General features: G+C 41.2%; 4 protein-coding genes across 7 annotated transcripts in view; 2 read left to right on the top strand and 2 right to left on the bottom strand.

Annotated features, from left to right (window-relative positions):
• The window catches only part of panx3 (pannexin 3), a 6004-nt gene extending 2225 nt beyond the window's left edge, over window positions 1–3779 (bottom strand). The window contains exons 1-3 of one of the 2 annotated variants that reach the window (XM_041051813.1): window positions 3660–3754; window positions 3165–3357; window positions 1–105 (exon numbers count right to left, since the gene is read on the bottom strand). The exon at window positions 1–105 is cut by the window's left edge and continues 38 nt beyond it. In XM_041051813.1, the coding sequence (XP_040907747.1) occupies window positions 1–105; window positions 3165–3348 (289 nt within the window). In that variant the 5' untranslated portion in view covers window positions 3349–3357; window positions 3660–3754. Of the gene's footprint in view, window positions 106–3164; window positions 3358–3659 lie in introns of both variants that reach the window. The other variant, XM_041051812.1, reaches the window with a different exon arrangement.
• A 3399-nt stretch (window positions 3780–7178) lies between these two features.
• pknox2 (pbx/knotted 1 homeobox 2) lies at window positions 7179–85910 on the bottom strand. Its single transcript, XM_041051504.1, has 12 exons — window positions 85827–85910; window positions 65912–65993; window positions 35657–35763; window positions 33434–33570; window positions 21683–21854; window positions 19196–19381; window positions 18872–19007; window positions 16665–16762; window positions 12008–12127; window positions 11607–11683; window positions 10879–11057; window positions 7179–10093 (listed from the first exon to the last, which is right to left on the bottom strand). Exons 3-12 carry the CDS (start codon window positions 35741–35743, stop codon window positions 9825–9827), a joined length of 1461 nt encoding a protein of 486 aa, XP_040907438.1. The 5' UTR covers window positions 35744–35763; window positions 65912–65993; window positions 85827–85910; the 3' UTR covers window positions 7179–9824.
• Window positions 85911–89563: 3653 nt separating this feature from the next.
• Window positions 89564–95846, top strand: tmem218 (transmembrane protein 218). Its single transcript, XM_041051854.1, has 3 exons — window positions 89564–90000; window positions 90772–90874; window positions 95047–95846. Exons 1-3 carry the CDS (start codon window positions 89891–89893, stop codon window positions 95179–95181), a joined length of 348 nt encoding a protein of 115 aa, XP_040907788.1. The 5' UTR covers window positions 89564–89890; the 3' UTR covers window positions 95182–95846.
• An 8907-nt stretch (window positions 95847–104753) lies between these two features.
• On the top strand, window positions 104754–119272 carry robo4 (roundabout, axon guidance receptor, homolog 4 (Drosophila)). 3 transcript variants are annotated; one of them, XM_041051651.1, is made up of 18 exons: window positions 104754–105004; window positions 106972–107298; window positions 108318–108475; window positions 109439–109559; window positions 109746–109884; window positions 109996–110123; window positions 110883–110998; window positions 111100–111331; window positions 111473–111594; window positions 111844–112207; window positions 112360–112402; window positions 112639–112751; window positions 113267–113593; window positions 113800–113904; window positions 114077–114218; window positions 115195–115455; window positions 115628–115980; window positions 117847–119272. In XM_041051651.1, exons 1-18 carry the CDS (start codon window positions 104956–104958, stop codon window positions 118026–118028), a joined length of 3282 nt encoding a protein of 1093 aa, XP_040907585.1. In that variant the 5' UTR covers window positions 104754–104955; the 3' UTR covers window positions 118029–119272. The 3 variants fall into 3 exon arrangements, with proteins under 3 accessions (XP_040907585.1, XP_040907587.1, XP_040907586.1); XM_041051653.1 differs by having other exon boundaries at window positions 117901–119272; XM_041051652.1 differs by having other exon boundaries at window positions 115631–115980.
• Window positions 119273–123878: the final 4606 nt, after the last annotated feature.

Genomic DNA, 123878 nt, shown 5'->3' on the forward strand with positions numbered 1-123878 from the left:
CGCTGTCAAACTCATGATGCATGAGAGAGTCCCAGCAGTATGTGTCCACATAGCTGGCCTGCTTGATGGTGAAATTGCTGGGAGGGAAACAGCTGATCTGAGGCCCTGCAGAATAAACAAATGTTGATCAGTAACATTATCTGCTCATATAGTGAATTGGTTTCCACTGCTTCCTTTGATCCTGCTTTATCAATTTGCCTGTAAGCAATCTCTAAGCTTTTGATATCTCACACACACACACACACACCTACTCTTACATACACACACACAGTGCTCAGTACTGGAGGTCCACAACCAGACACGTACATGTGAGCTTCTGCATGCCCTTTTCCTTTCAGTGCTACAGATTTTCACTGGAGAAATCATATGTTTCCAAATGGCAGCCTGGCATTTAAAAACCCTGGGTGACTCCATCCCAAAACTGCTCTCCTCCACCTTATATTTAGTTCACCTTGATATTACCACATATAGTCTGACCGCTTGAATCTGTGCTCCGCACCCATCTGTCATTTCCCAAGGGTTCTCCACCCTTAAACACAGAGCTTGGGAGGGAACGCACCAAGGGTGTGCCCCACCTACTGCACAGCCTTACAAGAGGAACATGGAGCTTCTATTTTTTACAAGCACCCTCCACATCTGCCCAGCTCTCTGTAAGTAGAAACATACTGCCACTAATTTACTGTCAGGACACAATTTCTTGTGCCAGTTATTATAGGCAACCATTACATGGTCCAATTATCCTAAATGTATGTACGTGTGTGTAATTAATGAGCCACATTGTAACATATTAATAGTAACACCTAAAACATAATTATGAGATGGAGCAGAGGTTACAGTTGAGTAACTAACAACTCTTTGAATTTCATCATCTCAAACATTATGAAAAAGAGCTATATGAAAAAATATATGAAAATTGGCCAAAATGCATGTGATGCATTTGATTTGATACTAAAAACTATTCTGTGTTCTAAATTGGACATTCAAAGTGCACTCTACACATATAATACATGTAGGGCCAATTCGTAATCCAATAAATTGAAATCCTGTTCCGTAATACAAGTAGATTTTATTAGAGGCCGACATGGTGAGGCTAATGGTGAGGACAGATGGTTCACAAATAGACAAAACAGTGCTGGTTCATCATCCTCCATTCTTGGCAGCCACATAATGAAACAGTGAGACAGTGTAGCTTTTCTGAAATGTCGTGCAAAGCTGTGTATCATGTTCTCAAAGCTGTCACTTCACAAACCCCTAAAGGCATCATTGTGGAGCAATTCACATAATTTGCTTTCAATTGTGAAAACGTGTTAATATTAAACAGAACACTGAGAACATAATACCTGCATGTGGGTTATCGAATGAGCCAAGAGAATGTAATGTTTCTAATGGTCTTAGGCTTTAATGGCTTCCCAAGAGTTTAATCTTACATGTTGCTGTACACTGTGATAACAGGAGCTACACTGGGACTTAGTGAGGTTTGAGTTCTGGTGAGCGCTGTAGTTCTAATATTAACTGACACCACTGTATGTTCTCATGCATCTTACTATGGAAATCTATTTTTTCCAGTTTGCTTGGGAGAGGATGTGTGGGCGCACGTGTTAACAAGTCATCCTAAATAAAAAACGACAGCACATGCCTTCTCATGACATCTTGTAAAATATTCTCCTCAGCTCCCAACCCCTGTGAGCCATTTGGCAACGCGAAGGGCCCTAAATTTCTACCACTGCTCCTATCTCCTACTCCCACTCCCCAATTAACATTGGCAGATCATTCCCACATTTGTGCTTTGTACAAGAATTCTTGGCTGAAAGTCCAGGTGCAAGTAAACCAGACTCCAGACAGCAGCGCAATCAAGCACTGTTGTGAAACTGACAACCCAGCAGATAGGCAGCCAAGATCCATCAGTTGAGCCGTGTACCTCAGCACCATGTCATGTTCTACGCCCCCCCTCTGGTTAATCAACATATCCTCTCGTTTGACTGAAATAGAGGGGAGCTGCCACAGAAGAACTTCGCCTTGTAATTACAGCGTGCCAGCGTTAGTGAACGCCGCTCTCAATCATCCCCCATGGCAATTAGCATCAGGAGCATCAGGCTGATTGCAGACCAGCTCTGGGGAGATGACGTTCAGTTTAAAGTCAAGGGAGTCAGTCTCCTCAGCAATAGACTGGTGCCGTGGACGTGCCACGTATCCTCTGGTTGTCAAGTTGTGCTTTTTGTGTTATTTAAACGACTGTGAACAGATTTGGCTGAAACACCAAATCATATTCACATGTTTTTTTCTTTCTTTTTTTTTCCACTGTGGTCTAAATCAGCTCAGGCAGTCAAATAAACAGCAAAACAGTCTACAAACTGCTGAATAGAGTTTCAAGTCCATTATGATTTTGTGTTTTCAGTAATTTCGTGTTGTCATATCATTGTTGCTTCACTGGTATCTGTTGTGGTGAGGAGGTCTTAATGGAGTCAGTGCCTTCCTTTTATGATAGGTGTTGTTTACCTCCTCTTGCTTCACAGCACCCTCATTTTGTTAAGGAAAGCGCCATGTAATTATGGCTCTCATTGTTATTGCTCTTAATATTTAGTTTCCTCAAGTAGGGAGTGTAAGGGATGAGATGTATCTGAGTGCAAAGATAAAAACCTGCTTTGAAAGAGCAGAGATCTGCATACTTGTGAGGACGTTTTACTGAGCTCTATAATAAAACACATTAGGGTCAAGAACTGAGCTTCCAGTTTTTCCTCCAATAGCTCTGCAGCAGAGTTTTCTTTCTTTGGTACATGAAAACTTTGATTTTTGTCTAGAGCTTTTAGGTAAATCTGATTTAGTTACCATGGACCACAGGAAGGGTAAGTGCGTTTATATCAGTATGTATGATATTCCTTCTCATCACAGGTTGAACTAAAGGCAGTTTAGCAAGTAAATAGCAAGCAATTCAAGGACAAACAGTACATGATTGCAATACAGAAGACACTGAATCACAGTGTCGCTGAAATGCAGAACGACCACAAGGCCAAAATGCAAGCACGGAATGAAAAACAAGCACTTGTGAATAAAAGGTATAATTTTGGGGAAAAAGCAAGTGGGAAACAAAACAAGAAAAAAAGGTTCTCACACAGTTTTTCCAAAAAAAAAAAAAAAAAAAAGAATAGAGACAGCGAGTTGCTCACCCAGGGAGATCTCACGGGCGAACGCCATGCACACCAGCATCAGTGGAAGGCCAACAGACACAAATTTGATGACCTTGTCCAGAGGAAGCTCCAGCTCCAAGTGGTTGATCCGGTTTATCCCGGGGCCGCCCTGCAGCAGGGCATCAGATAGCATGGCCTTGGCCGCCGCCTGGGCGATGGACATTTTGAACACCTACCCAGTGATAAGAAAAAGGTTTATTTCTTGACACAGTCAAGTAGAACTAGAAGATACCGTGTGCTCTCAGCGCTGTAAGGACAAATCAGACTCATGACCTTTGTCACATGTCACAGCTTGTCTTTATCTTATCTTCCCTTTCGGTCTTCACTGTATGTGATATAATAAACTAGAAATACCTGTAAACCTATAGAAAAATTAGCAGTAGTAGTGACTTGGTGTTCCAATTAAGAGGAAAAGCAATTAACGTTATTCCAAATAAATATCTTAAACACATAAAGAAAGCCACAACACCTTACCTTAAGTCTTCCAGCTTTTTCTGGTGATACTATTAGAAAATATGTTCCAGATCCAAAGAGTCCCTGTAAAGGCCTGCACAGTGCTGGAAAGCTCCTTAAGTATTCAGGGAGGACTTCGGTAAATGAGAGGTTGGATCTGGGCTGGACCAGGCCGAGCCAGGTCTGGCTCTAATTACAGAGGAGACATCTGGGATCATGTAGGCGCCCAGATGGCACTGACTGCAGCAGACCTCCAGTACTCAACACCAGGCCATGCAGTGGTGGGTGTGTGTATACATATGTGTGCTTCTCTGGTGTGCCCATGCTGTGAAGCACGGTGGCTGTGGCCCACTTCAAACAAGTGAACCATTGCCAGTGGCTTTTTCAGCCTCTGTCATTCTGAAACTATTTTTACTTCCCTTCAGCCCCAGAGCTACAGCTAAACACTGTACTGTACAACATCTCTCTGACCCTTGCAGTAAATGTGTTTGAGAGAAAAACTGATCTGACACACAGGACTGAACAGGAAGAATTGTGTTATGGTGTCTCAGAATCTGAAAACATTAAGTTTAGCATTGTTTAGCATTTGGAAAGTACATGGATTTTAATTTTAATTTAATGCTATATATAAAGGCAACCTAAAGCATTTCATCAGGTTTATCAGTGTTGTCCATGGTTTGTTGAATTGGGTCTTTGCACTGATCACACAAATCTGTTTTATCGGGAAAATGACACTTGTTTGTTCCAAAGCTTTAAAAAAAATCTTCATTTTACATTTTCACGACAAGGCAGAAGAAGTGTGTTGTTGTCATAACCCTGCAAAACCTCTGTGAGAGGAGATGCTGGAGGCTGATTGGCCAGAGAGCACAATCAGCTCCTATTAGCTGTCACTTTCAACCATGACTGCAGTTGATACCAACCATAACCACATGGTCTGACTTATCTGAAACTGACCAAACCTGTTTTCATGTAGGGCCCTTTTTACCCCACACACAGAGCTGTGTGTTCATCCTGAACAATTCAACTTTAGTTTCATCAGTCCACAAAACATTTTCTCTGTAGAGTTGTGGAATATGAAGATGCTTTTTGGCAAACTGCAGTGCTGTTTTTGTTGGAGAGCAGCAGCTTCCTCCGTGGTGTCCTGCTATGGGCGCCATGCTCCATGATTTTCAGGTGGTAGACTCATGAACAGCGACGTTGTGTGTTCGGAGTCATCTTAACTGGCCCCCCACTTCTAGTAGCCACAGAACTAAACTGTCTCCATTTATAGACACTTTGTCTGACTGTGTGTTGCTGTATTTTAAAACTCTTTTCACCTTTCCCAGCTTTATGCAACAGTTCAGGATCCTCAGTCCCCTGAGATCTTTATTGTGAGTCATGGTTCACATCAGCAGACACTTCTCGTGAATAACAAACTCGAAATGTCTGACTGTTTTTTATAAGTCAGAGTGTTTCTAACCCACACATCCAACCTGGTTTCATTGAGTGGACTCCAGGTTTGCTAACTCCTGACTGCAGTTACTTTTTGCTGATGTCAGTAGCCGAGGGGTCCACAAAATTTTTCCAACCTACACTGTGAAATTTTGGATGATTCAGTATGAGGAAGAATATTAGTTATTAGGTAAAATTAGGTACAGCAGGTAAAATAAGCAATGAACATGTCACCATTTTCCTCAGTAAATATATTTCTAAAGGTGCTATTGACATTAATTTTTCACCAGGTTTCAGTAACAACCTAAGTAATCCATACATACAAAGAAAAGGGAGGTGCATGGAAAACCAAGACACCAGCTGACAGCAATCCTGCTCCCTTGTCAGTGCAACTTGTATTATCAGCTGGTTCAGTCCCAACTGATGGCCTATAAAAAGGTGCCTCATTACCAAGGTGTCACACAAGAAACATCTCATGAAGGGCAAAAGCAAAGAGCTCTCTCAAGACCTTTACAACCTTATTGTTGCAAAATATAGTGATAGCATTAGTTATAGAGGGATTTCTGAACTTCTTCAGTGAGCAACAGTTGGGGCCATAATCTGGAAGTGGAAACATCTTTTCACCATAAACTGGCCATGACCAGGTGCTCCTGGCAAGATTTCTGACAGAGGAGAAAAAAGAATTATCAGAAGAGTTAGAGTCCAAGAGCCAAGGACCACTTGTAGAGAGTTTTAGAAAGACCCCATTGCTGAAGAAAAAGCATGTTGAGGCTCATTTAAAGTTTGCTGCACAACATTTAGACAAGCCTGTGAAATACTGGGAGAATATAGTCTGGTCAGATGAGACAACAATTGATGAAACCAAATCTTTGAATGTCATAATACACACCATGTTTGGAGGTCAAATGGCACTGCACATCACCCCAAAAACACCATGTCAGCAGTGAAGCTTGGAGATGGCATGGGCCTCTTTTTCAACATACAGCACTTGCAAACGTCATATAACTGAAGGAAGGATGAATGAAAAAAAAATCAACTGAGACATTCTTGATAAAAATCTGCTGCCATCTGCCAGGATGATGAAGAAACAGACAGCCTCAGTTGGTTTTAGAGGAAGAAAACAAAGCCGCTAGAATGGCCCAGCCCATCACCTGACTTGAATCCAACAGAAAATCGATGGAAAGAACTAAAGATCAGAGTTCATAGAAGAGGCCCACAGAACATTCAAGATTTGAAGACTCTGTGAAAGAATGGGCCAAAATAAAGTCATGTTTGAACAATTCAATTCAATTCAATTCCATTCAATTCCATTTTATTTATATGGCACCTCCCACAGTCCTGTGACTGACTGGTGACCTTTGCAGGGTCTGTAACCAATAAAAAAGGCTCACCATCATTTTCTATATATCATATTTCCACATATTGATATGAAAAGAATTACTGTGGCTGATTATCTTTGAAATCAAACACAGTAATTCTAATTATTCTTTGAAAATATTGCATTAATTGAACCTTGGATCCTCCTGGACTGAAGCAAACCACACTTTACAGCAAACAACCTGACTCAATATTAAAAAAAAAAAAAAAAAAAAAAAAAACACTGGTAAATGATTTATGACCAGTCCTGCTGTTGTGGCTAATGCCATCCCATGATAAATTAAAACGCCTACCTTAGCTACTGTATGGGATAGATTATTAGATTTTTAGATTTACACTTTATCCCACTGGCTCTCTAACTGGTGCTCTAACTGTTCAGATGAGGCCTCTGGCTTCTCTGCCCATCTGACCTGTTGTACAGAAAGTCCTGTGTGGAAAAATTATAGAAGATGTGATGTTGTGATGCCAATGGTCTCAAACAAGTTTTTTTTTTTTTTTTTTTTATAAGAACTTTTGAGCAGTGCTTCCTCATGGTAATGTCAAGCACCTCATCACATGTTGCCTACTCCTAATATATTAATATATTATTTAAAGCCCTGCTTGGCCACTGCAATCAAATTCCTCCTACCAGAAAGTGTGGCTGAACGAGGAGAAAAGTAGCAGAGGTACACAACAACAGATATTTAATAAGTGCTGTTGCAATTAAAGTTTGACCTTTTTAAGGTTGGGGGCAGAAAACAATGCAAGGATGCAATTATACACAAGCGTACAAGCCAAGTAAAAAAAACAAAAGAACAAAAAAAAAAAAACAATACAATGTGGCTTGCGCAGCAAACACCCACAGCAGTGATTAACATTTATTCTGAGGAAGCAGAATCCACATCTCAAAAGCTGAAACCCTGTGGTCAAAAGCTCTGCTGGGTTCTATTGTGGTAGTCGGCTGAAAAGGTGGGAGAGCGTTTGGGTGGGCATCTTCTGACGAGTTTAAATCACAGGACGGAGAGATAACCAGTGGGTGGGAGTCTGCCCATGTGACAGGAACATGTGGGATGTTAAACCAATATTTAGACTCCTTACTCTGTAATCTGGAAACATGTTACAATAAAGCAGGGCCTGAGAGGGTTCACAAGTGTCTCTCTCTCTCACACACACACACACACACACACACACACACACACACACACACACACACACACACACACACACACACACACACACACACAGTCACACATACACACACATAAGTGTTGCTCTTTTGAGACACTGGCTCAGATACATGTAGCAGACAAAGATGCTCATGTTAACTGTCTTGCGTTCTGTTCTGCTTAGTGCTTTCTTCTCTAAATACTCTCAGGACTCAAACTGCCTCCTCTCTCTTTGTGAATTTATGGCCCTGGTTGTTTGCTCAGCCTGAACGTGTGCAGAACTTTCAGATCACCAAGTCAAAATCAGTACCTTTACATGTTTAATTATTAAAATTGGTCTATTGAAACACAATAGATTATGACAACAAAGTGTACAAATGAAATAGAAATATTTCCTATTGTCTGTCACTTGCTCTGGAAGATCCATTTAAAAAAGCAATCATGAAAAAAGAACATTAATGAGCAACATACTTCACAATGAACAATCAGAACATTCAATATAACATGTTTTTTTTTCTTTTCCTAGACATCGTCACATTAGAAACAAGTGACTCCAAGTTTTTAGTACAAAACAGAGAGCTGAAATTGTTTCACAGTTTTTTCAAAATCCTTCACATAAAATTGAAAGAGTTACTGCTGAGTTTTTTTGTTTCTCTTTCTCGTTTACCTCAAAATCGTCTCCTTCCTTGAAAAAGTTCGTCAGTGAGCGACACCAGCTCTGTTCGGTCAGGGATTCCAAAGTCATCTGCCATCTCTGCGTGATTTCTCTAGATGCTGAGACACGGGTGAGACGGTATGTGGTGACCGGCGGGGCTTGTCATGCTCTTATTTTGTGACAGAATCACCCCAGGTCACAGAAATACACAAGCAATTCTAAGAGTTGATGGTTGAAGTCAAGTATGTGTATGGCCACAGCTCTTTCAACAGCCTTATTCAGGAAGTTTGCAGTGTACGCAGAAGCAACTGTCATTGTCGTGTTGTTCCTTTAGTTACCCTCTGAGGCCACGCGAAAACAACAAAAAAAACCAAAACAAAAAAAAACAGAAAAAGAAAAAAAACAGAATAAATATGCAAACCTTCAACACCAGAATGCAAACATATGGAAAATCCAATATACATACTATATGTGCAGTCAGTATACACTGGTTTACTACAGGTTCATTTTTTTCATGTTTTTCTTTTTTTCTTTTTCTTTCTTTTTTTTTTTTTTTTTGCTCATGGTAGAAGAAAAAATAAAGATTGTTTCAAAAGTCATGCTCCAAAGGATTCGCTGCAGCAATGAGTCGAGTGTTACCCTCGTGAGGAAGAAACACATCGAATGAAAGTGTTGTTCGACCTGAGAACCTATGAGTCTGTTAAAAGGCGTGAATGATGTCCCAGTGATGGAAACAAACATATACAGTCACTTCTGCAGATATTTGCACAGCACTACACTTTTTTAAATTTCTTTTTGCGCCTCACTTTTATTTTAGGAAGTGAAATGACACATTAACTGCAAAGTTGAACTGATGACTGTTGAAAAGTTAGTACTTTCAGTTTTGTGAAATGAAAAGTTTAAAAACAAAACAAAACAAAAAAATCCTGCAGCCCTTTTTGTCACTAATTTCACGGTGCCGAAACATTTTGCAGAGATTACATTCAAATAAGTAGTTGTTTACGTATAAAGTCAACAATTCTCACTGTGCAGTTTTTTTTTTGTTGTTGTTTTTTTGTTTTTGATGCACGTGCAGCTGCTCCAGACTCTTCATTCTCTTCAGTTCACTCTATCCTGAATGTCATGGCTCTCTGAAAGCATCAAACCTTTTAACTGTGACAGTAAAAATGGGTAAAAAAAATGTCTTCAGTTTAAAACTAACAGTGATCTTTCCAACCTTTTAGTTTCTGTGCCATTTCTCTCCATAAATAACTGGAGCCATAGAGTAAAAAAAAAAAGTGCTACCATCCAAATATTTCTGGAGCTCACTGAATGAGAACATACTGTCGTAGATTGAAACAACACATATTCAGCATTAAACTAATATTCATTCTCTATAATCATGATCATGATGGTCATTGCGTCTGATTAGGCTCTGCAGAAGAGTCTCTGATGAATGTGGAGAAAACCTAATACGTCCTTAAATGCTCTCAAGAGTCACTTAGCATTAGAGCTGTCCTAGTTTGAGTTTGAATGAGGCTGCATTAAGTGGACAACTGTGGTCAAAGTTCATATAATATAGTCTTTTCCCTTATTTGACTACTCTAGTTCCTCTCTGTGCTCCATGCTCAGATCTCTCCTTCCTCCTCCTCCTCCGCTGGACATTTGCCTCCCTCGGTCGCCTTCCTCCTCCCCGTCCTCCTCCTCTTCTTCCTCCTCCATGCCCTCCTCCTCTTCCTCCTCCTCCTCCTCTTCGTCATCCTCCTCGGTGCCGTCCATGGAGTCGTCGGCTCCCAGCATGGCTTGCTGCATGGCCAGGGTGGCTGAGTCTGAGGACAGCGACTGGAGGCTGTCCATACTCAGCGGGTCTGGGGGGGGGGTACAGAGGAGGGATCAGGATATAATAAATGCTCATGATAGTACAAATGAAGGTGTGTGTAATTGTACTATAAGTTTCACTGGAGGTAGTTATTTATTATTATTTCATTACAGGATACGTGAAGTTGTGTATTTTGCATTTCTTACACTGAATAAAAAACTGTAAATCATGTGCAGTATATTATCACCTAAAGGCAGAGCTTTAATTTAGAGTTTAACACACATACACTCAGAAATAGGTTCAGTTAAATTTATGACAGTGAAGCCATTTGGTTCAGAGAAAGCTTTGCCTACTTTTGTTCTGTCTTTACCTGCAACAGCTGCAGTACACAGATAGCAGATAATACATTACACCCAGCAACTAAAATCTATAATCTTCTCTGGGACTTGACATGAAAACCTAGATGGTTGCCATGGGTGACGGTAGTTAGCACTATAACTTTTCCTGACTCAAGACTCAAGAATCCATAGTTTTAAAAACACAGGCTCAGGTCCAGATCATGATTCCCGTAGGTCAAATGCTATTATTTTTAAATAATTTGAAGTTCTTTGTCCTTGACTTCTGCCTTCTCATCTTCTCACAGTACATTACATACAGTAAATAACAAGGAAGTGTCAACAGTGGCACCTAGTGGTTAAGCTTTAAACATACACAGTTAAATTCTTCATCTTTCATGTATGTGTTCAAATGCCAACTACAATTTAGAGACTAAGGAAAAAAAAACATATGGGCATGTTTGTGTTTGTTTCTCAGAAAAGTTTAGTGTTGGCATACTGTCTGAGTTGTTTCCTGTTTGAGATCTGTGCGTCTGCAGAACTCCAGCCACGATGGAGTCAGGCCAGAAGCGCTGTGTGGGACGGTGCTGGGACTTCATCTTCTTCGCTTTGGGAGCTGGGTCTGGGTTACTGGCATCAAGCATAGGCTGGAGGATACGCCGACGAGCGTTGATGAACCTAGACCATAGATTATTACATATTTTCATTGTTGAAAGGTTTTGTGGAGAAAATATATTCGAATAGGACAGAACCCCAGAGACAAAATTTTAGTGAATGCAAAACAAATTCTAAAAATGCACACGCAGCACTGTTCAGACCAGAGTGAACTTCAGTGCAAATCCATCCAAAATTATTCACCAAATCACTTTTTTCTTTTTTAACAAAACAAAAAAAACTATATTTCCTCCCAGTAGCAAATTCTGCTCTTTGAACCTATATCAAAAAGTATACCATTTTAAAGCAATCCTGTTCCTTAAAACAAATATAAAAGAAGAGCAAAGGCATGACAATACTGGAGGCACAATTTGGTCTCTGGTGTACCACAGATATGTGACCAGGAGGTGGCGCCACAGTTCCAGCAATATGCTGAGGAGCTCCAGTATGTTCAAGTTCAATTAAAATCAAGTCCCCATTCATCTTTCACAGTCATATAAAGTGGTGTCTTTCTTTCTACATGTGCATACAAAGATTTAATGGCTATGGTGAGACTGCCATTCAACGTCTTACCAGTTGTTCACTTGCAAAAGGGTTAGACTCGTTTGTGCAGCGATCTGCCTTTTCTCATCTTCTGTTGGGTACGGGTGCTGAAAGAAAGGGGAGATAACATCTCAGCTTTCGTGAGCCACACCCTTAATGTTTTGAACTTCTCACGCTAAATGCTGAAATTTACTACTTTCTCAACAGTCAGTAAACCTCCCTGTTCAGTTAGTTAACTCTCCTTATACAGTGGGCTCTAAATGTGACTGTTGGCTTCCTCTGTACGACTCATCCATTATCCTTTCATTCTCTGCTTCCATAGCTACCACTTTATAATACACACACACACACACACACACACGCGCAGACGCACACGCACACACGCACACACGCGCACACACACACACACACGCAGACGCACAGCGCCTCACCATGAGATGCTGGAAGAGCCAGGACCGCATGATGTTGGTGGCGTGTTTGGGCAGGACCCCCCTCTTATTCTTGGACTTTTTGTCTTCGCTGTCCAACAGGGACGACAGGTCCACGTTTACCTTTAAAGCAGACACCAGGGAGGGAAGAGAAAAGGAAGAAAAGAAAAGCAAAAAGGAGCGGATGGTCGGGCTTAGTTATTGTTGCCACGGAAACAAAGGGAGACTACCAATTACCTATCTTTTTTTCAGTGGCAAGGGCAGAAACACCTCCTCAAGTGTCACCATGGTAACTGAGTTTGAGTAATGATACTTAAAATATAAAAAAGCAGCACCCTTGACTATGTGGAAACACAAGAGGGTCAGTAGTCTGCTCGGTGCTTCAGCGAGTTTAAAGACTGGAGGGCCGGGTGAGCCTTTGGTCAAAAGTTTGGATTTCACAGTTTGGTGCTGTATTAGTGAGGAGCTGGTACGTGTGACCGTGTTCGGCTTAGTTTTTCATTTGTATTGACCTACGCCTGTCTTTGTGCTCAGTGAGAAATCATTATTCAGATGTTATTGTTTGGAGTGTGAGTGCTGAAGGACAAGATGATCTCAGGGTATTGACTGTCTTTGACAGCCTGCAGTGTACATATGGATGTGTGTGCGTATGTGTGTGTGAGTGCATGTGCTTGGTCTGGCTGAGCCCTACTTGTCAGGACGGACTTGTTCGTCCACTATTCTTATGAAGACACTTAGGGTCGTGATGGGATATTTCTGTGGCTACAGTCGAGGTTAAGTTAGGGTTAGATGTTCTAGGATACACATGAACTAAAGGAAAGGCAAGCCTGCAAAGAATTAGTAAAGAATAAGTCTGGTCATGTTCTAGATTTTGTTAATTATCAACAAATCCCATAAAAAGACCCAAACCAACTTTAAACTGATCCCAATAACAGGTAATGAATATGTACCCAAGATCTGTGCCACAGAGATCCACTGTCCAAAAACTATTAGAAACACATCAGTGAGCTACTCTGTTGCACTGCGTGACGTGTTCCTTCATTACATGAACACACACACTGTTTTGACTCAGTCCCACATACACCGTCCTGATGCCAGATATACTCACCAGGGCATCAAATGTGGCTTAGTCCAACACTGAAAATAGTCTCGAGCACATTAACTATTTCCTCCTGTTGAGGAACGTTTGTGGAAAAACCACAGTGGCCTCCTGTTTTAGGAAATTATTTAGCTTTAGCTAGGTTTTTTTTTTGTTTAGTGACAGACATGTAAGGGAACTCAGAAAATATTGAATGTTGGACTAACACATTGTTGGTTTGGGTCGTTTTCTTTAATAGGATTTGTTTAAAAATGGTAAAATAAGGAAAGTACTGATAGAATTTCACCAGCCTCATGCCAGTTTATGTGATCTTCTTAAAGATCCCCTCCAGAGATGTTTTAGACATAAAAACACTCTGTTATGAATGACACTGTGTCTGGTATGTGAATGTGAAAACAGCCTTCTAGTGTCAAGCTCTGCACATACATCATTCTGCACAGTGAAGCTCAAACATCCAAACAACAAGAAGCAAAACACACGTTTGAACAGTGAGTGTTTTTAACTTTAGCATTACAGCCCATGTTTGTTGTGCGTACAGTAAAATATTTTGAAACAGCAGGTTTAACACTTGATTTTTGGTTAATTTTCGGGTAAATGTTAAGTCAGGGTTAGGATACGTTTAGGGCAAGGGTTTGGGTTAAGCATGTATTAGGGTAGTTAAGAGAATGAATGTAAGCCAATGTAATGTCCTCCTGAGTGATAAAAAAGGTGCATCTGTGTGTGTACACCATGATACAATATGTGTGTATTCATTTCATTGTAGAGATAAAAGTGTATGTGGGCTCTGAGGCAGATAACATGAAACACTTGGGGCCTTCAACAGCAACCATTAGCAAACCCTGTTCAACACTATCTGTCAAGAACTACACTACATACATACATACATACATACATACATACATACATACACATGCTATATACAGATGTCTTTTCATGCCTGCATATTCATAAATATGTAATATATGATATAAATGCGTAACATGAACCAATCATTTTAATCTGTCATTGTCACTGTAGCAGTGGTTTTGAGTTTTTTCTGATTTTTTTGAACAAGCTTCCATGTTTGTGAGGCTAAAACACATATGAGCGTTTCATATGCATAATCATGCAGATCAAATTGCATGAATGAATAAAAAAATGCAATAAATAACAGACAAACCTATATGCGCTCACACACACGAACCCCCCCCACAACTCACACAATGCCCATAAATACACATTCAAACCCATTCAGACCCCCCACCCAACCACCCCCCTACTATACTCCCCACACAAAACAAGGCTCATTACAGTTGCAGCTGGGAGTCACGTGGGCAGCCCTCCTCTTATCCCCCCTCAGCCCTGGGAGTATGTGTGTTCCGGGGGAAAGCAAGGTTGAATTAATTGGCGGCACCAAGCTCGAGAGTGTGATTACTCTGGGCTTGTCGGCAAAAGCAGTGACGGGGCTGTGTTCAATTCCCAGCCCACGTGTAACACTCTGCCTCGCCTGGGTCACAGCTATTCACGCAGGCCCCCTCTAACTGTCAAGCACAGAATTACCTGCCTGAAACTGAGCGGCTCTCCAGGCCAGGGCTGCTGCACATGGAGCACTGCTCCCACTTTTTATTCATATCTATAGGCAAGAACCAAGGCCAGACAAATACTTCGATTATCAGTGATATGTTGAATCTACCTAGAGTGAGAGATTCATGGATACACTGAGTTTGAAATGTTTCATAAAAAAGAAAAAAAAAGGCAGTGATTGTAAAATTGAATCCTAAAAATGAGCTAAATTGAATCTGTAATTCTGAATTCAAATTTTGTTGTTTCTTTTGTGATTCAAAAACTTGTTACCAGTTAATTTTCTGCATAGTATCACACAGACTCCCTCTCTGAAGAGCAGAATTAAATTTAAAATGAAAATTGGCTTCAACTAATTCATTATCTTCAGCTGCATATTTTAATAGTGCATTGTCAATCTAACTTGTGGCTCAGTGAAAACCTGGTCTCATATTCAAAAACCGTGCTCTTAACTTTACACCACAGGCACCACTAAAGAGTATGCAGACACTGAAGGGCCATCTTATATTATACACACTTCCTATAACTTAGTGGTCCTTAATGTTTGCAGTAAACAAAATAAAAATAGCTGTTCCTGTTTATGTCTGAACTATTTCATCAATGATACTTCTAACAACCGTAGATTTAAGACGTTGCCAGGACTACTGCAAATGCCAGACATTTGACTTGTGAACAGATTTTTTATTTTGTCTTGTCCACATTTGTTGCTCTATAGTTTTTGCCTTCAGTGGTGGGTCCCAGTCCTTTGTTGTGACTGTCTTTTAATGAGTCAGCACCAATTATCCAGGTCAGATTCTTTGTGCTTCCGTTGCACACAGGAAAACAAAGACACTGGGACCCTGAAAAGATCCTGCCTGACCAAACAAGGACTCAAGTGCCTGATGGTCTGTACCTTCAGAGGAGAGCTTATACTCTTGATACTTTCTTTCCTAACAGGGGAGACGGACGGACGGATGGACGGACGGACAGAGACAGACAGATGAACAGACGGATAGATGGATAGATGCATGCTCTGCACAGGACACAGAGTGGTTAGGACTGTGCGTCACCCACAAGAGTGTGTGCGTTAAGAACACAACCTGGCTGGTTCAGAGTTTAAGTTTTCAAAGCACAAATAACTGAGCATTCAAATATCTGAGGGTGGGGCAAATTTACATTTTTCCTATACTGGGGGGAACATGACCCCTGTCCCCCCCAGTGATTACACGCCTGCTACAGACACTCTGTCATTTTTAGAGTTGACTAACACTGTTACAGTCTCTTTATTTGAAAGATGTGGCACTAAGCTAAATGTTTAATTGATCAGTGGGAATAGGTATGAGGGTCATTCATCTCCACAACAACCTAACACTGGAAGAGAAAAGATACATCGAGAATGAAAATCAAACTAGAATGAAAAGAAATATTAAAAGCACAGATGTGTCCTTGTGTCATAAAAAATCCAATTCCAGCCATTCATGTGGGGTTGACTGTTCTCCACGCTTTCATGGAAAGCAGATAAAACTTTTGTGGTCATAATATTTCCTGTCCATAATAATTCCACAATACTTTATTTTTATTTTTTTAAAGTTTTTTGCACGTCTTAAAGTGTGTGGCTCTTTACAAAGACCAAATTTGTCAAAGTAGGCTTCAAATTGTTGGATTGCGAATGTTGTGCAGCAACTTTTATTTCTCGCATCTGTGGAAATCACTTCATCAAAACATATTTTGATCCATAAACGAAGTTAGCGTGGAGCGGCTAAGTAAATGACTGTCATCTGCCGTGGTACCTGACAGGATCATGTAAGCGCCGTAAACATCATGGGAATAAACAATTTCCATTTTGTGTCTCAGCGGGGTGGGGGGGTTGTGTTCAGACAGAGACAATGAACAGGCGCCCAGGGGGATTCTGTGAGATGTAAAGAGGCCCGTTTAATAACAACAAATTGAGACAGTGGGTGGTGAGGGCACAGGGAGGGAGGGAACGTGTCGGCCAAAGCATCACCAGCCCAGCGGCTTTACCTGTGAGTTCTGGATCTGGATGGTTCCCGGCGGCAGCGCCTGCGTTAACACTTGCCCTTGTGATGTCACCATGGCAACCGGCTGGTACAGGGTCCCACCTGAGGGGATAATTCGCCGTCATGAGTATCAAGTGGCTTCAGCAGCTACCAGCAGCCACCTCCCGCTCTACCACCGGAGCCTTATTAACTTCTTGTCAAGCCCGGCAAACAAAAACAAGGCAAACAAGAGACGAAATGATTAAATTCAAGGTGCATTAGTCTCCTTTAACCCAGCGAAAGAAAGAAGGAGCGAGAGTGTTTTTGCTGCTGGCTTAATTAGCCTTGATCAAGACACTCTTATCACAGTCTGTTTGAGCTCTTCAATGTGTAGTGATCAAAGGCAGAGACATTGATTTATTTTGGGTTAAAAGGGATTTCCAGAGGGCAGGATTAACATTTCACTGTAGAGGCTTGACATTATAAGAACCTATCAGCCAAGCTCCCTGTGAAGGATACATACCACGGCTCTCTGATGCACATTTACACAAAAATCAGTCACTATAGCTGTAACAAAGATTAAAATGCAGTATAATAGCAACATTAAATGTTACGGTTCAGTTCAGAATGCTGTGCATTGTCTGTGCTTGGGCTGAGTGATTTGGTTGTAATCAACAATAACAATACTGTTATTGATCATCATATGCTTTATTTCACAATATGGATTATTAATAAGAAATGATGATAAATACTAACTGGTGTCACATTAAACATTTCTTCTGTGTAGAGCTTCTGTGTCAAAACTCATTTAATTGTCACACAGCAGCAAAAATAGTTTTTAAAAAAATGAGAAATGGAGGAAGAATATTAATAAATCAAAATTATTTTTAAAAATGGAATGATTATTATAAAAGAATAAAGTATTTGGTAAGAGATGAGCATCAGCATTTTGAAATAGCTGGAGATGAACAACTAATTTCTGTCCAGAGCTGCAGCAGTCTGAGAAGAAGATGAAAGAATGGACTACTTTCTCAAGATCTGAGAGAGTTGAAAATTATTTCATTTCGACCAAGGTTCTCAGCTGGAGAAACCATGATTGATTCACCATGGTCTGAAGACAAGAGTCAACTGTAACTGTCCGTAATTTTGAACGATAGATGATGTAGCTGTGACTGGACGAGAAGAGAGACAGAAGGTCGGCCAAACAGAATGATCTCTAACACAGATGAGTTAGCTTGTAAAACGTTTTGTGACATCCAGCTATTAATTTCTGTTAGAAGTGACAAGATCTGAGTTACATTAGTATCGGCAGGTCTAACAGGGACATACAGCTGTTTGCCACAGCTGTAGAGGTGGAATTTAATGTTAGTTCTCTGTAAAACGTGATTCACTGGCAGCATTTACTGTATGTAGGACACCACGTGCCGGGGGGGCAGGCGTAGAAGATACCTCTATATTGATGAAATAAAAACATCTACTAGTAAGAAACAAAACCAGTTTAGAGCCAGAAGAAGAACATCAAGTTGAACTGTATATCAGTGAATGGAAACTTTAGCAGGATAAACTGTCTACACATTACTAACTGGTAGTTACTACGTGTCCTCTAGTGACAAAAATAACTGTATAATGTCTGTGTACGTTCACTCTCCAACTTGTTTCAAATGTCATTTCTCTGTATTCTGACTCTGTGTTTTTCCCCCTGACAGAGACGCAGGAATCTCTGCTATTCCCCATAGTGTTTGAATATCAGAATGTCATAATATTTCTACCATGCATTCAGATAAGCAAAATTCTGTTTACAACGAAATGTGGGTTTTTGAAGTACCACAGCTCAGTGCTGGAAATGTGATTATTAAATGCTGTCCACTGGAAAAACGAAGAGGGCTCGGAGATTTTAGACATAATAGATAACACATACTGATAACACTGGAGGAGGTGCTCTGTGAAAGCAAGAGCGACCATGAAAAACCTGAAAAATCCTAATATGCCTTTTCACGTGGAAGCTCCTCAGCCTGTGTGAGATGAAACTGATTGTCAGGCCTGAACTGATCCACGTTTCATGGATGTCAGAGTTATTAGCAGAGTTTACTATGAAGAGTCAGTCAGAGTTTAAACAATCACTATGCCAACTTTTAAATGTGACGTTGCACCAGAAAACTAACACAAGACAATTTGAATCTTGTATGAGTATCTGTCAGCGTCACAGTGTTTTTTATGTCTGTGCGTTCTTACCCGAAACCACTTGAGAGTTGATGGTAGTCATGGCGACATTGCCCTGTTGCAGACCCCCTGCGGGCACCACAATCCCTGAAGGGTTAACGGAGCTGGAGACAGAGGTCATGGATGGAGAGGAGGTCTGAATTAGTTCCTGGGGGATCACAGAGAGACACTGGTGAGCAAATGTGGGAAGGTGGTGTTCTTGTTCGTGACTGAAACACTCAAAAAACAAGCAAAATCTACAATAAGTGATGAAGGAAAAGACTGGGATCTTAGGAAGTGCTGCTCAGGGAGGGATACCATCAAGGAACAGTAAAATCCACACAGTCCCTGACTGACCTGCTGCATGCTGAGACTGGTGTGTGTTGGAGAATAGGGTCCTCCCAGGTCATTACGGAGGAGGTTGTCGCTGTGCATCTTGGTCTTCAGGCAGGTGATGTAACGGTTGCAGAAATCCTTACAGAGCTCATTGACCTTCTCTAATTCCAATAGGTGGATTCTCAGCACCTGAATGGCCTTTACCATCTGTAGGAAACAGACACAAAGTGATTGATCACATTCACAACTCAATCCCTTTATCCATTTTTTTTTTAATTTTAGAATAAAGTTAATTTACACATTAATTATGACGTTATTAACATGTGTTTAATGGGATTCTAATGGTATTGGATGGATTTTCTGCACAGTCTAAGGGGTTTTTAGGAGACAAACCCCTCTTAAAAAAACATGCAGAAAACCCATTAAACACGTTACTATTGTATATGTTTATACATTTTTTAATCTATTAACAGTGATGTTCTTGAGGCACTTTCAAAAACAGGACAGTTTGTTTAAACAGTCAGATGGATAGGTGATCACCCACATTAGATCTGGACATACTCCAACACACCAAGCCACTGACATGCAATGCTGAGAGGTCAGACTGGAATCTTCTCCACTGTCTGTAGGACAGGCACTGGCATCTCCAGTGCTTAAACAAATAAAATATCTCATTTTCATCAAACTTGATAATGAGACTGATAAGATGTTCTGTCTAATGTAAGCTTTTGTCTTCTTGGTGCATTGCTTTTAATTAGCTTCACCAGAAAAACTCACTTTAAATGGACTTCAGAAAGGATCTAAGGAAGGACTTCAATCTTAAAACTATCTATCTATCTATCTTTTTCTTCTGTTGCAGACCCACACTATTGCTATTTTTTAAGCCACGTCACTGCCACTGTATTGATGTAGGGTTATATATTAGGCATTACTCGCACAGCAGGAAACTAGACTTTCCATTTTGAATTCAGCACGAGACAGCAAAACAATTTCTTTAATAGTAAGTCACTTATTTCAATCAACCTGCTAAGTAAAGTGAAAGAGGAACACATGATTACCAATAAGTAAAGTACATTAATCATGGTACACCTCCGGCTTTAAGGTTATTGTCAAAGAGCTTTCGGTACCAAAACATGTTCAAGACTTCAAGACAGGAGAACAAAAATAACAAAAAACATTCTGTGATCATCATTAGTTTTGACTGCTCTCATGCCAAATAATTCCCCCTAATTTCAGGGATTCAGTACTTTACTCAAAACGATGTTCCTGGCATGCAAGCAAAGACTTCCAGACAGCATTCAGACCACGATGAGGCATTCAGAGTCTCCAGTGAAACATGAGCAAAAGGAATTGTTGTAGAAGCTTCTTGTGGGAGGTTTCAGGGCAAGTTTTACAGACGGACACCCTCGAAGCTGTTGAGGAAAATCCTCCCCTGCCGTACTGGAATTATTGGTCTGCTCAGACATTTTCAAATAATCTGAACGAATGAGCTAGCAGGGGTCAGAGAGGAACTTCCATAATATTGGAGATAGATGACACTGATGGACAGATGTCTGATATTTAACAAATCATTTCACTGGAGTTGTGTTGCTAGGAAACAGCTCGGGACCAGGATTATTTTCTGACACCTGTTAATAATATTAATAATAATAGCAAACATAATAACATATTCTGAATATTGTTCAAAACTGACATGATTACAGTTCCTGTATCGAGTCAAACCTTTGGCGAAACAAGCAAACAGCCTCACCCAGTTCATGAGGTTTGTTTGTAAGTGATACGCTGTAATAACAGGAATCATTCAGTTAATGCAAAGTTTCCATATAATTCTCTTCTCTTCAGCAGTTATCGGGCCATCAATAGCCTGGCTCTTCCCCCCTCTCTGTTAGGCACGCTGTGGTGCACTCCCTCAAAGTCACCAGTCAAGGTCAACAGAATGGACAGGAAAGTGCTTGGCAAAGGAGGAGATAAATCAGCTAATTAAACTGCGCTCGCTTAATCAAGGGACCAGTAACTCTTGCACCCATCGCAGCCAGTCAAGCCCAGAGTAACATTACTGCCCTGTGGAAGAGTTAGTGCCCTCTGGGAGGGATGCCCACACCCAGCGCCTCATAAAACACACAGATGCAGGGTTAATTGACTGTTCAGCACTTGTCGGCCTGCCATCCCAAGTACTGTAACAGCAAAAGTGCACTTTTTTTTTTCTTGTCTCTGTCTCCGTCTGGCTTCAGCTCCTCCCCCTCTTTTCTCAGTGAACATGATCAGCATCCTCCTTCTCTTAATTTGTAATTACCGCTAGGTGTTGTACAAGGGGAAGTGTAGGGGTAGGATGGGGAAGATTACATGAAAAAGGAGGGAATGATCAGGAGTAGTAATGATGGGATTCACTGCAAACAAACAAGCAGGTATTTCTACAGCTTTATCATTTTCTTCAGTTATTTGACAGTTAATAGGTTCCCTAAAGTGTTAATGATTTCCACGTGTTCTTTGTCACAGAAGTTGGCTCACCAAGTTGTCCAGCTCCGGATCTTCACTGAAGAAGGGCTTGTGTTCTCGCTCCTGCTGGTGCACAAAGTTTTCTATGTCCACATCAAAGCTGGCTGACGTGATGCATTCAGATCCCTGTGTGGCCTGCTCACATTTCTCAAATAACAACGCCAGCAGGGGGAACAGCGGATGTCTGAGGAGAAAGAGAGAGAGAAACAGACAGCAAGAGAGAGAGAGAGAGAGCAGCGGTTTGTATTGTTGCTGACCTTAATTATTATATTATTGATTGTGTATTTGTAGTAAATGTTGTTGTGCATCAAGCCAGAACATGAGCATCTAATAAACATTCTACTGCACTTCTAACGTCTCATCATTCTTTTGGTGCAGCCACTAACTTGCCTCCTCTATGTTTACCTCAGCTGGTGAGTTGCTACATTTCCCAGAATTCCTTTCCACAACCTTAAAGAAGAGTGGCATGGAAAATACAATTTCTCATCTACAAATAAGCACTTGCTCCTTGATTTTAAAGGGCTGACACCAAAAATCTGCTGCTAATATTTAATAGAAAGCTTAAATTGTGTCTGTGATGAATTATCGTGACTTGATGTGGCTTTGTTTTTGTTTGGTCAGTTACCTCTGATAACACGACAAATAGGCCCAGGAATGTGGGATATTAAAGTTTTATGATGGACTTGTCCTTGAAAGCAGCAGAATACATATACAAGCCTATTTACATGATCCTGTTTCCATTGGTAGATATTACCATGTTCAACACATTAAAATCTTAAAATCACTCGAGTGCTTTTCATGGACAGATTATCATGGCCATGGGCACAAGTTTGCAGAGGGTCCTTACCTACACACACACATACACAAACACACACACACTCCACTTCTGCTCACCAAGCGCTTTCTGTATATAATTGTACAGTTGTATTTCAGTTTTAGCAGTGTGGCTGTGGGGATGGGAATGTTGGTCTGCTGTATACATTATACCTGCCAGACATTAGCATGTCAGCACTGTAACTGTATGTTAGAATAAGCTCTACAGAATGAGCTCTACATTAGAAAATTCAAGGATGCACTTTCCAGACTGGACTTAAAATACAAGAAGATCAATAAACTCTAATCACAGACACATGAGCTCAGACACTTAGCCTCATTATTTACATGTGAGCCTCTCATGTGCTCTCATATTTAGTCTTTAACTGCCCAAAAAAATAAAGTAGTAATCTGTCCATGGTTCTCCTACCATACGTCTGCAAAGACATTAATGGACTACCAACAGAGAGAGGAATTCAAGATATAATATAAGCTCCACTCCGAAGCACTTCTCCCTCCCTCCCCCTGTACTTTTAATAGTGTGGCAGCTCCATGACATTCCCTAAAGGACATGCTGAACATACGCACAAGGTTCAGCAAGAGATCAAAAAAAGATCTTTAAGTGGATAGGATATGGTCCAGTGGCAGCGCTGGGCTTCACAGTGTCACCTACATTGTTAACATCTGCCTTTTTATAGGGAATGTCACTCACATAAGATCCCCCAGATACACTGTGCAATGGTCCATACTGCACTGCTGTGTGTGGTACATGCCAGAAGTACTGAGCATTTCCTGTTGGAGGAAAGTCACTGCCCTAATGGCCAGAGTGACAGAGTACTACAAGGCAATGAGGTCGCAGAAGAAGTTGGACAGAAGAATAAAAGGTTTTGGTGGATATGAATATTTGTGCCCCAAAGTGCTGCATTTCACAGTGGTGATTTCTCTTCTCCTCACTCCCTGTTCCATCGAGACTATTTCTCTACACTCTGCCCCTTTCATCCTCTCACACACTATCCTTTGTGTTACAGTACCTTTGACGAAGAGGAAACCCAGGAGACCGTCTCAAAATATGTCCCAGTCAAATGAATTATGATAGGGACTCTTGGCAGTAAGTTATATAAACCCTGTAAGCTGGTTACCGGTGGCATATTTCATTATTTTCAGATCCGGTGGTTTTAACTGTACAGCGTATACAGGAAGGGAATGATCCTGGGTTACGTTAAAGCCCCTGCACGTGGAATCTTAATGTCAGTGAGACATCTTTCAGCTTACTCTGACTGCAGGTTTTGGTTCCTTGAAAAATGGCACAATCACGATGACAACTGGTGTCATTTATGTTGTTTCTTTGAGCCCATTTATGTCAAGCTGGATCAGCGGAGGAGGGAGGTGTGTTCTGCTGTCTGACTCCTGGAGGTGCCAAGAGTCAAGACTCCTTAGTCTACATCCTTAAAAGTCAAGGTTTTAAGGATGTAGACTGAACTTCACATACCAGAGGTTGCAATAATAACTGTATGTCTCATACACCATATAGAGGAAGGCATAGGTCACTTCCTAGGTCCCATTCTTGGTCACTTCCTAGGTCCCATTCTTGGTCACTTCCTAGGTCATTTCCTAGGTCCCTTCCCGGCCTATCTGGTGTACTGTACTGCTTCCTTGGCAGGTGCTGATCAGCAGATAGATTAAATAGTAGTTTAGCTTTTGAATTCATGTTAAAAACCTCATGTCATCATAAAATCCTGTGGTTGACCTGTTTTGCTTTCACACCACAATCAGTCCACACCAAAGTTTGCTTGGAAACCCATATTTTTAGATGCTGTTGAGCAAGGCAGTTAACGCCTCAGCTGTTCCAGTGGAGCTGCTTGATGACCCACAGATACAGCAAATCTGGTTGTATGTTCACTCTCAGCCAACCAGCACTGGATAAATTAAGGCTGAATAATTCATATAGAATATATGTTGCTAAGCCAAGTTACATGAGTGTAGTGTTTTTTCTGAAAGTCTAATTGATTTTTGTGCTTAGCAGTAGTTGTTTGGTTAATGACAATCATCAACTGGAGGTCGTATTTTTTTCTTACATTGTCATTTCACACAGTGTCACTGTTGTGGACATGTAATTGTGTGTATGTGTGATGTGTGTATATTGCTCTGGCATGGAGGCAGACTGGGCCTCTGCTCAGGCTCTAACCCATGGCTCTCATTTGCAGCCTTTAATAGTCGTCTATATTATACTCTAATCTGCCTGATCCCAATTTAATGCCGCTCCCTCAGCCAGACGTGGCAGGAATACTAAATGGTGGGGGGTGTCACGTGCAGAGTGGAGAGCTTCTGTCTGTTTAATGTCTGCTTGTGATGGCGTGGAGGAGAATCTGGGTGGGGGTGAAGAAAAAGGGGGGGACTATAACAGAGAGCAAACAGGGTCACTCTCAGCACTGCAGATGGTGTCTTAACAAGTTATCTATTTTCACATTCAATTCTCTGGATTATTTTTATTACAGAGTGATTAATTCCACCAGTGAGGTGAGATCATCTCACTGTCTATTTTCCTCTATGAGTGTTAACATCTATAAACAAGGAAGGATAGAACATGTCGGCCAACAGGAGTCAGCAAAGTGACACTCTGAGTCATCAGACAAGTTGATTTGCTTCATAAACATCACACAGACACACAGACACAGACACAGAGAAATGCATCCGCTAACTAACCCATCTATTCACAGACATCTGCTGTCATGAAGATGTGGCCTGAGGACACAAGGGCATTGTGGGTAGAGCTAAAGACTGCACAAACACCTTTATGGCTGGTAACTATGCAGTGTTCATGTGTGCATCAGAAAACAAACACCAATAGCCAAGCTATAAACAAAACAAATATAGCAATTAAATGTGGCAAACCAGACGATGGCACAATGTCTCATGTGTCAAAGAAAAACAAAGGTTTGGTTCAGAAAAAGAAACTGTCATGAGGATGTTGATTCAGTGTGTATCAAACTGTTGCTTCACAAAACCCTGAAAAGATGATCAGACTTTGATCAGACGCAGATTTGCTCTACACATCAGTCATGTCTCTATCATTCCACGGCAGATTTCAAAATAAAACCTTACCAGCTTATATCCTAATGTGTCTTTGTTTTAATGAGATCTTTGTCATGTTATCAAAAGATGTTTTTGATGCTATTATGACACATTTTTTTCACTATTATTATTATTTTTATCATTATTTTACATCATCTCCACTGGATCCAGACTTATAAACCTGTAGCTACTGTAGTTACCTTTCACATTACGTGTCTTTAATTCTGGTCTTTGAGCCAAATTCTTCCTTTTTACAGCTTTTATGTTGAACAATCCAGCCACCAAATGAGACTTCTTATTTATCAGCTATGTTCTTTCTGTTGTTCCTTTTTTTTTTAAAACTGAAACAATAAAGCACGTCTTGTTTAACTATGCTGACTCAAATTAACATTCAGAAACAGTTTCATTAAACTGAAACTGCATTTGTTCAACAGACCTCGCTGAGCGTGACACAAAGCTCTTGTCGTGTTCGCTACTTTCTGCTGAGAAAAGTCGACAGTATGCGCTCAGAGGACACGTGTGAGATCATTGTGGGTTTTTTGAGATCAGCTTTACTGTTGGTGCTCTATGGGAATTGCGAGCTCTGCCTTGTTGCTGGTGCTCTGTGGCCAGAAGCCAGATTTGGAATAAATGATGGAAAAGGATAATGTTATCAAGGCAGTCAGGGTTTGCATGAGGAAATGTCTATCCTTGACGACATACCATGGCGCACAGTTGGACCTCGCCAACTTGGAGCGAGGTAAAAACACTAGCCTTCGGCGCTTTCTATGACCTTTACACAGGAAGTTGGGATTAAGGTAGATGGGGTGTGAAAAGGCATGCATTTTTATGAACGAGAACATAGCCGGATGTGTCTGCCTGTGAGTGTGTGTGTGTGAGTTCATGGTCATGCGATGTGTGTTTTCCAGTCTCCCACTACCTCCTCCAACCATCCTCAGCCCCCCCGCGTGGGCTGCCAGAAACGGCGGGTTCTATCTGCAGTGCGACGGAGTGGAGATTGCTGGCTGGGGGATCATTACAAGGGCCATAAAAGAGCGATTTACAGGACGGCCAGTGAGTGGAGTCAGCACGGTCCCCCACCCTCCAGCATGCACCGTGCTGGGTCACCAACGAAAAGCCCAAAACGGAGAATCAGAGGCCAGCAGGGAACGTGATGACTTAAACATGAAGGTGAGGGACATGGCAGCTCTAGTGACATCTGCTTTGTGGTCAGAAGCTGAGGGGGAAATAAGGTGCTACTTGATTTTTGATGTTTGATTCGAGGGCAATATATTTAAAAAAGGTAAAACAGGACGTGCCTAGATGAAAACTACTGTAACACCTAAAACCACACTGTTGTCAAGTCATGGTTATTAAAATTCAATAGCTGTTCTGGAGCTGAAATGAGCTCGTGGTGAGATTTATTTATGTATGTATGTGTGTATGCATGTGTGTGTGTATGTATGTGTGTGTATGTATCTGAAATACTGTTTCCAAGGTCAAAGGTGAAGTTTTAGTCTCAACACACATGCCAACATGGCAAGAAGCCCTCTGTCAGTCAGTGTTTAAGTGATGTGCCTGGTCAGTCTCACTGTCAATCAGCATATCAACAGCAAAATGAACTATCACACTTGGTTGTATCCTTGTCATGTAGGCTGTTACTAAGCAAAATGTGCTGAGGCTGCAAAGAATTCACCAAATAACTGCTTGTGTTATTTATAGCTTATGGTATGAACACAGAACTATCACAGAACACAGTCAGGGTTTTGACTCTTGAACCCCTTTAAGTAACCTGGTCCGACTTGAGTGAGGCCTGATCAGAACTCCTATTAAACCTATACTCTCTTGTGTATTAACATTATTATTATTATTATCAAAATATGAATTATATTCACTTTAAGTAAATGTTTATTGTGTTATTTATTGGTTATGAGGCTTTTTTCTAGATTTTTTTTCTCTTTTGTGATCTATTGTTTCCAAGATCAAGAATGAGCGTTCAGTCCCAGCTGGAATTATCTTTTAAATTTGGGTTTTATCACTAAAACTGGAGTTATCAGGTTTTCTCGCAACGAAAAATGTTAAACCTGCAGATGCAGAGCTGTGCATGAAAACAAGCTCAAATCAAAGCAGCGCAGTCATCAGAGGAACAAGTCGTGTTTGCCTGTTTTCGCAATAATCTGGCAGGCCACCAAGGGGGTACAGAAAGAGGTGGGGGTGGGGTTTGAAGGTATGTGTTTATGTGAATGTGTGTGTGAGTTGGAGGAAGAGGGAGAGAGAGTTGGCGTTCCCTCCCTCGCTCTCTCTGCTCCCCACTGTTTGCCAGCTAATCAGGCCTGCTGTACCCGCGTATATTAGAAGCCAGTTTGTGGTGGAGTCCTACTGCGTTTGCTCCCAACAAGGCCCCCGTTTCCTCGGGCTACATGTCTGAAGCACACCCTGTGTGCAGAGTTGGGTACGCACACAAATGTACTGTACACATGCGCGCACACTCAAAGATCCCCCCCGGCACAGTCTGAATACACCCTGTCTCCCTTTCTCTACTTTGCAAATTCCCCTTTTCATTCTCACGTACGGTCCTGATCTTCTGTTGGGGTTTTGTTTCTCTGAGGCCTCCTGAACCAGGAGGCTCCATCCAGCCTTTGGGTCGGATTGGCTTGTACAACATCTCTCACTGCAGAGTCTGCGCTGAGAGAGATGTTGTACAAGCCAATCAGACCCAAAGGGATTCTGGCTGAAGTCCACTGCAGGTGTATACAGATGAGACACAGGTGCCTCCAATTTCTCTTTATCATATTTGAGATGTTTCCACACCATGATTGGAGTCTAGCTATCTATCAATCTATATACACACAGAGACACACACACACACTTCATGTATTCATTTATAGCATCTTTAACAGAGAATATTATTAAGGGTAAATATTATCAATAAAGTTAATATTAAATAAATAAAGTTGACTATTGTCAGGTCTGAAAAATTCAGGTATGCCTTTAAGGCTGTATACAGCCTTGACAGCCTTCACCAATAAGATAAGGCAGTGTTTATGTAACCTGAGCAGCACAACCCGTGACAAGTCCCCACCACTCACTGCAAAATGAATGAGTGTATCAGCATTTTCATCAACTCAGAGCTTCTCTCATCTGGATGATGGTGACGGAGCAGTAAGACAACAACGTTCAGAGAGGCTATAGTAACAGGATTTTGAAAAGTGTGTGGGCGGGGGATAACACGGATTATTAAGTTGCTTAAATAAAAAAAAAAAGAAAAATAACAAAATAAAAAAAAAACAGAACATTGTGCACTTCCTTTCTCCAAAGTCAAGCGGCGAGGAAACTCATAAAAATGTGTATCTGAGAGAAACAGCCAATAAAAACCACTTGAGCTTTGACACAGTTTCCTGCATTCAGCAGCGACTGCGCACCAACACACGCTGACCTGCTAAATGGCGGAGGCACGGCCCCGTCAGACAGCGAGAGTCTTTGCGCCGCCGGAAGAGCAGCACAGTGGTCGGGGATGCATTGATGCATTGTGGCAGTGAGGATAAACAGACTTTATGGTGCATTTGAGAGGCAGACAAACACAGAGGCGAGCTCAAATGTGGCCAATGCTGTCCTTGGATGTGTCAAATTAAAAGCCCTCTCTCCCATTGCGTCCGACACCAGAGGTCCTCAAATTTTCACTTCTTTTATTCCATTAACAACAAGTGCACATGCGAGCATAAACAGACCCGAGGCTGAATAAATTCATGTATCTTTTGTAGTTTGGTGACTGTTAGCATGACAGCATGTTAACCTCCCTACAAATACACACAAACCCTTAAATCCAGTCTCAATGCAAAATACCCAGGCTGACCAGCATGAGAGAGGCTTTCAGCGAAGACCCACTATGGAGAGGAGTGAATGATAATATGCACCACACAGGGCTCTGCACTGCAACACTGGCATCTTTGTAAAGAGATCCCACCACTGTCAAAACACAGAATAAATCCAATTTTATTCCTGTTTCCTCTCACTTTCTGATGCAAATAAAATGTGTTGCATATCATGAACAACTCTCTCTTAAGCCAAGTGGAGTTTAATATGTTGGATGAGGAGGTTCTTGTAAGAAATAAATCCAAAGAACAGCTTTTATCAGTCTTTTATTCTAGACTATGTACATAATAGCTCTCTTTCTGAAATGGTGGATAGATTCATGGAAATGTGAAGTGAATATGGCTCTTACAGTTTACAGCAGACATGCAGCACTGCCTGTGAGGACTTCACTACTGTTTATATCTGATTCCTTAAATTCTTTGCATGTAAAGCAAGTGAGAAGTTAACTCCAGCAAACTCATAAAAATGTGACCTTAAAACAGCTTGTCCTGGTAAACACAGATCTTCTACCTGAGTTGTTTCTAAGCATCACAAGGACATTTCTGTAAAAAAAAAAAAAAAAAAAGACTATTATGTCTCTTTCAATTAAGTGTGTGTTTCCATCTCTGAGCCGAATCAGCCACCATCAGCTGTGAGCACTACATCCGCAACCTGAAAAACAAAACCCTTACCGGCTTTTTAATAAGATGCAGAGAATCCAGAAGGATCTTTATAGTAAATGCCACAACTCATTAGGCTAATTACCCTATCACACATTTACTCCGCTGCTAATAACAAAGTAGGCAGAGAGACAGAGAGGGAGAGAGGAAACCACACATCTCCTCATGAAGTTGGCATTCTAGCAATTAGTGAAAAGAAACATTAAAGCCCACACACACTTCCTGAGCAAAATAATTAAAGAAAAATGGCAGAGATACTGATTCTCTGTGCTTTTCCTCTTTTCAAAGTCTACAGCCCCCATATGAGCACCATGTAGAGGCAGGAACACTAGCAGATCAGACTTCTATTAAAATAAGAGTGCTATTTGTGTCTTTTTTTTTTGCATAATTTGACTCACTGTGGGAGACAGTGACTTGTGAAGTCAAATTTAATTGCGTTTATAACAAGGTAACAAGGTGTGTTTAGTCATTTGCTTCTTGCACGGACAAAAATAATTCCAAAATTCTAATCTGTTCTGCCTCCTCTGAATACCGAACAGCAAGGATTTCACTTAAGAGCTACAAATAATCATATTTAACAGCACATGCTGCTGAACCCTCGGCTCCTCCCGCTCCCTGAGCTCAGTGCTGCCTCTGACACTGTTGATCACAACATTTTAATTGGCCATCACACACATTTACAGACTCAGCTGGCTCTATATTCTCCATAGCACCATTAAAGTGGGAAGTAACTCAACTTCCCATCTCATTACTTTACCCTTGTGCCCCTGTTGTGTCACATAAAGACACTGATAATATACAGCTGTATTTGCCTGTAAAACTCAATGATAAAGACCTTTATACTCTTTAAAGGGTTGCTTAGCAGACAGATATAACTTTGCTATCGACTTAATGATAGCAAATCTGTAGTTAAAGGGGCATTCCACCAATTTTACATATGAAATTAAGTTTACTTGTCATGGTTAGTATGACTCAGCATGTGAAAACAGCAGCGTAATATCTTCTGTGGGACAACAATGCATGCGTGTTCTTGCATAATTCTCCTGTCATGGGTCCAAAGACATGCAGGTCAGGCTAAAGGACCAGTGTGCAGGATTTAGTATTATATAATGTTTGTCTACAGGTTACACAAATGAGATCCATGTTAATTAGTCAGCTTGCTGTTGAGGTGTGAGGTGTTGGGTGGTATTTTCTTTCCCACTTTGGACAGAGCTGTTTTCCTCTCTTCTTCTGTTCATGTTAAAAACTGTTTTACATTAATTAACACACAGGAGAGTAGAAAGACAGATCTCAGTTCTTATTGAAGCACTTAAACTAAGCAACAAATGAAGCAGCATTATTAGCATTAATGTATTCTCTATAGAAGACAACAAGAGAGCTGGATGTGATGCACTTCTAAATAATATAATAATACAGTCTTTGCTACACTGTTTTGTTGCTGCTGTGTGCTGCTTCTTTACTCTTCTATGTAGTTTAGAGAGGGAAGAGGAGAAAAGTGGAGGTTAAAAAAAAAAAAAAAACCCATGTGGAAGTGGAAAAGGGGCTGATTTACTGATTTGGACCGCTCCTCCACCCCACCCCCAACCACCAAACCAAGCTGCTTCAAACATGGCTGCTCACATCAAAGGCAGCCTTGTATCTCAGAGGAGCTGCTAAGGACTTTACAGAAGCTCGCCTCAGGCCTGAGCGCGGGGGCTCGCACCTCCTTAGACAGCAGTGGCGGATACCCGCGAGTGGGACCCGAGGAGCCGGGACAGGCGGCCCAACACAGTCTGCAGTGTCATCGTTACTTTACCAGACAGTGCAGGGCAGCTTGTGCCTCATTTGGCTCAACAAATGTAGTTAGTTGTTGGTGTGCTGCCTACACCAGGAGATCACCCAGCGAGATTAAAAATGCCTGTATTTTGAATAATTTACTTCATAAATAGATAATACAAGCTCATTATAAGGGTGCATCAATATTCTAGTGATAAGCTGAGAGAGGAGTGAGGTGTTTTTTTTTTTTTTTTACTGGTGTTTTGGGTTTCACCCAGCAGTGATTTTTTTTCTTCTCTTATTTTTCTACACCTAACAAGGTGGTGCCTTCGAGGGGCTTCTACATGGCAAATAAAAGCATAGAATTTGGAAAATATGTCAGTAGGGTGATGTGTAAACATCCTTAAATAAAGGAAACAAAAAAAGAAAAAAAAAGGAAAAAAAAGGAGGAAAAGCTTCTCTATAGTTCAGTGTGGAAATCGTCAGACATTTCACAGTGCTTTTACTCAGAGCTTAGTGCAAATTGATTTTAAATTTACACATCGCCTTTAACAAATGGTGATGTTCAGATGTATCCATTCTGACACATGATGAAGTCTCTTTTCACAAACTGTGTTGTCTACCTAAGTCTGGTTCTTTTCTATGTTGAGTGGCTTCACCTAAACTAGTAGTCCGATTCTAAAGTGAGGTCTCTAGGACTTGAAGAGTGATGCTTACCTTTGAAAATTGCTGTTGGCGTGAAAGAGAAATAAATTACGTTTTACAATTAAAGTCTGGAGTCATGCTAAAACCTTACACAAAACAACTCTGCTTTCCCAGTGAAATTTCAGACATCATTTTGGTCATTTATTTGAAACTGTAACTGTGTTTTCTGGGTGTTTATAATCCAATACAATACTGGAAAGCAGTGGAAAGTTTTTCCACTCATTCATTTGCTCATTGTCTCAGCCTCATAATGAGAGACATTACAGCATTATACACAGTATACACTGTGCAGAAGTCAGAGAAACAGCCAAACTATTGCTGCTATATCAAACGCTTATATTCAAGTCAATTTATCAAATTCAAAGAGGAAATCGAGGGTGCTTCTGCTCGCCTCTGATGAGCGAAAGCATTCAATGAAGGTGCTCTTTGGCTTAAGAACGATGCTAAATGAAAATTGAAGGATGTACCCTTCAAGTACAATTTTCAAAAGCTTTTATGTCATGGCTAGTTTCAGAGAACACATTAAAAACAGCACTACCGCTTGTGGCCTTCACAGGCGCGTAGCACGTCAAGTCAATTTAATACAATTTCTTAAAGCCAGCGTGAGGCTAGAGAGAAAATGCAATAATTATTTCAAAGAAGGAACAACTGAAGGGAAACTCAAGGGCAGAATAGGCCTAGTGTATATTGCTCTAGCTAGCTTGACAAATTTCCAGCCTCATAGTAACATTTAGTGTTCAAAAAATGGTGTTTCACTGCTGGTTGACCATGGTAAGGGCTCTTTGTTGACTGGGAGGATCTGGCAACTGTTTTGGTTGCTGTTCATTCAGATTTTGCATCGTTCACTAAAGACAGACACATAGACCCTATAATAACATATAAATGTCTCATGGGAGATTGAACCAACCTGTAAACAGCCCTCTTGTCAGACTCAAGCTGGGCCTGAGGGTCAAGGGTCACACTGACAGAGGTATTTCCTGCTGCAGTGGCTGCTGGGATATGGACCTGTGGGGTCTTGGTGTTCTGCTGAGTGGTGCCCGTCATCTGTGGACACAAAAAAATGTATCACAAAATTACTTTTAGCGTGTTTGCATGCTAACATTTGCTACCTAACACGAAACACAGTCCATCTGAAGTTGCAAATTTCATTAGTTTTGTGAATGTGGGCACCATGAGTATCTGCACCAAGTTTCATAACAATCCATCTCAGTAGACGACCGACCGACATTGTTATCCCTAAGTCCCTAAACCGCAAACAAACCATGATTTGCTTATAATTAGCTTTAGCATGAGCTTCACGTGCTCACATGATCACAGGGTTGTCTCGTGTGCATGAGTATGCAGCTGCTTGTAAGGTCTAAGTCGTTTTTAAATCACTTTTCAGGAGGAGTAAGGTGCAACCTGCACTGACAGACTACAAATGAGGATGAAGCTGGAATGAGTAATTGTTGCTTGACAGGTCAGTAGCCTTCTAATGAAGCTGTTAAACAAAATGAATGAGACAGGATAGATTCAGTAATTGAACAAGGCATGTTCGGCTCACATATAGATTCCTGTTAAAAGATAAATATTCAATTTGTGTTTAGCAACAGAACAGTGACACTTCAGTCACTGTGTTCACAGCTGGTCAGATTAAATGTAGATTACTGCTGTACCATACAGCCTGTATTCTATTGCTCTGAACCACAAGAACACTGGTGGTTCAACTTGGAACCATTAGAGAATCTGTTAAGTTCTCCTGGTGTTATTTGTGCTGTGGGGCAGGCAGAAGAGTAGCATGCTTTACAAACATGATCCATTGTCTTCCTTATACTTTACCCCACTTTCCTCTCCCTCATTCATTCTCTCTGAGGAAATGAGTCTAACAACCCCCATTCCCCCTGCCTTTTTTTTTTCCAGTAAGGGTGGGGTAGGAGGAAGCTTCAAGTCTTAATCCCAGCACCAAATGGAAAATAAATTAGCTTCTTCACACTTAACTAGCTCTCATTTGCATTTGCCGAGCGCATAGACTGCAGCTCGGGAGCTCTCCCCTGGCACTAATCCTCTGGGCGAAAGCAGACAGAGGTGGTGTGGACGTGGAGGAGGGTTCGGCGGTCAGATGAACCTGCTCTGCTTCACCTCCATGGGACGGTAAGCAGTGTTAGACAGAGCTTGTGTCCAGCCACAGTCAGGCTACAGTAATTACGCTGACCTGTTGGTGGCATCACGTGCTGTGTTGAACCCTGCAGCCTGAGGCTTGACCTTTCATTCTTATACTTTGACATACACTGTACAACCCTACACACGTCTTAATTATAAAATGCAATTCAACCACATGAAAAATCATTTTAATATTCCTATAGACACTAACATTATGTTTGTGGTGCTCAATAGTTAAATTACTCATCATTTTTGTCGCTTTTAATGTATCACTATAATATTCTTGTAATACTGCTATGTGTGTCCTCACTATAATGTCCTATTACAATAAAAAATCCTATAATATTCCTGATATTAAATTTTACTTTGATGGTCTCCATAGCGACATCACAGCACTGCCCCTCCCATATCCCAAGGGTTTGTTAATAAGAGGTCAAACAGGGGAGTGTGGTCTAGTTGACCCAAAACATTAATAGCATGACATGACATATTTTATAATATATATTTATATAATTTTATCAGCGATTGACTTTTTTACAAAGAAAATATAGTTGTCCATGCATTGGCCACATAACATATAAAACATGAAATATTTCCTAATTTAATGTCATAACAATGCATCATGATCATTTCTGTACTTTGTCACATTAAAGAGTTACTTCAATATTTTTCTACACACTGAGCGTAAAGGACAAAATTATTATTACTATAATTTTTTATTAGTCATTATTATTACACTGAAGAATCGATGTCTGTGAGGAGGTAAAACCACACTCCACAAAATGTAAGGGTCCATTCTAACTTTTATCAGTTTTAGTGACAATATTTGATGCTTTCATACAACCATGAGGTCTAACTGCATCAAAGAAAAAGTAAATAATAATAAATTCCTAGGCTTTACAATAATATATGAATATAATATAACATAACATTTATTACACTATGAGTTGGTACATCAAGCACTGAGGTAAACTGCACTGAAACCTCTGACCTGTTGGCTCTCCTGGTACGATGGTGGAGGAACACTCTGGGTGGCCATCATTGTCACTGCAGGTGCTGGGGACACATGTTGCATCATGGGATAGCTTCACATTGAGACTGTGAAAGAACACAAGGGGGGGAAAAAGAGAGAAAACATGAATCCAGTGCAAGTAGTGATTGTAAATTCTATTATAGCAGCAGCCACCAGGTGCTGCTATGATTAAATAATAGGAGATGGGTTTCTCACACAGCATCTCGCTCCCTTCCCTCTCCCACTTCTTCTCCCCCTCTCCGTTTACTAATTCATTTCTTTATTTTGCTCTGTCTCTCCTCAGACTCCCTCTGCAGAGCTGACAGAGAAGCCGGGATGATGTATTAATACTCAGTGATCTAAAACGCTACCAAGCAGAAAGAAGCAAAGCAACACAAACTCAACCATAGAGCCCTTTACAGAAATACTTTACATACCAGCAGGTTCATAATGACATCGCAAACAAACCCGACTACTTGTTTACAAATTACAGACAGCTATGCTTATTTACTAATTACAGCTGGATTTAAAGCAACGCATTGTGGTGGAGTCACCTTGGTCGTCTCTATGTGTTGGCTGCTGGTGTTGTTGTTGCGCTGTTACCAAGCCAATCAAGAGGGCTAATTAGGGCTCTTGTTGGTGGGCTAATTGCTATTGGCCAGAACCCCACAGGGCTGAGGGCTGTACCCTGTGGAATGCCGCTGTAACCATCACCCCCACCCCCACTGAAGGAGCTAATTGTGTTACACACAAACACACATAGACCCCTACCATTGCCCCAACTTACTATAGGCAAGCACAGCAGGTGCTCTATCCTGAAGCTACATATAACCTATGTGTATACACTGCATGAAAATGTCTCGTAAATTACCTTTTTGACCCGAGGGAGGGGAAAGGGATGTTCTGATAAATGTGATGATGAACTTTATTAAACCTTTTTATTTATCAGATTTTACCATTTTTAACCAACGTTGAAAATGAAAGTGAGGCCTGATCTCGCAAACTGATTGATACAGACACTACAAAGTTCAGTTTAAACACTGTGCATCATCAAAAGAATATTTCCTCAAAGTTCAAATGTTCAATGGACAGCCTGAGCTACTGGACTTATTGGAAAAATGGCTCATAATGTCACACAAAGCCTTGTGTGGTCATGAAAAGCAGTCAGCAATTACAATGGGCTGGTGCACTTGGACTGAATGGTATTGACCTAGAGGAAAAGGCTTGATTATAAGCTAGTGAAATGGAACTGGAACATCAGAGCAAAATCTCTGCACCGGTTGCAACTTCCCTTCAGAGCTACCGCCTCAGGAAATAAAAATTTGCTGTAAATTCACCTGACCACTAAAGCTGAGGATTTGTAGTATGTGACTCTGAGTTGTGAGATTATGGCCTGATGAAAAGAAAGTATAACAGTCATATAATATGTTTTACAAGAATGTCATGCAAGGATTTTAGAAAAACTATTACCTGAACATCACAGGAAAAAAAAGGAACATATACCAAAACATACAAGGATCTTGCTAGAAATTTGTAATAAACATTACAGGAGTATTAATCGTATATATCCTCTATTCCATGCTTTATACTCCTCCTATAGTCTCACACATCTGTGTGTTGAGCCCCATGCTCCCAGAATAAAAGGACTCTCTTTGGGTAGTTTTCATCTGCCAAACAGGAAGTGATGCAAACATTTCATCCCTTTCTTCAGAATTAGGACAGTGCGTGACAGACGTTCCCAGACAGTGAGATCATCCCCCACTGAGACCCAGACCCTGGCAATGTCTCTGCATGGAAAAGTCAGAGACAAGACAACCGGCTGAGACCCAACTCAGAGTGAGTGGCATCTGAACCAGCCACTGCTGCCAACATCCTGATGTTAAATGCTGGTTTAGTTTCATTGATGAGCTTTAATTTGGGGTTTTAGCTGCAAATCTGCATGTTTTATCATGTCATACTGTGTCTGTGTGTGCTGTGTATGCGTGTGTGTGTTCAGTGCAGTACAATATGAGCATGACTGTTTGCACTGTGTGCGTTCACATTTGTTTGTGTGCCATGTGCATGTCTCTGCGAGTCATTTTGTGTACTGATTGCGTCTTCTGGTTTCTGTTCTCATTCCAACTGGTATCAGCTGAAAGGCATCTTCTCTGTTATCAGTCCTCATTTTAATTGCAAATGCAGCGAGCGTGTTAGTGATTAAATGGAAAATTGCACATTAATTGATGAGACTGAAGATAAAGCAATTCCAATTACTGCACAGTATTTTAGGCGGCTTCTCAAGTTTCGCCATCCCTCGAAGGAATGAGCCACCGAACGCCAAATTTGAGCAGGCAATCGTGCATCCATAAATAAACACACACAAACTGCATAACATGCTCAAACGCACGCCATACCACGGCCGCTGAAGCGTGAATGTACATGCGAGAACAGACGAGATCGTTGCAAAAACACCAACAAACAAGATATTTAATTTCAACAGTGAAATTAAATGTGAAAAAAAAAAACTTGCTTCATGAAACTATAAGTAGAAATCTTGAAAAAGGACACAGTAACCATCGCACAACCGCTCTTTCTCTGAACTCACCAAAGGTGTACGGTTACACAATAAGTCGTAAAATTCATTTTGAGGACAAATGACATGTTTGTTCCTCAACAAAGGCCTTTGAATTATCACAGTGTTCATAATTCATATCAATTGAAAAGTGCCTGTAGTCGCAATCAAAATTCAAAAGCAAGCATAAAATGGAAAATGAGAAGTAGGCATAAAATTATTCCAACAAACATCAAAGGCTTTTATGAATTTGGATTGGAGGCACTCGTACTCTTTCATCGGATTCTGTGCAGTTCGAAACGCTTCTATTCAGCATTCAATTTTCCAGCAATTCTCAGGCATAGAACGGGGCCTGTGCTGCATTGATGTAAGGTTAGTCAGTGGCATAGCTGCAGTTTCACTCCGTTTACCACTAACATTGAAATGAAAATCCATATCTGGTTACATATGATGTGATCACTGCCTCTGGCCTCCACACTTCAACTCTGTCTGCGTTGGTTTGAAGGTGAATTCATTGCACAGTGTCGAACTTCTATTAAATGTGAAATGGGAACGCTTCCCGCTGCAAGCCAAGGACGATAAAAAGAAAACGAATCCTCCTTGTGATTTAAACACAGAAAGCTGCCTCGTGGAGCACATGTCTTGCAATCCAGATCGTGACCTGGCAGGGGTTTGGCACCAGATCATTAAAAACAAGACTTGTGGCAGATAGAGATGTGATCCTCTCTCATGTGGAATTATCAACACTTCACTGACTGCAAAATCAGGGTAACGAAGGAGTGAATAGAGGTGCCAGGGTTGACACAGTCACACGGGTTTCTGAGAACAGGTAATGGATTCATTCCTCACACGTAAAAACTGAAAATAACCATGTTGTTGAGTTGGCTGTTTGATACCACCGGGACTGTGATATTCTGATTTTTATAGCTCTGTCAAACACCATTCCACTCACTCTGCTACCAAACCAAAGACAGGCGATGATTCGAGTGGAGGGAATGTAGTATGATGAGCGTTTACAACCTATTAGCCGCTTTTAGCATTACACACCCGAATCTCCAACTGTCGGTGGTCGAGTTGCATTGTGGGTAGTGTAGGGCATTAAGTTTTGGCAAGGAAGAAGAACTCTCTGCTGCATCGATTTTGACCCTTTTAGTTTAAACTGTCCATTGCCAGTCCGATAATGTTACAGCAGTGTGGAGTTGCTTTTATGGGATCAAAAAAGTGATTACAGTTCATCCTGGGGGGAACCTGAATGTCTGAACCAACTTTCATGTGAATCCATTCAGTAGTTATTGAGAGATTTTAACTCAAAACCACAAATGTCAACCTGACGGTGGAGTTAGAGATAAAGTCAGGGGATCACCAGACTCATTAGGATTCATCCCCTGGGCATCACTGATATCTGTACATTTCACGGCCATCCATCCAACAGTCGCTGAGATTTTTAATTCTCGACAAAAACACCGGCTGAGCCAGGCTGCTAGCTAACACACACTCATAAACAAGTGAATGACTTGTGTTTTACATAGGTAGTTTTGTTTCTTTTCATTGTTTAACTTTTTTGATGGGATCTAGTTGTGATTTCATTGATATCCCTGACGTTACAGTATATAAGTATCTGTGTGTATGTGTGGTGTGTATGTTTTTATACATGGCTGCAGGACAGAGAACCGAAAGCTCATCTGAACACTGTGGATTCTCATTTCCACTTGACTCTCACTGAAGAACTGATCCAACAACTAGACCTTAAAATAAGTCATGTTGATATTTACGCATGTGGTTATTTATTTCACTTAGTATTGATTGATTACCAACCAAGCTCTTCTTAGCGCATTCAAAATTTTCTCCATGCTTTTTTCTCAACAAACCAGTAAAAGCCTCTCAAAATCACATGTGAAACAGTCCATTTGCTTCTATTACCCACAGAATTGCTTGGGAAAAAAAAAAAGAAATAATTTTACAAGGGCAGCCTGCAATTCTGAGACAAATTAGCCCAATTCCCATGATGCCAATTTCTTAAAAAAAAAAAAAAAAAAAAAAAAAAAAAACAACAGTGCAAAGGCTTGTCTGGCTTAACTCGTGATCGATTAGATCTGCTTCTCGGAAACCTGAAGTGTTCCATAAATAATACTGTATCATGAGCACACTCATGAAATAGAGACAAAGATAGATTCAAATCCACCTTCTAAACGTTGACGCCATGACAGATTGCAGCACTTTAACCCGTTTTGATATCACATCACGCGCTACATGCATAAAGCAGAAGCCCAGTTTTCTGTGGATGTGCCTTCATTTGGACATTCTCCCATCAAAATCTCATTTAATCTGCTCTGTTTGAGTTTGCTGGTTAAGAGGTTGACCTGGAGATGCAATGAATAACATTTGGAAGTGGGTATGTCACCTTGGTCAGATATTATGCATCTTGATGCCCTGCAAGAGAGAAAGATGAATAAATAAATCAGGTGTTTTTGAATATGAGTAGGATCTAATCATCACCTTATTGTCAGGCCTGATTTACAATGCAAACACCAGGAGGCGAGGCCTTGATGGCGTTGAGTAAACTGGTGGAGGGAAGGGCGGAATGGTAATGAGATTGGGGTAGGGGGGAGGGGGAGCCCTGTTTACACATTTGCGGTCGGACTCAACACAGAAATCGGAAAACACACAGATCAGAGCGCAAACACCCCACACACACACTCGGGAATGGGCATGCATGCAAACACAGGCATGTACTGTATATTAATGCACAAATGCCAACACTAAACACAGAGATAGCAAAGCTTCAACCAGTGTCATCCTGAGGGCAATATCACACACACACACTCTCGCACGCTGTGTCTCGCCTTACACACATACATCCGCACACACGCACACACTCAAAGGAGTGAGTGCATTCACAGCCAGAGGCAAAGATAGTCTCACCACTGGTCTTAGGGCTACAAATAACCCCCAGGCTAAAGAGAGCTCAACACATACTGCAGTCAGGACCCAGTCCACACTCCCAGACCACCTCATTAACCTGAGCCAGCAGCCCTCCCTCCCTCCCAGCCTCGCAAGACCCTTCTCCTCACCACCCCGCACTTACAATTCATACCAGTATCATTTATTCATCTGCTCTTGTTGATTGGACTCATCCTCACCCACAAGATAGATAAGGCGTGGATCTGAAGCCTGGTGAAGGACGTTCCAACATTGTTGGGAAAATTGTTAACTCCGGGTTCAGCGAGATCACAGCGAAAGTGGCGAGGCACGGTGGATTAATGCAGGCCGCTGTTTGAAAGATTTGATCTCAAGGGTTGAAGGGGAGAAGTTTGTGCGTGATTTCATATCCCTGCTGTGTTCTGGAAGTGGCTCGGTGATGCCTTATTGCAAATATTGCAGCTGGGTATACAGAGCAAGATGTTCTGTTGTTGAAATAAGATTCACAAAGAAGAAGCGAGCGCTTCTGTGGTCGCCGCTTGGCTGAGCGTGTTCAGTCACAGGAAGCAGAAAGCAACTCACCCACATGCAATTTGCACAAAATCAGCCCAGTGTTGTGTTAACCTACTGTGTATGAATCTGGACTACTGAGTTAGCTACTGAACAAGGACCGGTTAATTAAATGATCACAAGCCAGAGTCAGCTATCAACAAACTGCAAGGCTCAGAATTCGTTACAGTCGTACAAGGTTAAATCTTCACAAGACAACTTCTCCGTCTGTTCAGCAGCTCAGCAGGAGGAAAAAAAAATGTCAATTAATTTTACTTTTTTCTTTTTTTTTCTTTAGTAACTTGTATTTTTTTTTAATTAAAAGCAATAAGCTGCACCGTCACTGCCGACATGATGAAGAACACTGAGTCCTTTGGTGTTTTCCTCTTCTCACTCATGGGCACTCCAAAGCTTCCACTGACTCGTCCTTATCAATTTTCCAATGACATTTTATGCCTGAATTTCAATTTATAACCTTTCCAGTTTATTCTTTCATTCTGAACTTCTTAATGAACGTCCTCCACATATTCAAATATGCCCCACAGCCATAATGAAGACACAAGGATTTCCCTGGGGTATACGAGTTTGCAAGATTCATCTCTTTCTTTCTAACTGCTGACAATGGCGGCAGTGCACCAGTCTGACTGCAATTCTTGTTTTCTTTGTATTTATGCAAATGTTTGTTTGGATATTACAGATTCTGGTTTGATTGTCTTCCTTCCTGCTTTTAAAAATTAGATTAAAGTCTCCAGTAGAATGGATAGTGGTAAAATTACAGTACAGTGGAAATTTTTGGTAATTCCCAGAGGACTGGAGCAAATAACCTTATTAGCATAGCTAAAAGCTCTTATTATAATGAGGTGATTTTTATTTTATTTTTTTTTCTGAAGAGGCTAAACATATAAGACCAAGATGAAAAGAATATTCAGGCAGCAGGTAAATGAGTCTAGCATCTTTAATCATCTGTATTAAGAGGCACCTGATTTTAAAATTTTACCTTTTACGTCAAGAGTTTATATTCATGTCTCTATTCTACTGATGCTTTTTCAATTAAAAGGCAAAGCATGTGTCAAAACTATCAACTCTCCTAAAAGTGGAACGAAGAATTTGTTTTTATATTAACAGGGTTTTGTTTACTTTAATTTTCTCTTGTATTAACCTAATATTAATATTAATAATGTCACTGGCATGTCTTTATTGTGCCGGAATCAAGAATTTTGAACAAAAATGTTTAACAGTGCATGAAACTATATATATATATATATATATATATATATATATATATATATATATATATATATATATATATATATATATATATATATATATATATATATATATCTCAACATAGATACAGGTAGATAGATATGATAGATTGATAGATAGATATACTTTAAAGTAAAATGCCAAAACATCATAGTGAGCACTTATTAATGTGAAACCAGCTTCCCATTGGCTACAGCTCAAATATGCCAGCACAGAGGTTTGTTTGCTCCCAGTAGGCTGCAGCACGCTCCTCAATCCTCCCACATAAAAAATAAGAAGAAGAACATGGACATGCTCCGCTACATATACGGCGCACACATGGCAAACATGGCGCGCAGCGACCAAATGGTTGTCGGACCTGCTTCAGTGAACTTATTTTTGTTTCAGCTCTGTCGTGGATAAATTTACACAAACTGGTGCAGCATCATTTCCTAAAACAAACACGCACACACACACACTCTCATACAGGCACATGCACACACACTCCTGGGGAGAGGGTGGGTGGGGTGGGTGGAGAGTGCCAACAGTGCACTCCCCTTCACCAGCAAAAATAGCACTGCTACAGCGTCTGAGCAAAAGCGCTCAGAAAACCATGAGATGAGATGATGTTCAGTAGATTTCAAGCCACATTCATTTAATGATAGGTGTGGAGATTCTCTCTCTGTCTTCACAATAAATCCAATGAAAAGACCAAAGACAACAGTGAACTGATCCCACTAAGTACTGTTGTACTGAATATCCACTCTTCCTCTGTTCCATTGAGATCCATTGTTGTCCAAAAACTATTAAAAACATATCAATGAGCTGCACTGTTGTGCACTGGGTGACAAGCTCAGTTATTACAATGAACTGTTTATTTGGAGTCAGTCCCACACACACCTTCCTGCTGCCCTGATTACTCAGTAGAGCACCAAATCTGCAGCTAAAAATGTTCTATTTACTCCTGTTCAAGTAACATTTGCTAAAACTACAGTGCCCAGCGGTTTTGGAAAATGACTGAGTCTTTTTTTTACCAATACTCTAAGTCTACAGTCCTGGTATCTGCTCACTGAGGCTGTACGTATGCAGTGCTTTGAGTTAAATGCAAACATCAGCATGCTTACGTTCCCAATCGCAAAGTCCTCCAACCTAAACGAACATATATGTCATTTGTTCTGCTACCCTTAGATATGATGCATTCAAAGCTTGCCAGCAGCAGGCGTCCCCGACCTTTGTTGTCATGGTAACAACAATATGACTTATAGGAGAATACCAGTGGCAGATGTACTGGATCTTTGTTGTCACTGTAACAACGATAAACATGTGTTTAAGGTGGTGGAACAGTCGCAGTTTGGGCAGATTTAGGCAAAAAACAAACAAACAAACAAAAAAAACTACTTGGTTAGGTTTAGTAAATGATCGTGGTTTGGGTTAAAATAAGTGCTTCCATAAGCTTGGAGGACTTTTGGCATAAAGTTAAGGTTGTGTTTAAAAGAAAGAACACTGACTGACACACAGGAATACGGACAGTCTACAGTGTGAAAGTCCTGTGCTTTGTTGACCCATCCATCCACCTTACACGGACTCTCTATAAACTACGTCACCTGTCATGACTGCAGCCACTAGAGGTCACCTAACAATAAAACCCAACTATGGGTCGTAATAATCTGCCGGACAAAAGACCTGTGGGCTTGTTTTTAAGGGAGGACAGTCTCTATTTAAGTTTAATGTTTACCATGTTCATCATCTTAGTTTAGCATTTGTTAGAGCTAATCGGTCTGTGGTAGGTGCAGTGATCATATCACATGCCCTGGCAGGTCTCCTTCACATTCTCATCATCTAGATGATGTACAGCTTCATTAATTATGTCTTGATTAACAGTGTTACCAGTCTCAAGAGGTTTAGTGTGAAATACGTACGTATACACACGTTCTTTCATGTACCCTGTGATCCATTCAGCTGTGTTCAGCCATCTCTAAGAATAGCAGCTAGGACATTTTAATGCTGAAAGGTGGTGCAGGGCCGGGTGTCTGCGTCTTGCGGTCAGCACACAAACACAGACACACAGACACACACACACGCACTCACAGGAGGAGCATTTCCTCTGCTAAGCTGATAACCATCAGAACACCGAAGGTAGAAAAATTCAGGCAAAATTGGAACGGCCAAGCTCATGGAGAGGAAACGTAATCTACAAGAGCTTCCACGCTGAATCCTTTCTAGACACTTTGCTCTTTGATCCCCCCTCGCTTCCCCCCACCCCAGCCCACTTCAGTCCTCTTCTTCCTCCTCGGCTGTCATGTTTGCCGGCACATACATTGTGCGGCTTATCTGCCGTTGCATCTGCAAGGTTTCTTTTTTTTTTTTTAAATGGATACCTTATCGCTGTGAGAGAGTGCCATCCGTGTCACTCCGGAACAACTTTAGCTACTGGTTAGGACGACGTGACTGACAAGTGAATGACACAGGATGCAGGGTGGCTTGTTCACTTTAAACTGATTACAGAAACAACTCCAACTCAGAGCCATGTGACTTGTCTAAGTGATGCAGGTAACAGTGATTCACTTTCTTCCTTGCATTAATTTCAATGAAACTAGCTGAAGTGAGCTGATAAAGTGAAGCAGCGTACTTGGTCATGTGGTGGGGGCAGGTATTAAAACCTTTGTGTAAGAATGTGTTACTGTTTTTATCTGAATTCTGCAGCATGCTGACAATGGCCAGAAGGTTCAAAACAAGCAGAGAGCAGTACGCAAACAGAGCACAATCGAAGCACATCATCAGCTTCTGGTGCTTCTCAGGTTAGTTGGCATAGTCTTGGTATATTTCCTTAAAGAGCCAGGCTTGACAGTAGTGTGGTTTCTAATCACTGCAAAGCAAATACAGTTCACTCCTACGTAAAGTTTAATGTTATCCGACGGAATCAGCAGAGTTTGGAAGCTAAAACATGAAGACCAATCCAACACAATACTCCTGCAATAAATAAACCTGAACGATACACTTTTCTGGCACCGTGTCGGTGTGTGTTTGGTCATCTGAGGCTGTGGTTTGTCATCATGTTGTATCAGATTGCAGTGCATGCACACTGAACAGTGTTTAGCTCCCTTAGACACGTTTAGGCACTTTCCTGTTATCCATGCTACAGCCAATCCTTAAAGAATAACACCAGTGTATAATTTTCCGTATCAGCAGGAAAACCACAAATGTGTTCACCAGTCAGTACATACCTCCTCTTCCACCCTCACTAGTATGTGTGTAAAGATTGGAAAGTTTGTCCTGAGGGTGGCGACACAGGGTTTATTCTCTGACATCTCAGACTCAGCTCATCAGGCTCAGTTGTTTATAGGATACTCATTTATTTGCCTAACACATTTTACAGGGAAATGTAATTCAGTGTCCATGTTTGTTTTTTGAGTACATTTAGGGACCTTGACTAAGATTAGGGAAGGACTGCGGTTCCCAGCGTTTACAAGTAGTGGGAGTGCCTAAAGATAACCATAACATGAATCATATTTTAGTTATCCTGTGGGTTCACTGGAAGGCAACTGGACTTCTTGTTTGAAGCTTGAAGACCTTTCACTTCTCATCCGAGAGGCTTCTTCAGCTCTCATATTTTAGTTGCCACACAGGAGCTACATAAATGAATTTGTGGTTGCAAATGAGGATTAAAAGTAATTTCTAAGTGGCAGGGTTGCTATGTCTGTTTGTTCAGCCTCAGCTCATTTGTACTAACTTGGTTCAGCTAAATAAGGTTTATATGTCCACCATAACCTCGTGAAGATGCATGGCATTAAGTTTAGGATGTTTTCTTATAAGCATGCTCACAACAGTACGTAAGTAATCGAATACAATATCGCAGAAAATCACCCTTAACTTGTTGATATGGTCTTTATATCCAAACCATTAATAGGCCTGCATTTAGTGTATAACAGGATGTTACCATGGAAACGTAACTAATGCACACCATGAAAAACAGTAAGTGGATTCAGGTGTACACATGTCTCAGGGAAAGACTCTCCAGATAATATTCAGAGATGCCACTTTCAGCTTTTGATTGGGTTGAAATTAATATGAAATGAACACATTACTCAAGATGAAGTGGTTATTTACCTTCCGTCTCCGGAGATGCTGCAACATGCTAAACCTAGAAGTCAGGGTCTCAGCTGAAATGAACATACTTCTGTGGGACTTCACTGATTTTCATCCTCAGTCTGCAGTCTGAATTTTGGAAATCTGAGTCTCCAACACAGTTACAAACAACAGAAAATGATCCCCTAGGTCAAGTTTGTCTTGGATCTGCCGTTTAAACAGATAGTTGAACATGTTTGTAATTATCTATAGTCCAGTAAATGTAGGGGAGAAAACACGGAGCAGTGTCAGAGCACACACATCCCTGAGCTGCTGGACTGATGTTTGCAGCTGTATTCACCTGAACTCCTGTCGTGTGTTCAAAATCAGAAATGTTCTACCAAACTGAAAGTGACCCACTATCACCACAACCACTAACACACACACACACGCACACACACAAACACACACGGACACTCACAATGAGATCAGCAGAAGGGAATATTTGAGGAGAGTGGTGAGGGATTAATGAGAAGGGGATTAGCAGGTGGGTGGCTCTGTGTGTGTGTGTGTGTGTGTTTTGTGCATGTCTGTGTATGTGTGTATGTCTGTGTGTGTCTGTAGTGTTAGCCACTTGAGTGTTAGCAGAGCTTTGACTGGGGAGGGGGTTTTGGTGAGTTTGTCTTGGCGGGACAAGGCAGACAGGCAGGCAGGAGTCTGTTTAAAAAGAGCTGCTGCAGGCCAGACAGAGCCACTGGATGATTGAGCAGACTGGCATGTACGGCAAGTGTGCAGTGAGGAGCCCAGCCAGGGTAATGACAGGTCAGACTCTTTGAGCATGCAAAGCAGGGAGTTCGGTTGCGTTACTTGCAGCAAAGCTGCTGTCCAATCATTTGCTATATCTATTTTCATAAAAACTAAGATCCTGCTGTTTACTTACACCTAGAGTTTGTCTCATGTTGTTTAATATGTCACAAAAGAATCAAGTTTAACTGAGATATACTGTGATAAAAAGCTGTCTCTATCTCTATGTGCTTATGTCACAGTAATTTCTTTATTTGGACTTCTACTTGACAGGGAGAACGCCTACACTCTCACTTTTCAGAAATCATCTGGACTGCTTCAAACCATTTTTCATTTAAATGATTTCCTACTGTCATTTATCCTCCTCGTCTATATGCATAAGTTATACAGCCAACAAAACAGAATAATGCAACATAATGAACTAGGTATGTAAATATTGCTAATATCAAATATTAAATGATTTATATTTGAACCATACATTCAGAAGGGAAATAAAGCAGATGAGAAAAACAATACAATACAGCTCACTGGGCCACACTGCATGATTTCTCTTTAAAAGCTAGAGCTTGAGTACATAATGAGAAGAGACTCAGATGAATGTTGTCATTGTAAAACATGAGAGAGCTATTGATAATATGTGGGCAATAACAGTTCATTTGTGTACGCAATGGGAGGAGGTGAAAATGAAAATAAAGCTGCTTTGAAAAATCTGATGAACATCAGATCATGAACTAAAAACAGCAGCTATGCAACATCAGACAAGTTTTATTTGTGCACTGCACAAAAACTCTGATGTAAACTAATAAAAAGTCGAGGATGAACTTCAAATGATCTACACCTCCATGTTTTAAGACAACAGACTATTTAAAATCTGTCAAATCTGCGTCTCGGAAAGTCCTGCTGCTTTGGCTGCCAGCAGTTTCTGTTCACGCCGTGCAGACAACAATCAGCTGGATTACTCTGGTACTGAAGGAAAAATCTGAATTTGATGATTGTGAGACAAGATCTTAAGTTATGAGGAAAATCTCTCTGTTATCTAGGGTATGCTTCCACCTGTATAAAGAGGGGTTTCCACTGATTGAAGCAGTATGTGGTGTCTATATTTCAGTTTGACAGTGGGGGAACAACATATAGTGAACAGGACTGTGCAAAACTCTTTGGCACTTAAAGTAAAGTGAGGATGTTTTCAAATTTAAAGCTATGAATAGTTTTTGTTCATCAGTGAACTTCATACAAAGTGCAGTCAACAGAAATAACTAAACCAGGCCAGTGTTTGCTGTGACCCCCCCTTTAAAACAGCAGCAGTCCACCTCTAATGATTTAGTCTGTCTCAGTGTCTCTGTCTCTTCATGTGATCCCAGACTGACTCCATGATGTTGAGATCAGGACTCTGTGGGGGCCAGACCACCTGGTGCAGGACTCCTCGTTCCTCTTGTCCTCTTGTCTCTGAGGACAGTTCTTTATTTTTGGGCTCGTTCTCATGCTGCAGAATGAAAGTGAGGCTGATCAGACGTCTTCCTGATGGGACTGTGTGATGGATCCCTCCCAGTGTTCAGGAGACCACTAATTGTGACCAAATCCCCAACTTCATATGTAATAATGTAGCTCCAAACCAGCAAAGAGCCTCCACCATGCTTCGGTGTTGCCTGCAGGCGCTCAGCGAACTCCAGCTCCTCTGAGAACGAACTGATTTCTGTTGGAGTCAAATATTTCATACTTTAACTCATCAGTACAGAACACCTGCTGCCATTTCTCTGCCCCCCAGCTCTCGTGTTTCCGTGTATAAGTGAGTCACTTCTGACCAGACTTCTCCAGACTGTTAGGGTGCACCAGGGTCCCGCTGGTTTCTGCCGGTTCTGAGCTGATGCCGTTGCTGGATATTTCAAAGGGAAGTCAGCTTCATGTGTCTTTCATCTGCTGCACTGTTTCCCTGACCGGCCACCATGTTTCCTGTCCTCAGCCTTGGCCATTTCTTTGTGTTTCTGCAGAAGAGCTTGGACAGTGGGTCTGGAAATACCTGCCTGCTGTGAAATTTCTGTGTGTGTGTGTGTGTTGCTGCTATGCTCACTCTTCAGCATCCTAACCCAACTATTCTTTCCCCCACACAGCTGTTTCTGATTCAGTTAATGATTTTAGTGTAGCCTATATATTATGTTGTTGTTCATTAGCACCTGTTTGCTATAACTGTTTAATCAATTCATTGAGCAATGCGCCCAAAAATCTCCTTTTTATCGACTTTCTCTAACATGATACAAATACCTCACTGAAATATGTCACTGTTTGCTAAAGAAATGTTTAGAAATATGAAATTCATGCAGAATTTTGAACAAATATTTTTGTGAAACACCCAAAGTCTTTTGCACAGTTCTGTAAACTACTGCAAAACTTTGCATCCTGTTTGTACCTGTTCCTGTTCTGTCTCATTTACAAATTTACAAAGGCCTTGCAGGTGACATAAGAAGCTGTAACATGCTTCTTAAAGTGCAAGTGCAAGTGAATGCTCTTTACTGTAGCTGTACTGTAACTGTTTGATACGGTCATCAGACATACAGGTGCAGTAGATCCAAAACTGAAGCTGTCTAGAAAGGAACTCAGGCAGAAGGGAACAAACAAAAGAAAAAAAAGGATTAAGTGGAGCTGGAGTCGTCTGAAATGTGAAGACCAAATAGTGAGGCCAACATCAGTGGTGTTTGCTGCTCTTGGCTGGACGGTCTCTGTTTGTCTTAATGTCGGGGGGCAACGACAGCCAGCAGCTGAATGGAATTCTTGGAAACACCAAACAAACCCATATTAAATTTCCTCTGAAATGCCAGAGGGAGAGTCATGGAGCATGAGTGGCAGGGGAGGATGGAGACAGAGGTGGACAGCAAAGGTATAGAGACACAAACAGCAAGAGAGTGAGGGGAAGGCACACTGTGAAGAGAGGGGTGGGTGGGTAGAGAGCTCAAAATAAAAGAGAGAGTGGGAGAGGGAAGGGACAGGAAGATGAGGAGAAGCACAGAGAGAGATGTTTGCAGGCTAGGGAGAAGGGAGGACATGGGAAAAGACGAGAGGGAAATGCGGAATGCAAGGTCATGCAAGAGAAAAAGAAGACGATGTCAAAAGAGAACAGACAGTAAGGGTGGAAGGACGTATGAACCAAACATGAGAACGTAGGTTTAAAGAGTGAGTTCAGCCACAAATTCTGCAAGGACCTTCCCTTCCACTTAATTTAAAACATGCAACAGAGGTGTGAGTCACAGCTTCAAGGCCGATGGACTCTGATGGACTCTCTGTTTCTCCGCTGGACAGACAGAAGGCTGGTGGAGCTTTGACAGTCAGTAGAAGTGTCAAGTCCAAATATCTACTGAAGCAGAATTTAGCACAGTTATCCATGGAGCCCCCTGCACAGTGTTTACTGCCACAGAAGGAAAATCAATCCCTGGCTCATGTGATGCGACAGTGGCCGTGAAAGCTCTGTTACCACAACTCTGACAGAGCAACAGTGCATAAGCAGCTCAAAACCTCAAAAAAAAATAAAAAATTAATCAATAAAATAATGATGGGTAAACACCATTTATTACAACCATAACTCTGCCGCTCCACATCTGATCCCTCTCAGCGTGACATTTGAAGATGAGAGCAGATTGTGATCTTGCAAAATATACAGACATTATGCATTTCCCCAACAAGAAAGTGCTCTGACTCTGTTATTTTATCTTTTAACTTCCTGCCTACATCAAAAGTAGGGACGTGTCACACTGTGTATATTGTCATTTTAGTAAAAATCTGACCAGTTTTATAATATATGTAATCTCTCACCATAGAGACATGAAGCTAATGTACTGCTGTGTGTGTTCCCAGGTTATTAGGTTGTGTGAAGATTAATTAGTTAGTTATAGTTTGTATAGAATAGCAGCAGAACTGGAAATGGAACAAAAGAAAAAGTGGGTGAGCCACAAAAGGTCAATACTGAGGATATAACTTATTTATTTTGCTTTCTAATGACATGTCACTTGTTTTCCACAGGACCATTTTAAAATCAAGGGCTTCTGCCCATTTCATCCTTTAGGTGCCACATAAACACATATATGTATGAGATTAACTGCAGCAAAATTGCATTTATTTTACGTGATAGAAGTAATAAATAGTTTACTGCTCAAAAAAAAAAACGTTATGTGGTGTACCAGCCTCTGTCTTCTTCTGTTCCTGCGAGGAGAGGAGGACAGAGGCAGCGAAGACAAAGCCACACCAGACTGCGAGAAACACACAAAGACAGTACACACACTCATTCAAGACACAAAACCAAATGCTGTCTGTCGTGTTCTAAATGGGGAAATAAGTCTCTTCAGCTATCAAAAAACACAAAACTGCAGGTGCATCAACAACAACCCCCCTGAGGAGAGAGATTGACAAACCAGAGCTGCAGCCCGTGAGCCAGATCGAGGTCTGCTTTAAGGTGCTTCAGCCTCACATTCTCTCCCCCCCTCGCTCGCTCTCAGCTGAAGGGACATCTGGAGCGCATTAAAGCACTAAGGACATTGGATCTCCCCAGAGCGCCTGACTGGATGGGTGGCCCACTGTGGCCCCCTTTCAGCAGCAGGGCCCAGCCCTACCTGATTGATAGAGGGAGCCCCACACGCACACTTAACACTCACACACATTGACAAATCCCACACAGTCGAAGTACAGCGTGGACCACTGAAACGTTGGTGGTGCCGCTAACATGGATTAGTATGGACACGTGTACGTCCACCCTTCTCTGTGCAGAGTTTGGCCTCTCAGTCATGCACTGAGGCAAAATCTTACCCCACAAGTTCCATGTGAATTTAAACCTAGCATCATAATACAAATCTGTTATCAATAAAAATCAAATGAAACTTGCTTTTAATGTAAGGAACAACTCCTGGCATATGGTGGTAATATGGGAACATGAACACAACTCTGAACTTCATTGACAACATGCAATTTCCTCAGTGCCTAAAGATATTCAAAGCTTTCCCTGACACCTCATTCACAGAAATGAAGACGCAAATCAAAGCCCATCTTGTTTTCAGAATTGTACTTTTTCATTAAAGCAGGGAATAGACGTTTCTATAAGAATTTTTTTTTTTTTCAGCAGATGCTCCCCATGCGATGAGAAAACACAAACTTTTTCAAAGGAGGAAAGTTCAAAGAACCTCCTCATTTCCAGCAAATTGCTTTGCCTGATTTGCCATTTCAAATAAATTGCAGTGTTGGCCAAAATTTGCAATTCACAGGAAGTCGTCCCCTCAGCCACACAGTAGAGGTTAATCCATATTTCACGTCTGAATATAAGATGGAAGAGCAGAAAAAGGGAAGGAAAGGGAAGATAGGTAACTCTTTGCCAGGAGATGAGGAGCGGGTGGGGAGGGGGAGCGGGGGAAGCTGTGGGAGTGGAGAAAAGGCGAGAGAATGGGAAGAAACAGGCATCATTTAGAGTAAATGGCATCCAAAAACCCTCTCCAATTATCTTTGCCTACCATGCCAGTGAGACTGACTTAATTAAAATGACTTGAGAGGGAGGGGAGAGAGAAAGGAGCTGCCAGTGATTGAGGGGGCAGGCAGGCGACGTATCTGCACTGAAACACAAAGCTCAGGCATCGCGCAGGCTGTCGACCACTCTCCCTTTTCAATTCCTGACTTCAAAAGAGAATAAAGAAATAATAAAAAAGGGGAGGGGGCTCTCACCATTTGCAGCCATGTAATTGCGCTATTTAAATCCTACAGTTTTTTTTTTTTTGGTCATTGTGAGAATATTCATCGGAGGGGGGAGGAAGGCAATGTATAAAAAATGGATAATAAAACCGCTTTTTTGGGGGTTTTGTTTATTCTTGTCTAACTCCCCCCCCTCCTATAATCCTCCTGCCTTTTTCTGAGAAAAACCTCTGACAGTGACCTTTTCGTATGAGGTCTGTTACTATGGAAACACCGTCCAGCCCTTCTGTGTTTGGTGTTTTCCTGTCATCGGGCAGCCAAAACTGGCCCACTTGTAACTTAGAAGAAGAATGCATCACATTTAGAGATTTGTGTCCTTCTGTTTCCACTCGTGTGCATTTACAGGCCTGAGAAGAAGCAAACGGCATCTACTGCTGTAAAGATATTTCAGTTAGTGAATATATTATATTCAACTTTTTGGATTACAGGATTTTTGTTTTCGATGCCTCAAAGCACTAGAAAGTCATTTAAAACAATCTATGTTATGATGCATATTATTATATCAGCAGGGTTTAATGTTTTCCAAATTCCATATTCATTTTAGAGGAAAGTCAGAGCAGGATTTTGTCTGTTAGAATATCAGACATCAAATAATCAAAAATGCCACAATCACAGTTTCTCATAGACCAAGCTGATAAATTTAAATCGTTTGTTTTCTCCAGCTAAGAATTTTTTTTTTTTTTTTTTTACATTTCTGCCTGAAAAGTTCCTCAAACAATTCATCAGTTATCAAAACTGTTGCTGATTGTTTAATCAACGGATCTAAAATGTGCTACTTTCCACAGAGTTTTATAACTCGCTGCTAAGAAAAAAAAACAAAAAAACAATGAATTTAAATTCAGTTTGCACCAAACTATATGCAGCTGATGTCAATAAAAACACTCTTCTCTGTAAACGCACGCACATTCACACACACTCCTCCCTCACACCTTGTTCAGCCAATACACAGTGACTGCTCATGTGTCATAGCCAACACCTGTTACTGTGCTTTTGTCTCGCGAGCTTATTGTAATACACTGTACAGTACTTCTCACTGAGCGCAACACACAAACTCAGGCTGTTTCATCAAATGTGTTTGCACAGAAGGTTGGTGGGCGCTATAATCTGAAGTTTAAGAGTGAGAATACTTGTACACTGTATATGATAACTGGCAGTATTTACCAACCACTGCATCCATATACATTGGCTGGAAAGAGTAGGCAAAGGCGGCTTGGATGTAAATGAAAGGAAAAAAAAAACAAAAAAAAAAAACAACAACAACTAAAACTTTGAAATGAGCTGTTGTTGCATGTGTGGAAAAGTTAGTGTATGTTAAAGATGACAGTTTAGTATGTGGAGCAAAACACAATTTTTACTTCTTAAAAACAAAGTGTACATAACTGCTGTGACACAACACGCACTTCTTTAATGTTAGAACAAGCAGTTTTTAATAAGTGTGGTATTTGATCAGACACTGTCTCAGAGGTCTGGGGTCTGAGAGTCTCAGTATGTGTGTGTGAGAGAGAGACAGAGGGAAAAGAAGGAGGTTTGAGTTAGCATGACAACCGCTATTTTGATGGGGCCAAAGCCAAGTATCTCCACATATCCACTTTCCCTCTCCTATTCATCCCCTGTCCTCCCTGCTTTTCCATCTCCAGAGCCCTCCCTGTCCACTCCTCTCCTCTCCATCCCCCCTTCTTCGTTCTCATTCTTGCCGTTGCTCTCTCTTCTTTCTTCCTAAACTCACGTTCTCCTCTTTTCACTGATCTCCCTTCTCCCCCCCAACCCCCTCTCTTCTCTCCCCCCTTTCTCGACGTCTTGCCCTGCTCAGGGAGCTTCACATTCCCTTGTGTTGAGCTTACAGAGTAGTTAGAGAAAAAGAGGGCGAGACAGAATATTAATCATCTCAATGTGGTTTGAATGTGGTTGTTTGTTGGTTTAGCTAAAAAAAAAAAAAAAACACTTGTACTTTGTGCAGTACTTTGGCCATGTCCCATATTATCTCTGTCAAACAGTCAAAGCCAATCGTCTCTGAATTGAAAGGAATACAGATAAAGTGAGGATCGACTCAGTACCCTTAACCCCCAGTGCTCTGCTTCTCACTGGCCAGATTGTTCTCCCCATTGCCACACACACACACACACACACACACACACACACACACACACACACACACACACACACACACACACACACACACACACACACACACATACTGTACACACAGAAACACACACACACCACCACGGTCTCAGCTCCAGTTGCCAGGGAGACCGCCATACCAGGGCTCTGACCCAGGAGGTTTGGGACTGTTTTTCAACCCCCCCCTCCACCCCAACCCCCTCCCCCCCAAAGCAGGAGCGATGGCAGCTGTAGGACAGCTGTTCCTACTAGGCCTGAGCCTTAGACCACAACCATCATCCCACCATCAGTGCAGCATGAACAGCATTTTAGGGGACAAAAACACCCCGCAGCCTTACTTAGTGGATTCTTCAGGACGAGTGTGTGGAAAAAGAACAGGAGGCAGATTCTGTACAGTGTAATAAAGACCTGACTGAGCCCACTGGAGGTTTCAACATGATTTCAGCTCCCTGTCAGCTAATGGGCTGCTGTTTGCTTTAGCAGCTCAAAGTTACCATAGCTGAATATGAATCTTTGAGACTGTGGCACTAAAGAAGGAACACATATATTTCAGAAATCTTGTATTTTAACATTAGTACTATGTTATGTTTAGACTTATACGATGGAGAGCTGTGGCCCTCAACTTTGACTGAAACATAGTTTAAGCTTTGCTGTTTAAATCTGGCTTGATATTAGCTGTGATGGTACTTTATTAGTGGTATTATTAGTACACTCATTAGTAGCATTTGAACACATATTTTTCTGCATTCCTTTAAAATCCTAATAATGTGCTCGGGCTACTAAAAAGTAATAAGGTTACAAATGTTGATCATAGCAGCTAAGAGGCTAATGATAATGAAATCATTAATTTTGAAAACATTGTATTTTTTGACACACACAGACACACACACACACACACACACACACACACACACACACACACTAGGTAAGAATCACTTTTGGTGGTCTCGTTGTCACAGTCTGCCTCCTAGTTCCCCCTTGGCACCCCCGTCTCCAGCCCTTGCTCGTTTCCCTTCATCTCCATATTCTCCCTCTCAGACCTGCCATTCTTCATCCGCCCACCAGATGTCCCCGGACTTTTTTCCTTGTTGACTATTCCACTTGCACACCTGTTCCCACTTCTCATCAGCCCTGCAGTCACCTGAGCTCTCCCCACCTGCACCTCATCCCCTAATCAGCCTTGCTCACTTCCTTTGTTCCTTGCCAGAATATCTTTTGTTCCTGAGTCCTTCATGTCTCGCTTCCCTCCTTCTGTCTGCTCTACCTGCCATTTGACTTTTTGCCTGTTTGTTGGACTCTGGATTCCTGCCTGCTCCTGACTGGATTTGTTTGCCTGTTTGGACTGCCTTCTCTGATTTTGACCCTTGCCTGCCTCACTATCCCATAAGCCTTTGTATTTCATTGTGTGAATAAAATCACTGAACTGCATAAGCTCTGCCTCTGGCGTCTGCATTTGGGTCCTATCTCCTGTGTTCCTGTTACCCTGCTCGCACCAGCTGTGACACTCGTCCTGTCTGGCTGGCAGTCGTGTCATCAAATTTTATAACTTGAGTAAATTCATATTCATATTTTCATTACATGGTATATGGCTTTACTTAAGTTGGTCTGTGTTTTACTTGGGAGGTTATCTGTTTTATAGAGGTTTCTGGTAATCATAACATTGGACAGCATCATCTTTCCATCAAATGACAATAGTTTTACTTCTGCTCACTGCCTACAACAGATATAGCCTGTGGATAATTGACCCAATTTCCTCTGTGTGTCCAGACAGGCCGTACAGTGCTTCCTAGTTGTTTATATCACTGAATTTCCCTCGATACTGACTCTATGATTCCTATTTGCATGTTGTCCCCAAAAGAGATAATTAGCTCCCATTTCTACTTGCTGAAGAAGTAGCCATGCAGAGCCCCAAACTTTTGTACTAGCTAATCAAAAAAGTCAGCTATTTTCATATCTGATATCTGGACAGAGATTTGGTTTGCAGAAACCTGGAAAACATTAATATACTAATAAACTGCTTTCCCAGTCACGTTGGGGGCAACTTCATCGTTTGTTTTGAATGAGGTACTATGTTTATTACCGGTAGCAGAGTCTCCAGGACTTGATCAGAGTGGATGGTAGACATGCAAAACACACAGCTGTCAGCCTAGAGACCAGGACAGGGGTTCACATCCATGTTTGTAGTTTAGGCAGCAAAAGCTCTTTGGTTAAGGTTCAGGAAAGAATGTGGTTTTGGTTAAATGTAAATAAACAGGTTGTGTCTGAAGTGACTGTGAACTTTTTCTGTATTAAACCAGACCAGGATCTTTCCTAATGTGAACTGAGAGTCTGAACAGAACCATAAAAAAGTTATAACGCTGTGAACATTTTACTAACATGTTCAGTTCAGTATTTCCTCGTTATGTTAACACAACATTTCTCGGAGACATATTTGGTGATACATGCAAACATCAGCTTAATGTACAAAGCCTTTGCCAGTGGTGTAAAAAGTCAAAATGTTCCCTGGTTATATTATAGCTTGATAACCAATAGATGACAAACATAAAACTGTAACAGACCGATTCACTCCCACGCTCCCATAAACAAACCAGGAGATATTTAACAACCAGAGCATGAACCAGAGTCAGGGTTGTGGTAGTAGTACCCCCCACTTTACAGTATCCATTACCCCACGGACTCTATAATGCTTTCTGTTCGTAGGTGAACACGTTGGTTTATTCAGCGTGTAATAGAATTTGGCAGGCCCCCTCATCTACAGGAGCCAAAAAGGCCACTGAGCTGAAACCAACGGCAGACAAACCATGTCAGCTTTAAGATGGCGCAGCAAATTAAAGTATAGGGCAACTGATCTTGCAACTGCAGGGCACACAATGTAACTGTATTCCATTGGGGGAACAGAGCGATTACACCAAGATGGATGGCCGCCTTTCAATGCATTTCAAGGGCAGACAGATCAGTATGGGATCATTACCTCTGTGAAGGGTTGGTTTAGTGGTCTGCAAGGAGAACTTTGTTAATGTGACCGTACGAATGCCGAAATGGCTGTGAGCGCTGATCCTTGTTTGTTCTGTTACACATCACAACTAAAGAGAAATAAAGAATATTTTTACTTTTGAAGAAGTCTATCTTGCAGCCTTTCTAGTTTCAGACACTCACATTCTTTCTGTTTCATGTTTGGTTAGGACTGTTATATACTGTATATACATTTATTTATACATTCGGGAGGACCACATTACAGGAGTTCTCTTTTACCAGCAATGTGAGTTTACATATAATTTGTATGAGAACAGATATTTTCAGAAGCATTATCAGCAGGCAACAAGAATAACAGATTTAACAGATCTGAATTATTTCTAGTGGGTGTCTGGTAGCGTTTGTTGACCTTCAGCTCATATGCAGATTTACAGTGTGTATTATTGCAATGGTCTCATTGTGTTTAAGCCATGGATTCACATTCATCCATCTATGTTTGCATGAGTCTAAGTCTCTCCCTGTCTAAATGAAGTGTGAAAAGTGTGGGAGGACTTGGACTGGACTGTCCACTCACTTCTAAAATATATAATTTATACATATCCATTGCTGTTACTTTGCCAAAAAAAATGAAATAGCTGCATTGAGACAGCTTCCAAGAGCCTGAGACACATAAAAATAACTCCTTTTCATGTTCAACTGGACAGCCAGAGGAATTATGCAAACCTATCCATTTATCACTGTATATTCTTAAACTATCACCGTAGAGTCTTTCAGTTGTATTGTCTTTCTCTATAATTAGGTAGTAGTCTTCTAGAGGAAGAGTAACCTGTTCTTTTTCATCAGAGTGCCAGTAAAAGGAGCAGGCTAAGTTAGAATATTGGTGATTTGGCTCTCCCCCTCCATCTGTTTTGTTTTCCTTCCATCTCCCTCTTTTTGATGAGCTGGGTCTTCAGTCCCCCTTATAAAATCCCATTAGCTCTTAATGAAGTCGGGCTCCTAGCCTCTCGGCCTCACCTCATTTAGCACGATTGTCTGGCGGCCATTAGCATGGAGGCAATTACAGCCGCACGACAAGAGTAATTGGAAATGCCGACAGGGACCCTGAGAAATGGGAATAAATAAATATAAAAAAAATATTCCAACTAATAAGCTTCCATTCAGATGGCGGGGAGGGAGCCGCATGTGTCTAAGTTAAATCAACATAATTACAATTAGGGTTGGTGGGGTAAAGAGCCCGGGTGAGGGAGACATGGATATGGATGGATTGGAGGATGATGGTTAAGCATAGAGGTAGTGAGTGTGATGGAGGGAAATGTGGGATCACACGGTGAAGCTAATAATGGAGAGCATTAGCGTGACCCCAGATTCATACAAAAGAGAGGTCAGAGAGACTGTGTCGGCGCATGCCAGTTTGCCTTCTAACCTTCTTTGATTAAAGGTAGATTTCCCATTCTGTTGCTAAAATAGACCCTAAGATCATTTCATTACCGTGAGTAATCCCCCTAACCCAAGCTGAGATTGCAGGCTATAGAGTCTGACAAACTCTTAGCTAAAGATGGTGTGATATTTACCTAGGCGGAGGAGGCTAAAGGAGTTCCACAACAGGTTCAGCTGCTGCCCTTTGTGGAATTTGAAATGGCAGCCTACAAGACTGCTAAAGACCATAAGCTAAACTATGCATGCTATAGCTACAGCAGATACACATATCAGCATATCAATATGCAACAACTACATTTAGCTCATTTCTAAAAGTTATAAAGTATTTATGATAAATATGCACTTCCAGATGTCTTGATTTAACTAAAATCTCACAGAATGAGCACATAAGCCTGGCAGGGCTAAAAGCACAACAGAGAAATCCTGCTACTGTAACTCAGCAGGAAAGGTAAATTAATTTCTCTCCATGAAGGCTAAATGAGGCCCTGAATACTTTACTGCCAGCATTTCTCTTGCATCTGATTTGTAATAATATGCTGTTTGTGAGATGAATTCCTGTAATGAATTACAGCAGGTTATATTCTTTTGTTACCACCATCATGTGTGTTTTTGGGGGTTTCATGAGGTTTTTGTCCATAATCCTTGAACTGTAAGGACAAATACGCATTTTTGTTCTTTGACTCTACTCAGCTAGACTTTCCTCCATTTTGATTGGTGAACCCTACAGAAACCTTCTCCGTTCCCCCTGTCCAATCTTCACCTGGTTTGTCGGGATGAACCCTGACATATTTTTTTTTCTTGTAATTTCTTATACGCCATTTTCTTATAACTGGTTGTTAATGTGGACATGAACTATTAGATGTGATGCAGCATTTAATGACACGGGACATTGAAGCAATATCAAAATAAAATGGTCAGAGTGAGAGGTATTTTGCTTGATTCACTTGGAACAAACGATTATTTCCAATTTGATTTATGCATGGTCCAAAAATAAGATTGTCCAATATTCGGATGTAGATCCATACCCAGATGCATTCTCTTATTAAAATTACCTCTTGGCAGAGGTACGTGTCCACTGGGTGCTTTCTAGTGTGCATACAAAACCAGTAAATAAACTAATAAAATCCATCTATAAAATACATAAATCTACACAGGCTGTAAAACTGTGTCTAAAAAATATCTCATCAGATGTGCTATGCTTTAATAAAAATAAAGATTAAAAAACCTTTGACTGGACCTTTGATCTTCATTCATTCAGTGAATGCAATGTAACAGACAGCAGTTAGAAATTTAGGCTATTATCTACATGTATAAGCTTTTTTTTTTTTTTTTTTTAAGGGAAGCTCAGTATTAAACATAAAGGGTGTGTGACCTGGGAGGCCACAGGGTGCAGTGACAGACCCTGAATGTTTTGTCTTGAATCAATGTGAACAAATGATATTTGAAATGAAATATGTGATTTCAATGTTTTACAGCACATTTAAGAAAAAAATGAAACAACAATGTGCATAATTACATCATTTCATTATTAGATTAAAAGGGGAACTCACCACTGCATGGACTAAATGGACTACTTGAGGAGTCTGGGAGGCTATACTGAAATAACAGCAGGCTGCAGGCTTGGTGCCAGATTGCCATGGCATCTCTCCTGTTGAAGCTCCCCCCCAACTTCACCCCGCCCCCTCACTCTCCCCCACTCACAACCACTCTTGCCCCCTTTCCTGCCTCCTAAGCTGAATGACAGGTGGCAGAAACCCGATCAGCATGGGCCTTCATCAAGGAAGCACTCCTTTCTGAAACGGGCACACTGCCCACTCGCCCACCCGAGGGCCACAGCACAGGGGCTTCTGAGGCTGGACGGGGTGAGTGTGTGTGTGTGTGTGTGTGTATGCATAAATGAGGCGGGGATGGGGGGAGCTGGGCTACAGTGGACACACAGGGGCATGGGAGAGGGAGGGGGAGGGGGTTGGGGGTATAATGGACTTTTTGGCTGAAGAACCGAGCAGTGGAGTTGGCAGCGGGTGTCCAGGGCTCAAACGGGAAACGGGAGGCTGGCTCCCACAATAGTCAGCACGAGAGTCCCAGAGGGTCGTCCACAATAGCAGGGCAAGCGGCTACTGTCAACAATGACCTCCAAGGCCTCACTGCTTGAAACGAGAAGGTCCCACCCTTCATCACTTCCCTTTTAGCGCTGCCATACAGCTAATGCAGGGATTATTATTAGGGACATGTATCTGGAACATGTGTGCATTTTGTCAGTGAAGTCCTGTCACACGGATTTGTTTTTGAGCTTCGGCTCTTGTGGTGCAGTACATGACCGATTCACAGCAGTGAGATACTATAGAACACAGTGGGGTTTTTTTAGGGAAAGACTTAGAATAGATTATTATTGCTTTGAAGAAAAGCTCCAGCTGTAACAAAATACTCTTAACCTATTGTAAAATCTGTCACGTCAATTAAAGTTAAGACACAATTTTCACCACGACTGAGAATTCCATGTCACAAACTCCTTTGCCATTCTCTGTAGCACCTCATCTTAATGATGCAGAGACATGTACTCGACAACTACTTCCTGCCCTCACACACCAAATCAGATTTGAAAACCTATTGGCTATCACAAGTGCAGCAGAGCATCTTGGCGCGAAATTGGAAATCCGCAGAGTAACACAGGCCTGTCCCTGCGCAGCCCACAGACACTGATCCTCATGAAAAAAAAAAGTTTATTTGTCTAAAATAGCTCTACAAGCAATCACTCCACGGGCTGGAGTGATTGTTAGTGGAAGGGGGAGGGGGCAACATGGGGGTTGGGGAGGGGGCAATGTGGTGCTGGAGGGGAGGGGGGTCTCCAACCAGGAGGAGATTTAATTAGTGAAATCTCATTAAGTCTAACAAAATTAAGCGTAAAACAATCCTTGGTTGGGAATCATGGTGGAGGTTTTTTGAGTAGGGGGAGGGGGCAACAGGAGTGGGGCACACTTAGGGGCTAAGAGGACATGGAGACTGGCTGTGCGATTAGTCTGGCCTGTGTGTAGGAAGAGACAAATGTCTTAGTATAACCAGACCTCCTTTGGCAATCAAACAGCCTCTGCCATGTGTGTACAGAACCCCCGTCGTCCTCGCTCTTATTTTGTCCGTGACTCCTTCCTAATATGAGGGCATTTGCAGAATTTAACTTCAAAGACTCAGAGTAGGACTCAGCAGCATATTTTCAAATGTGTAAACTTGACAAAAACAACACTTAACATTAAGAGGTTGATGTTACACAGACAGGGGCAGGATGAGGAAAATATGCTGTTGTTGTTGTGGAACAACACCGTCTGAGAATGTCAGTGGATGGCTCTGCAAAACCCACATCCATCAACCTAATAAACTTATCTTTCCAAATCTTACATTTGGCCTCACTACTTAAAGTACACATATGGATGCTACATTCCTTGCAATACTGAGCTGACAGTGAGTGGGTAACACACATCCCTCAACAATGTGACTGTCAGGACACCCTTGAGAAAACATATTTAATGATTCTGTGTGAACTAACCAGCGCTGTTGTTATATTGGGCAGTTGCCAAATGCAGATGACTGTAGAAGCACTGTGAAGTACAAGTTTTGAATGGATTTAAAGTTTTGGATGTCATCCAAAATAGAAACATGAAAACCTACCCAAGCACAAGCGTGAATTACATTTTTTAACAAAGAGGCCCAATCCAAAATTGATCTGAGCACAGTCAGACCCGACCCAAGGACAGTTAGACCTGCTCTATAATAAATCCACCCCGAGCAGACCCAAATAGAGAGAACACTGATTCTGACAGCAGCATGATGTTCCTACACAGATTTTTTTTTTCTCCTGCAAAGAGTATGACGCACACATAGAGGCAAGCCTGCTCCAGGTCATCTATGTATTTGACATGTTGAAACTCAGACCCGAGATCCACAGCGATAGAATGGGACCCTACCCAGACTTGATTAGGTGGAATATAAAATGGAACTGGCCTGGCACACGTTCCAGGATTAGTCTCAATTACTAGGAATAAAATATGGTGCTAACACAAACACCAGCTCTGTTTGTCTAGATTTTCTTACCACGAGAACCACGTTTCAGGCTCAAATAGATAAAGAAGAAGAAGAAAGAAACTGAAAAAAGGGGTTTCCATTAGGCCTTGGGATAAAAAAAAAAAATCATTTTCAATTCGTCAAGAACAACAACAACTTTTTCAGTTCTCTAGATCAATTTGCAATTAGTTGCAAACATAGCAGAGCAGAGGACATAGCAGTCCTTTGGCTCATTTCAGTCTGAACCATAGGGACGGGCAATAATATTCAAATGCTCCAAGACAGCAATTTCCACCTAATTTCACTGTCTCTGGAACAACTCAGGTGGAGGTGGATATGGGAAACAGCAACAAACAACAAGACAATTCTGGCAAACAATAACATGAACATGATCTAACCCTTCTAAGCGCCTTATTACTGTATTCAAAACACAATCGCAGTTATAGTAATAATAACTGGTTGTGATCCCTAGAGTCACTTAAACAAGTTCTGTGTCTTGTAATCATAATTGTCTTGTGTAAAATTGTAAACTGCTTCTACATAGAGCATGTACTGTGCCAGGATTGTTAGATGCTGTGTTAGCTCAAGTCATCACAGCACACCACACATTGGTACATTATCATACCTACAGCAACATAAACACTTAATTATCCTGTCCGGCAAATAATATTAGAGCTACAGAGATGAGTTTCTTAAAGTGGTCAAGTTTCATGGAATAACCATCTTTTCTGACACATCAAGCCAATCTATGCTACTTCATGAAAATGAAAATGGTTTTACTAAACTGTTATTGTATGTATGTACATTACCATAAAACTTCCATTTGTAAAGCCAGACATAACTATGTGTACACTAACGGGTACCTATGATTGGTTTAAAAGTAGAGCACTGCATGGTTATCTCACTGCCTCAGTGATTCAGCAGCAAACTCTACCTCACTGAGTGTTTTTGTGGGAAGAACTCAAGTTCCAGTCATGGGCATCCAAAAACCATTTGGGGGACATTAATGGCCTTTTCTGTCACGGCAATACAATACAGAACCACTATCCACTCCAAAGCAACTCTGAACAGTCAGACAAGTGCTTGCTGGAAACAGTATACTGCTCTACTCTTTGTCTCCGGAAGCACCAGGTGTCATTAGATAGGAATGATAGTCATCTTTCATTTAAGCCTATTTACACTGGGCTCTGGGTTCCCACTGTCTATGGTGTCGTTCATGACGAGAGCATCTGTGGAAAACTTAATGACAGTCGACCAAATCAGCTAACATGTAACCTCTGTGCAGTATAAGTGCTGGGACGGCGCTAAAACTATAACGAAAAAGAAGTAAAAATAAAAAAACCTTATAGAAGACAGCAACCACACTGCTGGGACACCACCAACAACAACAACAACAAAAAAGAACACACAACAAGACCTGAGCACAGAAATTCCAATTCTCATTTAGGGGATGAGGAGATGCAGAGAATATAAGCTCAAGTGATTGAAATGATTGTTTGGCATCAACCGGCTTGAGAGAACTGCAGCAGGGTAATCATTAACTGTGTACTCTGGCATGCCAACGTGTTTATAGCATGAATTACATTTGATTGTGTGCTCTTAAATTAAATCACAGACTGGTGCTGGCCCCTGAAGAAACAGATTAGCTCTGCCAGATCTGTTGTTACTGAAAGTCTATCAAGACAAAATGAACATTCTGTTCATCTAACACAGCTTTGTTAATGTCATAAATAAACAAGCGTGAGCTTATACAACAGGGTTGTATCATATGGTTTATAGGAAGGCAACTGACAACTTACAGTTAGCTTGCCCACAGCAACGCAGCAGCTTTCAGTGTTGTTGTCTGCTCCGTTGCCCGGTATCCAACTCTCCACACAAAGCCTGTCAACAGATGACAAGGTCTGAATTTATGCAATTTAATAAAGTCATCATTATTACTGGAAAAGACATTAACATGGTGGAATGATAAAGATCAGTAACAAAATGTCACAGGGATGTAGTAGATGGTCAGCTCCACTTTTTTTTAGTGAAAGGACAGAAAGCTGCTGTTTTCACGTGATGTGACACCTTACAACCACAACTGCGCCGATATCCTGAAACACTTGTGCTGATAATGGCAGCGATTAATAAATCAGTCTGCTTTTCACTCCCTAACTGATATTTAAAGGATACAGATGGTGTTATTCTAGACTTTTCTGTCAACAAACAATGAAAACACATGTCATGTGTTATAAGATACACCTCTTCAGAAAGGGCTCACAGACACTGTATAGTTTCATTTTGAAAAGCGATTCAGTAATTTCATAACTACAGCTGGCCACTGTAGCTTTTAGCAAATGGTATTCAAACAGGAATAAATAGTGCATTTGCTAGGAGCTATTTCCACTGGCAGATTCACCCATTTGGTGTCCTGGTGAGTTTCCAGTACGAGGACAGGACAGCAGTGTATGTGGAACAGAGTCTATCATGAACACAAACATGTCACCCAGTGCAACAGTGTGGTTCACTGCTGTGTTTTCAATAACTTCTGTACGACAATGGAGCTCTAAGGTCTGTTAAATAACAGTGTTTTATTAAGACTAATAAAACACAGCCTACTGTATAACTAATGATCAAACACACATTTGCATTACTGTTTAATATAACTGTATCCTAATCACAATCAATGGCCATCATCCTCAGCCACTATAATAACATTTAGTTCTGCAGTTTGATTGTCTGGATCTGAGGACATATCAAGAGCAGAAGCCTAAGCACAGAAGAGTTCAGACAAACAGACAGGTTTTAAGTCTCCAGTTTAATTCAGTAAACCACTTTTTGGTATTTTGCAAACTAAATCTTCGATAAATCAAAAGTTTCTTACAGTCTTGGAAAGAGGCTAGAGAATAGAATTTTAGATCGAAACCAATCGAAACAAATCCATAGCACTGTAAAAAAGCAGCTCTGAAAAATCTATTGGATGTTTTTCATCCTAAATTATAAAATAATTAATATTAATTCAATATCGATTGACAATTAAATGAAATAAGTGAATAATAATAAATTATAAAGTAATTTATATCTTTTTTTTTTTTTTACACACATGAAAGTCTGTACTTGTCTGTATTGGGACAGTACCTTTATATGAAACTATGTGTTACTGCCTTTAAATCTGATTTACAGATACTCCTCCAGTTAACCCTCCATCCCTGCAAACAAAGTGCATCTGATTATAATTTTCAGTGACATAGGTGAAAACAGGGAGGTTAGAGAGCTGCTGTAACTCAAATTCCTCTGAGCGACTGGCTGGCTGGCCATGTCTGAGCCACACAGAGCACAGCGCTGCAGAGAGAGTTACGGCGCACATGCAAAAGATTTAAGTTCAATCAAGCATTCAGGGCTGGACACCTGATCTTTCACTTAAAGCTCCTCCAGAACAGTGGGAGTGTGGTTGGGCCTCACAGCAGGCCGCCTACCTCCAGCAATCTGCTAACACAGAGCCTCTGAAGGGATGGTATTTATCCAGTCCAGCACAGCTCAGTGGGGACTACTGTGTGTGTGTGGTAGGTAGGTACTACCAGGGGCCCCGTGTGGATGGGGGATAGGAATGAAAGCTGTGTAGATTTAGTGAAAGGAGCACAAACGTTTCTCTTTTTTTTTTTTTTAGAGTTTTATCAATCTCCTTAAATGCAGGGCAAGTCAAAAACCACTAAAAAGTTGTTCTGTGCGGATGCAGAACAGATAATCAGTTGAAAGTTCTGGGAGTAAATGTTAGAGCCATTTTTTTTTTGAAGATTCTTGTTTTCAAAAATTAATATTGTACATGTTGTTATTGGTCTTTTTTGTTGGCCATTTCTCGTGCCCTCAGCTGAATGCAATACAATACTTCTAAAACACTTATTCATGAGAGCTACAGCACATAAGAAATGCTTTTGACGTCATAGTATCTTGGAGACAGACTTTGGTTGAAAATGTGATTTACTGAACAAATTATCCAATGCTATGTATCTCACATTTTCTTTATCAACAAAAAAAAAGCCTTTCCATTCCCATAATTCCTCCCATCATAATTCAAATACTTTCTTTGGGGGGAAATCCAGCTCCAGTATTGGTTGAACCTGTGTTTAATCTTCTAACGATAAAAGATCTGGAGCTCAAGAGTGTGAAAGAAAGTAGGGCATGTTAATGGCAGTAAAGACAAGCTCAAAGCACGGGAAAACGAAGACGTCTTTAGGATGAAGCTTGAGTTTCCCTGCCAAACAGCCCCCTCAGACCATGGGAGATTTGGTTGAGAGCATTTCTTGGGTTTCTTTCAGCCACAAAGAAAACATTTTAGCCTCGAAGTAATCCTTCCCGAAGCCCTCCCTAAGCTCCAAGGGCCCTTCCTCCCTCGGCCATCCCTCCAGCCCCCCGTCTGGGATCCTAGTGAAGCATCTCTGTATACTGAAGCCCCGCACACACATCCATTCACCATCTCTCCATGACCCCTCTGGGACCCAGCTGACCTTCCTGTTGACGTCAAAGTAAATCAGAGCGGGAGTCGGTGCAGCGAGGGGCTCCACCCAGGGGGCTGGAGGTCTAATCACCGTGTTCCTCACAGAAGCCACAGAGGAAACATTAGCATTCCTGAATCTGCCCACCATCACTCACGCTGCAGCTTCTGCATGTGTACACAGGTACGCACATACAGTCAGAGGAGGAAAGTAACTCAGCTACTTTAAATACTAACTCTGTTTTTTGCTCCTTTAAGCATCTACTCTACTACATGATGCAAATGTTGTACCTTTTTGTCCACTACATTTATCTGACACCTGTAGTTTACAGATTAAGATTTTACATGCAAAACATCTGGCCAGCTTCTAAAACACAAAGTGTTTTAATTGATCAGTGACCTCAGATCTTTACTGTCCTGCAGCAAAGTTGTATCATTTGTGAGGATTTGCTGTTTTTTTTCTCTAAGTTCTGTCTTAGTAAATTCAATAAATTGGGGATTTGTACAAGGACAGGGAAACAGTGATTGACACTTGTAACTAATTTCTGATTTGATTTGATGGACCAGTCGATAAAATGAGAAAAATAATAATCAGTGAATTCTCCATTCGATCGAGCGGTGAGAGGATGAGACCTTGCTCTTGGGTTATATTTGAGCTTTAATATGGCTGAAGGAATTGGACTCAGGGAGCGCTACACCCCGGACAAGTTGTGCTTCTTGTGAAATGATTGTTTTATTGTTGCACCGTGTACAACATTTGCTCATATCAATAATGGGATATGCTCCAATGCATCAGGCAACCCCTCGGAGAGAAGCTAGTCTCATTTGACTCATTTGATTTCACTCCTCGCATTTGTGGCAAAGCAGGTTTGGAGGAGACACAGGCATGATTGAATATTCACAACTTCCAGCCTAAACTTTCTCTCTGATCATATGGAGGCTCTGCAGAGTACAGAGGAAAACTCCAGATGGACATCTTTAAGATTCCCAAATCCTCCTCTTCTCACTAGCAGGAGTTTTGGGGTCAAGGTGTGAAGGGAGGACCAAAAGACCCGTTTCCCACAATCCCTCCACAGCTATAGCCCCCCAGCTGTTCAAGGGCTTCCATAACAACAGCTGCGCAGAGGTTTAGTGGTTCACGTTGCTATGACAACAGCAGGATCAATTGGCATGCACAGACTCTCAGTGCTAATAGCGAAAGTGACATTATGCCATAATTTCATTTCAATAAAACACAGGCAGGTTTTTTTTTTTTCATACTGCACTAAGATTCAGAAGAACATAAAAAAGGAGGCAAATAATTAATTTTGCATGATAATGTGAGTGGCTTGTGAGCCCAAAACTAGCAGGAATCTCCCACGCATATTGACAGCCAAACCCAGCAAAACCTCACACTTTTCATTACGATTCATTCCCTGGCATTGAAGATTAACTCAGTACAGAGTGTGATTGTTTCCAAGCTCATACAATAGAGGCTAAATAAGTCTTCATGCCCAGCAGCTGTATGTGCCACAGATCACTGACCGGCAGGATGTGCAACAATCAGAAATATTTCTGTTCTCCTGACAAACAGGATATCAGGTCACTTGGCCACCTTAACAGTGAGGAATCAGACGCTATGGGGGGGGATTTACACTATTGTGCAAGGACCAACCTCAGCTGTACTTGATGTTTATACATGTGGGACAATAGACTCTCAGGTGGCGTGTCGTGAGCAAAGCCCTCGGATGTGGCTAAGGAAAAGGCAAAAACGATGCACTCACTATTTATTCTCACATTTAATAGTAAATAGTAAAGTAAAAGCTTAGCTCCTGCAGCTGTAACCCACACAGCCAAACTTCAACCATTTGAGGCTAATTCCTGTGAATTATAAGGGGCCCGCGATGACAATGGCAGGTATTCCCCCAGGGGTAACCAGAGAAGGCGTGGCGTCACCGGGGGGTTTAAGTCCAACATTTAACGAGCATGCAGCTGACACAGGCAGCTGTGCCAGACAAAACACAGCACAAACACATACATTTAGTCCACACACATCAATATGAGCGCTGTGTCCAGCTGCTGCACACGCTACATCCAACTTCTAACACGACACGAGGTTCTCTAACTTTGTGTCTCCGCCACCGATCGACTCCTGGCTGATGTGTGACTTTGATTATTCCTCCCTGTGTCACAAAATAGGATAGCCCCCTGTGAACAGTGGAGGGGAAAAGCTAAACAGGAATCCACTGCTAAAAATACCCAAGTCGTGATGAGTCAGGATGGACTGAGCAAACAAAAAGAGACCAGTCAAATTTCCTCCAGACTTCTGGAAAAGAAGTTCCAGTCCTCAGTGCTACCAGTGGATTCCTGTATTTAATAAATCAAGCTGCATCAAGAAGAGAGGGGAAAAAAAAAACAGAATCTGCAGACTACTGGGATAAAAAGAGATTATCCAAATGGAGGTTAATGATGTGAAAAAGAATCACAGACTTAAAGAGAATAAAGGTGCAGGAACATAAAAAGTGTTTTGTACCGAGATGTTTGGGGCTATTCAGCTCAGTGTTGACTATAACTTTACAGGGATATACTGTATAGTGTATATATTAAGCCTGTTTGCTCATGCCAGCATCCAGCTCTCCGTGTGTCAACCTAAAATTCAGCACCATATCTCAATATCACTCTGCAGTACAGGTATTATGTTTCAACCCAACTTCCCAAATGCAATAAAAATAAGTATTGAGCTACTGCTCATAGCATCTATCATCTGAACATGCTCCTCAAACCCCTTCAGGCTCTGGTGAGACTCTTGTACTCATATGCTCTTTCACTTATACAACGGCTACTACAAGGATCTGGTTTTCAGGTGGGCCTCAGCAGGTTTGATTTTAAAGCATGATACTGTTTTGTTGTTTTTTTTGTTTTGATTCTCCAAAAGCAAAGGTAGGTCAGTTAGAAGAAATCACCTGGGCTATGCTATATTAGTCTTTCAGTGTAGTGTCCATAAATCTGTAAATAATGAGATCTTTCCGGTGCAAATGCAGCATATGTCCCCTCCATTATAAAGAAAACACACATTTAAATCTTGGGAAAGTTCTAAAAATAAAGTGATGTGCTTTGAAAGTGAGAGAAAATAATCAGGCCTTTTGCCATAGTTATGGCCTCCATGATGAAAGGGTGAAATTACAGGCCATGGTGAAAGGGACAATGAAAAATCAGTCGGAGTCTGTTTATTTGGTTCTTTTGCCTGTTCAAGAGCAGTTGGAATCAATATTGTACTGATCAACCTAGAGAAAGTGACTTTATTTAGAGGTCAAGGCAAGGTGATATTTTAACAATTATAATCAATACTGCATTAATTGTGAGACATAAAAAAAAAAAAAAAACACCAGCGCACCAGCGAAGAGACTGGAAGCCTCTATATTTCTGTTTGAATTATGTGCAAACAGATCAGACACAGTGGAGAAACATGCTGGATCACTTTACATAGGAAAAGCTCTTCAGCACAAAACAGGAAGCTGATCTTCAAATGAAGATGAAGGCTGTGTCTGAAACCCCCCCCCTGTCCACCCCCCTTTAGTACACTATGCTGCACTCTACCACTTTATCTGAGTGTCCAAACTCCCTGACCATGACATTTATCCACTACACAGTGTCCTAAAAAATTATCACAATGGAACCAAAAAATGTTGGGTCCACAGCGAACACAGCTTTCAGCCAACAATTCCACAATGTGTTGCATTTCATAGATGTGTGGGGGGGGGGGGGGGGGGGGGGGGGGGTATTGTGCGACTCTACACCTCAGTAATGACACAAAATATCCATAACTCATGTGTAAGTGCCTGAAATCTAAATTTACTGCTCGCTACACAGTAAAGTACAGAGTGTCTGTTATATAAGGGTAGTGAATCAGTAAACAAAGGACTGATTTTGGACACAGCTGAGGTTTTCCATTTCTTTCAGAAAAAAAATTGCTTCCCACAAGCACCAAAAAAAAAAAAAAAAAAGATAGATGATGTTCTTTCTGGAAACACAAAGAAAGTGTCACTTAAAGCAGTGTGATCCTCTTAGTGACATAAATTTAAACAGCTAAGGTTTGCTGATCATTTCCATTACAGTATTTATATAGATAACAATTATGACACGTCAAAATACCATGTAATTCTTTTTTTTTTTTTTTTTTTTTTTTTTTACATTGAACTGAATGAACACTCTTTCATTGTCTGGGCATGAAACAGACAGGGTAGGCTGGGAAGAAGGAAACACAATGGACTTGGCAGAGACGGCTGAAGTACAACAGACAGTGAGGAATTCCCAATCAGAGTCTGAAGTGAGCTAACCTTGCTTGCTTTTTTTTTCTTTCTTTCTTTCTTTCTGCCTCTTCCCTCCTGGTGAGAGTCCAAAGGAAGAAACTTAACTCTTTCACTGACGAGCTGAATGTGCTGTGTGCTTCAGCTGTTTGCTCACTCTGTACGGTTCCTCATAATAATGCATTACATCCCTGTGGACTGAGCCTGCAGAATTTCCTGATGGTCAGGTATTCTCTGTCGTCTTGGCTGTGCATTTCCACGCATTAGAAATGCACCACTTATTTCACAAGGCCCCTAAGCTCCATATCCAGGTAGTTAAATACAAAGTACTTTCTGTCCATTTCCCAGGACAGAAAATAGTGTCTTTAAAATGAAGGTGCTCTGCCATCTGTGTTAAATGTCTATGGCGATTTATATATATATATATATATAAATATAAATATACTACTGACCGCAGGGGAAAGAGGGACAGCAGCATGCCAGTTCACTGAGACGGAGAGAGACAAAGAGATTCACACAAATACACAGTCAAGTCAAAGTGACAAAAGCCCAGACAGTACATTCTCAATCAATTTCTTCATCCTCTTTCTCTGTCCTCACACACACACAGTCACATACACACATATAAGTAGGTCTGTTTTGAAGTGGGCATTAAGAAGGCAGGTGCATGTCATCTCTCATCTCCTGCCATGTTACGTCTCAGCTTCACAGCCCGACTGACAGCTCTCTCTCCAAGCCACGACTCTCAGAGAGGCACCTCCTTGTCTCCGTGTTTACACCAAGTCTTATTTTTTGGGGGGAGACTGGTCCACTTCTGGACTTGAGAGCCCATGTTTCCCTGATGGATGTCTTAAATCCTCAGCATACACTATGTCGATGATAGTAATCAAGTCACATAAAGTCTGCTTAAGAACTAAGAGGCTGAACTTGATTTACGAGTCTGTTTGACTGAAGGGAAATCCACACACAAAGTGCTCTCAGACATGTTTCAATGTCCATCACACGCCTGTCTCATGGAGCAGATACGCTTTTATTTTATCAAATCTGAACAAACCACCCAGAGTCCAAGACACACACATCACTACGGGACACCCCATGCTTTTTAAAGCTCTGAGTCCATTTTTTTTCTCTGGCACACAAAGTGAAGCATAATCTCCACAGGCAGCTGTTCGAAATCACACAGATCTCCAGCTGTTTATATGTTCTGAACTTTTTAACAGAGTGTAAAATAGTTGATCAAGGCCCTCATTTGGACTTTCTGGTTTCGGCAGAGGGCATATTTTTCTCAATGCCTGTAGTGACTCAATGAATAAATGAAACCAAATTTCCTTCTGGTGTACTGGACTGGATTGAAAGGTTGTGGATGCTCCAGTAGCACTGTTCACATCTTGTTTTCGATGTGTTGCAGTTTATATCTAGAACATTTGTAAAGTGAACTTGAGCAAAATTAATGTCCTGTCCTCTCCTTTGTTGGAGGGTTGTGTGTGTGTGTGTGTGTGAAAGAGAGAGAGAGAGAGAGAGAGAGAGAGAGAGAGAGAGAGAGAGAGAGAGAGAGAGAGAGAGCATGCTACATTTGCAATGTGACTGATACTCTGTCGCCTAAGTGACAAATTTTCAGATCCCACTCACAGCGGCTTTAAACTGTAAACCAATCTGATGTACCTATTCAGTGACCATCACTGGAAACTACTTGACGAATGTGTGAACAGTGAATGTGTCAAAAGATGAACGTGTGGGTGTCTACCCTTACTGATAATCCACATCCACTAGTCTGTTTTTTTCTATGAAAGCCCGATTTTTTTAAAAATTTTGCTTTCAGGACACAAAGGTGATTTCACTTCGCAGACAGGTTGACCGATCAGTCTACCCTCCAGAAACTTTTCCTTTAAAGCTTAAACAAACAAATCTGACCCGTGATCAGCACTATCACATTTCAAGCTCCCATTTGCACCACACTGACTCTGTAGCAATGCCAGAGGAGTGCCAGCAGGGAGACGGGCACAGACATACCACAGGGGTATGGAGACCTTGACCGGAGGAAAGCGGCTGAGGGGAGGGGCAGCTGGAAAGCTGTCTCTCCTCTCCCGGCGAGAGCCTTCGCCACATAGCAGCAGACATGACACTGTACCGCCTCCAAGCTGCCGTATTTATCCGCACGCCGGGCTCAGCAGCTGTTTATAACTCACTTTTAGAACAGAACCATCATCACTCTTTGGAGATAAACCTTTACGAAGTTACAGGGAGTGGGAGGAGTGTGTGTGGGTGCATGGCTGTGTATCTTTTTTTTTTATTATTATTCTTTCATACAATATTTTTTAGTCTGTGATAATTAAAGTTCTCTAAGCTTTGTTATGAATTCCGTGGAGATGCTTTGTCACATCTTTGGCTGCAAACTTTTGCATTTGGACGAATCTAAATGGGGTTTCGATAACTTTCAGATTCGACTGGTATTTTTATTTAGAAATAGTGTGGGTTATATGAATAACTAATATATCTGTGGAGACAGCAGAGTCATGCTGTGTCTGCTGTGCACAGGCATGTGAAGGGAATACAGAAAAACCCCAAACTTTTACCCCAAAATTCTGCAAACAACCTGTGTCTAACTCTGTGGTTCTTACAGTGGTATGTATGCGTGTGGTATTTACTGATATTAATATGAATCACAGTGAATTTAATTCTATAAACTCTGACAACCATCCTTTTTCTAAATAATGGCTGCCACCACATTCTGAATATGAGTTTTACTTTCTCTTCTGTTCCTCAACAACTCACTGAATTAAAGAAAAAAAAAAAACCCTCCATGCTGAAAATAGCTCATTATGTTTGTGTTTTACAGGCTTTTGGCTCAGGTTAGTGAAAGGTGTCACTGCCAAAAATGCTGCAGGACCAAAAAAACTGCAACTGCTGAAACATTTGGCGTCAAAGAAGTTGTTCTTTGCAATTTAGTGGAGGAGAAAAAAAAAAAAAAAAAAGCAAGCATCGGAGATGCTGCTGGCTGCTTTTAACTCTGTCTCTGGTGAATGATAATTCTGCATTACGACCAAACTATTAAACTATAATCTGTGCGGATGGTTTATAAACAAATGCTTAACGAGCACTAAGTCGTTAAAATCAGCTTGATTTACAAACCATTCTCAAACATGGTGGCTGCAACTTTCCTCGGGTTAAAATAATTTTATAAAAAAAATTAACGGCTTTAAAATCAAACTGTGGACATGCAAACCATAAATTCTACATCACTGCTGATTTCTCACCACAGCAGTTAGATCACCATGTTTAAGGTTCATATTCCGTCCTTCTCTGTACATTACTTTTCACTGGTGTTTAATAAAGACACTGTGAAAATTAGACTTTAATTGGGTTGTAAAATTCGAGGTTATTGTATTTTCAAAAATCCCTATGTCTTTATAGGCAGTTCAGACTCACTCCAGGCAAGGCATCACAATTGGACTTGGTCCTGACTGGCTCCCCTCATTAAATAGCAACTGAAATGTTTCCAAGCAGGGACGCATCCAGCAGCAGGTTTACCTCATTTGAATTGGAAGAGCTGCTGTTGTCGGTCCATAATAGCTATATTAGGACCGGTCTGTTTTCACCACAGTGTAAGTAGTTCAATTCAACCTCTGGCTGAACTTCATTTAGGGTTTGTAAAACAAAATAAATGAAATATTTCTCATCTGGATTTATTTTACATTTGAAATGAGAAAGTAGAACATCATGGAATCGATGAGGGCAACGTCTAAATAAATACATAAATAATATGTTAAAAAAAAAAAAAAAAAATCTAAGGGAACATTTAGTCTATTGTACCAACAGCAGACGACCAAAACCTGCTTACTTGTCTAATCTCAACTGAATTGATGCACATCTGTCATTTGGATTGGATGAGATCTATGCAGCAGACAGCTGCCAAAGTCAAGTAGCATACTGCTCTGTCTTTCACAATAGTCTCCATTATGCTCGCATGTCTCCTGCATATAGACTACTGTCTGATCTAAACCCCAAATCAAAAGTAAAATACATTACAAGGTACATTTCTTTACATGAGGACAATTTCAACAAAAAGGGGAAGTGAACATACATGCAAATATACACACACACACACACACCACAAAATAAATTTAAGGAGGAATATTTGTCGAGATGCTGGAGTGATATTAAAAGCTCCCTAATTTTTTCTTTCTTGCATTTCTCACTTTTCAGGAATGTCTTGAAGAATACAATCTTTGAGAGAGCAAACCTCTTATCGTGGCACATATCCTAACATGCTAATTACCCCCACACACAGTTTGAGTTCATTTATTATGCATGAAATAATCTAATATGATGACTGTGATAATTATGCGCACATAGATAAGATAAAAGAGTAGTAACCAATTATGGCTCGGGAGTTGGGAAAAGTAATTATTCTTTGTAGTGGAAAGAAGTCTTGGTTTGGAAAAGGGGGTATAGTCTGGGTTTTTTTTTTTTTTTCGATTTGTTTTTTTTTTTCACACACAGTTCATAGTGCTGCAATTAACATGTGGAAACATGTCTGCACTCCCTGATAATGTTTAAGGAATATTTTAGCATACAGCAACGTCGTTTTAAACATTTAAGGATGTAAAAGAATTAACAGTAAAAAAAAATCAAATAAATCAATAACAGTACAGAACTTGCTTGGGACCAGTTTATAAAACAGCTGCTGAAATAAACTGCTTTCTGCACGGATTCATTTACAGCAACATGTCTGTTATGATAATTGTGCGCGCTCGCTCTCCGAGCCTCTTCACACGCTCCACCAATCTGACATGTTTACATTCTGACTTGAAAGGCAACATGACTCGATGCCTTGGGTCTCGTCAGCGGCAGCAAATCAGAAAGGACACTAGAAGGAAGGAGTGGTGCTTAAAGTCGAGCGCTCGCAAATCAGACGCGTGTTGCAGACTCATTAAATATTACCACTTCTAAAATCAGAGCTGGCGTGTGGTTAGCCCTCACCACTGTACAAACATACTTAACACAGCGCAGCTTTCTTTGACAAATTATGTGCCTGCCACTGCAAATCACAGGAAACACAGACTCCGCAGTAATTTGATTTTTCTGTGACTGTTTTGGCTCGAATTTTGTTGTAAATCAAACTTTTATGTGATGGAATGTGGCGGCCTGGAAACAGAGTTTAACAGGGCTTAATATGTCAGCATGCATTTTGCTCTTAGGGAAGGAAAGGAAGGCTGCTCTTGGACATTTTGGATAAGATGCAAAGTTGAAGACTGAGTCACTGCTGCAGCAAACCGCGAAGGGACAGAGGAAAGAAAATGTAACATGATTAATAAACAGAGCAGACGAAGGTTAAACAGAAAATGAAACACTAATGCCAAATTTGTACAATATAAACAGACGTTATCTGAGGGAGGACTGTCTCACTGACTGCTAACTAAAACCACATTTAAGTGACTCAGGAGTACACGCGTCATCATCACACTCATCCGGGAACCTCCGTCACCCATTACCCGGTCCAAGTCTCCCTTGGACTGCTGTAGTTGACTCATGATTACTTGCAGATTCTAAGCTTCAGGCCAAACATGATACTCTGAGACCAGTCAACAAAGCTCCGAGTTGTACAGAAGACAGCTCACACAAACAGTACCAAATCGCATTTAACAGGATTGCCAGATTTTCACATTCACACCAAACATCGGCACACGGGGGGACATTTTCTTGGAAGAGATGTTTTATATAGGTGTTGATACAGCAGTCATTTCAAAACACGAAGAGAAAAAAAAAAGATGAGATAAGAATACGAATGGGAGGAAAGAGACTAAACTAAACACTGGCTCTTCGTGTGCTCTGCGGCTTTAAACTTGAGGTTAATGTCAGCGGCACTCATGTTTCCTTACACTCTCAGCAAAGTCGTAATGTTCTGAATGTAATGAAGTGAGGAGAGGAGAAAGCAAGGACGATGAACGCAGCCAAGGCAGCAATCGCTACCTTCCACGTGGTTCGTTCAGACGTCTGATGTTAGGAATAATCGAGCAGTTTGAGTGTGATTCTGCAGAAGTGACATTTTTACAGATGTGTTTACTTGGATATTAAGCAAAGTCCCTCACATCACTGACAAGAAGATTTACAATGTGAAAGACAAAAGTTTGGAAGCTGTTTCAAAAGGAAATTTTCTGTTACAGTTTAAGCACAGATGAATCAACTTTGAAAATGTATTGGATATCATTAAATTATTAAAGTAAATCCAGCTGAAATGCAGAGGATGTGCCTGGAGTGTATGGTGTATCTGTAAAAGTAGTTACAGGGTTAGACTTTGCTTAAGAGGAGTCAGATATACTGTGTATCTTTAACACCGTGCAGTACGACGTGTGACGCATCACAGATGAATTAAAAGTGTAAAACTAACACACAAGCAGTTTATTTATACATGCTAATAACACTCAGTGGGAAAAATCTCGGTTTCGGTTAAATATTTCAAGTTACTGTTGACTTTTATCGATGTTGAACCAAGACCACCATCTTCTTCTGACTCTAACCAAGTGCTGTGAGCAACCCAAACATTCCCATAAAAAAAGGTTAATTATGCTTTATTTGCTAAGAGCAGATATTGCATTACAGAAGTGGCAGAAAACTAATTAAATACACTGTAAAACAATGTCTCGCTGATACATTTAATAAGAACATTTTGCAACTTGGCAGATATAATCATTAAAAATGTTTCCTGATCACGCTGATTAAAAAAATAATTGGGGTGGCATTCCATTTGTCTCAACATGTATTTGCTCTCGTAAATCAGTAGTATGCAGTGTGAGCATAGTTTCAGGGAAACAGGGCTGTTGTGTATGCATATTATTTAAATGTGTCTTTTGTTATTCTGTATTGTACCATATTACGTAGCATTAGCAGCATTTAAAATGAAAAGGAAGAGAAGAAATGGCTGAAGAGTTAAACTCCACAGTAACATGGGTCTGTGTGTTACAGAATCAGAGTTATGTGGATCCTCTGGGCACTGATATGAACTGAATGAATCCAGCACGGAGACATCCAGGATGCCAAAAGCCTTAATGACATATTATACAGGAATAAAACAGTGTGGTCCTCCTTTAATATTTTAAGAGCGACAGGTCTTGTGAAACACCATAAAAGATGTAGCCTTTCCCGAGAAAATGAAATGCACTTTGACTGAAGCCTTTGCTGTCATAAAATCATGGCACTTTTATAGCAGGGGACAGGACTACATAAAGGAAGTCATTTGCAGCTAATAAGAGCGATCACTAAAATGCATTAGGGCAAATTATTCTGTCCTTGCCACCGAGCAATGCTTTTACTAAAGCTGCTGTTTCACCTAAGAGCTTATACACTAACAAGTGTTTCATCAGCTATCTGCAAAGACCACTTGGAGATTAACAACAAGGTACACAAATGGATCTGAAGAGGAAGCCACTTTTGTTAAAGTCTAATGTCAAAATAAAGGAGCAGAGTGAAAATATTGTCTGAGTGAAAATATTGTCCTTCAGATCAGTGGTGTCCTGGAGTGCAATAGGCAGAAACATTCAGATGAGACGTGAGTGGCAGAACACACAACAGAGCAACACACTTGAATAATATCTTTGGAGAGGACTCGGAGAAATGGAACAGTGCTCCAGTAAATAGCCGCTGGAGGTCACAACTTTGGCGCCATTGAATTTCCAGTCAAAGTGCAGCAGACTTCAGTAGGCTGCTCTGCAAATCATCAAACGCAGGTTGATTTCAAAAGGCCATCTACCGCTATTTCAATGAGGCTAGTTCCTCATCTCTGTTGCACACTGTATACACGTCGCCTTGTAGTCTTGGTCACCCAGCCTGTCGTAGCCATAGCCGAGAGTGAACACAACAACGTGGGGAGGTCATCAGAAAAAGCACTTCACAGCGCTGATGTAAGTCAGCTTAGTGTTCACAAAAATGGCTTCTGTTGATGCGCACTTGGTTGTAAAACTTTGTATGTTTGTCTTCAACATTGTAATAACAGTTACTCTGACTCACAGAGGAGGAACAACATCTTCCCTGCTGGCAACAGCACTGCAGTGCAGAAAAACAGCCGGTACTGTACCTGCAGTACGGAGAGACTGACGTTTAAGGAAAAAGTTCAAAATAAATAAATAAATGAATGAATAATAGTACTAATAGTGCAATAGCACTTCTGCTAAAGGTGTCAAGCTGTAAGCTGCAAACATGCATTTGTATTTTGGAAAGAGAAAGCCTCTGTCACTTTTACGGTCAGCAGATTAATGCATGGTGTAAAGGCGGGCGCTATTAGCATGGAGAGCTGGCACTGATGACATTTCCCTCTTAACTAAGTTTTAAAGAGTATTACACTGTGGGAGACTTTCAATAGTAGTGACACCAGATTGGCCTGTGCATTTATTCATTTTCAAAGGAAGCACAAATATGCAGCCACACAGCGCTTGCTGGGATTTTCTCTGCTATGATCTGCTGTTGAATTCAAATCAAATATTTTGAACCTCACTCAGCTCAGCTGTTACCAGGACTCTCAAATATAATAAATTCAGGATTTACTGGCAGGCTTCATATTTCTCTGTGTGAAGCTCTACTCATTTATTAGGATTATCTACATTCCACAAGAGATAAGAACCAAAGGCACAATGAGGTTTAGAGTCTTGTTAAAGGTCTGTAAATGCAGAATATATAATAAGCTGTTGCTAATTTGATTTTGCGCTTGATCCTTGAATAATAACCACTGATGTCTAAAAATAATATGTTTTAATTGTTTTTGGTGCAAAAATAATGACATCAAAAGCAATTTATACGAACAGTATGAATACTGAGGACATGAGAGAATGGAAATAGCCTACTTTTTACTCATCTTTAAAAATACATTTCAACCACAGCAAACACTGTATCTGTGTGTGCACCCTGCCGGTGAAAAGCCTAAGCCGTGTTTGACTCCTCTATTCTATGCCATGACTTCGACTTAGTTTATGGAATGTGTCCCTGCTGGGTTTTTATTTCCTCTGTCTGAAAAAAAAGGAAGGCAATCAGAGTACTGATGCTAAAATCATTACCTAATGACTAAAGCCTTTGTATGGCTTCCTCCATGCTGCGACATTCATTGTTCAATCACACATCTTGTACAATTGTGTGGAGAAGAGCGTTTCTAAAAGTTTGTCTGAGCACCGTCAGAGGAGCAGGGCAGGCCTGTAGTTTCACTCAGATGTGCTAAGTCCAATCAATCACTGACTCACATTCAGAAGAATAACCTGTTTTTTTTTTTCTTGCATTGAGTTGTTCTTTTTTTTTTTTGGCAGAGGATGCTCTGTTGTCATACTCCTAAGCAAAGACATACTGGGACGACGTTCTGCTAAAGTGGCACAAGATGTGATTTGTCTCAAACTACAAGTGTTTTGAAAATAACATATACTCATTAAGAGCACACACTTACATTGTTATACATATCAATAATATCTCCTGCGTAAATTTCCTGTACAAACTGTGAATGTGTGAACAGCAGAGGGATCTCTGGGCTGTGGCACTGCAAAACTAGCAAATAAATTATGACAAATAACCTGAAATTATAATTGTCCTACTGATGTTTCAGCAATGACGCTGACAGTTACATTTCTGTCTACTGCAATTTTCAAACTTGTTAACTCTACCACAGCCCCACGTATTTCCATGACATCTCTATGTCCTTCCAGAAAGAGCTTCATGATGTTGACAGTATGGAGGATCATTAAATTTGCCTGCTGCTCCTCTTTGAGCATAAATCAAGCCAATCCATCTCTCTCTCTGACCCAGCTCCCTGGTGGCTTACTTAGAGCCATGCCAATGCAGCACTGGCTGTGGAATGAGCAAGGGTAAGCATGCAAGGGCTGTCCTTAAGCTGAGCTGTCTGACGGTATAAACAGGCCTCTGCCTCGTCTTGAGAGCAATAGGGATCAAGCGGGCTTAGTGGGCATGACCTGTGAGGACCCAGACAGGGCCAAAACATGCAACACAACACAATTGTCTTAAGGATTGCTGCACTATTGAACAGGAGAAAACCAGCCACAACATCACATTGTGCACAGGCCCCGGAACAGGACCTAGATGCACTCCGCTAAGGATTCCCAGCAGATTAAAGCCTTATGAATAATTCTCAACATCCTCTCCTCTTTTTCCAGCCTGATTCAAGAAAATGAGGCCCTCAAACAATTAGACCTATCAAAATCAGATCACTAAGAAAAGAAATCCTGCAAAGTGAGGCCTATTAGTCTTACAAGACCCTAAAAAAAAAAATTTCTTTGCAAAAAATGATGTATTGGTTTCTGCGGCACCATGCAGGGCGGAATTAGAGGCAAAGGCGAAGGAAATGACAAGACATTTGCGCGTGGTTTAATTTCCTCAATTGCTTTATGGTCATACATAAATGCTTAAATTGGTTTGTAACATATGCTCTCCTCGCTCTGTTTACTTCCTTCATTTAGTGTGACTGAATCACTTTATTAGTGATTATCCCCCCAAAAGCTGCTGGAATGCACAGCACCACACCTCATCGTGTAATTTACCCATATAGTAGGAATGAGAATATGCAAATAGTGTCAGAGTATTTTTGCGGCACCAAATATGCCCCCGGGCTGCTTGTCCAATGACACAAATCATCAATTAAGATCTCAGCAGGGTTTGGGGATAAACTAAATTGGCATTATCCCTATCTGACAATATGTAGAGCCATGTGGGGTACATCACACCAAAGAGCAAACATCACTGAGGGTGATTGGTGGCGATGCGTTTCAACGCATGTGTTTATGGCTCGTGTGTGTGTGTGTGTGTACTGTAAAAATGAATTCGCAGCTGAATCATCCACTTTGAGACAATGACAAAAGCACACAAGCATTTGAATAGTGTAAAAGGTAACAGACCTTCTTTTGGTCTTTCAACAGCGATTCACAGCAGCAACAACAGTGTCTTTCAAAGCATTTACTTTCACAGGGGGTGAGAGTTTGGCTCCTCGTGGGATTTTTAGGCTCAGCACTCTGCACCTGCCGAATGTGTCTGACGGAGGGAGCTAAAGTGGTCTAAATCGCCATTGTGATTTCTCAGGGAAGCAGATGATTAGTAAACAAATGGTTCAGGCATATTTAATTAAGCTAATGTACTCCCAGTGCTCAGAGTATAGTCTTTGCTGTGAGGGGCCTTGGCTTTGCAGTATACAGCTGTAACAGTTTACCACTGACGGATGGCGACAAAGAAAATAATGTGACAGAAAAGTAACAGTGATTGTATAATTCCTAAGGAAGTGCAGATGTGTTTCCTAAGTCTGCGCTTTTATTGGTACAGTTATGTGATCTTTGATGGGCTCAGATCGCAGCTGACAGCGACTGAGCAGATGAGTGGACTTGGTCTGGCTCACAGAGCTACTAAAGCACAGCAATGACCCGCAAATCTGTGCCTGTTTTAACTGCAACATCATTAAAGTCAAATCGAACAGGGCCCCAGTGTTCGAGACAAGCTACCTGACACACACGGGCTCCGTCAAATCGCACTGACGGCATTTCATGCCAGTCAAAAGTCTCCTATGAGTGAAATAGTCATTTGAGGAATTGTGGAATAAACCAGTCAGCTGAAAAAGAAAGTGGTGAGTGGCACACAAAGAAGGCCAGTGTTCGGTCTGGAGAAGGTTTTGCAGGGCTGGGTAGGCTGAGCGTAAACATTAAACCTCACCAAGATGAAGATAGTTTTAGCAAGACACACTTCAATTAAAGATGGAGAAGGATTCCTAAAGAAATGCAGACAGGACTCAGCTCCTGGTTTGACCTTTTCGAATGCTGAAATTGGAGGGAAATAGCTCTGCTGGTTTACATGATTCTGGAGTAAATGAAAGACATTAGTTCTGTACTGAAATAATGTTTTACTTTGAAAAAAAAACTGCTGTTCATGAGGTGCAATCAGAAAATGAGTCACACGTAAAAAGAAATTCATCACAAAATGTTAGTTCTTTAAATGATCAAAAAAATAAGTGTAAAAAATTCCAAATACAAGTATTTTTTTTCTCCTTTACAGTTTGACATTAATATTCTGGGGTTATATGTTTATTTTCTCACAAACAAACATACACACAGCACAAACAGACGCTACATTCTAGAATAACATTTATTATGAAGAAAAAAAAACGCTGCATTAACTTGGTTAAAGTTATTTTACACTGAAAATCCTTTATACACACACACACACACACACACGAAAAACCAGTCAAAATAAAAGCCTTTTCACTGGAGTAAAACACACCGCGTAACTTCAGCATTAAGAGAATCGCAGTAGCAGCGAAAAAGACAACACACCGCGGTTTCTGCACGGAAGCTTCACACCATCACATATTCATTGTTCATTTATAAATAATCTAAATGCGATCTAGCATTCCGCTGCTGACTGACAAAGCCGTGGAAATAAAATTTAAAAGAAAGAAAAAAAAACGGCAGCTTCCTGCAGCTATGCGCTCATTCTGCTCAATCCAGCCACTATTCATGTCATTAGTCTGGAAATTACAACCTTTCTCACACAAAAGCATCCGCCGCCAAACACAACACATCCTAGATACTTGCATCACAAACATTACCGACACATTTTAAAAGAAAAGAAAAAAAAAACAAATCCAGACACCGCATCAAGCAAAAGAAAAAAAAAATCCACTGGTCTTTCAGTCCAGCACAAAAATGCATCTCCTCTCCCTTCCCTCTCTCTCTTTTCTCCCCCTCCTCTACTTCCCCTTCCCTCCCTCCCTCTCTCTCTCTTCTCTCTCTCACTCTCCCTCCCTCACTCTCTCTCTCTTTCCCTCCCTCTCTCTCTCTCTCTCTCCCTCACTCTGGCCCGGCTGGCTGTCTGACTGTATGAATAATGTCCTGCTTTTTGTAATGAAGGGGGGGGAAAGGGGAAAAAAGGACGCTGAAGTGGAAAAGCCCTGCTCCCATGCACTGACATTGAAAATGAATGACAGCTTACCTGCATGCCAATCTTCATCAGACTGACACTGGGCTGACAGCACAGCCTATACTCCTCCACACAGCCGGTGACGTCAGCCATGCCAGGCCCCTCCCACCTCCATCTCCATCTCCGCTCCCCCGTTTTCCCAACACCGGGCCGCTGATGCCTTCCAGTGTCCGTGGGAAATACCGCAATCACGTGTGGACCTCCACGAGAAAGGTAACCACATCAGCCTGGGAAAAGACAGAACATACTGTTTGTGTTCGGGTAGCAAGGCAAGACAATACCTGATGCTCCAAAGCAGAGACGAAAAGCTGATAAAACACTAGGGGGGAAAAAACTGTTAATATCAACCACAAATGCACAATTAGTGTCTCTATTATGTTCTATTTTGGTTTGAACATGGATAAATAAAAGATAGATGCCATGTTGAAGATGGCAAAAAACGAGAAAACCATCACATCATGTTATTCAGTCATTCCAGTCTGATCCTTTCTCTCCTTTTTTTATGAGAATGAAGCAACAGCATCTCTGATGGGAAATGAGTAGATTGTTGTGACACAGATTGTTGTGAGAAAAAAGGTTGTGTTCAGTTACATTAGCCTATGAGAGAGATGAGAAGTTTCAGGTTTTCTCATTTGTATCAAGAACCCAGATTAATGAACCCTTGCAAGCAAATAGCCTATAATTCCTGAATTCATCACAATCACCGGAGCAACAACAACAAAAATAAATAAATAAATAAGGTATGAAAACAGTGTGTGGGTATGAATTCCATTTCTACATTTGTTTATTTATGTAGTCAGCTAATATTTGTACTTCAATCAGTTGTTTGCTCATTTCAGGTCTCAGGTCAGATCAGGTCCTGAAACCCTGGACTGTGAGCCAGACTCAGAGAATACTAGAGAATACTCGTATTGCTTAATATAACCCTCACTGTCACTGTCTTTAATCTGACTGATGCTTTTGAGATTGTGGAGGAAACCATCACCTGAGGCAAACACAGTGCCAACACCAGACTCCACACAGTTTTCTGTGAATTAGGCCTGACTTTGCCATATGTTTCTCTTTGTACTCATGGCATTCATTGCTCTAAATACCCCGCCCTCTGCCATCTGACATCTTAATAAAGTAAAACAGTTTTTTACAGTATCTAAATCACTGACAAACGCCGGATATCTGGATCTTACGAGGGTCACTTAAAGGCAACATGTCTTCTTCCAGTAAGCACGCTGAGGCACCGCCACTTCCAGTAGGACCGGAGCGCAGGCACACACGCGGATCTGGCCAGCCCCCTGTCGGTCCGCGTTAATAATTACATGCTTCAAAAACACGGGAGGGATGATGCTGAGAATAAAACCCCTAAGATGGCTAGATACGAAGGAAACCTCTGTGGAAAATGAACAAGTCCTATAGGTAAAATCAGAAACCGTATAATACAGTATAAAAACACTCCTATTCAAGAATAAGTATTGCACTTAAAATATTAGACCACTCAAGTAAAAGTACATAAGTATCATCAGCAAAATATGTTTAAAGTAGTGCTGGGCAACGATTCAAATTTTTAATCGCGATTAATGGCATAATTGTTTTGCCATTAATCGCGATTAATCGCATTGCTAGGGGAAAAAATCAGTAATGAATTCACTTTTATTTTAAAAGTACTACTATATGAACAAAAAAAGTGCAATAACATTTAGCTTGCATACTCTAAACAAATAAGGTGCTTTTTAACAGCTTTTTAACACTTCACACAGTGGCAGTTAAACTAGTTCTTGTAAATATCAACTTAAAGATGAATGTAATCAAATCAAATATAAAACCAAAGCTATTTGCCACTGCCAGGGCATTAACATTTTATCTAGTTTGTTATAGAAAAACAATTTTCTTTTTGTTTTTGAACATGTAGCTACCAGAAGAAACACTTATCGTATCAGGGAGCAGCATAAATAGTATACGTTCAGTAGCAAGTGTCCCTGTTTGGGTGAAGTTAAGTAGTCGAACACAAAAAAAAAAACGTACGTTACTGTCAGTTTGTTTGGGTGGGTGGTTTGCTAGCATCAACGGTGTGTGCTGCATTTAATTGATACTTCAGACTCGAAAGTACTCCGGTGATAAGAAAGTTAAACTTCGCAGTGGTTACAAACAACTCTGGTTCTATCAACTCCGCCGTTTGGAAGAGATTTAAAATTAAAATACTAAGAGTTGGCTACCTCTCTCCATTTTCTGGTAAGTTCGTTTGTGTTCCGGTGCACGTGAGCATTGCGGCAGTCTTAGGCCCACCCCAAACGCTCTCATTGGTTGAGACGCGTGATGACACCCATCCCGAGCCAATACTGATCAACATCCCACCTCACCTGTGGCCCATCGTTTGTCTCTGTGTATTCAGAGCAAGTGAGCAACGGACTTTCATAAAAATAATAATAATAATAGAAACTGCGTTAATACGCGATAAAATAATTGTCGGCGTTAATTAATGCGCTAACACGACAATAATGCGTTAGGTTGCCCAGCCCTAATTTAAAGTAGCAAAAATAACAGTTCTGTAGAAAAAAAATCCTCTGTGAACTGGTGTTTTATTACATGCGACATTATTAGACTCAAAACTAATAACAATCAGTGTGTAAGCAGCGTTTTACTGCTGCAGCTGATCGAGATGAAGCTTTTAACTTGCTCCTTTGTAGTAATGTGGTCCTCAGCCTAAGGGTCAGGCTCCACCAAATGGTCACCGGATTTAAATCGGTGGCTCGATTTAAAAATAAAAGAAGAAAAACAAAGTTCTGATACATAACCTATTCTTTATTTATACGTTTTATATACAAATTCTATTGATACATCATATTCTTATACTCTGTATTTGGGGCATTCTCTATTTTTTTGTGAAATCTTGAATAATTTGACCTCTCTGGGGCTTCAAACAGATATTTAAATAAAACCATCTGAGAAGTTCAGAGGGGAAATCACTCTTTTGGTGGAACTGCCAGCAACTAAATCTGAAACATGAGCAGTAGGATCCAGGCACTGCTTTTCGTATGAGGTAACAGGACAAAAAAAAAAAAAGAAGAAGAAAAAAAAAGTTGGGAACCGCTGCTTTACTGCATGTATTTTATTAGCTCATCATGTTTTATTTAGGTTTATGCAAAAATCTTTAACTAACTGTCAGACTAAATGTAGTGGAGCAAAAAGTATAATATTTCCCACTGAGATATATGAATAGGAGAGTGCAGGTTAAATACAGAGTAACATAAAATCGAAGTGGTCCACCTCACCTCACAGCAGGTCTGCCTGAGTAAGTGGAGGCTGCTCAGTTACCTTTACCTCCGTTAAAGGTGACCTGAATCTGTGTCTGTTCCTTCATCTAACTGCATTGTTATCGTCTTTTATCGCACTTTTTTGCAGAACCTGTTATAAAAAAACAGCCCTGGGACATAAGTGGCTTCGGGTTCTTATCTGGTGCTGAGGACCAGACCCGGGATGGAACTGCACAGAGGAGAATATGGGACCGTGGATGTGTTTAGAAAACAGCATGGAAAGGTTTGGTCTCAAGTCTATAAGAAATGCATCGTGGTAGTTTTAAGTCTGCCGCTGAGGGACAACGCAACATGTGGAAATTATGATGGTTTAATAAAAAAGGAGAGCTTGGTTAAGCTATGTATACACCTTTCCCCTCGTTTTAGTAACGACGCATTTGATTGGCTAGTCTTGAATTCACATATCCAATTGCACTCCAGTTTGCTGTTACCAGGAACCAGAAGACGCGGTGGAAAAGGCTTAACTTATCTATTGACGTGATTTACTCGTTGATAAATAGCGGTTAAGGGCAGCACACATAACTGAGTACCTGACACTAGAATACATTTTTCACTCCGCATACTGTGACGGTCTGAGCATAGCAGTGCTAGCAGGGACAGCTAGCAGGGACAGCTAACTTACCCACACAGCGGTGGAGTTGTTACCACTAGCCGCTGTAGCTCAATAATGGCAGGGGCATCGGTCGTAATATGATATTTTACCCACTTCACCTATTAATTGCTATCTCCATCGAGTAACTACCCTTAAACTTAACTTGCCTAACAGAAAAAATGGCAAGTACTGTGTTGGAGGTGGGTACGGGCGTTTTCGTCATTGCGGTCGTTTGGATTGCGGCACTTGTGTTTGGGATGATGCTGCTGAGAGCGTCTGGATCAGCAAAGTGAGTGAGAGCAGAGACAGCAGCGCATACACATACACATACACACACACACACACACACACACACACACACACACACACACTCACTCACTCACTCACTGCACAGGAAAATATGTCCGTGAGTTGATGAAGAAAAGCGCAGGTCGAGGCAATTCATCTCAGATATGAAACAGTCAATGCCACATTCCTTTGACATTTCATCCACTTGAATGTCGGTTTGCTCGTCAGTCGAAATACACAACTACTGAAGCACGAAACACTTAAACTGTGGCAGCAGCAAGGTCTTGCAGTAAATTCGGCATGTTCATGATTCATCATGTAGGCCTTAATTACAGTAAAATGCCAGAATATTAACCGGCTCACATATTACTGTAGAGCACAGTAGTGTATTGTAGGACGTTTGTAGGAATATCAAGAAACTATGAGCTGAATAAGAAAAAAAAATACGGACTCTTACATTTTTATTATCATTTTTGTATTCTCATAATATACTAACTGATTGCTGGGACCATGCACTTTGCAGTCCCTGCTAATTAATACTTGTGCAATTACTTTACATCATAGTCTCATACAACTAAAGTCAGCAAATGGTTATTTCTTTGTAGGATGCAAAGCGACAGCAAACAACAGTTTTAAAACAGCAGTGAAGATACAGATAGCCCTGCATTTACTGCAAGACTTTGTTATAGAATATCAAATCAGTGGTGTGAGTCCTTATGTTATCCTCTTTGGTTAATCTATGCTCCTGTGTTTGTGTGCTTTGTCCTGCCAGGTTAGGAGTTATCCCCGTTTTTCTCCTGGCTCTGACCATCACTCTGGCTCTGGTGTTTTTCCCTCGCAGCCCAGAGACAACTCCCCCTTTCAAAGAGATAGAGGTGAACTCTACTCACTGATCTCACAGACACTTGCCAACTCAAACACTCACAACTAATATGTCAGTTTAATTATGTCTATAGGCAGTGGGTCGACATTGTGAGCACAGTAAATATAAATTCATGTCTCTTGTCCCGCCTAGAGTATGAATGAGTATGTTGTGCTATATTAAAATGCAAATACTGCATATAAATGTTTACACTCGAGAGTTTTAGAAAAGCAAACAACTCAGTTTGAAAGGTGTTAACACGATGAATTGACATTTCACTGCATGAAGAGGCAATTTAAATTTATACTTCTGCCAAAGCCACGATAATGAAATATTCCATCATGATTACATCAGACCATTTACTGCATTAAAAAACACAGAGACTTGTGTTGTTTTCATCTGTTATTATGGCTGATGCACAATGACTGCATAATGTACTTCAGTTGAAAATGAAAGCAGGCCTGGGATGTTTTCAGTCTTGTTCTGAGGCCATTTGACTGATTACCACCAAATGTTTTGGGCACAGAGACCACTTAGTGAAAAGTAAGGACACAGAGCCTGTGAATAAACAGCTAAATGTAGCTGAGAGGCTTTCTCATGCTCATTTCTGTGCTCCCTACAAAATCTTGATGCACAATGAAAAATTTAAGAACTGTAAATGAAATAAAATTATTGTCTTATTTACAGTAGAACAAACATGTATCTTTATCAGAGATCTGTGCTCTAAAAATAGGATATATTTTGTGTGTGTGTGTGTGTGTGTGTGTGTGTGTGTGTGTGTGGGGGGGGGGGGGGGGGGGGGCAGCTCTCCGAACATGTTCTGTTGTAACTAGGAGCAGATCCATTTTCCTTCATTTGCACTGATTTAGGATAAAGGCTCTTTTTAAGTTTTAGTTAGGTGCATATACACAACCTTTCCCAAAATAAAACCTTAACTCTGATAAAAGCCAGTATTCACCGTCCTGTATGCCTGTACATGGGATGTGTCATTGTGTGTGTGCACTTGTGTGCATGTGCTTGTCGTAAAAGGCCTGTTCTGCTTTATCTTAGTCCAACAGCAACACGGAACAAACACTCCCCCATGTTGCCTCCGGGTCGTGCCAATATGCCGGCCAGATCTGCCAAGCAAGCTGCCACCCCATAGAAATAGCAGAGCAGAGCCGCGTCCTGGCCAGCTCATGTTTTATAGCCTTTGTGCAAAGGCAGATACCAGACCAGCAACAGAGAGACAGCAAAATGTGACTTCTTGGATTTCTGTACAAGTAAAATTAACCCTTGCCTACTCTAGAAATTGACTCCAGTGTTTAAACCAAAAACCACTTGAGATACTGACTCCTTATGATGCTAGAAAAAAGTTGCCTTATGCAGAGTTCTCAACCTTTATTAAATATCAAGAGGCTTTTTATTTTTGTTTGGTTTTTTTTTTGTTTGCTTTGTTTTTTAAACCAGAAGAGTAGAAAATACATTTGATTTTATAGAAGAGCTCACAGTTACAGGAAACCTTTTCACAGTGGTTTATTATTTTTGCATGAATTGAAGGACCTTAAGAAAAAAAGCTGAGTCTTAAAGAATGGAGCAGGGCAGTTGCCTATGGGGCAAATGACTAGCCAGAAGCAACCTGTAGCACCCAGCAGAGTTTAACTTCTTGAATCTGGAAAACAGAGGATGTGAGGGTTCCTCTGTGACTCAGCTTTGATATGTTAAACTTAAATAAATCAGTATCAATATACAGTTTTCATACAGGACTAGAAAACAGACAAACAAACATTTGTTCTTTAGCAGCATTTAAACAAAGATAAACACGTATGGGAAGGTGGAAAAACTGCATTCTGACATTTTCCATTCATACTACAGTATGTTTTGATGGAGACTCGTTTTTAGCGAACACACTGAAAAACCTGAAAAGTTACTTGCAAACGAAGAGATGATGTAAGTGTGTGTGTGTGCAGACTGTGAAGAAATGTCTAACCTCTTGCTGTTAAACAAAAGTAAAATATCATAGTGCCAATTAAGCCAGTCCCAGACTAGGAGTGGGGGGTGGTTTATAGCAGACACCCCACCCCACCCCCCCTCCCACTCCTCCACCCCCCGCCTGCCTGCCTGCTCCCACCCGTGTGCTCAATGACACATTAATAAAACATGGCCCACACTATGGGTTCCTGCTTACTGTGTAATTGGCAAATTAAAAAGTGAGATGTGTTAAATGCATCCATAAGAGACAGCATACATCATCCCCACCTCTCCTGGACACCAGCGGATTTATACACGCGTGCACACACACACACACACACACATACATACACCTACTCTCATTCCACAGCAGCCCCTGTGAAATCTCTCTTTAGTCAGCAGTAGGGCTGCTGCTCTTCTGGTATTATCTGGCTTAAGGGCGTTTTCTCAGTTTGTATTCGCGTATTCATGGGTGGCTCATGATCTAAATATTAACACAGACCTAGAGCTATCAGTGAAGAGTTGCTCAAATCTATTGATGGCAACGTTATCAACTCCCCACTTCTCCTAACTTAAGAAACGGCGGTGCCAATGTGGAGGATCTGTTGTTTTGTCTAAGTCCTGCACCTCGTTTCTCTTTTAGCTCTATTAATTAAAGTAATACTCGGGTGACCTACAGTGTCCTCACTGATCAGGCGTCTGGACAAAGAACAGCAGGATCTGAAAATAAAGAGGACCCGGATGCTGTGAGAGAACAGTGAAACAACAAACGTGTTAAGTCTTCAAATACATTGCTGCACAAGTGATTCCCTCAACATGCAGGTCGTATTACTACATGAATCAATAACCACTGACTGGTTTTCTGTTAGAGCCTGTAGCCAGGATTAAAAGGCAGCAGTGACACCAGCTTTGATAGTCAGATCATGGCGGAGTTACAGTTAGCAGATAATCACAGGGATGCTCCACTTCCACTCTGCTCTCCTCTGATTATTGGTCGGTACCAAGTCGTGATCCAGTACCAGTGTTGGTTTTTCTCTTTCTGGTAATTGGCTGGGATTATTTTTCCATGTGGAATATAACAAGAGGCTGTACACGTTACCTCCTAACTTTGCACCACACTCCTCTTTCCTAATCCCCATCTCCATCTGTAGGTATTCACGTCCCCGTGATGAATGTTACTAACTCTTCTCTCTCCCTTCTTCTCCTCTATGTGGAGATACTCATGCACCAACTTCATTATTAGTCTATTGCACATTTTCATTACATTCTCTAGGGTTATAAAATTAGCAGCAAACTAAGTAACAATATTTAAAATGGATCAGTCATATCTGCCTGCTAGAAGTTCCCCATCTGGTGCTTTGAATTAGTGCATTATTATTTACTGCTAACATTGGCTTTAGTCCAATGGTAAAGTATGTTAAACTGTAATCTTGAATATTGAAGTGAGAGTACTCACTAAAGAGCTCACCACGCTACCAAAATGTAGCATCCATAGTATGTTGGAGTTGGTTTTGACATGTCTGTCACTTTCACACCAGATGACACAGTCTAAACAGCAGGTCTGCTGAATGCAGCAGAGTTAAGCAACTGATCATTTCCACATTATCTCAAATTCAATCTAACGGTGCGTTCTTCTCTCAGAAAGAAGCCAACCAAAGCGTAACCTCATGCACAAGCTGTCCATCAGTGGCCAGTCACAAACTGATGGTGCTGTATGTTCCAGCACTGGTGCTGCAGGTCAGCATCAGTGTGTTTACATTCTGCAAGACACTGGTGTAAGACATACTGAACGACTGTCCCATGATGCTCTCAGTGTGTCCTTTCCCTTTCAGCACATGAACCTGACAAACTCTGCACATACATCATTCTGCACAGTGCAAACATCCAGTTGAAGTAGCAGAGAGCAAAACACAGTTAAAGTAGTTTAACTGTTCAAGGCAACATGTAATTGTAATAGAGTTTTCCTTGTGTGTGTGTGAGTGTGAGTGTGTGTCTGTCTGTGTATGGAATGCCCATTCAAGGCCTCACATATACCACAGTATCACTCTGTTTTGCCACAGAGACTTTGTTAAAGCTCTCTCATGACATCTAGTGGCTAATAGAAGAAATACAGAATTTATTAGCAGCCATGTGTTTCTAATGCACCAGCTACTCTTGACTAGGTACACATGTTCCAGTGTGTAATTATGAAGAACTGCTAACACTGACCTGATTCGCTCTTCCTTTGCTCTACAGATAATGGACACTTTGTTCATCGGCCGTTACGTGCTCCTGGCAGTGGTGAGCGCTGTCTTTCTGGTGGCGTTCTTCATGCTGCTCCCCTTTCATTTCCTGGAGCCAGTCTATGCCAAGGCTTTAAGAACGCACTAGAGCTGCCAGGGTCAGAGTTGGCACCAGGATCACATCACTGATGTATACAACTTAAGACAAACAGGGCCTGGCGAGCCCCCCCCCTCCCACCCCCCCACCCCCCCCTTCCTTCATGTGGAAACAGACTACAGAATGCATCCCAAACACAAACAGCAGGAGAGCTAGTGTTTTCTGCATGGCCAACTGTTTACTGGTTGTTGTCTCTTTATGCACATCCAACAGAAATGAGATATCCAAAGGTAACAGTGTTTATTTATATGTATTGTTTTGGATCATTTAATACATGAGACGATTAAATAGTTCTTATTTGATGGTTGTAAAGTGCTAAAAAAATTAGCCAGGCAACACTGAAATACTCCGTCCAAGCCAAATACTTACAGGGCCACAATGATTTATTTTAATTTTACTACTCAGCCTCCTAATATGCTGCTTCCTGAAGCACTGTCAAGATGTTTGGTTATGGTGGCAGTGACAGTATATGAGGCACATTTAACACACAGTGACCCAGTGTGCTAAGGGAAAGTTGTTCATTAAAATTCCAAATGCATCTTATGTGATGTCCCATTGAACACCTGTCTGAGAGCTGGAGGTTGTATTAGTGTCTCTCAACCTGGTTTAACTGATCAACAGTGTCAGTGATATAATCTGAATGGTGCCAATAAATACATAACTCCTCCTCAGTGATAACTTGACCACAGTAATTTTTTTTCTTACAGCTGGATACTCACTCACAGAAAAACATGACAACACACTGACATCCAATATCTGTTTCACTAACAGTTTTAGTGTTTTTGTTTGTTTTGTTTTTCTCATGAAGAAGAGGTGATAACACAGACAGAGGAAATTACTTCTCATGTAGGGAGATATCTCTGTAAAAGCTGCATCTAATAAGTTTTGAACACTCTTATTATATTGTTTTAGCATAGGCTAACAGTTTCCCCCTGCTTACAGTCTTTATGCTAAGCTAAGTTAGCTGACTGCTGGAAGGAAGATACATGGTTGGTCTGTGTGAATAATCAGAAGTTTCAGTGAGGATTGGATTGATGATTTATGAAGAAAGAAATACTATTGCTAAGGTGTGGTGTTCATCTCCATTTCCTGCTCTTATGGCACTAATGTTACATATGTAACCACCAGTTGTAGATCTCTCAGTGAAAAGGTATTTAGAAGCTCCAGGCGTCATTGTGTTTCACCATTGTGCAGTGCCATTCTATATTTTAGTTCCACATTTTGCCAGCCATTGAATCATATCCTGTCTCTGTGTTGTCATTATTTTGCCAAACACAGCGCTGCATTCACATGTTCTGATGCTGATTCCATGGGGTATAACTAAGCAGATGATTCCATAGAGAGTAATGAGCTTTTGCAGTCTAGAGGCCCAATTATAAACACTTGGCCCCCTCCCACCTCCATTTTAAAAGTGTGAAGCCCGAGGAGACGTGGAGTGGAATTCCAACCAGGATGATGAAAGAGAATCTAATGAATCAAAACCAATCCTATTAGTTCCGGCCCACATCTCCATACTGTGGCCTTTTTCTGCACAACAATCCACCGCATGATTTCACACAAGCTGGGGAACTGGGGGATTTCAACAGACTGGGATAGGGAATCTAAAAGCTTTCAACCTGGAGGGACTTGTTGCCTGTAATTGACCGCATGATTACCGCAAAACATGATCTTAGCCCCCACAGAAAGTGGCGCTGAGAACCAAGTGGCTTTAAGGGTCACTGAAACTGGAGGAAAGGGTTCACCTGGCAAAGATATGCCCTTTAACTTAAACAGAAACCTTTCATGTTCTTTTACTTTAACTCGTCAAGGAAAAATGGCCCTTTTGAGAAGATTCCACCGCAGTTTATATTTCAGGTTCACAGGGCAAAAGATGTTTACACCATCTCCTCACTGTCTTGAAGTCTGTAAACTCAAGGTCTTTGAATTCCCTAAAGTCTGGGTCTAGAAGATCTAACAGCATGCCTTGGCTCATTCTCTCGTTCTCACACACTCTCACACTACCTCACCTTTGTAATCTTCCTCTCTCCCCCATCTTTTTCTCTCCCTCTATCCTTTCCTCATTTTATTTTTTTTTTTGCTACCAAACTCCATCTCTTGGGAGTGGGAAAATGAGCAGAACAAAGCATGTGGGGGTTTGAGGATCATTTGGAGCTGGGAGCTGGAGTCTTTGTAGCGCAGCCAGCTGGACATATAAAGAGATGGGGGCGGGTGAGATAGAGAAAGAGAGAGCAATGCAAGGGCAAAGAGGTGTGAGCCGAAAGCTCAGGGTGCTCGGTTTTGAAACTGCAGAGGGGACGGGGTGTGCTCCTCTCTGGTAGATCCTGTATTCAGATGCACTCAAGCAGAACTTCTGGCTTTCCATTCACATCCTCAGCCATCTCGCCCTCTGTTTGTGATATGGATACCGTCACCGCCCCACCCAGCTCCCACAACACTGAAAATCCATTAAAGATTTTGGGCAAAGTTGGTGCACTTATCCCAAAAGAATGTGATTCAGTTCGTGTTAAATCAAGCAGATGGCAATGTTTGCCGTCCTTTCAAAAAGTTTGGTAAATAAAACTTGATGAGTGCTCTTTGGGGTAAAACTAAAATGAACACAGTAATTTTAAATCCTCACGCAGGCTTGAATTAGATGAGGGTTTATTAGCCAATAAGTAGATGTTTGGCTCACTGGCTGGGTATCTCTCTAAGCTATGAAAGAGTTGGTGATAGAACATGGAAATGAACTGGGGCCTTGTCATTCGTGCAACAAACTACGCACTTCTGGGGCCAAGAAGAGGTTTTTTTCTCAGCGCTCCCTGCTTGTGCTCTATTATGCACTTTTGTATGTAGCCAGAGGGTGCTATCATGGCAACACACACTAGGGGGGCAAAATCCTCAAACTGAGATCCTGGTGTTGCCTTGCCCTTTTACCTCTCTCTCAGGCAGGAATTACCCTAAAGCTCTGCCTCTCAGGGGGACGGTGAAGGCCCAGATTAGAGGTCAGGCTGCTCACCAATAGCCCTCTGCTGCTTGGACATGACGCCCCATCGAGGGCCGAAGCTCGGCCCTATGGGGGTTCCATTTTGACAGGGCTGAAGACATTATTGAAAATTGGGCAGGCTTAGAAAGGCAATGGCTACACCGATCAAAGACCACGGTGACAATAGTTGAACATGGGTGGCCTCAGTGGTCCTCAGAGCAAGCTCAGTTTTTGCAAAGGTTTTGATTGGCCAGTATTTTAATACTGTAGCATTTGGACTGAGCTACCTTAAGATACAGTTTGGCACGAGAAAGGCAGCAGCATCAATGGAGAGGTGATTTAAGAGACTCAATGACTTAAAAATGATTATTGACAATTATGGTAGATTCCTAAACCTACAGTAGTTTCCTGACTACTGTTTTAATACTTAGAAAATTGTGTACATATTCTTTGATGTTGGTGCTGATGTTCATGATGATGATGATGTATTGGCACATTTCTGTGGTCCAACTCACTAATATTAGATCCCCTCCTAACATGCTTCCAACGTAAGTGCTGTGGAACATAATCCACAATCCTCATTTTATATAAAAAATATATTCCAAGGTTTATCTGAAATCAATATGAGGCTTCAGCAGCCTGAGTTAAACAAAACAAGTGGGTATCTTCCAAAGTTTGTCTCTTTAGTGCTAAATTTCCTCTCTGTTTGTCCAGACAGAGTTTCTTTGTTGAGCTGTGATGGAGGAAATTAGCACAAAGAGGAAATATTGTCTTAAAATGAATGTAATAGTAGGGATAAACAGGCATCATTACGAACTATAACGGTGATGTTCCATGTTTCACAGGAGATATTTGGACTTATCACAGCAGCAAAAGTATAAGTGTTAGTAACACAATATACAATGTCTAAATTCCATTTAGCTGCTGTAGTTTTAGGGTCCTGATGTCTCGGTCTGGGCTGTGACTCCTGTTCAATCTGTGTATGTTTCCCTTCCCCTTGTGACTCCTGTTCCACCCTCTCTGTCACTCTCTATGTATGTGTGTGTGTGTGTATGTCTGTGTTGTGGGTGTGTTGCTCCTCACTCACTCCCTTATTGTCAATCTGCTTGCGCACCTATAATCCTTCTACTCATCAGCCCAGCAGTAGATCTACCCTGGTTCATCCTCCACTCTGCACCACATCCTCGTGTTCCAGGATCGCTGCATGCTGCCAGTTTACCTGCTTGTCTCTTTATGCCTCCTCCCCTTCAAACCATCTCTGCTTCACTGGTCTTCCCTCTGCCCTCTGCGTTCTATCCTCGTTCTCTGCCACCGAACAATAAACCTTCTCTTTTTTTTTCCTCCATCTCTGAGTCAGTGTCCTGCATTTGGACTCACCTGTTGATCCTAACACCAGGTGCTGTTCATGCTCTGTAACTGTCACACTGTCATGATCTGCTGGGACACACGACTAGAGAGGAGCTGTCTTTGATGTTATGATGAACACCTGTGTTCTTCCTTCTCTGACAACTCAAAATCTCCGCAGCAAATCTCTGCAGGCCTCAGTTCTGTCAGAAACTGCCCACTCATTCACTGCTCTTCATAGAATACACATTTAATAGTTTACTCAATAATAAGCAATAAACTGATATTTCTTACAGATACAAATTCTTGTAATTTTGCATTGTCACTGACGGGAGTCCTAGGCCTATCACATGACTGTCATTTTTGGCAACTGTAGCATGTGGTGCATTGCATTGTGGGATAGGCAGGAAGTCTTTTGGTTCCATTGTGAGAATTTTTGAGGGCACTGTAGTGTTTAAATGTAACAATTAGAATTTGAAAGTTCAAATAAAACAGTAACTATTGAGAACTACAGTTTATAGTAAATGTGGACTACACACAGAGCCCTATTGTCCATGCTGGCCAAGGGACATGGCTTACTAATACGCCGACATGGACACAGAGCCATCACTACTGTTTTAGTCACACCTGGTACTGCTGCTGCTATAAGTCAAATTGTCTGCTGTGTGAGATCTGTGTTGAAGACAAGACTGCAGTGAACAGTGGAAAAGCTGCACTTCACAGTGTCAGCACCACTGCAGGCATTTCCAAATGCATTTCCTTCCCATAACGGTCGGCTGGGTCTGTGCTGCACACCAGCCTGTCTCAACAAAGCAGCATATTGGTCACAGTTAAATTCAGTGGTGGAGAATGAAAAGAGGCAATGTATGTAGGATGCATGTAACGAGATAAATTAAATCGTTGCAGTTTATAGGCTCTGTTTAATCAGACCTGTGGTGAAATTCTTTATTTTCAGATTGTTATTTTTCATCAAAATAGAATAAATGTTCTTAAATTTGTGCATGAGCTGTGAAAATAAAAATGATAAAATAATAAAAATGGAAGATACCGTCGTGCGGACGCCCACTCACGATATCAGCTGTGTAACAAACTGGGGGCACACAGAAACTGCTGCAAAACAGAAACATGGCCAAAGCCTCGATCTATCTGCAGAGCTCTGTGTGGGAACCCCCTTTGTGTTTGTGTGCAGGCAGCTAAAACAGAGGAAATCAGAAGTGTAATCTGTGAACGCTCTGGGAGTCCACTCAAAGTAGACCAACTGACTGTGTTTGAAATTAAAGCAGAACATTCTGACAAGGTTGACTTGGTACCTTTGTTTGCCTCTTATGGGCGAGCCAAGATGATGTATGAGACTCATACTGTGCAGACAGGCAGCTACAAATTTGCTTGGCTAGTTGACTGGTGGGAGGTTGGGTAGTGGCAGTGAGTATGGAGTGGGGGGGGGGTGGGTGTCTGAGTTGTCACATTAAAGGAGTGAAGTGAAAGAAAGAGAAGCTTTTGTACCCATTTTGTCTTTTTCTTGCCAAAAGAAAGAGAATTCCTCTGGTCTGATCATTTCCATCTGAGGATGACCGTAACACAAAATGAAAAGTGAAGTTTGTACTTTGTGCAGAAATAAATTGTCTTCTCACATTTGACAAATGTCACTTTTCGTTTTAGACATGAAAACAAAACACAGATTTAAGAATTCGGTTCATGTGGTGACGTCCTGCGTAAAAAAGTGTTCTGCTGCGTGTAATCAGTCACATGGTCGACATTTGATTAATGAAACTGATCTGACTTGGTGGAAACAGGCCTCTCTGTGTTGCCTCCCTCTTATTTCAACCCCTTTTCGCCCCCCCCCCCCCCCTCTCTCCTAGACTGAGCCTTGTTTTCTGCCCCCCTCCCTCTTATCCCATGAAGAATGAATGGCACAGATGTTGTTGGACAAGACAGTACCCCTTGGTCCCCTTCCCCTCACTATTCGCTCAGCATGAGGTCTGAAACTTGTTTTTTTGATCATTGTTTCCCTCCAGCTTCTCCCTCCTCTGGAGAAAAAAAGGGACCCAGAGAGGAGGGAGACTGGGAGACCAAGAGAAGCCAAATTGAAGAGGCAGGAAAGAGGAGCTCACAGCCATGTTTGAGGAATATGAAGAAAACATACTGTTTAATTATCTCCAAGTAACAAGTGGTGTATAGGACAGGTCACATGCTGCATGTTTGTGAAGCGCCACCAGTAGGGAATTAGCTGAGGGTATGGACAGCACAGTGGAGCTGTGCTGACGGTTCTGGTCTTGCATCCAGGAAGTGTTGACTTATGGACTGAAGATGCGGCTTGGTGCATGGCTTCTCTGTGTGTCCTGGTTCTATACCTGGGCAGAGTTTGCGCAGAAGTGTGAGTGCCAAGACATCTGTCCAACAGAGCCAGGACTGGGCAAGAGGTCAAAGACCCGGGTCAAGGAGCACGTCCGTCACAGTGTGGGACACCAGCACACGCTCCACAGGAACAGGCCACACCGCAGGAAAGGTGAGCTCTTAACCCACACAGCCTTTCAGATGCACTGCCATGCAAGGCCTGTGCATTTAGGCATGAAGGTAGGAGCCCATACAATAACAGACAGACCTCGAATAGATCAGCTGCTAAATGGAGTGACTTGATAATGTAGAAAATTATTTTAAAATATGTATAAATCTGAATATAAAACAAGGTCTTAAGCCCTATTTTGTTAACATTGACTGTACTTCCATATTTTTTGGTGTCCCAACTGCTGCACGTATAAAAATTATAATAATAATTGCAAAATTACATTTTTAATTAACTACTTAACTTTTTTCCTTTGAAATTGTTATTTTTCTTTATCTCTGATTTAATTAAAACCAAAGAAATAAGTTTAAAAAAAACAATTTTTCCCTTAGCTAGAAACTGAGCTTGCACATCGGATGAAAGTGACAAAACACAGTAATGAGCATAAAATATTGTTATTTCACTAAACAGGGAAATATTTTCTTGTTTTATATGTTGGATATTCTGCATATGAACAAATACAAAGTCCTTTTGTTCACCAGAAACAGAGAAAGAGATTAAACTCCCAGTCAAATAAATTTATCTGATGTGGGATTTGGGAACTGTAGTACCATTATTACTGCTAACAGATACAGAACATGTATAACTGTATAAACCTCTATTGTACTTAACTGTTTTACAGCTGGATTCTCTAAGCTAATGCCTCATTTTCTGCAGCAGATTTTTAAAAATGTCATCTGTCCAGAATCATGTTTATACTGCTGTCAAAGTGTGTAAATGTCCTTTCAGTTCTGCAGAGAAACCATCTGCTTAAAGCTACTGTGGGAATCCTAATCACACTATAGCTGTGTAAAATAAAATAAAATTAAATAAAATTAAATAAAATTAAATAAAATTAAAAAAATAAAAAAATAAATAAAATAAAATAACAGAACAGAACAGAACAGAACAGAACACTGATCTGCTCACTTCTAAAGGTTCATTTATAAAATACAATGCGATGTGAAACCCTGGTAAAACAACTGCAGTGTTACATATAACATTTTATTATTCAACCAATGAATTAGAGCTGGGACAATGTGAAGGTGATGGAATGTAATCACAGTATGTCTGAGGAAACACTTGCTGCAAATTTACAGAGAAACGTTTTGCTGTTGTTTTCAGTTTATATTTAAATTAAGTTGAGTCACTAATTTATTTAATGCAATATATAAAGCCATTCCATTTCAACTTTACAAAGCCATTCATGTTCACCGTGTTGATTGCTTTACCACACACACACTTGATTTACACTCAGAATTTACTCTGAAGTCACTTTTTATCACATTCCTCACTATAGTTGACACATTCCTTCTTTTTTCTTATTCCATCCCGCCTTCTGTGCCTGTTCCATCACTTCCCTGACCTTTGGTCCACAGTCTGAAAGAGGTTCCTTCCCTCACCACGTCCCAGCCCAGCACCATTCCCATGAGCTGTGTTTAGCCCGGGAACTCATCCTTCATCCTCTCTAAAGCTTTTGTTGCAGGCTAAAAGCTGGCCGATGCCGGGGCCATCAAGCCCAAGTTGTTGGATCAATATAAACATCCATCACTTAGCCCCGGGTCTTTCTGAGCCTCACAATGAACAGTTCACTAAACAATACTTTATTTATGTGAACCTTTGGAAGGAATGAACTAGAGGTAGTTCACTTACTTCTGGGCTGCTCCTCCTTTGCTGTGATGGAAATTGGAAGTAGCTCAGTACAGGGAGTGTTTTTTCTTCTCAATGTTACATTTGAGCTAAACTGTATGACTTTTAATTCATAGCAAATACAGTGGAATTTATTCCCAAGGCCGTGTTTCACCCATTAAATTGGTTTTTCACAGCAAGGGATCAGCATTAACGTTTTACAGGAAATGATATAATAAGCTACAACCTCAGACATCAGCTCCACTGTAGATTTTTTCAGAAGAGTTTGCAATTGACTCAAAACCAGTGTTTCCATCTACTAAAGTTCAGGTAACATTTCAGCTCAGTGATTTCAGATGACTGTGATAAACCAGCTGGATTAACGTATACTGAACCATCAGACCTGAAACAAGCTTATCAACAGCTGAAACACTTAGTGGAGTCTTTGCATGAGTGAGAGATACATCATTTCCTTCTATTGTTTGGAAACAAGGGAGACTATGAACTTCCTGTCTGACGGCGCTGTTGATGGAGCTGTTACCACAAGTTGTTAAAAACAAAAACAAAAAACAAACAAACAAAACAAAAAACAAACATGTTTAGACAGCAAAATTAAAACATCCACCTCAACTATTTGTATTTACTTTGGCTACACTACAGATACATGATCCTGAGCTGTGAGTGGGCTCCTCTGTGGGAGCTCTGCTTATTTGAATGCAGAGAGGTTGATTCAGCTTATTAATAGAAGTCATTATGATGTCTTTTGTCACTGCGCCTGTCAAGGGTCAGAAGCCTAGACAAACGCCGGAAGTTTGCTGTCCTGCCTTCAAATTAAAATTGTGAGATGGTGTCACTAACAAAGAATATAACAAAACAAAAAGGCTGTCACAAACAACACCGTATAGAATAATAGGCTAAAATCAAACGGCTGGGTTTATACTGTCATAATTATGTGCAGAGAGCGCATTGAAGGGAAATGTACTCGTCTATCGATGATTCTTATTTTGAAAAGTCGACCGACATGAAGCGAAGTGTCACCCCTCTGACTTGACGTTGGTGAGTTGACAGGAGGAATGAAGTCGGCGCTGGGTAACGTCCAGGATCACAAGTTATTCACTTTGTCCTTAAATTTAAAAAAACAGTTGTTGTGTAAAATAAATTAGTAGATGAAAGATGGACATTAAATTACATAGATAATACATTTAGTTTCGTGTTTATCCTAATAACAGTTATTTATCAACTTGGAAAGTAAAGTCTCTCTCCATGACTGTTAACTTCGCGGTTGAGAATGACCACAAGTGTTTTCCTGAGCGTGTTGTTTGGAGTTCTTCTGTCAGGTAAGGACATCTGCTTCTCTGTTGTTTTCCCTGTAGTTATCCTATATGTTATATGCTGACTAGATTCACAGTAAGTCACTGCTGATGGGCATCAGCAGCACAACACCACATCATCACCTGCGTTTGTGTTAAATCTCAAACCTCCTGATGAGAATCATTAAGAGATAATACTTCTTTTTTTTTTTTTTTTTGAACGGTAGCAAATAAACTAAGAATAACAAAAATTAGTGATTTCAGACACTGAAAGAATACTTTCAAATTAGCCAACACATCTGTTGTGTAACACCTGAACACAGAGTTACACACATTTACAGTATGCCTCAGTGTGTGATATTTCATTGCACCCTAATGAGTAAAATCTGATTTAATTTTCCTCCAGTTAATATTTCATATCAGTTCACCAGCTGGTTGTTTTCTTGATTAATTGGTTGGTTTATAAAATGTCAGAGAATAATCCAAAAGTTCGATGTAAACCAAATGTTTACATTTCAAAATCTCTGATCAGTGATTTCTTTGGCATTTTGCTTAAAAATGACCAATGATCAATTAATTATCAAAGCTGTTTCCAAACTGTTTCCAATGACCCTTCTGCCGGTTAATCCTTTCAGCTCACTCAGTCTCAGAGTCTTTCTCCAGGACTCTTCAGCAGGTGTGGTCCTTGCTAACACCTGAGGTGGGACAGTTTAAGTTTAAGTTTAAACTTTTATTGATCCCTCAAGCTGGGAAAATTTATTCTCTGCATTTTACCCACAACTTTGCTTTCCCAAACAAGTTTGAATTCTTTTTGTTTTTAAATTCTTTGATACGCATTGAAATTTCCATGAGGTCTGCAGAGTGAGAGCCATCCAACCATCCTCGTCACGACTTTCCCCTTGAGAAAAAACTTGTGGGAATGCACTCAGAAATGTTTGAACCATGATGCACTGATGTTTTGGCAGCACTCTCTTTTTCTCAGAATGTGAGGAGATAAAGTGATAGTAAAGTTAAACAGGCTATTGTTGGCTGGAATTTGAAGGTATTTCCGGACATAGTGAACGAAATGACGAGCTCAAGAAGTACAAGCCTTTTTTTTTTGATTGTCCCTGCCCATTCACCGCGGCTCAAAGTATTTGCTCAGGTTAGGATTATATTCAAATTTTAATGTGAAATAATACAGCATTTCTCACATGTTCATGAACATCTCCAGGCTTTTCATACTTTGGCAATCTTTCTTTTTTCATCTTCGTGTCTCTGTTTCTGGCACCGTCTTTTATTTTGTAAGGATTTGTCTTAGTCTGTTTCAGAATTACACAGGCATCATGGAAAACATGGTTTGACCTAGTGTACGTTTGACACAATGTGATTGTAACTCAATTTCTAAAATTGTCTTGGGTTTAGGAAATATTTACTTTTCAAAAGAGTCAAACAAAAAAAAATAGAAGTCAGGAGTAAAATTCCTCTCGAAGAGTTTCCTTTGTTCAGTAGCGGATGTGCTGTTGATGGGGGAGTTCCAGTCTGCCTTTGTCTTGGTTGATGTTCCTGAGACCCTCGAGCCTCCTCTCCTATCAGGAAACTGATCACAGTCTGCCCGTTTCCTTCAGTGTGGTCATCCAGCTCCATGGGAAGTTCAAACAATGGCATTCCACTGCTGCTGGCTGCAAATACACATTGTTTGTTGGTAGCAGGGCTTAAACTTGTTTGTTGTGGGTGAATGAACTAAATGAACTCTGAGATAGCATGGAGATAGGAGCTGCTGTCTGGCTCTTGCTCATACATACATATATATTCTAAGCTATACCACGGATAAATGTGCAATTTCAAACTTGATAAAAGATATATAAAATATGTTAATTATATTATTTAAGCAAAGTGTAAAAATCAGATGGAATCAAAGGGAACCTTTGAGGCAGCTTACTGAATTGCTTTTTCTGCTTTTCTAAATCTGATGAAACAGAACCACAGCGTCACTCGCTCTGTATCCTCCTCAGGTTCCAGAGTTCATGCAGAGGAGACTCCGCCCCGTATCGTCCACCACCCTTCTGACGTGGTGGTGAGAGTTGGGAATCCCGCCACGCTTTCCTGCCGGGCGGACGGCAGCCCGAAGCCAACTATTGAGTGGCTGCGCAACGGCCAACCCCTTGACACAGTAAATGGAGATGGGCAGTTGCAGCCCATGGTTTTGTCAGAGGGCAGCCTCTTCTTCCTGAGTGTTGGAGGGAGCAGGAGAGGTCAGTCACATGAGGGTGTCTACACCTGTGTGGCCAAGAACAGTGCAGGGAGGGCCACCAGCCGTAACGCATCACTGTATATCGCAGGTAAGACTGGGACACGTGTGGGTATTTCCCTCCAACAAACACTGAGAGAGATCTGTTTTACAAAGCCCCCCCCCCACCACACACACACATTTGCAGAGGGCTGATGAAGATGTATGTGGTGACAGTGACAGAGGGGTACAGTGTCAATGTTTGCTGGACAGGAGGGAGTCAAAGTGTGGGGCTAATTGACCTCAGACCCTCATTGCTTATGTTTACTTGTCTAGTATCCCAGTGAGACAGTCAGTGTGCAGCAGCTGCTGCTCGTCTCTGAGTCTTTACAGGACACAGAGCTGAAAGCTACAGTGGACAAGAAGTTAAAATGAGCTCCAAGTGCTTTGACCCAGAAAGAGACAGTAACAGCAGAAAATAAGTTTCTGTCACTCATCGTGTACCATTAACCATTATATATAAATGGTTAGGGAAGAGTGATTTTAATTAGTCCCCAAAACAATCAATTGATCTATCAATTAGCTGATTGACAGAAAATTAATTTGCTGTTGGAAGGTAAAAAAAAAAAAAAAAAAAAAATCAACCAATCAATTAACCAGAAAAAAATCATTAGATCAGGATTATAAAAACAGTTGGAGCTCTAATTAAATGCAGTGGTTGCTGTCATCTTTAGTAGAAAAAAACGTGTCACTTTAATGATGGTTACCAGGCTTTAAAGGCTGGTTTACTGCCTGCCTTTGTGGCTGGTAATGAGTAGAGTCCACTAAATCAGTGATGTTTGCTTAGGGAGGAGACTGTTGGAGCTCATACAGGATTATTGCTGTTGTCATTGTTTTGAGATGATTTTTAATGGAAACACACCATGTTGGAGAAACAGAAACTATCAATGAATATGTTAATGTGACATTTTGATATGATTTATTTCATTTCACTTCACTGAGGCGATGATTGGACAGACTAACTAATCAGAAGTGTTATCTACAGTTCAGTGTATTTATGGCTGTTGATGTGACAGGACCCTGTAATTGTGATCCAGCTGAGATTTTAGCCATGGCTCTGTACTGTTGTAGTGTTGCAGGAGGAGTTCAGCGTGCAGCCCAGTGATGTGGAGGTGGCAGAGGGAGCAGTGGCTGTCTTAAACTGTGGGCCCCCAGCGGGACGCCCTGAACCTAACATCATCTGGAAGAAGGATGGCCTGCCCATCAACACCAGTGACCACCACTACAATGTAAGCCCTCTCTCATGATTTCATGACGTACTGTACGTCCCTTTCAGACATGCAGCTCATTATGTAAATGTGATGATTTTTTATTTATGAATGAATACTAATAAATTGTAAAATGATTAATTTGTAAGTTTGCATGTTGGACAAGGCAAGTGCCTTATAGCTTTGTAATAAAAGTCAGGGCGTCAGTTTGATGTAGAATAGACTAGTAGACCAGAGACTGGGCTGAATTTGTGGTCTATCAGATTGGATGTTCAGCAGGGCTGGCGTAGTAGATTCTCTTGGCAGTGGTGTAAACAGAGAGGATAGCACTTGCAAGAGCAAACACAAGGAAAACCACCCTAGGAAGACAACTGAGAGCAGTGGAGCAACCTGATGAGGAGTGGAGTGAAGATGTGGGTATTTATACAGCTGTCTTCAGGTGGAGTTGATGAGGTCATTGATTGCAGGTGCACAGGTGAAATTGGGAAAGAGGGAAAAAGTCATCATACAAACACAATAATAATCGGAGCAGCACTCACACAGCACTTCTCTTCATTTTCAGATTAGGATATCCACCAAAACAACACAAAAGCTAATAAAAACTTAAAATGTAGCTGCATGTGGCAGTTTGCAGGCTCTAACCCTTTCGTGCTCGACAGAAAGAAGCAGCCCAGTTGCCCCAAATTAAAGCTGAGAGCAGCGAAGAGCGAATTTCAGGCTTGAAAAAAGTCATTTTAGCTAGATTAATTCTGTTTAAAGAGGGAGTGAGCTGTTAATTAAAGTTTCATCACTTTAAAACACAAGGATGTTGCTCCAGATGCAATTTAAATGAGTTGCTGCTGTAATTATTACTCAGGTTGGGGTGAAAAATGACACACACACACACGTTTTCAACATGTGGGATTAAAATCTCGTCTAAAGTTGCTGTATTGTAAGCATGAACTGTGAACCCTGTGTGTTCTCTGCTCTCTGCTCGTGCTGCAGGAGCTGAGTGGAAAGCTGATCATCGCTCCTGCAGAGAAGAACCACTCTGGTGCTTATGTGTGTGTGGCCAGTAACACTGTGGGAGTAAAAGAGAGCAGAGCGGCTCGGCTCTCTGTGCTGGGTGAGACAACATCCCATAATAATATTTAACAGCACCACATTTGAATGCAACCCTATATTGTGAATAAAGTTTTTTTTTTTCTTTTATCATGACAAGAAAGGATCGCTCTCTACAAACAGAACTACACCCAGGTACCAAACAGTAAAATAAAGCACAGCACTGACTTCCTGTTCTCTTCTACTGCAGCTAAGCCCGTTTTGGTGATGAGGCCAGAAAATGTGTCGGTGAGAATGGGGGAGTCTGCCCAGTTCTACTGCCAAGCTAAAGGTGACCCTCCACCTTCTGTGGTCTGGAGCAGAGAGCAGGGGCCGCTACCCAATGGCAGGTATGTTAGTGTGACAAAACACAGGAATGTAAAACTGCTGACACATCAGGCTGACATAGCAGTTAACAAGGACAGTACATTTGATACTAACTTCTGTATATGTACATACAGGTATCTTGTAAACCCAGACCAGACCCTCCAGATCCATTATGTGACAGCCCAGGATGCTGGGAAGTACACCTGCACTGCTGTCAATGATGTGGGTGTGGTCACCGCCAGCGCACAGCTGCTAGTTGAAGGTAAGATGGAGTCTGAGAAATCAGGGATTTCCCAAACATTTTTCAGCTGACAGTTTCAGTGCTGGCTGGCCGACTCAGTACTGAAAGTTAAAGTTAGAGCAGGGTTCTGATTTATCTGTTTGCAGTTTCACTTTCCTGTTCACAAACCAAGTTTTTCATCACACACAAATAAGCCTTAATGTGAGCTGGAGACAGAGATAAGAGAGCCCGATATAAGAGCACACAAAAGAGAGCATAAAAAAAGACCAACTAACAAACTGACAACACTAACTGAACAGAAGAAACTGAAATGTAGCTTTATTTGGTCTGTGTTTCATTGTGATGACTTTCCAAAATTGAATGGCCCTCAGTTGAGCACATACCTCCACCAAGACCAAAAAGTCCTACACGTCTGTGTAGCTCTTATAATAGAAACATAAAAGGAAAAAGGATGTAGTCTGATAACATAAATGATTTATTGGTCATAAAACATAGTAAATACAAAGGAGGGGCCCTGCCAGACGTGAAGTGCCACCGCTGTGGTTCATGGACACATCCTGCAGTACTTGACTTTTAGATCAGTACATTGTTGTCGGGAGTGATGAGAAAAGAAGCAGCACAGTGCTAAGGTCATTACAGCCTATACTTCTCTATAAAATTATATAATCGTTATTTTTCAGCTAATTTTTGGAATCATATTGTTTCTTTGCAGGACAGTAGAAAATGTACACAGGCCGTTATTATTGTTTTATTATTGTTGTTTATTTATTATTTTTCCAGAGGCTGCCAGCACTAAACAGAAAGACCTTCACAAAGAGCTGTCAGCCCTGCGAGTGGCTCTGGAAAATGTCAGCATCGTGACCCCTGGGTCCAACGTATCCCAAGTTCAATGGAAGGTATGGAGAAGCTGTTTCGGAGAGTTTCAGAGAAAGCATGAAGGTTTCAGGTGTGTGAACCATGTTTGTTTTTTTTTTGTTTTGTTTTTCTGCCTGACCAGCTGCAGTTCCTCCCAGCCCAGCCACACTACCTCGATGGCTTTGAGGTTCTCTATCGCTCTCTGCTGCCTGCCAGCTCAGACTGGGCGGCAAAGAAGGTGACGCTGCCCAGCTTCCAGACTCAGGTGGGCCCTTTAAAGAGAGGCTACAAGTATGAGTTCAAAGTTCGTCCCTATGGCAGCAACTTGTATGGAAGAGAGAGCAACACCAGACACCTCAGAGTTCCAGAGACAGGTGAGAAATTATTTCATTTGAGAGTATTTGTGTCCTTTCTTTTTCTTCCTTTTTTTTTAATACTTCCACATGTTTTAAATGTTAAAATACATTACAGTCATGTTTGGGATATGATAATAAGCTCTTAACTTTATTATACAGTTCCCAGCGCTTCTCCACTGGCTGTGTCCATAACAGTGAGCCATGAGGTGAATAACACCATCCGTGTGAGCTGGGAGCCTCCTCCTCATGAAACCCACAACGGAATCATCCAGGGTTACCAGGTAAAAACCCAGGAACAGCACTGCTTTACAGTTCCTGACTCTCAGGGGGTTGTATCACCTCCTGAGCAGAGTGTGTAATTACTGCAGGTTCTTAAACTACAACTGGAAACACTCCAAGAAAGCTTAATCCCTTATAATATGTCCTCAGTGTGCTGCGTCTGTGTGAGGAGTATTTGAATCCATGAGCACAGACAGCAGCATTAATGATCCCTGGATCACTTTAAGGATACAGACTGTTTCTCCTCTCAGGTGTGGTGTGTGGAGTCTGAGGAGCAGCAGTACCAGAACTGGACGGTGGATAGTGGCCGACACAGCCTCGATATCTCTACTCTCAGACCAGGGAGATACTGGCTCACCATAGCAGCTGTCAACGGAGCTGGTGTAGGAATGCTGAGCGACCCTCACGGATTCGTCATCCCACAGTTAGGTGGTCCCTCTGAGTCTGACAGTCAGAGACCAGCTCGGCCTCAGGTCTTGGCCCTGCTTCAGAACCCAGTGTTGATTGGCAGCATTGGTGCCCTCCTGTGGTGTCTTCTGATGGTTGCAGTTGTCTGCCTCTTCAAACGCCACAGCAGGACAGGCCACCTGATACCAGGACATGGCAGGGCAAAAGGTTTGTATTGTACTATATTAAAATATTCTTATAATATAAAAAAAATATTAGATTGAAAACCTCCTCTACATCTGAAGGACATTAAGTGATTAAGTCATGTTAAAAAAGAAAAAAAAGGAGCTGTTCTATGTATTTGTTTATTTTTTCCTCAGGTTTGCGCAGACTGGCCAATGAAGATCTCATTATTAAACACAGGTAAAGGGGAGAAAACTGGCAGAGCCTGGTGAATATAGATATGGTGTTCTGTAGAATGTATATAATGAGTTGTTATGTAGCATGTAAAATCTGATACCTCTGGTATAAAATTTGTTTTGGTCTCGTGCCAACCTAAGATTCACTGAAAACATGATGTACAAGTCATTGTCTTTGTAGTTTTAAATCAATACAAAGCCTGTTCAGTGCTTCAGATTTCTATGCTCCCTCCTCTGAAGGATGGCAGCTCCTGACTCCCCGTGGATCTCTGGAAGCTGGAGACCTGCCTTCAGCCAGAAGTATCAGGACTTATGGGCCCAAGGTCAGAAACATCCAGGGATCAGGAGCACAAGTGGGTATTGGTTGAGAACTGGCACAGTTGAAGAGTTATAAAGGGACCAATTTGTGACTGAATTGGTGGTCTAACACCAGACATGTGTGATAAACCCCTTAAATAATGATAAGAGGCTGCTTGGATGCTTTCACACCTAACCTGGTTAGTTCATTTAGTTCTGGTGCATTTGGCTGTTTCATTCAGTTTGTTTAGGCTGATGTAAAAGCTGTGGTGGAGTCGGACCGAAAATCCAGACTGAGACCCTCCTTCTTAGGTGGTCTCAGTCTGCATCCAAAGGGACACTGGCGTGGTTGGTTTGTGATATGAAAGCAAACAGACCAACCATTTTTATACACACCTCACCTGATGTATAGAAACAGTGTATAGCCTATAAACCCAAGACCACTTAGTTGCCTTAGTCTTAAGTGCAGCATAGCAACCGCTGTGACTTACTACTGTAGATGAGAACAGTAAATCTTATTACCATGATGCTCCAGGACTGCGTCTGTGCTGACTCCTCTGTATCTCACTAGGCCTCCCAGTCTCATCCAAGAAGGACCCCAGCTGCTTGGACTCAGCTGTCCCCATAGTGACCGACAGCTGCGGCGTCTATGGCACTTTTTATGTGGACCTAATGGGCAAGGACCTCAAGACCTTTAACAGTCCTGGGCGTCGCCCTAAGATGCCTCATGGTCTGCCATATCAGCAAGGAGCTGAGACCATCCAGATATTCACTCAGCCCGTGGCGAAGAGCTCACCCCTCGGAAGCCGTGAGATGCTGCCATGGAAACAGGCCATACGTCCCCAGCCTAAGATGGGTGTGCTGAGGGAATCTTGGGAAAAAAACTACAGCAAGCAAGGTGAGTAGTTGAGAATGTGATGTCAGTGCCACTATTAGAGTTTGTTAACCTTAATGTACCTTCTTTGTATCTGTACACCATGTTACCTCAACGTCTGATACATGATTTCAGCAGACAGTGGAGCCATGTGAATACTGACAGTCATACAAACTATCAACATAGAATATTGGATGACATGTCCATCACCCTCCTTCATTTCCTCCCAGAGCTGCATGCAGTGAACAGCGTCCCCATAGTTCCAACCAGAAACCAGGCTTGTCCATCCAGTGTCTACAAACAGAGACTCAGCCACATACCATCAGGCCGACATGGTATGACAAAATCTATACACTGGCATTATTGTCCACACACCAGCTCCTACCTCACCATTGGTGTTTATGTTTGAGCAAGAACTTGTACTGTAACATAAATTTGAAATAATAGTAGAAATAGTTTCCTGTAATTATTAACTATGATTTATTTTGTTACAACTTGTCTGTCCAGGTGGAGAATGTGGTAAAATTACAGGCTGTCCTCGCCTGCTGCATTACTCTGCGTCAGTACATCTAGTGGACATGCTGCCCCCACCACCACCAGTACCCATAGACAACACCACAGACACACACAGCCTGACCTCAGATGAAGGGTAAGACAAACACACAGCTCAGACACTGTTCACAAAGACATGAGGACCCCCAGTAAGCTGTGTTATATCCTCTACATCCTCTCTTTTTCTATACGGTATTCTATATGTTCCCATAGATTCACACTACACACATTCTATTCAACCTGCTCCGGTGCAGCTGAGTGAAGCTATAATCCATGATAGACCTGTTTAGAGTCACTCATTTCCTTTGAGATGAAAATGACTAAATGCAGGATTTCAAAAACAACTATTTTTAAACAAGGCTTTCCTGCTGTACATCCTCTACATCCTCATACCCTCTTCAGTCAGAGATGACCTAAACTTCCTTCCTATGAATATACTTTTGTCCTGGTGAAAGGCCTGAGAAATGGACACACTTTATTGGAAACACCCAAGATAGAATACATGATAAGGTACTTGCTATTGTAATTTTAGTGGTTTTAAATCATTTTAAAATGTATTTAGTCCATTCAAAGCCACAGATTGGGGGAAATTCAGTTATGAGATGAACCAGTCCAAAGCATTGATTTTATTCTTATACATTAAACAAATGATGTGTTGTCCAGCATGTAACTCTGCATTAAACCTCAGCATGTTTTTGTGTTAATTTTTGTGGATGGATCAAAGAATCGGGGTATAAATGTCAGCAAACAAGCCAAAATACATGCAAAGAGGAGCACAGGAGCACTTTAGCAGTTATGCAGCATAGACTTTATTCCATAAGTTGGCATTTCGGCCCTAGTGTTCCTTCTTTAGAGCTTAAAGAGCAAAACAAGCCAAGGAATAAGCTTCTTTTTTCCTTTGGACAGAGATGTACAGGCTGTTTCACCTCATCTCCTGTCTTTATGTGAAGCTAAGCTGAATGGCTGCTGGCTGTAGCTTCACATCTCACAAAACAAACATATTTTTTACAGGTGCCTGTGTGTTAATATGGTATCTTTCCAACACATGTATCACTGGCTTTTATTTTCCTCAGCTCCAGTCGTTCCACAAAGCTCACAGTGGACATGGGCTCTCTCCAGTCAGTGTGTGCTGCGTCAGGCCACCATGGTCAACCAGGACCCACCACCACCACCACCACCAACAACAACAACAACAACAACAACAGCAGCCCCTCCTACAGCCACCTGTCTACTGCATCATACTCCATGTCACTGGATGAACAACATGATGGCACACTGACATCACAGGAAGCCACTCAGTATCTGGAGCTCAGCCCTAAACCGGAGAGATGCAGGTAAATGATGGTGGTTTTCCTCTGTTTGTCCCATCCCACTGGCTGAGACCTCAGCTCAATGATGCAGGAAAGATCAACAGTCACTGTCAACATGTACAATATTGTGTTCTTTCACTGTCAGTTTAGTTCATAGCTCATGTAACTAGCTGACCATGGTGTCGCTCTCTGTCAGCAGTGTCCTGCCTGAGGAGCGTCCCTTCCTGTCCCACCACTTTCCCCCCACCCTGGGTTACATCTGCAGGTCAGTACACTCCCCTCAGCTGGAGGACGACCCTGCCGCTGATGAGCCCGAAGCTCCACCAATAGACTTGCGACGCGCCCGCCTCCAGAGCTCACCTTCCTCCTGCTACAGCGAATGGGACAGCTCGCTGTGGAACACCTGGAGCTCAGTCACAGACGGCAACATGGCCAGCGCCCGCACCAGCCTCATCAGCTCCGTGGACAGCTGTTACACCGGGGACAGCGCCACCTTCGCCCGCTTGCTGGCTGTGGCAGCAGAGACCATGAGTGGAGCCTCTTTGTCAGGTAAGCAGTGAATGAAGCAGAAAATGTCCAGCTGTCAATGTTATCTGAAGTCTTTATCTGGATGACTGATGCTGAGATATTTTTATATACTGTTGCCAAAAACCTTAATAAAACTTTGTTTCAGAGAGATTAGCAGTCAACATACGACAGCCGCTATTCTATTCTTAGACTCTTGATCTTGACTAGAAAACTAAAAAAAAAAATGACAGTAGTAAAAATATAATTTGCAGAAACAGAACGGCAATATCAGGTGAATAAAGCACAAACATAATATTAAGTAAATATTGTGTAATAAGGGAGACAAGAAATCCTCAGAGAGGTCGGAGTTAATTGTACACAGCACATGATGTAACAGTCATGTCCCAAGATGCAGCAAAGACCAGTCTCCTGGAGGACGAAGACCTGGGGAAGAGACATTCTTTAAAAGTATGAATGGACTTTTACAACAGACAGTTAACCTTTTAAAGGATCAGCCTGACAATATTCTTTCTAAGATAATGAAAGATTAAAGGAAAGTGAAAAACAAACATAATTTGATGTAGTGTTGCAAGTTTTTTCTCTGCTTTTATTGTGTTTATCTTGTTCTGTTAATCAGTCTCTTTTGTGGTTCCTTGTAGGGGTTCTAACCCCCAACCTGGAAACCACTGCTATAAGACAAAGTTTAATTTGAAAGTGTAAAAGAAGAATGGACAGAGTCATCTTGAGGCTCCTCAGATAAGAGGATCCTGTCTGGTTGTGTTTATTGCATTTCTCCACTAGATGGCGCCCTATGGCTAAGAATGATCCTAACTGGTAACACACAAGCTTATAGGCAGAATGGTTGTGTTTGTCAGGAAATCTGACAAACACAACCATGAAGCTCATGACACAAGGTCCTTATGTGTGTTCTAGTCATGTTCCAGATTGTAAAGAAAAAAGAGGTCAGTAATAGTTTAGGTTACATACTCCTCCTCCTGTTGCTTCAAGAAACATTCAGTCTAATACCTAAGGTGGAACCAGGCAATGACTTAGGGCCTTCCAGTGAATTGAATGTCCAGATGAGTCATCCTTCGCCCTGTGTCACTTCATCAGTCACTCTGCTCTCCCTGGCAGGCACCGTTCAGCTCTTTCCCTTTTGCCAAACCCTCACTTTCGGCTGTTTTCTGCCTCAGCTATTTTTCACCCACACAGCGACGCACCACACAAAAAAAAAAAAAAAAAAAAAAAAAAAAAAACCCTGGGTGTTTTCTCTGCAGCTGATAATTCAGCCTCACACTGGCTCTGACACCAAAGTCTGATAAGGCCAACACCTGGGATCAGATGAAACCACACTAAACCCCTCAACCCGTCATGGCAACCAGAGCTGAGACCAGTTTTCATCTGTATAATTTTGAGAATCACATGCACCATATAGGACTTATGTCATGTATGATGTATTTATGTTATGTATGAAAACAGAGGAGCAGAGCCTGGCTTGTTTCAGTGCGATATCCACTTTCACATACTCAAGTTGGCAGGGCCTCTTAAGCTTGAGCCCTTCAGCTTTGCATAAACTATAATTATTCCTGGACAGCTACATTTTCTGAGGTCTTTGAAATGTGCCAGTACCTTTAGAATCCAGAGAGCGGCTGATGTGCAGATGGCAATGTTTGTTTTGGTGCCTCAAATATATTAGAATAGTTTTATTTTCAGTGACAGACAGCTGCTTCAAAGAAGCTGCTAAATTTGCTTTCCCCCAGAGAGTCAGCGTGAAAGGTGCTCCTCAGAGGTCCCGAAATGTTTACTTATTCTGTTACCTTCTCCAAATCAAAAAGGTTTCTGTTTTAATATAATTCCTCTTCTCCATAATGAAATGCATATCAACATGTCGTCCTCTTCTGTGTTTAGACTTCTCTCCGCCAGCCTCCCCCCTCAGTGCCTTGTATCCGTCGTTTCGTGCAGAGGGCGATTCGTTCGGGGAGCCGGAGCCTGTCCCTGCCTGGGACTGGAGCATGGCCTGGATGGAGGAAATGGAGGCTCAGTACAGAGCCCACTATCCTGGTCGAAACACCAAACCCTTTAACGCTTAAGGACTCTGCTGCTGGGATCGTGACAGAAACAACTCTGAAGCTGAAGCTTGAGAAGTTCAGAAACACCTCACAGCAAAGCCAGGAGCACGAGAGGAGACCAGGGGTCAGACATGATGCTGCAACATTTAATTTGATTTACTGATACTGAAAGTACTGGAAACAGGTTTGAGGTCTGAGTAACATCCCAGACATGAACAGATAAATATCTGGATCTGAAATATAATTGGAGCTAACTCCTTGATGTTTGGGACACCTCTGCTAAGAGATGCACGCTTTCTCTTATTTGTCTCTAATACGTTTTCCCAGTTTACCTCAGGGCAGTCCGGCTACTACTTTGCATCCTTCAAATAACTTCCATTGAGTTGCTAAAGGTTTTTTTTTTTCCCCATCATTTCCTCTCATTAGAGAAGGAGATAATGAGACTCTTCCCTCAGGATGCTCTCACCCAGTGTGTTTTGAAAAGGCCAGAAAGACACAAAGACAGGAAGCGAGACAGTGAGGACGCAATCATTAGGCAAAAGAGATGCAGAGCTAGAGTTTTCCTCACAGCACACCTGAGTTTCTTATTTTCACGTTTGTTGCAGGATTTTATGAGAGCTGAGGTCCCACCAAACACAAACACACTATAGCAGAGGGATTTTGTACAGACTGACACACTGATGTAAATATGCAGCATATGCAACAGATGTTATTTAAAGAATTTTAAACACGTTCCAAATCACGTGCTGTCTTCCTCTTTCCTTCGGTGCTTCAACTTACATTCTGGGAATTCTTTTATATTATAAGATTATTTTTTGTCTTCATGCACCATGTCCACTTTTTAATGTCACGCAATGTTTGCAACAAAACATATTGTAGTTCAGAAGAATAGCAGAAGTAGAAAATGTTATTTTAAGAGTTGTTTTATTCACATTTATTTGAACTAACTTAGTGTTTTACCTTACATAACTTGAATTTTAGTGAGAATACACGAGAAAGTATTTTAAATAAAAGCTCTGTATGCATAGCTTAGTCTTTGCATGCTTTGCTGATTTATATATAAATATATATAAATTCACTAATGGTAGTAGTATCAAAGTTTTACATTTCGTGCGAGTGCTTTTTTTTTGTGTTTGTTTTTTGTACTTGTTACATTACAAATGTGTTTTATAGTTCTGAGTAAATTCTTTGTGTTGATTGAAATCAACTTTTACATTTTGTAAGGACCTCACATTTGGACTATGTCCTGTCTGAGCTGTGAAATAAAAGCCCCTGCCGTGTTAGTTTTTAAGCAATATTTGACTGAAGTGAAAAGGTTTTTTCCTTGTGACATTTATAGTTGAAAAAAAAAGAAACTCTCCACATGCTGTCTGTGAATTTGAAAACACCCTTCAAATGACAGAAAGAGCACATTGGAAAGTCCACAGGATGTATTTGCACTTTCTCGCAGAGGGTTTTTTGCTTTGCTGCAGGTTGCTGGAGGAAGTGAAGTATCTTTAAATTCCACACTGTCCCTCTGCGTCCTGTGGGCTGGATTTTAATTGACCCCTGCTGTTCTTAATGGCTGTGCAGAGCATGAAGGTGATGTTTAGACCTCATCTGTTTGACTTGACTAACCAAGGCAAACAATGCTGCAGCACCTGATAATGGTTTCTAATTACAAACCCATTGGAGAGAATAATTAAACCCTAATCTAGGTTTTGTTTGAACAAAAACAGGAGAAGTGTAATTTTTAACTTGGTGTGTAACTACTATTTCTCTCCAAAAGAAAAGTCAAGACTTCATGTTGTGTCTCCTTGTTTAAAGCAGATTATTTGCATTCATGTTTGATATTTCAATCAAACCTCGCCTGACTTGTGTGAGTATTAAGGAGGAAAAGCTGTGTGGCCCAGCAGATTCTCTTACAGTCAATCTAATATGATTTCCTCAGTGACTTTGTGTTCAGGATGAGTGTTTGTCACGCAGCCGCAAAGCACAACACGCTCCTTTTCAGAGTAATCCACGCCTTGTATCTGGGTTACTCGGGTCAAATGGGACTGAGAATGTTGAGCTAAGAAATGCTTTGCTGTCTGTTTCATTTAGAAGCTCCACAGCAGCAGCCATGCCAGAATCAGAATGTATGTGTGGAGTAATCAAAACTCAAAACCAGTCCATCATTACTGGAACATGTAGGGATGTGGGGTACAGGGGAGCAGGCTTTGTTTCACTTCAAAATTATGAAAGAATGAAGTTGGATCCTTTATTTCGTTTCATTTTGAGGATTAATCAGCCCATTTGATTTGCAGTCTTTGTCAGATAAAGTCTAGCAGACCTGCAATTAGGAGGAAAGTCACAGCAGGCTAAGAAAACATGAATAATTCAGACAAAACAGACTTTCTAGCACAGTAATCAAGCTTTAAACTGTGAAACTAGCACATTGTGTGGATTTCACAATCTACATGCAGTGCAGTAGTGCAAGTGCTTGATTATTCGTGTGTGTCTGTGCATGTGTGTGTGTGTGTGGAAACTGGACTGCCAAAGGGATTATCCTTCATCTGTCTCCTTCACTAAGGGCCATATGTTTCTACATGAAGCCCCCAGGTCCACAGCAACACACACACTCACTGACAGACCAGACCACACACCACAGAGGCTGATGCAGTAATGAATCAAGCACTACTGTATGTCTGCACACACACACACACACACACACACACACACACACACACACACACACACACACACACACACACACACACACACACACACACACACACACACACACACACATACATGCACACACACGCTGCCCTTGGGATTTGAGCATCACAGATTTTGGTCTATGCCAAAATACCAGCTTTATATAGCATGTCAGCAAACCAATGACCCATATTAGACATGGCCTATAACCATACACACACACACACGGACACACACACATGTAGATTTACCGCATGTTTTTCCTGTAGTGTGTTATTTTACCAAACGGATAATTACCATTCTGAGACCAGACGTAAAAATACAGGCAGTGGTGTGTGGGTATTATTAGACAGTCCTCCAGCCTTATTATATACCTGCCTGTCCAACATCATGGGATATGATCCTTCTCATGAAACGAGACCCTTCTTTAGCACTTTGTGTAACATTTATGTGCAACTTGTCTGTGTGAAATCATTTAGCAGTTTTGCTGGATTACATTTAAATCCTCAGGCTGTCATAGTAAAATGCCCCAGTCATTCATCTCAATCCAATTACTTTATTGACACCACTATTTATACAATACGATGGAACTTTATTGATCTGTGGGGAAACAAGGTTAGTTTGCAGCCATAAAAGTTAATAGGATTCTTCATGGAATCAAAGCAAATAGGATAGAAGAACATGAATGGAATATAACAAGAGGAGAAAATAGATACAGAACCAATGTCAATGTAGCAGTTACCCAGACATATAGATATTTTCCAAAGCAGTGTGAAAAAGTGTGCACAGCCCACTCATAGCACGTCAATCTGATTCCTTGTTTGAAATATAGTACATGCTAATAGAAAGCAGTGCCACTCCAGTTAGTGTGATTACAGGAACCGTCTCCCTGTCTGCGGTCTAAACTCATTCCCTCTGTCACGTAGGCAGCAGTTCAGGTGGCAGTGACACGCTTACATTGATTGACAGCGGTGGTTAACTGTGGTGTTGCATGCTAAAGTGGTAATCATTCAATTAACTGGAAATCAATGGCACCCGTATGGGTGATCTGTTTCATTATTCCCCTGTCAGTCACACAAGGCCAGTTGACCGCTTAAACACATACACACACCCAAATGTTTTGCACATTAGCACATTTATTGGAAGACTGGACACCAGATTCATCCATGTGTCTGTGTTCATTTTACATCTTTTAGCCTGTTGTTGCAGTGCTGTGAGAACCACAGCCCTCTATCAGCTCTGTGACAACTTATTTTTCAGATACTGGAAAGGGGTTTGAAATGTTTGGGTTTGAAAAATATTTTTTATTCTGTAATCATGATTGGGTGTAGTTTTGTGTCTTACAATTTTAAAATCAGGTGCATCAGCTGTGTTGGGAGATATTGAAGTAATGATTTATAATGAAAGGAAATATCATGATAGAACAAAGTGTCTGTCTGGATAACACTGCTGCCTTTCTGTCAGTCAACATGCTAAAGAGTTAACATGTACCAGTGCTGTGTTCCTCCAAAGGCTGTGTACTCCTGTGCCTGTGCAAACTGAATATAGTATACATGTACAGTATATATATACAGTACACACTGTGCTGCCTAGTGGATGTTTAAAAATATTGATAACATCATGGTCACAGAACATTCAAACGTTGAATGTTTTGTGACCCTACAGGCCCCTAAATCATTTACCTTCTATATCCACCGACCTTGCTGCCTACATAATGGCTTCATTTCAGCTTCTCTGTGTATGCATCACATCAACCAAAAAAAGTCACAAACATCCATCTCTGCTGTCACAAGGCAAATTAACATGGAAATTGGTGTGTTGCATTTTGGAATGAGGGGAACAGGCCTTTAAATGATGCCATCCCCTCCCTTTCATCCTTTCTTTTTCATCTCTGTCTCTTTCCTCTCAGGCTGCCGGCCCTCTTCCTTCAGCCCCGGTGGGCGTTTCAGGCCTGACACTGGCCTAATGAATGAGCAAGGTGATTTATAGCTATAGAGGGAGAGAAAAGAAGGGTGGAGGATGGAGGGATGGAGGGGAGTTGAGGTGGTGGGGGGGCATGGAAAGGGTAAGGGGTGTCGGGTCACGTTGTAGAAGGTCAGTAACGTAAATCTTCTCATCGTCTTATCTGTTGTCCTTTTATTTTTTAATTCCACAGGCCCATTGGAAGAACTCATGGAAGCTAACAGCACTCATGATAACTTCTGTGAGGACGTATGAGGATGTGTGGCTTCTTCGATGAAACAGCAAACTCAGTGGAGGTAAAAAAAAAAAAAAAAGTTTTAAAGACTTTGAGGGCAGCATATGAATAGCACAGTGAAACTCTCACAAAATGTTGTTTGTGACCTTTCAGGATTATTGCAGCAGTGAGTCCCAAACAGCTCATTCAGAGCAGAGCGTTCTGATAAGCAGTTTTTAATCCTTTGAGAAAATAAATTGGTGCTTTTCAAAAAAAAAAAAAAAAAAAAACATCCAATTTCTTTCTGTTGGCCTAAAATCCATTAAAGGAACATTGTCATATCTCATCTAATAAATTCTATAAGATCAGACTGATAAATTAGATTTCCAGTTTATGGGGAATACCAAAGGGAATGAATGAAAATATATTAGTATCAAATACTCTGGATTCTGTCCCGTGGTCTAAATGCTTATGTTAAAGGCTTTAATCTGTAATGCTGCACAGCATTGTGCTGCATGTTAATGCTGATCCATTAACATCCATTTATTTATCCATTTTCTATACCCGCGTCTCCTGAGCAGGTCTGGAAACAATCCCAGATCACACTGTGCAGCGAGTGGGGGGCATTAACGATTCCGAAAAAATGGTGAGGAAATAATGACAGTGCAGATGTAACGACTAATTTTTGAAAAGTTATTTCACTGTATCAGATCCGGCAGAAGACTGTGGCAGAACATGTCTTTTTTTTTCTTTTTTCTTCTGCAAACAGAGATAGAAATCCACTTCACAAGCTTTCTTATTGGATCAGATGTTCTTTGTGTGTTGTGCTCTTTAATGCTGTTATTTGAAATCGGGTCTGAACTGTTGCTCAGTCACAATCAGCTAATGTTACCTGATTTTACTCAAGTCCTCCCGCACAAAGACATCATGTGAAAAGAAAAGCTGTGAGCACTCTCTATACCTTGTTGAACTGAATCCAATTTATCTTAAGTATAATGGAGAGCATGATGAAATGG

Source organism: Toxotes jaculatrix, chromosome 12, assembly GCF_017976425.1.
Source record: "Toxotes jaculatrix isolate fToxJac2 chromosome 12, fToxJac2.pri, whole genome shotgun sequence".
Lineage (NCBI taxonomy): Eukaryota > Metazoa > Chordata > Actinopteri > Toxotidae > Toxotes > Toxotes jaculatrix.

Excerpts from the sequence above, each read along its gene's own strand:
- pknox2 (XM_041051504.1), bottom strand. The coding sequence starts at position 35,743 with ATGATGCAACATGTGTCCCCAGCACCTGCAGTGACAATGATGGCCACC. Across the intron at positions 33,571-35,656 it reads CGTACCAGGAGAGCCAACAG|ATGACGGGCACCACTCAGCA; the intron begins GTCAGAGGTTTC and ends TTGTGTCCACAG. Across the intron at positions 11,058-11,606 it reads CTTTTGCAAGTGAACAACTG|GTTCATCAACGCTCGTCGGC; the intron begins GTAAGACGTTGA and ends TCTATGGTCTAG.
- tmem218 (XM_041051854.1), top strand. The coding sequence starts at position 89,891 with ATGGCAAGTACTGTGTTGGAGGTGGGTACGGGCGTTTTCGTCATTGCG. Across the intron at positions 90,001-90,771 it reads AGAGCGTCTGGATCAGCAAA|GTTAGGAGTTATCCCCGTTT; the intron begins GTGAGTGAGAGC and ends TTGTCCTGCCAG. Across the intron at positions 90,875-95,046 it reads CCCCTTTCAAAGAGATAGAG|ATAATGGACACTTTGTTCAT; the intron begins GTGAACTCTACT and ends TTTGCTCTACAG.
- robo4 (XM_041051651.1), top strand. The coding sequence starts at position 104,956 with ATGACCACAAGTGTTTTCCTGAGCGTGTTGTTTGGAGTTCTTCTGTCA. Across the intron at positions 111,332-111,472 it reads CCTCAGAGTTCCAGAGACAG|TTCCCAGCGCTTCTCCACTG; the intron begins GTGAGAAATTAT and ends TTTATTATACAG. Across the intron at positions 113,905-114,076 it reads CATACCATCAGGCCGACATG|GTGGAGAATGTGGTAAAATT; the intron begins GTATGACAAAAT and ends TTGTCTGTCCAG.